Source organism: Primulina eburnea, chromosome 6 (assembly GCF_022965805.1).
Source record: "Primulina eburnea isolate SZY01 chromosome 6, ASM2296580v1, whole genome shotgun sequence".
Taxonomy (NCBI): Eukaryota; Viridiplantae; Streptophyta; class Magnoliopsida; order Lamiales; family Gesneriaceae; genus Primulina; species Primulina eburnea.
This window is the reverse complement of record NC_133106.1, coordinates 34,424,570-34,568,748: the sequence shown is the minus strand read 5'-3', so window position 1 is coordinate 34,568,748 and position 144,179 is coordinate 34,424,570. Positions and strand designations below refer to the sequence as shown.

Here is a 144,179-nt window from a genome sequence, read left to right as displayed (position 1 = left end):
GTTAAATCGGATACAACACGACATATCTCGCATATTTGACATGATGATTTAGCTGTATGCAGATGTAGGTCTCCTGTGTGTTATTACTCGAGCATTGTTCAATTTCATCGTGTAGTTTAATTGTTCTTGTTATCCTTTTTATATCGAGTCAAGTTACATGCATTGCATTTTGCATTCAATAAATATGTTATGCATTATTTATGTTTATTTATCATTATGATTTAATTATTGTTTCATATCAGAATCCTAATATTATATTCTTTTGGTGGGGCTAATGTTGCTATTGTTCGGCACCAGGTGGAAAGTTTGCCGGTGGAGCTCGTGGTAGATGTTGATTTTGTGTGCAGTCTCTTAGATTATTATGTATTATGTCATAGTCTTAAATATATATTTACTTGTAAGATGTCACAACTATATTGAATAATAATATTTTTGACATAGAAATATTATTTTTTTAAAATTAGTCAAGTCATATATCATTCTTAGAAAATTGAATTGTGAGACTGTCTCACACGATTTTTTTTTTTAAAATAATGTATCATAAACCTTTGATAGATAACTTTACATGCAACTTAAATTATCGTTTCTCGTCAAAATCAATAGATATGCCATCCTATAAATCTAAAGTTTGCTAAACCAATCTGATTCACATGGGGAAAAAAAGAGATTCGTTGGACATAAGGGCATACATGATACACCGATATTTTCTATGGAATTCCAAGTTTGTCCATTACATTTTATCTTCTTATTTTTTCGTTTCTTAAATACGATTCCTAATTAGTGAAGATATACATACTGGGATAAAAATAAATCTTAAATCAACAATTGAAAACAGTACATCCTTTCTCTTTTCCACGAAAAAAGGACTCTTCTTATCCAAAGAGAAATGGCTCCTATGTCATCCATCCTTTTGACTAAAACTATGTTTTTTCTCCCACCCCACTAAAAATTTTGAGTGCAACAATTAACGTAAATATATGATAAGACAAGCAAAATTTTTATCTCTCGGGGGTTGGATTTGGAAACATGCACAAAAAAGGATATTATAGATCCAAATATTGACAACACAAATGAAAGCGCTAATCGACACAACTGAAATCTTGGGACCCTTTTATTTATTTTTTTGTGGGCAGAAAAAGATAAAAAATCCAATGGCTTATTACGGATTTCCCACATTTTGGATAGGCCTAAAACACGCACGAGTGGCGTTAGGCAAAGCCCGGTCGCTTGCCTTTAACGTTTTGTTACTTTTTTTCTATAGCACTCATTCGTGACGATGTTCTGTATTTCGAATTCACTACGTCACTTGAAATGTTGTGTATTAATATGTTTACGAGACAGCCACGTCTCTACTTTATCCATTACGGTGGACACTTTTAAATGTCCTGATAATTATAATTTCAGTTCTTTCGGTGAAAACAACGTAAAGTTGAAATCAGTAGTTCACGAGAGCATACCACCTAGATTGCTTCCCTCGTCGTAAAGCTAAAGTTTGTTGGAAATCTATCCATAAAGATAAAAAAACTGACGACAAATATGTTATTGAATTTCAGTCTTGATAATGTTTTTTTTCAATTTTTTATATTTTTAATGATTTTTCACTGAGATTAATGACGTAACAATTGATATTGCATACGTCAACATCACATCAACGTGCATTGGTGCCACACCAGCATCATGTAGTAAAAAATAGATATAACATCACAAAAAATCAAAGACAACAGAGTAAAACTTGTATTTGACAACATAAAAAACCAAGATCGCAAAGAGACAAACATATAAAAATAAAAATATAATTTTCTATTTTTTTTCGATTCAAGTCATTTTTCATCAGAGAATTGACGTACAACCAAAAATGATATTTTGTTACCGAACATTATTGATGTTATTATTATATACATAAGTGTTGGTATATAATTGAAAAAACGAGCATAAATTAGTGAACTGACACTCAGAGTTGCTGATAACGTAAATAAAAAATAAAACTTTCAAATTATTTGATAAAAAAAATATAATTTATGCCTTCAATGCATTTTGTTTCTACCATGTCTCTCATTAGTTTCTGTTTTAAGGAAAAAGTAGCTACTCCTTTTTGGTTGAAAATGATATTTTTCTCTTCCCAATAATTGATTTTTTTATTACAACGCACGCGGGAAGGGGGATCGAACCCGAGAAGGGAACCGAGCTAATTTGATGAGGTGAGACCACTGGGCTACAAGCCTGGTGTCCCCTATAATTGATTTTTAATCTCAAGCTATTAATTAAAACTTCTGTTGCATGTTTATAACTGATATAAAACGTTATTATTTTTTAAAAAAAAAAAACTCGATTTGTAGCACCCATGCAAAACATCGGATGCGTTATCTATCATGATTAACGTGTTAGAATTATTTTTTTTAATAATAATATATACAAATACAAATTCTATAAAATGTAAGTCCCAGCGTGACTAGCTAGCACCGACGAAAGTTGGTGTCGATACACAGCCTCAACAACAATTTCAAACTTTTTTCTTTTGACTAAATGGGGGAAAAAAACAACTTCACATATTATTGTGTTTTCACAGGAATCTAAAACTTAAATTAAAAGGATAAAAATGATATACAACAAATTAGAATAATAAAGGCATGAAAATGGAACTTCTGAATTTTTTGATAGAATATACACTAAATATGAGATTTTTGTAATAAACAAAATGGCAAAAACTGGTATTGCTTCTCAACGCCTGCGCTTGTTGTTCATGCTAGCTATAATTAGACTTCGAACAAGAAATTTCAGCCGATAAATGACCACTAATAAACATCTCTTGGATTATTATTTTATTTTATTTTTTGAAAATGTAACGCTTACAAATCTTTTTTGGTAAAATTTGATATTAAAACGATGTCTAATAGTTAATAATGAAGCCAACTTTTTGGGCGATAAAATAATAAATAGACGACCATAGCTTTAACTAGAAGTGTGGATATCATTTATTAACCACGGCAGGGAAAATTAGGTCACATGCACCTACCTTGTTCGTCATAGAATAGACTATTGCCTAAATTTAAGTTTAGAAAGCCAAGATTTGAGATTATTTAATATTTTTTATGTTATATTTTATATTTTTACACATTATTACCTAAAAAGCTCAAGTTTTTATATTTTTTCTTTTTTTAGGAGATGTCCTTCCCCTTTCATAAAAAAAATATAGCGTGGTACTTGAAGTTTAAGATTTTAAAATCACATAATTTTGGCGGTTGTAAGCGAGGCTTGAATTTGAGATCTAATTATAACCAAATATCTATACTGCCGACCTACAGGCTTTTCCCTATAATGTAGTTTCTTGAATGTTAAGAAATTCATTATGGCATGCACACGTCTAAAATGTGATTTCACGTAAACATGAAGCAATAATTAAATGAAACCACCATGTGGTCTCAATCTTCTTTTTAAAAAAAAAAGAACAGAAAAAAAAAAAAGAACAAGGGGATCATTGAATGTTTGGGTCGATATTCCAAAAATGGGCTCATTATGTTGTAGAGAAATTATTAAAAGAAGGTTTAGACTTAAGCCCATAACTATTTGCTCCCACGTATACAATTTTGACATACTTAATCACATCTAATAAATGAATATCATTTCAAACGTAGGTGCATGCGAATCATTATTTGTAATCACAATGTTGTTGGAAATTCATTACCTCAGCTCTAACCAAACAATCTAAATTAATTTCGTAAATCAACTACATGAACTTTGGATGAGTTGCTCGTTATTGAATTTTGATTTCTCAAGAAAACTTGTGGACTCGAGTTTGTAAGTTATTGGCGATAACTTAACATTCCATTTGACATCCAAATTTTAAATTTGGGGTGAAGTCTCGAATTCGAGACCAAATTGTATATAACAAAAACAAAATCCTCAACAAAAAAAAAGTTTGTAAGTTATTGGAACATGACGATCACCTCGGCAAAGCATTAGCCATTAGGGATACCAAGGCAGGCTCTACCCCCAAAGTTTCATGAATTTAAAAGGCTTTGTAAATCCAGCTCAAAAAAGAAAAATAAAAAGGCTGTGCATAATTAGATAGGTCAGCCCAAATAAATAATTGGGCCTCAGGATTTTCGATAACCACTATTTTGGGCCTCGGTCAAATTTGGAATGGACTCAAATATGTAACGACGTCGTCTGTATCTTCACTTCTATCCAGATTCCACCGAACACTTTCAGCTCTCGTTCTCACACAACAGAGCTCCTCCGTTTCTTGAAAAATGGCAGCTCGATCACTGTTCACTGTCGCAACCCGAATGATCAGACCCGTAACCAAAAAGACAATCCAGAAGTAATAGCCTTCGAAGTCGATGGCTTGGCAGTATAGCCATCAAATTCTCACGCCATCCCTCAAATCTTGAACCCTTTCTACCAAAATACCATACTGTCAACGCCACGATTTCATTGAGCCTCCACCAGCGTATAATTTTTCACATTTCTTTTTAGCTTGTGCAGTTATTTTGTTTTGCTTTTATATTTTGAGTTTAATCACAAGTATTTTAGTGGTTCATGCCACAAATTTGGAAATGTGGGTTGCACTTTATCTTGCCAATCTTCGGTTACATCAACATATAATAGGTGACACATTCAACCAGCATTAAGTTTTCACTACCTATGCTTACCAGTTTGATGTAGTAGGTAGTCAACAATTATATTGGTTTTTGGTGCTTCAAATTGTTAAAGATTTAAACTTGGATCTAACTCAATCTCAAAATTAGCTCAAACGGAGAATTGTTCAAATCCATATATACAACTCTCAGGTTATTTAACCAACCGATGTGGGACAATTAATACACCCATCACACGTCCAGGAATGAACATCTGGAGCATAGAATTTACAAATGACCTAATTATAGGCAGAACGGGTGGCTTAATTATAGGCAGTCCAACACATAACGGTGGAACCCGGACTCTGATATCAAGATTGGAACTTGGACCTAACTCAACCCTAAAAGCTAGCTCAAGGGGAGAGGATTGTCCAAGTCGATATATACAACTTTCAGATTATTTAACCAACCAATATGGGACAATTAACACAAATGAGTGATTCTGTATCTGAAAAGGCTGATATTCTCCACGAAATTTTGCAGTCATCCAGAGGCAGTTGGTTCCGCAATTGCTAATGACTAATATAGATAATGTCATAGCGAAAATCAATTTAAAATTTATATGTATTTGGATGTGAGCGAATAATATTTTTGAATGCGTACCATTCATACTGATGAATGTAACTTGGTCATATCTGATCAGAGTTAGAAACTAAAAGTTATGTTGAATGATAGGAATGGATGTTACAGTCTTATCAAAGAGGTTGTCTCTTTTATTCTGAGAAAGTCCCAGTTCCCGTGGCAAGACATCTTCACGACGACGTCTGAAAGTTTAGTTTTTTTTTTCTGAAAAACTGTTTCGGCGACAATCTTTGGTCTGGATTTTCGCATATTGCATTCTTGGGTTCTTACGATAAGTTTTGTATCATCTTGTATAGGCTATAAGTTACTTTTTTCCAATATACTCAACACGGACATTGGTACTATGATTTTGTTTGGTTTTAATTCTCTGTATTGATATTCATAACGATCTAAACTTGGTTCATGTTGGTACTATTTCCGATTTCGACTCATATATTTGTCTTTTATCATATCTACATCGAATAGTAGAAATTTAACTCCCGAGGTTTTTAAAAATATAGTTCTTGCTCACATGTTTTAATATTACCAAGTAAAAGGTCAAATAAAGTATGGGAGTCAACTTTAGTTTCAGTTAAATTATAATTACTCCAAGAAAATATTAAAAATGACTCGAAATTGCCACGTTGGGGTTTAATACTTATAAAACAAGTGAATTTTTAAAGTCGAAAATCTTATCTCATTTGATATTAGTAATATTTTTGTTCCGGCAATAAGCATCTTAATTGCATAGATTTCCGATCACTGGCGGAGGCTGCTGCTCTGTGACGCTGTCAGCGTCGCCCGAGGCGATTTCAACTCAATTTTTAGATTAGACACATGCATTTTTTGGTGTCAAATATGTATATTAAGAAAATAACTGACATTCCTCGTTCCATCAAAAAAATTAAAATATTAATAACAATAAATTTGATTTCACCCACCACCAGCTGTTAATAACTCATTAAATTTTCTGAACACATAAATAGTTAATAGTTTGGCGCCCATGAATAAAGTTTGACTGCGAGTAATTGTTTAGTTTTAAATTCATGTATTAAGTTATCAACTCTTTACTTTATTAATTTCTTCGGTATGGGCAATAGCTGATTCAAGTCTATATTTACATAATTTTATTTCATTAAATTTTTTATTATTCTATTCTACATATGATCCATATTACATATATATATATATATATATAATTAATTAGCAGGATCGATGGAAGTAGTTTGTTTCATGCCATCTTACTCAATAAATATAATATGTACAAAGGCTATTTATATATCATTTTTTTTCTGAATACAAATAATAATTTAAAAAACTTTATATATAATTCTGAATTCCGGAATATTGGATTAAATATTCCGCAAGGTTTAAAACAATTGCTATTAAAATATGTCGCGTAAAATATTTAATTAAATAATTTAGTCATTGCAATTTTAATACACTCTCTATCTCTATCTCTTTTAAAGTAACTATATCTAGTGGTTAGGACTAGTGGGAGTTTTAGGTCCACTAATGCTTTTTAAATGACGGAGTGATAGTTACTTAAATAATCTTAGTCATTTTTTTTTAAAATATAATACTCCCAATTGTATCGGAATATATGCAAATAAACTTGTAGAATATTATTTTTCAAAAACAATTTTTGACTAATTATTTCTCAAAATTTCACAATCGAGGATTAATAGTATATCATATTACAATTATACGAGATAATCGAGATCGTTTTAATCGACATAGACCGCACATTCATGTGCCTCCGATCACACAACAATTACCTGTGCAAATGCTTTCTTAAAACAAAAGGGAAAAAGAGATCCTTGGAACATATAAGTGAGGATAAAAAGATTTTTTTTAAAAAAAAAGCATTCAAAATGATTCTTCGTGCAACTGGGCTGTTAGTTGTCTAATATAGATAAATCTTTGAGTATATATATATTCAGCAATCGTTCATTTTTTAGCTAGTTTTTGGTATTGAGTTATGTCCAAACCCAATCTTAACATAGTATCAGAGTCCAGGTTCTACCGTTGTGTGTTAGATTGCCAATAGTTGAAATACTCGTTCTACACATAATAAGGTCGTTTGTACACTTTACATTCCAGATATTAATTCATGGACGTAAGAAAGATGTGTCAGTTAGTCTCGAATCGGTTAGATAAAATCTCTAAGAATTATATATATGGACTTGGATACTACTACTCTCTTGAACTAATTTTTAGAGTTGAATCAAGCCCAAATTACATAAACCACAATGAATTCATATTCAACTAATAGACCCGCAGATCCGGGGGGAGATGACACGTGGCACACTGTACAGACAGACAGGGTCCCGCCTCTATTTACAGAATACTGGATAAGAGTTTGGGCATATGCATAATGCATGTGACGCAGGGAAAAAAATAAATAATTAAATAAAAATAGACAACTCATGGCCGCAACCTTTTAAATTTCTCCACATACAAATAATTTATATTCATCTATTTGGTATTATAAATTTCAAATACTTTTCATTCTTACATCTACCAAGAATCAATCTTATAATTTAAATTAAATATTCTTAAAACGGCACTTTGTCATGCCAATATTTAGTCTCAAATGTTGATGCGTTCAACATTATGATTAAAATTATTTATAATAACATAATTACACGACTATAATCGGTTTAATAAAAGAATTATTAACATTTTTTAATTTACGTAAACATTATTTTATTAAGAAAATATATGAGTATGGTACTCTTTTCTAAATTAGGTATATCTATGTCAATACATTAGAGCATTGGCCTTAAATGCGCGCATATCATCTCAAGTCAGACCCCAATTTAATTGTGCCGCTTCGCCTTCTTTAATGTTGCAAAACTAATACTGTTATATTTATAGTTTTAGAGTACTGTAGCCCGGTGGCCCCTTAATTCTACAATTTGATCTCACCCAAATCAATTAATTGGACTGAATAAAATAAAAGGGTTGGCTCTCCTCTCGATGCTTTCGTCTGGTCTACAAACATATACCTTAACTCATCTTTACGGTTTGAAGTAACGTACGTATCTAATGGCCGGTCTAAATTTATCTTCATTCACGGGGTTAAAACAAAATCGTGGACCTCTCGCTCACATGTAAGAATAAAGGTGAATTCATGCATCCATCCGTTACATGCTTGGAACAATGTCCTAATGTATATATATTCTGTATGAAGCTTCATTAGACAAGACTACCTCTTGTTTGAATCTCTAATATCGTATGCGGTTGACCCTGCGTTACCTCAAATTGGGTGCACTTTCAAAATAAATTCGGGTTACACGAACAGATTAATTACTCAAATCTGAGATTCTCATTCCAAGCCTACCAATATTGGATTATCATTTTATATTGCTCTAAGGACAGTCAACAATAATTGTTAAATCGTTGGTCTCATGGATTAATGGTTTCCTAATCAATATTTTTTTGGTCAAATCTATCTCTGTGCATACAAAACTGTTGTTTTGAGAAGCACACTTTTGCAAAAAAATGTTTCTTGAAAACTAGTGGTGGAAAATATCACTTAGATTAGTCGAAGAGACGAGTAGTGTCTGTTCCAAAAATTTCCAAATCTCAAATATAAAAAAATGGAAAAAAATATGGAATTTTAATCTTTTAATACATTAATAAATATCCTTTTTTTTAATGAGTACTCGTGGTAAATAAATGAAAACCTTAACCAATGAAACATTACAAGCACAGCAATATATTATAAGAAATTAACAAAAGAAATGCTACTCTTTCCTGTAGTTGTAATTGATGGAGACCTAGTGAAACAAATGGACAAAGACAAAGTTGAATTTTGAGAGAGGGTTTTGGATTTACATGAATATTTAAACTCTCATGAATAACTTTTGCTGAGGTGTGAATTAGATCCATACACATATAATAGACACACCCCATACACATGATCACTGTGTGTATAAGTGTGTTTGTGCGTGAAAGAGATACAACTCCACCGCCCATGAGCAACCCTAATCCAAAACTCAACCCTTTGAAATCTAAACACAACCACCAATCTTGGTATCTTGCCAACTGAGAAAAATCCTCCTCGGACAAGCACAGGGCCGCCGTGTAGAGTGTTTGAGAAGTGGAAAAAATGGTGGATTCAGCTTAGAATTTAGTGGGTTATACACAAAAACTCCACTCTTTTACCCCTTTTCTTGAATCTTGATTCATTAGATAAGGCAAAAAAAGCCCAGCAAAAGTTGGCTACAAAAGCTAGAAAGAAAAGAGAGTGAAGAAAAGAAGCTCTTAAAGTCCGCCCTCTCCTTTTTTCCTCCTTGATTCCAATAATCAATCTTTTTTAACCATAAATCCTCCTTTAGTAAATTAATTTCTTTAGTAAAGATCCAAAGAGCAAGAGAAATAACTATGGATAACCATTCTCTTCCACCTCCATTCAACACCAGGGACTTCAATCTGCAACACCAATTCCACCACCATAGCCAGAACTCCGAGGACGAGCAAAGCGAGACCAGTGGCGGAGGCCTAAACATGGGACAGAAGCGTAACCGGGACGAAGGAAAGGGTGATTCCGCCGGCCACGATGGTGGCTCTGCCGGCGGCGAAGGAGAAATGTCTGGTTCAAGAAGGCCCAGAGGTCGCCCCGCCGGTTCAAAAAACAAGCCGAAGCCGCCGATCATCATCACTCGCGACAGCGCCAACGCACTCCGAACCCACGTCATGGAAATCTCAGACGGCTGCGACATCATGGAGGGTGTCGCCAACTTCGCTCGCCGCCGCCAGCGGGGAGTATGCATTATGAGTGGAAGTGGCAACGTGACGAATGTAACCCTAAAACAACCGGCTTCCCCAGGGGCAATAGTAACATTACATGGCATATTCGAGATCTTGTCATTGTCGGGGTCGTTCCTGCCGCCACCAGCTCCTCCTGCAGCCACCGGACTGACCATTTACCTGGCCGGAGGGCAGGGTCAGGTGGTGGGGGGCAGTGTGGTGGGGCAGCTTCTGGCATCAGGGCCAGTTATTATAATGGCAGCATCATTTAGCAATGCCGCATACGAAAGATTGCCTCTTGAAGAAGAAGAAAATGCAATTCAAGTTCAAGGAAATTCGTTAGGATCACCGCCTGGAGGACTCGGAGGCCAGCCACCGCAAAATCAGCCACAAATGTTAGCTGATCCCTCTTTGTTTCAAGGAATGCCACCGAATCTCCTCAACTCCATTCAGATGTCAAACGAGGCGTTCTGGGCTACTGGTCGGCCACCTTTCTAGTTCCATTCGGGATTGAAGGGTAACATTTTCTACTTATTTGGCTAGTTTGTCTTTATAATTAATTTCAGATTACAATCAAGAACTAATTACTCCTAGCAAGAAACTTATCTAGGTTAGATGAACTTGTGGTTGTTTTCTTGCTAACATTTATAGTTGTTTGGTTTGCCTCATTACCATGAGTTTATTTCTTTTAGTTTTTTTCCATGAATTTAATTTGATGATGCTGATTGTAATGTCATCATGGAACTTCGTAAAATTTGTTACTTGGCTAGCTTAGTTCTTCATTTCATATGTATGTGTGAGTGATTCGAATATATAATTGGTTTTAAATCTCATATTTCATGTTATAAAGATTAATCACTATAATACATGATATATCACATCACAAGTTTTCCAGTTACTATTACATTTGCAAGAACTCCAATACATGAAATAAGATAGCAAGTGATCACCCATAAAAAATTCATTCTTGCCCCCAAAAATTAAAACACCTCTTGCTTACTACGAAAATATTTTCATTTAGTGTTAATTATTACTATTATTTTTTCATTTGAGTTTGAACTTGATGAATTGATTTATTTTCTATGCTTGATTTTGGGACAATATTAAGTTTTTATTTGCCCTTACGAATCAACCCAAAATAGTCTATGATCATTTAACAATTATAAACAAAAAAAAAAATATATCCATTACATTTTGTTCATAACGAGTTTCAAAATTAATTTCTTGTTCTTTTCATATATATTTTTGGAAAAAAAATCAGTTTAAACCCATAACTAGGCTTCGTTGGTCTAGCAAGAGTGTTAAACATATCTCAATCATAATCATGACAATCGAATTAGAACCCTAATGATTGTATATTGGTGTGTTATGAATCTGATTATCATTTCCTAGTAATCAGTGAGATTGCATGTAATCTGACTTACACTCATAAATAGAGAGAAGCCTTCATTAAAGCCATTGACGGTTTCAGTAACATTTCACGAGATCGATGCAAAGAGGTATGGGTTTAGAATCTGATTTCCAAGACTTCATTTTTTTAGAGATTTGAGATTTTTTAGGGTTTATTTTATAAATATGGAGATGTCTACGAATTGGCATACACGTGAGAAGCTCTTTTTCGAGGCAAAGCACAAAGAATTAGACTGTAAAGGCAAAATACAGCAGGGACAAAGTGCCTGGAGGAGTATTTAAGGTTTCTTGAAATTGAGCTTAATCTCAATTCTAATTCACAAATGAATCAACGAATGTTTATTTTGAAACAAGATATCTGGATTATGTTTTATTTCGTGTGTACTGAGAATAACAAACTTATATTCTAAACATGATTATATAAAATTTAAACATAGGCAATACTTCTACTCCATCGGTCGATAACAATATAGGTATAAATATAGATGAATTATCTAATTAACCAAAAAATAAATAAAAATTTGAATACTGAAAGACGAAAGCTGATCTGATTCTTTGAACTGAAGTAAACCCTATTAATATATACTTGTTAGCATTCATTAATGTTTCCTTTTTCTCAAGCACTCCATATGTTAGAAAGGTATTCAAGCTGATCTGTTTTTTCCTCTTTTGGAATGAATAATATAAGTCAGCTTTCCTTCCCTTTTAGATATTAAAAGTTAATGACTATTCTCTTATTCTTTGGTTTAATATGTGATATTATTATTCATTTATAAGAGTATATTGCCATTTTCCCATATTGATGACATTAAATAACTATGGGTTTGTTTGTATTTTTACTTCTTAATTATATTTGTTTCTTTTATCATTTTATTAGAGATTAATGGTTTTTTCATAAACATATAATATATATTTGTTTAGAAGTTTATAATATTTTTTTTAATGAAAATCAAATCATAAATTTCGTTTGGGAGAGTGGTTATATTTTTTATGTTGGATTCACTGAAAATATTTCAAGTTCCATTTTACCATTTTGTGTCTATTTCTTGGTCGGTAAAGCAATAGATTTTGGTAAAACGCAAATCGTAAGAAATATATTTCACAAAAGACGTGGTGAAAAGGTCCGTTTTTGTTTTCGTAAATTGGCTAGCTTGTTTTTGTTTGTTATTTCTTTATATATAAATAGAAGGTCTCAAATATGGCACCTGCTTGTTTTCTATTCGGATTTTTGATACATAAACTGAATAAGCAACAACCCATTTTTTAAGCTTCCATCTGGTAAGACCAATATGTAACTTAGTTGGATGAGTGGCATATTAATAAGCATATTGAAGAAAAAAACTATATATAGTTGCCTATGTGTTATATTGACCGAAACGGAATTTAATTTTTGGACTGCTATATAATTTAAAATATTTGAAGGTGTTATATTTATATCAACTATAATTTCTGATAAGAAATAAAAAAATATATATCTAATAATGGATGGTAATGACAAATTTCATACGGTTGATTAACACGAGTTTTAAATATTATCAATTATTAGTAGATGGATTGTTGGAAGCTACAAATGTCCTACTATCATATATGAGGTGATAAGTCAATTATTAGTGTACATTTTAAGTTTTAGCAGACTTAAGATGCGGTATTGTTAAAATTGGTTAATTTGTATTTTCGATAATTTAAATAGATAAATTTCAGTTTTAGTTCATTGTATCGGTTTATTTTTACGCTTTTAGTCTTTTTTTTTGGAATGTCGATATGATGTTGGAGACCTAAGCCATATCTAACAACATCAGCAATAGCTGATGCGACTCCAACAATATATAATGTCGCACCCGCGCTCCGCAAAGATATGAATAAAATGGTAAAACCACTAGATATATGAGACAATAATAAAGGACCAATTTGGGAACCAAAATACAATTTCCCCCAGGAGGAAAAATAATGTAATTCGGATAACTGAGTTTTGATGGGTTAAAAATAAAATAGTCATTTTACGTCCAACATTTTAATATTATTTCGGAGAGGGGATTTTATTTTCTTATCCACTTACGAATGTTGGTTACTTCGATAATTCAAAATGATCGATAATATTTAAGTGTGCGGATGGGCTATAATCTAATTAACATAAGAAATTTGGCTGTATACATCTGCTGTGTGACTGACTTGGTCAAATTCAGCATTGAAGAATATCATGTGTATATATATATATATATATATATATATATATATATATATATATATATATATATATATATTTTTGTCTCTTTGCGATTTTAGTAGTCTATATCATTAAATTTTAATTTCAATTCGATATTTTTTTTTTTTTTTTTTACAATTATAGATGGTATATATATATATATATATATCCCTTATAAAAATCAGACATCGGACCAGACATCCCGAAATTCATAGCACGAGATGCACACGTTTTTCTTACACGTTTTTATTCGTAAATTTTCGAATGAAAAACACAAAACAACTTATTTTGAAAGGCAGCAAACAATCCCGAAATTTGAATTAGGCCGACAGAAGCATGTGTAACATTACCATGGTATATCAAAAACAGTTGACCAATACTTACAAATTAATATACAAAAACTTCCAAGCTCATCCCACGCGATGCCAGATTGCCAATACATAATGGTATCCGATTTTAGAAAGATTCACATTAAGCACCGACTATTTACAACTTATAATAAGACCACTGGACGAGAAATAAATCCAAGGTATAAACTACATATAACATAAATCTTGAACTTTGTTCACCTACTTAACGATCTTTTTCTCTGAACAGTTCATATCGAAACATACCCAGTTCCATTCTGCAGTATTTCAACCATGATCAATCCTTAGTCGCTTCAATTCGGCCACGAAACTGGGGCTGGACTTGAGCGTTTTGAGGGCAAGAGTCCTAATATCCTCTCGTGAACAATCTCGGGAAATACGAACAAGCTCCCACAGGGCTCCTCCAGTTATCATTTCCTTTGCATTGACCTCTGGAATGAAGCAATTCCAGTAATTAAGGAACTGAATCTAAATCCTACGATTTTCTCTTTAGGATGTAAATGAAAAAGGTCTACCGTGCTGTGCTAGATGGCAAAGTGCTAGCTCAACATGACGCTTGATTGGAGAAGCTTCATTGTTAGCATTCAGTACAATCCACGGAAGGGCTCCATCTTCAATTAGAAGAGACTTCCCATTCTTAGAACCTGCAATAACCAAGTTTCGATGCTGAGTTATTTACAGTCTTCAGGTGTCAAATTTGACAAAACTAAGCATAGATTTTGAATTCCAAATCGAACTCTCAAAAAAGATTTCATCCAAACTCAAACGGAAATTGGAAAACCTCCAGCGAAGAACCAGAACAGGCTATAAAAGAGATCAAGAGAGCGCTAAAAATATCTGTATCTGCATGGTTTATAACTGCAGAAACGAATTTAAGTTTCATTGGATGGTAGTGTTCTCCAGGAGCCTAAAAACTTTACCTTGACCGGATGCTCTAGACTCGCATTTGGCAAAATTCGCGATTCCTCGAGCAACTTGAGCAAGAACATCTGGATGCCTGCATCTAACCATCCCAAGAAGAGCCTTGATACCATCTTCAGCTCTTAGCTTCGCTTGTAACTTATCTGAAAATGTAAAGCTAGTTATTTTTAAAAGCAAACAATATAACCCAAAAAAGCAATTTCTAATTAGAAACATTGAATTCATTGATTACAAAGGCGGCATTCTAAAATAAAATATTATGGCTGGAAACCAGATCTACATTACATAGGCTTGTGTACAAAAAGACAATACACCAGTCAAAAAGAAAAGGTCATATATAGGCTAAAGGATAAATCCTTCCGAGAAAACATCAGTTGCAAGGAAAAAAGACTGAATACAGGAAAAGTAGATCCCCGGAAGTGGGGAAAGACTCTCATCATGAACCAACAATGACACAAGGTAAAAAACTGATATTTACAGAAATTCATGATAAAACATTGCGACTTTTATATTTTCGAGAGAGAGAGAGAGATGTTCGAAAGAGTTTTTGAGAACTTCGATCCTGATAAGAATTGGCTTTTGATGTTGGCGCAAACATGGGTAGGGGGTAATTACCATTCCCACAGAGATTAGCGATGGCTCCAGCAATCATACGGAGAGTCTGAGGATCCTCTGCACGATTTGCTGTCAAAGACAACAAGCTGACTCCCCCTTGGGACATGATGAGCTCCTGATTAAGTTCTGCCATTTACCATGAATCAAACTTGTAAGCAGGTGATAAAGATAAAAATTTTACATGTAACTTAGTCTAGTGCAGGTAAGGAGAATTACCATTCATTGCGAGATTTGCGATTGCCCCAGCTGCAACCCTGTGAATGGTCTCGTCATTGGAGTTTTTCAGGATTGTTAGCAAGGATGTAAGCCCACCAGCCTCAACAATCCTTTCTTGATTTGATTCTGCAGAAGTGAAGATCAAGGGAAGATGATAATTAAATGGTCAAAACTAATGTGAGAGTAATAAGTGTGACACATTACAAGAAGATCAACGACCACACACGCGATAGAAAATGAATGAATTTAGTGAATAGTGCAGAGAGAGCAAGCTCCTTCATTTGTTGTTTATGACTTGGTCGATAATCTGTCAGTAATTATTTGTTTAGACAGGAAAACATGCATTCACAAATTGATATGTTATGAGACCACCTCCCAACACAAATCAGGGTATCTTCACATCGCTTCCTTTTTGGAATGACAATGAAATGGAGTCTAGCAACACTGGTTTGACACCAGAGGACAAGTATCTAAAGCTCCATGAATCAGTAAGTTACATTCCAAGACAAATCAAGAGTTAATGAAGTGGAAAGGCAGAGGATGATACTTGTCATTGTAAACATGATATAACCAACTAGTTTCAGCATATTAGTCCCAGAAAACCTGACCAAGTGAAAAATATAACAATCAAAGGAGTCCCAGGAATTTTGCAATTCACCCGGAAACAACATCTCAATCCAGTCATCCAAAATTTCTAAAACAAATGGCCGCCCACGAAGTCTGGATCAAGACTTGAATGTTAGAAGACAATCAAAAATAGAAAACAAAGAACGATAGGAGAAATGACATGCATCACCATCATTACCTTCTGCTGCAAGATTAGCCACTACTTTCACAGCATGGATGCGAACATCAGCATCTTCTGCTTCAAGTAATGACAATATCTTGTGAAGTCCTACTGTTGAGGTGCAGTAGATTTCAGAAGGAGATAACATTGCTAAGGATTAAGCATACAATTATTGAGAAAAAGTTGAACATGAGAAAATAGTCCATCACCTTGTTCAAAAAGTTTCGTCATTGAGGCTCTCTCTCCATCTCCAGTGTCTCTTAGCTGTTCATGCTTGACCTGAGGGATGAGAGTATCCAGGCAGCTAGGTACTCGTCCATTCAAACCTCTATCTAGGTTTTTTCTTCTCTGTGCAGCCAATAGATTAAAAAAGTTGATAATCTTCATGCAAATGACAACCACAAACAGGTTTGTTCAGCAGGAAAAATTCCTGATATGCAGAAGTGTACTTCTTATTGAGTTGCAACAATTTTCCTGCCAAATCTAGCTTAAACCACGCAAACTCATTGCATTCGGCACCAAAGAATAAGTCAATGTCACCCAAATATTAATAGCTGCGAGTAAAATTGTCTTGAACTTGAAATTTGTAGAGTGTTAAAGCTAAGATAAATAAGTTCCAAGACCAAGAAAATTCATCAAAGATAAAAGGTGAGCCACTTCCAGCCAACATAAGCATTCTTATTTTTAGCTGGCTAACCAACCCAACATCCCTAGCTTACATCTCATTAAAGACATTTTCTCTACTATCAGTTCCATCTATTAGAACAATAGCATAAACAGTCGTTTTGAATCTTTCAACACAAAGAATAAGGGCAACAGAGAGATGCAAGGATGTTGAAGTGAAGTTGTGGACAATATTTTGTAGAATGATATTCAGTAAGAAAAAAAGATGGAAGTGGAGGTGCTGAGACATTGCCATTTTGGTACTATCATCTAGAAGACCGTAGTGACTACTGTTTTCAATGAAGAGTACTAAGCTCGCAAGTGCAGTCAATCCGCAGCACTAAGCCTATAAGTCCTGATTCAAAATTCAGAGAGATGGCCAGACTCCCAAATTTAGGAATTGGCAACCAAATCAATTCTCACACATTGTTTAAAAAATACAAAAAACGACTACCTGCTCTGCATTAAGGTTGAAATCTGGAAAATTAAAAAATGAAGGAATTGAAAGAATGACAAAACAGAAATGAGGAACTTGTAACTGGAGGAAAATTGGGAAGAAAGACACCCTAAAGATTTGTTGGAAAGAAGGGCACTGGTAGGTCCATGTATAGTTGATTTGGAAACATAGTTCGCTGTTCACGGAAGTGGTCTCTGTACAGGCATACCTCATCAGCATCATAACTTATTTGCAGTAATTGACTTTGCAGAAGTGAGAGTTCATCTTCAAGTTTTTCTTTTTGGCATGCTTGATCTTCCAGCATCTTACGAAGCTTCACAAGTTCAGCATTCCTAGCAGCCTAGAGAGCCAGTTGATATTTATCAGGTGGTAAACCACAGCTATAGTGACGAAGTTGAAATAATAAGGTGAAGAATAATTAATGCACATTTAATGCACACCTCGGTTTTTTTCCAATGAGTCGATTCACTTTTTAATCTATCAGTTTCAGCTTCTGCAGCTTTCCGTAAAAGAGTTTCATTTTGAAGCTTCTTTTTAATATTCGCCACTTCTCCAGAAACAGACAGCATAGGAGACTGCAAGAATATAAAATTGACTAGAATTACTTTTAATACCAATACCATGAAAATGGCAAATTTATAACCAACTTTGCAAACAATAAAAAAAAATCTGAGCTCAAAGGAACCAGAAAAAGAAGACCAAAAACAAAAACAAAAGTTTCAATTATTTCTCTAAAAGGTTTTCATTCTGAAACCATTTTCTGTAATAAAGTTACTAAATAATATCTGTCTGCCTTATTCGGCACCCTAAATGGTTCAGATCGTAGTAAGGTCAATTACTAATTGTACCAAAAATAGAAAAGGTTATAATGGAAAGATAAAGAATAGCAACAAATACAACATGAATTCACTTCAGCCGGTTCATCATGTTTACATCACACTTTCAGACGTCAGCCTGATTAAAACAACAACCGAAGTGGCTTTTTAGAAATAGAATTACTTATTCAATAGTATGTTGTCTTTATATCTATGTACTTCACAAAATTACCTAAAATAGTAATATAAATTAGTAAAACAATGAAAAAAGAGAAGGATATGTAATAAATGAGTTGGGCAAAATAGATATTTCTTGTAAAAAGAAAGAATATTTTATATTTTAAAACTCCAGATGCAAGAAAATTGGAACTGTCTCCATTTTCGAATTTGAAACTTTTCCTTGTTTCTCAATAAATAAGTGCTCTAAAACATGAAAATAAGATCATGTATTGACATTCAAAAAAGAATAAAACAGACAAAGGCCTCCAAACAAGCATATCTACAGAATGAAGAAGTACGTACACCTTAATTAAAAGAATTACCAAAAGACTTCTAATTTTAAAACTTCAAGTTTGACAAAGAGCAATGCCTTATCTTTACCACAAGAACTTTCAACTCCTGATATCGAAAACAAAGATTAAATCTTGCATTTCACTTTCCTCTTCACCTGAAGAATGTTAAAATTGCAAGGGACCTTAAAGAAAATTGACACTTGACAGTAAGCAAATGACCAAGATCTTTAGGCATTTCAGCTGGTGCATGCAATGGAATATTCTTCATTTATAGCTTTATCCTTGCAAATTACTAGCAAAAGTAACGGGCAGTTATTTAAATACCAAATCTCACAATAACAAGATAATGTTAACTGCCCCACCAAAGGATCATATAGTATACATAAATGAATCATAAATGAGATACCTCCGCATTTGACATCTGATGGATGCCATTATCAGATGGACCAATTTTGAATTTTCGATGTCCATGATTTTCTTGTTTTATTGTCCATTGTTCCTCAAGCTTCTTCAATGACTCCATGTAGTCTTTTTGATACTTGAGCTTCTCCAGCTAAAAGAGAAAATACAAACAGATGAAGCAGGTAAACCCAATTAGATTCAAGAAATCACGAGCATAGATGATCAAAACCTTCATCTTGTCATTGTTAAACCAAAACTCATGAAATTTCCTAGATTAGAACATGTCATAGTTCAGCTTAAACTCAGGTTTAAAATAACAGTAAATCCCTTTCAAACAGAAACTATGATAAACATTAGACTTGCAACTACTTTAAAAACAAACAGAAACTGTGACAATTTAAATTTTCTAGCTTCTCATTTTTGGTTTGTAGAAATGACATGGGTGTGAATGGTTCAATAGTGTATAATTTATAGATGAAATTATGTAGATGTTTCTCAAATAAAAAAAAATGACAATACTAATCTTGAGTTCCCTACTCCAGAGTTCCCTCTATAGCATCCTCAGAGTGAAAACACGATGTGTGTTACACGATCCGATACCAGATGAAATTAAGATGAGCTTGACAATTGATGGATATTCACACCAAGAATCATAGCCCTTGAGAGCATTCACATACCTCCAGTGCATCAGCATAGTTCTGTTCCACCTCAGCAACACGGTTCTGTGCTTCAGAAGCTATCCTTTCAATCTCATCTTGAAACACTTTTTGTTGTCTTTCATGCTCAGCAATTAGCTTGTCCAACTGCATATCAAGCTTCCTTGACAAACTTTTGTAATCAAATTCTTCCTTAATTTTCAACATGTTCTCTACCTTCATAGCCTGAAATAAGTCTTAGAAACTTAATATCATTAATAATCTGTCCCTTTTAAAATGCAAAACAAAATGTGATACTTAATCATCATGCAAACAAAAAGCCATATTTCATTCTTAAAAAAATTGACAATCAGAAAACATTTTAAAGCACCACAAATTTGTATGATGGAACTTTGGAAAGTACCAGTTAAATATTATGACAAGGCTAGATGCCCATTTGTTATAATGAATTACCCTTTGTCCAAACATTATGGTGCTGGATGTCTCTCCTCGATGTCGTGGTGATGGCCCAATAGTAATAATCAATGAGGTTCTAGCAGTTCCTGAAGATTGAACATTAAGATTAAATAAATTAATGAAAAGGAATTTTAAAGTATTTCCTTTCTTTAATTGTCTTCATTGTGTATAAATGAGGGTTGTAAATATAGACAGCCATGCAGAATTAGAGACTGCAAAATGTGGGAAGATTCCCATCAACTACTTACTACACCGAAGTAAAATGCCACAAATCATTTGATCACCATTTCTCACGCAACATGACATAATCAGAAATCGTCCTACTTGGCGTCCTGATATTCTAGCATTGAATTGTTGGAAATATAAAGATCCTGGATCGCATTTTTTTGGCAGAATCTGGATTCTGCTGGTGAGATGTTTTAATCACACAACCAACAATTCAGACTAACAAAATTACAATCAAGTTCAAGAAGGGAGGAGTGATTCAACAACAGCCATGACTAATTGAAACTAAGAAATATAATATGACATTCCTTTTGCAATAAAATGTTAATCGAAGCTCACACACACATTCTAATTTAAGGACCTCCATAGACAAAAAGAAGAATATTGTGGTGGGAAAACCCCCAAAAAAAAAACGAGTGCAGGTTGTGCAGCAGATCCGGATCAGATATTCTTAAGAAATTCGAACACAGTGCTTCAATAAATTCATCATGACTTGAATATCCAGGTTTTCAAGGACATAATAAATATAAAATAACGAGTAAGCGAGAGACGAAAGAGGAAATTGTCTACTGAAAAATCTTTCAGACATTGTTTTCTTTCACCAAAGTTTTATGTTGCAATATTTTGCTTTATGTCACATGATTCATAAAAACCTAATTTCAGTAAATAATCACCTCCAAAAGAATCTCGAAGCAACCTTGTGAGCTTGGAGTCACGAACAGGAACATGTGCACTATTCTCTGCCAATGCATTAATGCACTTCCCTAGTGCGCTCAAAGAGAGATTGATAGATTTTGCTTCTTCCAATGTATGACCCTCACTGCCTGCAAGATGGAAACAGCGAATTGTCAACAGAAGAAAGAAAAGTTGAGTTGAACTGAATTGAGTCGTGGACATGCCAAATCCATTGCTTTAACTCTTGATTTTCTGCTAATACAACAAATGACCAGCGAATGTCCTGTGTGGTCCCTTCCTTGAATACAGGGAAAAAAGTGCACTTAAGACTTACTAGGGGGAATATCTTACAAATGCGACTGTTGGAGCATCAACCTTTGAAACATCAGGTATTGGTGTATCAGAATGGCAGAGGATCTTTCCCGTGCAACCAAGAAAGGTATAAAATTAACAATGTCCGGACATACAGACCTTTAACATTGAAAAAAAAATCTAATAATTGGTTCGAGGACAATGGTTCTTCTCCAAGTTGTGTTTTGTGAGGTAAAATTCAGGAGTGCTGATTACTTTTTAAAAAAGCAAATATTTTTTTGTTTAGCCGGCATAAGAGCATGGATGTATATTGATAATAGCAGTCTTTCCAAGGTTACCTAATTTTGACACCCGTAGATTTGGTTTAAATAAATTCAAATTTGAAAAATTACATCACTGCTCTTGGAGTAATGCATTATAAGGTTACTCATAGAACAGTGTGTCCTAATATCGATCAGGACATGCTGTAATTATTTAAACCCAACATTGGCATAGAATTAATTAACCTTTTTTGCTAAATGATGGTTTAGTGACAAAGATTCTTGGAAAGAATTGGTAGAAGAAAAACAGACAAAGATTCATCCAAGAACTTATGACTGAATGTTCACGATGGATCCAAAATCTGCGAAATAAAATAAGCAATCTAAAATTGGTTACTGATATGTTGCACTAAAAAATATGCATATTCCCCACAATGTCATACATAACCTGATTTATCAATGCGCTCTGAACCAGCAAGGTCCACAATAACCAGTTTGCTTTTCCGTACAATGGGAGGCTTCAGTGTTTTTCCCGTCAGAGTAATGCTGCTGTTTTCACTTGAAAGAGAATGATTTTTTTCCCTTAACTGACCTCTTTATATGTACCTGTAAACAAAAAAAAATTTCAACACAAAAGTTTCAATTAAAAAAGAAAGGTTAGTCATAGAACAAAGATAATGTAGATATAAATAATGTTCACCATTAAAATGGCGTGGCTGCGCGATGATTCTGTATTTAATTTTGTGTTCGCAGCATAACGATGAGCTTCCCCTAATTGCAATAATTCCACGAAACTCTTGTGATTCCTAATTTCTACTAGTGTTGCACCAGGTACAGAAACATCTCCATTTTTTGGATCTTCCACAATAGAAATATTATCATTACTTGGATTAAGGAGGTCCTCTATCGTTTCCATATAAAGCTGCATAAATTTAGGAAGAAAATCAATTTTGTGCAAGGAGAAATGCCAAAAAGAAAACCTTAAAACTGCTCAAGTCAAACAGCCAGCGATAAAAAAAGAACAATGATAAAAATAAATTTTTTAAAAAAAGCGGGGTGACCGAAAATGCAGTTTGGAAGGGAATTAGTATTCTTCATCAGTAACAACCTGCAAATAAGAGACAGAAACCAAATCATTCTCTGGTGATACTTCTTCCAATATGTCTTCCATTGCTCGCATCATTATTCCACGATCAGCCGTGTCTTCTTTTCCTAGTCTTCCTAGAGTGTAAGTTTTCCCTGTACCAGTCTGTCCATATGCCATAACTGTTCCATTGTAACCGTCCAAAACACTCTGCAGAAAACAATAAATAATAGTGTATATATAATTAACGTAATCTGGAAAGTTCAGAACTACATGGGGGGTAGACAACATAGCAAATTGATCCAACACTCTAAACAAAGAAAATTTAAAAGTCCGTGTGATAACAACACATATTTAACCAGACACAACTCAGGGCAGGAACACGCAGTGTAATGATATCTTAGATATTTATAGTTTAGGATTCAGGATCATCAGTGAGGCCAGAGGTGAAATACTAAGAACATATTACCACATCGAGTCCTAAGGAGAAAATGGGTAAACTAAGAAGACCAGAACAGTTTGTGCATCCCACCAAAGCACATCAGAGTTCAGGAAAATAATCTCAAAATAATGGTATCAGACAACAAAGAATGTTCTAGAAATTCAGTTCATAAAAAATAACATGGTCATTTATTCAAGGAAGATGGACAACCGGTCCATAACTCATCAAGACTTCAAATAGGCATCAATAGACTGCCAACCTTTGTATAAGTGTTCTTTAGGAAAGTTTCAAGAACCATTTGCAACTTATACACAAATAAAAAACTGTAACTATGGGAATTCAATCACATTACCAGGAAACATTTACAAGAACAGCATGAAATTCTTCATGTTAAAATTTACAGTGGAAAATATTGAGAATTGGCATAAAAGTCATGTTTGTAATTACCTCCAAAACGGGCTTCGCTTACAACTTCATACACACGTTTTTGAGATGCAAACTCAGTTAATACATCATCAAACTCAAAAGTATCAGAATCCCAATTGTTTTTCCGAAGCTTCAACCGCTTGAGCTAAAAAGGAGGAAAGAAAAATCAAATCCGAGGTTCACTTGAAAAATTCCAAGTTGAATCACAGAAATGGTCTTCTGTTTATAGCAAAATGAAATATCTGGATACAATGGCATTCAGGATCTACCTCCGGTTGCAATTCCACACAATCGGCAAAATCAGCATCTTCCACCATCTCTTCAGCATTTCGAGGCCTTAATCTAACGGCAACTCGAACCCTCCCAGAAACTACTTCAAAGATTTCAATATTTAAAATGCAAAATGTAAACAACAATACTGATGATATCATGTCATAAGGACACTAACTAGAAGGGCATAACAATAGAAATCGCAATATTCCTTCTATTCATGGCGAAATCACTCGTGTTTTTTATGATAAGTGATGTATCATAGTAGTGATAGTTGAGCACACTTCTATATGTCTTTCACAGAAAATATTATTTCACTATTTTGAATGGAGAAGGCCTTTAATAAATTTCAGGAGTCATATTACTATGAAAAACACATAAATATGGGTGTGATTACTAATGCCAACAGCCAAATTAGCTTACATCAACCAAAAAACAGCACAATTAAATGCAGCGAAGCACAAAATAAAATAGTGATGTACATGCAATCTGTGCAAACAAAATACACCAAAAAAGGAAGAGAACACCCATAATATGGAAAGAAGAAGGGAATTACATACTTTAATTAAAACTATTAGTTTTCGAATGAGACAAAAATATCCCTTACAGGTTCCAAAAATACCTTCCCGTTCTTAGCTGATAACTCTGCCACAGCTGAACTATAGAGACCTCCCAAAGAAATTAATTACGCTAACAATTGATGCAACATACAGCAAAATCGACCAAGGGGAATTATCAAGGAAACACAAAAAACTTGCTTGCAGAGAGCTGAGATGCATTCGAGAAAAACACAGTACTCTGAAATCATTTCTTTCGAAAAAGCAAAGGAGAAAAACTAAATTCTTGCTCGATCTTCTCCAATTATGACCCTCAGTTCACACACACACACGCGCTAAATAAACCATTAAAAATAAAATATTTACATTTCACCACAACTGACACACACACAAATATTCCAAAAACGAAATTCAATCAGCCTTAAACACGAATTTCACACAAAAACAATCAACACCCACCTCATATCTCACTCAAGTACATCAATTAAACTTTACCAGCAGAATCATCTCGGCTTGTGCCAAGTGAACCGGGGCTGCAGCGCCGTAAACCTGAAGAAGCAGTCGAATGCTGCACTTTAGACTTAAAAGAAGACGACGAGGAAGAAGAAGGGGAATATTTAGGATTGTAATGGTCAATCTTCATTGCTCCTCCTCTGGATACGCCACTGCCATTTCTGAAACTAGCGCTCGACATTTCCTTTGGGTTTCTTTCTTCCACCTTTCCTACAGTTCACATAATTTCTTCTCACTTTCCAGTGAAGTGATCAAAGAATTTTGAATGAGAGTTTTGGTTTGGTTTCCTTTCGTTGCACAGCTGAAGAAATGAAGTGAAAATTGGACTCGTTATTGTTGGGTTTTTTTTAAACGATACGTTGTTATAATTAGATCTCCAATATGGGAATTAATTTCCTTGGAAAAGACAAAAAACGAGTTAGTTAACTTAATATCCTTTAATGCATTACTAAATGTGTTTATTAGTATTAAATGCTCGAAAATTTCACTTTTTAAAAACGTTGACCTCACATATAATGATGAATAAATAAATATATATATATATATATATTCTTAGATGTATAATTAAAAAAATTGTCATTAAGAAATTGGTCTCATTTCTCTTACATACAAACTTCCTAAGATATTTCTACGAATCAATTCTATGAGATATATTTTTTTCTGGATCACTGATTAAAAATATTACTTATTATTATAATTATGAACATAATAGACATGTCTCATAGATAAATATTTGTGATATCATCTCACAAAAGACTTACTATTTCTCTGATTATTGACGTGTCTCACGGAGACCGTTTCACAACATGACTACTTTATATATATATATATATATATATATATATATATATATATATATATATATATATATATATATATATATATATATATATATATATACTATTATATTAAGTATGAGGCCCTAATAATAACCACTCTATGAGGACACCAACTTTCTTTCCTATTTTACCCTTTTTTTAATTTTTTATATTTACTATTTACTATTTAGTTGGACCCCTAATATACTATTATATTAAGTATGAGGCCCTAATAATAACTGCTATATGAGGACACCAACTTTCTTTCATAGTTTTACCTTTTTTTTTTAATTTTTTATATTTACTATTTATTATTTTATTATAGTTGAACCCCTGATAATAACCGTTCTATGAGGACACCAACTTTCTTTCCTATTTTACTTTTCTCATTTTTTATATTATATTTTTTTAACAAATAATATTATATTCACCGTCATAAGGAAACTGCTCATATGAAAAATAATATTATTTCTTCTCCAAACTAGCCACCGTGAAAAATAAACTCTCTTCTTTATGTTGTGACGTCATTATGTTGTAATATCATGAATATTTAATATATTAACCACATGTATTCAGAACATACGCAACGCGTGTGTTCGCCACGGTTACTAGTATATAGAAGGGATCACGAGTACTATTTAACAATTACGTTTCACTCAATTGAAACGATGTTAAAGAAACGTGAATTCGCGAACAAAATAGTCATAAAATTAAAATTGGATGGTAAGTAATTTGAAACAAGAAATGGGTATAAAGCGAAGGAGCATTGGAACATCAGAGACGCTAGAAGGGCTGTTTATTTTCATAAATTTAATGTTTTTTAGTTACTATAAGCCCTTCGTCTTGTTCTTATTTAATGGGAGAGCCACTTCCCCATTTACTTGACATGATTGCTATTTTGGGACGTGGATAATTGCATTTCGTTTTCTTTTTTTCGGTGCATTGTCTTCATGATAGGATGGATGACCAAGATTTGCTCATGCATATGTGTCTGGATCTCATCTATCCTTTTTTTTTCTCCTTGATGAATTTTAATACGCTATGTCCGTATATTAATTAAAAATATGAAATATGTTATTTTATTATGTGCAGTTTTTTTTATATATAAAAAAATGATGATGTTATCGGGAAAATAATATTTTGAGAAGGAAATTTTAGATAAGGTTGTTGGCCTGTCATGTTCTTAATAGAAATCATTAAGTTCTCCGATCCCCAAAGGTTATATAAGGCATAGATTTGTTTTTCTCTTCAAACTGAAAACGGGCAAATTTATCATTTTATCTATATTTAATATATTCAAAAAATGATTGTATGTTTTCTAAGATTTAAGTAATAAAGTTATATTAATAAAAAAAACATAGACAAATGCTATTAAATGTCAAATTAGACTATATTTTCGATAAAAAAAATGAAGCTTATATGATTGAAACGAATAGATAATATATATTAAATTCTTGAGAATTGTATATATAAACTTAGACAATCTCCTTCTCAAGCTAGATTTCGAGGTAGAGTTAAGTCAAAGCATATAATCTCTAACTGGAATTTAGAATTTTGCGGTAGGGTCTATATTATCAGCTCCCAATTCCCATCAATATTTTTGGAAACTTTTGCAGAAAACATTCAGGAATGGAGAGTATTGATTACGTGTTAGATTGTTGCAAGGGTAGAAAAAATAATGGAACTCGATTATCAACTCCAAAAGGCCATACAGACATATATATATCCTAACTTTAATTAATTCGAAGATGCAATCCAATTAAATATGGTCCACCGAGTGCATTTGTTGTGTTCATGTTCATGGATTGCGGTTTTTAAGGTAAGAGGCTGGGGGGGGGGGGGGGGGGGGGGGGTGGGGGTCATGGAATTCGTGGTACATATATTCTGTCCCATTAAATTAACTTTCGTTGGAGGCAATGCTAAGGTGTAACAAATATAGTCAAGTTAATTGTATTTCTAATCAACTCAATAAAAGTAAAGTCAGATATAAAAAAAATTAATATTATCTCCGTTCGATTCGTTTACAGTCATAAATTCATTTGTGTTATATTTTTTATATTATATTTTTTAGAATGGTTGCTAGATCTGATTTCTGATAACTAACATATATCCCTGATATTAATTTCAGTTTCATATCGAATACAGTTATATTCTGCATTGTGAAACATAAGTAAACGATTACACATAAAATACATATTATATCGTTATTACGTGTTTCTTATTTTTTGAGCAGTTTCATTTTTAATAAGAAAAATAAAGTTTGTGTTGTATCAATGATAATGATGAAATATTATGTAACATATTAAAAAAGAAGCACAACCCGATTTTTGCACTATGGGGTTCACAAAAAAATACAATCTATACAAGTTAAAATATAATATACAAGTGACATTAACCTTTTAAAATTAGGGGAAAAAAAAACCTTTTAAAATTAGGTCAGTGGCCGAGTTACATGAGTAAAAATACAATTTATTGAAATATATTTTTCACATATATCAAGAAATATTCATTTTTAGATGTATTGTTGATATATTTGATTCCATTATTTTGGTCGTAAAGTCTGGTATTGTTGGGTGGGAGGTGGGGGACTGGCACTGCAGAACTTTGAGCGTTGGATTACAAGGAAACTGATCAACTACGACTTATGAAGTGAATATAGTTGAGTAGTGGAAAAGCCTCGAAGGGAAAGAGATAAGTTGGGCCGTTGATAGGGATTTTGCATCACCATTTAATTGAGGCAGAATTCACTATCATATTGTGTGATCCGTGGGGTCGAATTTATATATATTACTATATTATTATCATATATATACACAAAATATATTTGGATAAATAGAATGATTATGCATTTTATCATATTGTGTGACTTTTGCGGTTTAATATTTATCTGATGTGCCTATGAAATTGCATCTATACGGCGCTTACGTGATTCAAGCATAAATCTAATGTGCAGTGTCACATCAAAATTTTCAGTAAAAAATATTGAAATTGTGAAAATTTTAAAATATATGACCAAACTGACGCTGAAAAATTTTACATACTGCCAAAATTGTAGTTTTTTAAAAAATTATTTGTTGCCATAAAATTGGAGCTTGAAGACAATAATTGGATCGGTGGTGCAGGCTAAATCTAGAGTGATGCTGGAACGGTACTCGTGTCTCGTCATCTTCCCCCAATTGAGTGGAAAAGTCGAAAGTTGAACAGAGCATGTGGTCCTTGCACTTCCAGAATGACTTTCGAGCCATTTTCACGTGCAATAAATATCCTTATTCATTTTATTTTTATAGTTTAAAATATCTACAATGTATGTGATATTTATAATTTTTTTTAATTTTTTATAATAAATATGTAATGTTTAAAAAACGAGACACTAAATTCTTATAATATTTTTAGGGGGAAAAAAGATAATCCCTAACTTATTTATAAAATCATGTAGCTTTTATTCGAGAATATTAATACTAAGGAACTGCAGGCTATAAAATGTTAATTACATTCTTTTTTAAAAAAAAAAGAGAGAGAGAGAGAGAGACAAATTTTCCTCAAATAAGAAATTGGGCTTTTGAGAGAGCCCAGCCAAACATAGCCTGTAAAGTGAGGGCTCGGAATTCTCTTGGACTTGTAATTTTCGTAGCTCGAATATTGTTGCGCCATTTACCACGTGCTCTAGGAAAAAGGGATGGTCGATTCCAATCTATCTAAATATAAAAATGTTGACTCTGAATTACGGGTCCAGAGGAAGCGAACAGTATAAAAGTGTGAATATTTGAGTCCGAACTCGAAAAATATATAAGATATCTGAATTCGATTTGGAGTTTCAAAATACAACTAATTTTGGCTCTCAATCACGAGTTAGGTTTGAATTTTTGAATATTCTATATGAGTAATAATGATCTATAGCTCGAAATGACTCAAATTTGAGTTTGATTCAAATTTGTCAAATCTTAATAAGTTTTGAGAACTATAGCCCGAAAGTCTCATAACCATTTTTGACATATTGAATTAACGTTATGTAACACCACAAAAATAACGAAAAGAACTGTTTTTATAATAATTTGGACAACATGACAAAGTGATACCAAATAATTTGTCAAAAACTAATTACACCTAGAATCTACATCAAAACTAGACAGAGCTTTATCTCTTGCTACCTGACTTCCCATTGCATTTGCTTATCACACCAACATACAAAAATTCGGATTATTCTATATACATTTGAATTATTTCTCCTCCTATAATGTGGTCAAGTGTTAGCAATTGGATCATTATATATATGTTAACTTTCATAAAAATGTGAGAGATTCATGTGATCTAATGTTATTAGAACATGAAGATAAACACTTCTGATGTAACGTAGACTAATCCCAAACACTTTATCTTTTCAATCACCGACAAAAATCAACAAGAATCTAAAACAACATATGCGATTCAAACATTAGCAATTTAAGGATAAAAAGAGACATATAAGCCTGATATGACCAGAAACATCAATTTAGAGCATTTTGTAGGCATAAATGCAATTGATTTGGATCAAGTGATCTACACCAATTACAGTAGAAAAGAAAGTTAAAAAATAAAAATAAAATCAAAGCCATCTAGTTCATTTTAAGAAATTTTTTCTTTTACCATTGCCGAATTTAAACTCACGTTAACCACATTTATTAAATATGGTCGAAGAATGATAATATTTTCGCAAAAAATATTTAAATTTGATCGAATTTGTTTAAAAACAATTATTTTTTAAAAAAAATTAATAAACTTAAATACTATCATTTTTTAATTGAATCTTATCTTAAATTTGACCCTTTGGTGCCAGACTTAAATCTAAATTTTAAATGCCTTAATCATTATTTCTCAATCATGTTTATGTATTCTTAATATTCCCCCCTTCATCTCGTTTGTTGTTTTTATGGTACGGATAATTTGGACATTAAATTAATCCAACATATTAGAATCATACCAAAATACTACATTTGCTAAAGCTGGATTGGATCTGTTTTTTTTGTTGAAAATCCATTATTACCAAAACCCATCGCCACCTTGAAATTGTCGTCGCAGGACAAACCTTGCATTTCTAGAAGAATCCGGTGATTCCCATGGGATTCATTCTCGCGTTTTATTCTCCAATCCACGTAGATATTACCAGGAGCATTTCGTTGTAATCACATAATACGTTACTTGACTCGGTTTTTTTACTACAAAATGGGTATTGATTAAATCATTAGTTGCGGGGGTGATGATGCGAAGCTACGTTGTTTGCTTGATTTGTTGGGTTAAGAATCTTGGAGAAACTAAAAAGGGACAGGCAAAACAACTGCACGTGTAATAAGGTTGTGAATTATTATGATCTTACGTATTTTACGAGCAACGTAGAAAAATCCATCTCTAATCTTGTTCTTTAATTGTTGAACATCTTTTGTTGACTTGGACCTCTTGTTCTTGACTCGGCCTGCATAATCAGAACGCCACACAGAGGCACGTGCTGCAAATTTTGGCTCTCCTTTGCGTTTTCTCGACTGTTGGTTGGATCGTGATTAGTCGGTCTTAATGATCAGATTAATGATTTTTAAGACGAGAACAAGATTCGTTTGTGTTTCCTTCTTTAAGGGCAACCCTCTTCGTTTTAATATCTTTTAAAGCTATGATAGATCTTCAAGAAAAGCGACAGTCTTGGCAATTTGTCGAATTTCACATATCTTTTTTTTGCGAAATACTTAGACGGGTGGGGTAAAAATGAGAGCTTTGGATTGGAATAGTGCTTTAGAATTCTCGAACAAGATGTTGGATGAAAAGCCTCTGCTTCCACTCGTAGTTCCTCTGTTGCTGGTTCTTTGGACCTTCGAGAAATGGTTCTTTCCTCTCTCTAATTGGATTGCTCTTATTCTTGCCGTTTGGGTAACAATTCAGGTAATTTTAGCAGCCGTTATTTTCTGTCTGATTTTTGTTGTAGATTATGCGTTCCTGGTTGTCATATATAATTTGAGCAGTTCTTTTTCTTTTTTTTTTTTTTTATGAAAACATTTTTTAAACTGTTCTTGAATTGAAAATATATGTCTCAATCTTTTAACATGTCTTAAATTATTGTGACTAATTTCACTGAAGTTGCTTGTAATCGTTAAAGTCAATACTTTCAAATTGTTTTCATGATTTATCATTATCAAAACTTGTACCGTAGAACTGATTCTGAACGAAGAAAAGATGTTTTTACCTGCATACCTTGTTTTGGATTGTGACTATCCTCTCTGTTTATGGTTTATACGACTATTCTGGACTAGTTGTTTACCGGGGTGAGAGGATATCATAAAAACTTTACTTTTTCAAGTATCGAGTACATCATTATTATCTGAAGTGAGTGTATAAATAATTGCTCATTGATTCGGTCTTTTCTTGTTTTCCCCTACTTGAAAGGAGTTCGAATGCAGTGAATACTGTTTTCTCGCAGCCTCCCTTTTTATGTTTGGGTATTTGAGATTATGCTCGCAAGTTTTTCTTTCGAGCAAATTATTGATATGATTTTAGTATATACCTTAGTTGCTTAGACTTGATCTATTTCACATTATCAATATGGTTCAGTATATACCTTATTGCTTACACTTGATCTATTTCACATGATGGTAAACAGGATTAAAAAATTGCTTTTGGTCTTGATTTTCGATACGTTAAGGAACATGCTATTCAAGTTACACTTGAATATTAAATGACAGCAGATGTGATGAAATACGAATTTGCTATAATTTCACATTAAACATAGTAGTTATGATTGCCGTTTCGCCAAATGTAACATGGTATTTCTATCATCCAATTCTAACAACTTGTTTTGTCAAGGCTCTTGTTTTAGCAGACACTGTGGATAACAAGCTTATAAATTGGCTCATACTTTCTATATTTTGTAGTATGGAAGTTATCGACACCGAATATTAGATGAAGACTTGAATAAGAAATGGATGCATTTGACCTTACATGCTTCGGTAACTTTCCTGCTTATTTCCATATCTATTGTGTGTCTATATATACGTGTGTGCGTGCGCGTGCATGTGCATGTGTGTGAAACCCCTTATTTCTGTGTGCTCGGACTTATTTATTTTTGTGCATTGTCTTTTTATGTCTGCACAGCCAGTAACTCCTTTAGAACAATGTGAATGGTTGAACAAGCTGTTGATTGATATTTGGCCAAACTATATCAACCCTAAGCTCTCTTCACGGTTTTCATCTATTATTGAGGTGACTATCTGTTCTCAATTGCATTTAGGACAGCATTACTGCTGTCTTTCATCCATGAATGTTTTCACAAGTATATACTCCTGATAATATTGAAAGGAAACTCTATAATTGCCCGTAAGTTTTTAGGGTAGTTTTTTTGGTTCAATTCGGACTTTTTATTTCTACTAATTATTTTGGCATCCTTTTTCTTTATCAAACATCATAAGCGTAGCAGTTTTGGTCCTAAATTGTTTCTTATATGCTATTGCTTTTCATCTTTTTATGTGCAGAGACGCTTGAAGCATCGGAAATCAAAGCTAATCGTAAGTATGTTTTTTGTCACATCACATGAAGGAATTTTTGGCAAATAACTGCTGTAAAAGGATAGCTGATAGTGCGATTGCACTTTGGCAGGAAAAGATTGAGTTACAAGAATTTTCACTTGGTGCACGTCCTCCATTACTTGGTCTGCAAGGAATCCGCTGGACAACTTCAGGTGATCAGGTTTGACATACTTTTTAGTTTTAAGTCGTTCATTTATGTAGTTAACCTTCTTTAGAACACAACATATTTTATGTTGTCTGCAAGAGGTTTAGGTTGAAATCAACTTTTGTTGATTCAGTGGCAATAGTTTGTAAGACCCACAATTTTCTTTGATGTTTCGTGCAGTCTCCTTTCTAACGCACAATTTACTTTATTTTTAGTTGAAAACAATGGTTTCAAATGGCACAGCTAAGTGTTTCATATTCACGTATTTGTATTATCATTCCTATGAAATTTATGTTTCGGTTGTCGCTTCGATTGATTAGGTAATACCCGAGTCTATATCTATAAATTTAGCAAATCAGAAAAATTCATGATAAATCTTATTCATTTTGTTGATAGAATAAAGCATCTTTGATTTTTCCTTATCCTCGTTACTTATTTTTTCTGTTATTGATTAATGCTTCGAACAGCGAGTCATGCGTTTGGGTTTCGACTGGGACACAACTGACATTAATATCCTGTTGTTTGCAAAATTGACAACGCCTCTGATGGGAACAGCTAGAATAATTGTGAATAGCATCCACGTCAAGGGTGATGTACGTGCTATATAATAATCTTGTTTTTCCAGTCATGAATATTCTTGTGCAATATTTTAAATTACGCATCTTTTTCCATCTTTTATGGTCCCGCTTTTTATGAGTATGATATGATGTTTATCTCTGATGTGCTCTTTTGTAATTTGTGTTTTCAGCTGCTTTTGGTGCCTGTATTAGATGGAAAAGCGATTGTATACTCATTTGTATCAATTCCTGAAGTGCGAATTGGTGTTGCTTTTGGAAGTGGTGGAAGCCAGTCTTTGCCTGCAACCGAGCTACCAGGAGTTTCCTCATGGCTGGTATGGCTTTACATCTCATCTGACTGTGTTCTAGGTCTTTTGCATGACAGAATGTCTGTTATAAATGTGAAGTCTTTGGATTCATTATATCTCATTGGCATACCAATCAACTATGTGGTGGTTGAGGAGAAATAGTAGCCTTACTGGTCCTGTATGACTGTATGGCTGCCTGCATATATTTATGTGGAACAACAAACAAATTTTAGCGCTTAAGCAGCCGTGTGATTTAAATTTTTCTATGGTGATAAAATTGTTATGTGGAACAACATTGAAATCGGTGTTGTAATAAACACTTGATTTTTATAGGGCTTAAAGAAAAAGATAAAAAAAACTTGATTTTACAGTTGCTATGGTATTGTTCATTGTCTCTTATATGTATAGATAATTAACAATGGATATTTAGACACAACACTGTACTCTTCTCATAAAAGTGTTAGACCAGTTGAGAATGTGTCCAGAAAATATTAATAAAATTTAGGGACAGCCGTGTCACACACTTTCCAATAATAATTTTAGGCATCTACAATTATAAAAATACCTGTTTTATTTTTGTTTTTTAAGGTTAAAATTGCTACGGATACATTCAATAAGAAGATGGTTGAACCTCGACGCCAGTGTCTCGCATTGCCAGCTGTAGATTTGCAAAAGAAAGCTGTGGGTGGCGTATTATATGTTACAGTGGTCTCTGCAAGTAAACTTCGTCTGAGTGATTCTAGGGGCAGCCCTTCCACGAAACAAACGGGCTCTTTGACAGACACTTTTGAAGATGGGAGCTCCAATACAGAGATTCGGACAATCTTAGAGATTGAACTTGAGGAATTAACTAGGAAAACAAAAATGAGTATGGGATCTAATCCTAAATGGGGCTCCACATTCAATCTAATTCTGCATGACAATGCAGGAACTGTTAAATTCAATCTCTATGAATGCACTCCTGGAAGTGTAAAGTATGGCTATCTGTCAAGCTGCGAGATTAAGGTAATGTTTTATGCATGGTGTGTTTAATTCATGGTTGAGCTATCCGTGTTCAATTTTGACAAACTTTTTCTCCTAATCCAATTCAGATGAGATATGCTCCGGATGATTCAACCTTATTTTGGGCTATCGGGACTGATTCCCTAGTGATGGCCAAGCATGCTGAATTTTGTGGAAAAGAAGTTGAAATGACCATTCCGTTTGAGGGTGTTGATTCAGGAGAGGTATGTTTTTGTTGCCTTCAATCTTTTTGTCGATTACTTGTAATTTAATATTATTGAAGACCTCTGAGGAATATGAAGCTGCTTGTGTAATGTTACGTCATGTTGATTTTAGGTCTTACCTCGCATTTGATATCATTAGCTTCTAGTTTGATCACAAAAAGTTTCATACAAAATGAAAATAGTGAATTATAAGCTTTATCTACATATTTGGAATCAATGGATTTTGTGTAGTTAATTTCTTGTTATTCAAAAGCAAATATTACAACTAGGGATATCTCGGTAAATCGCTCTGTCTGGAAATAACATCAAAAGTTTCTTCTTTGTAACTATCTGTGCATGCGATAAAGCTGGAATTTTCTAAGACATTCTTTCCTAACTATCTTGCAGTTGACTGTGAAGCTCGTACTTAAAGAGTGGCATTTTTCCGATGGTACACATAGCCCTACTAATTTTGGTCGAGGCTCTTTTCATCCAGTAAATGTGATATCAAATTATTCTCCAAAAACCGGAAGGAAAATCCATGTTACGGTGGTTGAGGGGAAGGATCTTGTTGTGAAGGACAAAATGGGGAAATCTGACCCTTATGTTAAATTGCAGTATGGGAAAGTATAATTAATTCTCCTTTTGCCACCAGTCATTATTATTTAATAGATTAAAACTTACATTCTCTCTTAATCCAGATATTTTACTTGATTTAATTTCATGGATAGTTACATTAAATTCTTGGATACATGATTTGGATTCAGGTTATTCAGAGAACAAAAAGTGTTTCACGTTCTTCCAACCCAATTTGGAATCAAAAGTTTGAATTTGATGAGATTGGAGGCGGAGAATATTTGAGGATAAGATGTTGTACGGATGAGACATTTTCCGATGAGAACATAGGTAGTGCTCGAGTCAACTTGGAAGGACTCGTGGAAGGTTCCATAAGAGATGTATGTATTCCCCTCGAAAAAGTCAGTTCGGGAGAGCTGCAGCTTCAGATAGAAGCAGTGAAAGTTGCCGATACTGAAAATTCCAAGGTACATGTATCAAAAAGCTTAAGCTAACTTTAGACATCTGGATATTCATTATAGTGAGAAATTGGAGTATGAGACGTTTATTGCAATTTCTTTTGTATTTTTCAGGGGTCACACGCGAGTTCTTGGATCGAAATTGTTCTAATTGAAGCAAGAGATCTTGTTGCAGCTGATCTCAGAGGAACGAGCGATCCATTTGTGAGTGTTAACTATGGAAACCTTAAAAGGAGGACTAAGGTACGAGGTCCGAGTCTTTTACATGTGTCTTGCCACTCGAGGCTTGCCACTGCATGCTTACTATTGTTTGTCCATGTTTTTGCAGGTTATATTCAAGACGCTAGATCCAAAATGGCATCAAACATTTGAATTCCCCGATGATGGTAGTCCTCTTGAGTTGCATGTCAAGGATCATAATGCATTGCTTCCTCCCTCCAATATTGGAGATTGTGTCGTCGAATACCAGATGTTAGCTCCGAATCAGATGGCTGAAAAATGGATACCTCTGCAAGGAGTAAAAAGAGGTGAAATCCACATCCAGATTACCAAAAGAAATCCCGAATTAGAGAAGAAATCAAGCATAGATTCTGAGTCGACCCCAACTAAACTGCACCATAAAATCTCTAAGCAGGTAAGATAGTGAGGAACATGTACAATCAGTATGGTACAGGATCCAAGATTGCAAGTGGCCTTGTCCAATTTTCATAAATATGTTTCATACGATAAAACTTGGCACAATTATTATTCTACCAAGACTGACCTGCTTCTTGGATTGATCATCAGATGAAGCAGATGATGATCAAGATTCAATCTTTGATTGATGACAGCGATCTTGAAGGTGTTTCAAAATCGCTGAGAGAGCTTGAGACTCTGCATGATACTCAAGAGGAGTACATGGTTCAACTCGAGACAGAGAAGAAGCTTTTGATCGACAAGATAAACGAGCTCGGGCAGGAGGTATTTAACTCATCACCTTTGAGCAGAAGAGAAACCATTGCAAGATAAAGATTGATCATGTGTTTTTTTCTTCTCATATTCGTGTAGAGATTGATTGAATCTTGAATAAAAGAATCCCAAAAAGGTATTGTAATTGTATCATCATGTGTTACATCTTAGGCAAAAGATCACATGTTCAAATATTAAACTTGAAGAAATATCATTCGATCGATTCAAGTTTGATAAATATTAAACTGAGTAAACGACTCGAAAAAAATGTGATGGAAAATGTACATACAATCTTAATATCCATTATTTTGAAGAAAATATGTTTTATAACAAATACCTATATTATTATACCTTAGGGAAAAATAGTTCCATTCGTAATAGGTCAAATAAGATTGGAATTTTGAAAATAATTGTGTTGTATTGTACATGATGTGTTCAATTGTCAAGTTCGACTCAAATTTATAAGTTTGTGTAAATAGAGCAGTTTTGCAAAGAGACAATATTAAGGTAGTTTAAGTTTATTTAAAAAAAAATTGATTATAGATTTTTATTTTACTGCATATTTGTAAAACGAAAAATCCATAATCGTTTTTCATTTGAATGGGGTGTTTTTTTTTTATGCTCACCATTAATTATCACGAGTCGTTTTATATTTGTGGATGTTTAACAAATGTTTTGGAACAAATCTGAAAAAAATACTCACGAATCAATCACTTATATGGATGAAATATAGCACAAAACATCTTGAAACTTTTCATTATTATAATATAATTATAATTATAATTATAATTGGGGTGAAGTTGAATCTTGAATAGGAAACTTGGTGTTACTTGGGCCTTTTGACAATTGGCAATAACATGGATATGTTATGAGATTGGTGCGAGTTTTGGCATATTTTGAAAAAATCATTATAGAAGCATATATATATAGCTTACAAATGGATGAATTATTTCATCCACTAACTCACTTTGTAAGTCCACTATTGACATGGATTTTGGCTTTATGATGTACAAATTTGGGCATAGAATTTGTTTGTTCACTAGTTATTTTTCTTTTTTTTTTAAAAAAATAAACCATATATTTTATATTGTAGTAATGCACAATTTTAATCACATTTTAATTTTTCACGTGATAGAAGTTCTCGTATGTCAAACTGCTGACGTTGCTCTGCTTGATATGTTCAGATAGATATGTCATAAAAAAATGACGTCAGATCTTAACGGATAATATTTATCTTTGTTGGGGACATGACCGATAGTAAAGAAAAAGTAAAAGTGGTATTTAAGGCATATGAGACAGAACTAGTAGATACATGCATCTCTTCGGACTCATGAGTCTAACAGCCCGAACCATTAATACACAAGTAAGTGTACTCTGCACTGCCATAAGTATAAGAAATAAAATTGTATCTTAGCTTGATCCTAACACTATTGATGAGAATCCAAAATTTCCATCTCGCTTGTGATACTACTTCAAAGAATTTTGAGCAAGTTGTAAGAATTTGCACAACAAAAACAAATTATTGTTGACATTTTCTTCTGAAGTTATAAAGAGTTGGAGAGTATTTGAGAAATTTTTTGCTTATTTTAAAATGATTTTTTTAGAGATTATTTTGAAGTGGTGAGAAGTAAAACTAGGAAGTGTCTGAAAATAAAAGTCTAAAACTAATATAAGACAAAATTTGAGTGTAAAAATATTGCTTTTAAACTTAATTTTTGGTAAAATGACAATAATATTCCTAATCTATACATCATTTATATTTAAATTATCTAAATTTTGATACTAATGGAGTTAGGAACATTTTTATATAATTATTATACATTTTGATAATTTTATTATCAAAATTAACTTATTTTTTTATAACATGAATACTTGAAAATTTTATAAGATTTAAAAAAACACACATGAAAAAATTTGTACTAATGCACAAAAGATGTAAAAAAAATTCTGGAAATGCAAATTAAAAAAAGAAACAAAATATTTTTAAAAAATAAATGCTTGTAATAAAATGTGATTGAAATTATATGAGTTTCATTTGAAATTTTAAAAAGTGATATACAAATAAATTTAGTATTTTACAAAATCTCCAAAAAAAATTAAAAAATTAAGAGAAAATGTGGAATATGATATTTTTTAATGATATAAATATCAAATTATAACTTTAAACCACAAACAGAAAAAACATGTCAATCTTACTTCTAGCTTTTGGTTAGAAATGACAGAAGTTGAAGCAGAAACTGACATTAATTAACAAATACCTCAAAACGCTTCCACTCAATCATTCGAATGAACTCCACTCCCGACCTTTATCAAAATCCTCAGTTATCAAGAAGAGATTCATCGATCATGTCATATGATCTCTCGACTACGTATAACAGTAAGTATCATTGACACCAGATAGCTACATAAATAAATAAAACCAGCCCAACCACAAATCATATCCTCTGATAGGATCTAGCTACTATATATAAGTATATCGAGTCGAACTTAAAATTTTCCTCAAATTCGAGTGGAGTTACATTTTCGACTCGATTTGATTCCTCTAGTTCCGCCAATACTTCAACATCAACTAGCTCGTAAAACACCATGAATGGGCCCAAAATACAGTCAAATGCATGTGAAGCAATAATACGTCAAGGTATTATAATGGCAACCATACCAAATCGACAGAGAAAGAGCAATTCAATTCTGCAAAACACTTGAAAATCTTGTGGAATAAAATTAAGAGGCACATAAAAAATTCCATTAATTTTCTCGTTGACCACAGAAAAAAAACTCGATTATTCTCTATATTGGAGTGAGAATAATAATTATAACGATAGCAGTAGTTGCAGTAGTAAAACAAGGCATAAGTATATTTAGGATTGAGTGGTTGGCTCTTGTATTATTCAATTTCCCATTATTATATAGCTCACATTTTGCTTATAAACGTCATCGATTTCATATCTTTAATAGGTGGAAGTTCACTCAGAAATATGACTCGGAACTCAATCAAAATTGTGCCACCATACATATATACTTGTGAACATCTAAAAACAAAAAATAATATTGGCATTTCATTTTTATTTTTTCAATTTATCTCCAATATATTGTTATTTTTTAATTTTTTTTATTGATCCCCAGACGTTGATCTTATACTATATATTGTTTCAAATTAGTTTTTTTGTCAAGATTCTCGAATCGATGGCAATAAATTAAGTATTTTAGTTGCACTTGTTAACTAGATCTGGTTGGTCTGTGCTCCATTTGGAGTAAATCTTTCCGTGTCTTAACATTATTATATCACATGAATGTCTTATATTTTTATATAAGTTGATATCATGATCATATGTTGATTAGAAGGGGAAAAACACCGAATCTAACACAGAAAAAACAAAAACTTGTGTGAGACGGATCTCTTATTTGAGTCATCCATGAAAAAGTATTACTTTTTATGCTAAGAGTTTTATTTTTTATTGTGAATATCGGTAGGGTTGATCCATCTCACAGATTAAGATACGTGAACGGTTTCACATGAGACTCACTCAACAGAAAAATCCAGTCAGCATAAAGATCATTACCCGATGGATGCATAATTTTGTATTTGGAGAACATGAAGAGTCCAAGATGGTCGATTTGGAGTACTTGGTTAGACCTAGCTTTAAGAATATTGATTAAGGTTTGAGATTTTTTTATATAAAAAAGGGAATTTATTCATTTTATTTGGGGAAATTAATATATGGATGAATACAAAATAGAGTACTCAATTACGGGAAGGAAAATGGGGCACACGGACAAAATTCAAAGTGTGATCCCTAAGCAATTTCCGGGAAACTACCATTAGGAATTGAAATGTTTTGGTCGTTGGAGAAATATGATATTTTTTTTGCTCTAATTATTTTACTTAGTATGGAATTTTCCTTAACATTGTTTAATTAATTTACTTTGTAAGGGTAGATTAGTCCTTTTAATGTTTAACTTGTAACTCTAACTACATGATTCTTTTGTATATTGTTTCATGATATCTATTTTTTTCACCGAAACTCGTAGCTATTACTGTTCGGTTGTAGACTTGGTAAACTCTAATTTAGGAAATGGTATTTTTTTTTACAAAATTAGATATTAATGAGAAAAAATGAAAATATTTTTTTTAAAAGAAAAATGGACTATTAATTAGACGTTGTACGTTCAACAATCAAAATTTGGATTTTCATTTTATTTAATTCGTGAGTAGCTCTCCTGTGCGATGGTCTACAGATTTATAAATGTGAGACAAGTCAGTCGGATTCATGCTTAAAGTGAAAAATAATACAAATATTTTTTTATAAATCAGTTCAGACAGAAAATATGTATAGTAAAATTAACTCATAAAACAACATAAGTACTATGTGGAGCGAGTAAGCTTTAAATGCCGTAACCAAACATAGGTATGAGTAAATTAGTTCGACGGGGAAAACAAAATAAATGCCCACCATCCACCCATTATATTTTAGAGCTAAACTAAATTTGGAAATTCGATCGTCAAAAAAGACGAGTAGATCACTGAATTTTTCGTTCAAAATTCATCTTTTTTAATATCTTATAATTTTTTTAAAAGTTATTTTTTTTATAACATTTGAAAATAATTCTCATTAGTTATATTTTAAAATAATCCCGCGAATTTATTTTAGTTTTATAAATCATAAGTAATTAAAGTTGGGGCCCGTGTGTGCCGGTATGTAGGACATGTTACATGCTATTGCCACTGTGCCACGGACATGCCTACTATTTTTAAGCCCGATTCAACCGGGTCTATGATATAAAACCCGACCCACTCAAAACTAAAATTGATGCGTACCAACCGTTTTACAATAATTAATTCAATTACTTAAAATTAATTGTAGGAATTATAACTTATATAATTAGAGAAAGAAGTGAGTCCACGTAGTTATTAAATGTTTAAGCTCAAAAATAGAATTTTTATGGGCTACACTCGAAGTATTTTTCTCTGTATAATGTGACGAAATTTTAATACGCTGAATATCAATACATGATGTCAACATTATTAGACTCATTATCCAATGATGTTGCGACACGAAAATAATTACTCCCTCGAAAGATAGATAAACCCACTTATACATGTTCAAACCCATAATTCATCTTCAAAAGTCTATAAATAGAATAATCATCTCTATTTTCAAGACATTTTATCGTTTTTACTCAAAACACATTCTTACTTTCTGAGACGATAACTAACTTGAGAGTGTGTCTCATGCGAGACCATATCACGAATCTTAATCCGTGAAACGGGTCAACTCTATCGATATTCACTATAAAAAGTAATACTCTTAGCATAAAAAGTAATACTTTTTCATGGATGACTCAAATAAAGATCTGTCTCACAAAATACGACCCGTGAGACCGTCTCACACTAGTTTTTGTCCTAACTTGAATGTCATAAGATTTCGCTGAGAGATATTCTAATGTTGTTCATGACTCAAGTGACGAGGCAACTACCGTTAAAAAAAAAAACTAAAAATGAAAATATTTTCTTTTTGAGGGGCTGCATAAAATCTATGCCAAGTTATATCTGAACTTATCTAATATGAAATAAGCACGAGATTTTGTAGGTAAGTTGACTGATTAATCTAATTTTATGAATTAAATATTAAAAAGTAAAGAATTATGGTGGAATTAATATAAGATTTAGTCATTATATCAAATCAACAAATTGTCAAACTATCTATGACTGAAATCGAAGGATTGGTGAAGGAGTTAGTCGCCCGCATACGTTGATCTTTCACGCCCCCTCATCATAAACCAGTAACCACATTCATTATATACTAGTACAACGACGCACGCGTTGCGTGCTTGTACGATATGTTTTTATAATTTATTATTTATATTTAAATACGATATGTTTTTATAATTTATTTGATTTATATTTAAATGAGGATCAAAATATATTTATAAGAAATAATGAGTGGCTAAATTATAATTTTGATATATGAACTAAAAAATAAATTAAAAAAGAATAAAAAAGACCGAAGCAAAAATTGAACCTACAACTTCATGATTAAGAAACACAGGCTTTATCCACTAAACTACATAGGACTTGCTTTTATTTTTTAACACTTTATTAATATATATAATTAGTAATGTAGAGAGTGGGGGTGAAGGGTATTTTAGGTATTTTAAAAAACAGATCAAGGAAGTTACTCTAACCTACTCAGCCTTAATAAATAGCAAGATATATATATATATATATGAGCATAGTTGGTAGACAAGATATCATCAACTAAGTTCATCTCTGTGCCTAGTTAGTGGATCATGTATGTATAATGTGAGATGAATACATAGATGAGCACGATTGATGAGACCAATCCAATGTACTTTTGAATTCAGACTCCGCCCATGATGTCATATGTATATGTATAAATAAAATTATATGTATGTATGTGTATTTGGATTCAAACTTGTTTTTTGTCATTATTAATCTAACTAAATCACTATTAACATATAATCCTTGTAATCAATTATTCCAAATTGTTTTTTCTATTTGGACATATTCATTAATTAGATTTGGACCAAATTAAACCAAATCTCACAATCTTCACACGTGCTAAAACGACATTTTCCAACTCGGCTTTCCCCTTTATGCATGATTATGATTACACATAGATGGGTCTGCAGAATTAGTAATCATGACTATTTGTCTTATGCCATCATTACCATTCTTGAATTAAACACTCCCCCCCCGCCCCCCCCCAACTTCGAGTACAATCCAGCGCGAACTCCGTTTTCATCGATCCCACACAATATGTGCAACCTTCGATTATATTCTTGCCATAAGTTTCTATATATACCTTCACCAAACATATATACATACACATCCATCGTTGATATAAAACCACAGATTCTTGAATTGAAACAATATGTGCATTAGTTCCACTAAATGGATACAACTTCACAAACATCTCTTCGCCTTTCGGAACCCGAAGCGGACTAGGGTTCACGTCCTCGGACTCGCGAGGTATGTTATTCGTTCTAGATACGAAGTCTAAAGTCACTTATGTATTGACATATATGATGTATTGATTTCATCGTTGTATTTTAGTATAAATAATATTAATGTTTATACAACGGATATTCTTGATTAGGAGAAGGAAACAATGGGAAGAGAAGGAGGTTGGGAACGATATTCAATTAAGGAACTTAAAGTTATACATGGAGAACATCAGCATCCTCGAAGAGAACGAGAAACTAAGGAAGAAGGCCACTCTTCTCCATCAAGAAAACCTCGCTTTGGTGTCTGAATATCAAAAGAAATTTTCTGGGAATAATCCCGTGTCCACGAATTCTCCATCGAGCAATACCAGCTTGACACGGAATGATACTTATTGATGTTTGGAGTTACTGATTTTTCTTGATGTAATATTGTAATCTGTGATGGAACTGTTCCCTTTGTTTCTTCAGTTATAGCAAATGGAATAAGATAGGAATTCGGGTTATTTTGGCACCACTGTGTTATCTTAATTGATTTATATATTGTTTCAACCTTAAACAAAATTAATTATTGGTGGTGTTGCAAATTTAATGCACAAGCCAAGCCACTGTTTATGTTCTAACTTCTACAGAATTTGAGTTGTCAAAATTCAAAAACACCGACAGTATGATCATTTTCTCAATATAATAAAATATCACAAAAAAATTCGTGATATAAGTCAATTTTGTGAGACTATATTTTATTTGGATTATTCATGAAAAATTATAATTTTATATCAAAAGTAATATTTTTTATTATAAATCTGAATACGTTGATATGTATCACGAATAAAAATAATTGAAACCATTAAATATGTTTTTTTTCCTTCTTTCTTCTTATTTTATATCTTTACATATTAGATTTTGCTAACAACAATAGGAAATGAAATATAATTATATAAAGAATTTAAATTGTATTATTAAGAATTGTAATTGTAGGTCCTAATATAGTGTTTAAGTTGGTAAAGTAGGTGATCACGTAATCAAATTATCAAGAGTTTGATTCTATCTGCTAACATCTTCTCGGATGAGCGTGTCATAATAAACTTGTTCGATACAATTAACCTGATTAGTTGATTTGCAGTGTATCAAAAGATAACACTAACATATTTTCACGTCATAAAAAAAGCTCTAGTTGCAGGATAAATTCATCGATAAACGTCAACATTAGGATTTCAGCAATTTTTACAAAAAAATTAGCCTTTAGATGATAAAACGGAGCTAAAATCTCTAGACAAATTTTCCATCTTTATACATCGTTCTCCCTCTGTCATGTAAGAATGAATAATAATTGTCTTGTTTGGATAAATTTATGTTGGAGAAATTTGAAATTTATTAATTTATTTAAATATAAAGTTAAATGTTTGGGTTTGAAATAAGATATATGAGTTTCTTTTCAAATTCATTTATCATATCAGTACTCCATCAAGAAGTGACCTATCACTCAACCCACCACCATCATTTCATTGTATTAATAGTCAAGAAAAATATTTAATCTATATTGGAGATTATAAATATTGAACATGTTTAAAGATATATAGCTCACAATCTCCATGTATAATCAGTAAGCTTGGAACATGACAATATATTGAAGCTCAACAATAATTTTCAAACTTACATCGACTATTTCTCGATTGTTCTTTTAATCCAAACGCAACCCAATAAATTCCAAAACAATGAATGAAGCTTGACAAAATTCAGGCTCAAAGGGTGAGGCTCGGGCGCCCCAAACCGAGGTTCGATTAGTACCCTGCCATCACACAAATGTAGAGTTAAAATTAACTAGTTAATGGCAAAAATCTCAGTTTCCATTACCTACCATGATATTTGCAAATTTTATGAGATTTCGATAGAGGAATTTATATATGTAATTCGTAACCCGATTTTCTACACTTATATATCCAAAAACAGTCAACCGTCAAGAGCGTATAAGAACATTATAATTTTGAAGTGGCATAGACCTCTCTGGCTCTCTCCTGTGAGAGAGAAGCGTAAATTCGAATCCATGTAAAAGTGAAAATCAACAATCGGAAACTAGGAAAAAGAACTGACTGGCTTGCAAATATTTGCTCTCAATTCTTCACGTAGATTGCTGAAGAACAAACTAAAAAAAAAAAACTTTAATTATTAGTATACCGATAGCTACTTAACCTCAATAGACAGCAGTTTCGTTCCTTCGAGCCCACAGCATTACGAGAGAAAATCCCATTAATGACATTATTACAGTCTGTAAGTTGTGAGACTACGAGTTAGCTCCAGCAAAATAATCAAACATCAATCTGATTGTTGCACTATACTATATTAATGCATATATAGACTTACAGAAATTGCAGGAGGAATGCTGACAAGTGGATCTTGGAAAAATTTGTTTGCAAGTGCAAGGGCCAAAAGACTGCTTTGCATGCCTGTACAAAGAAGAAAGAAATCGATTAGAAGTCAGACAATGTCAATACTGTTTGTTGGAGAGCAGCAATTGATAACGCTATCCCGTGTGACTGCTTATGAAGCATAGCAATTGAAGCGTGGCACTTAGACAGATATATGGTTAAATGTTGTTTTTATTGCAGTGGTTGTCTATCGGTCCTATAGCTGTAATCCTGCATTGATCAAATGATATGGTGCAGATGAAATAACCTGTTTCAAATGATAGTGTTCTTTGCAGAGCTTTTACATCAGGCAGATCATGAAAAATAAGACCAGTGAAAGCAAATCCGGAAATGAATGCCGAAGCATGAAATGCAATCACCAGCAGCAACACGGAGAGCCCATAAGGAGACATGACCGACTCTACATTGATAGCAAGTGGAGCTCCGACACAAAGGGCAGTCACAAAAACAGAAAGTGGAGGTAAAAATGGACGAATTGCACTACAAATTCGAGGAAAGAATCTGCAGATTGAAGTTTATTAAGGTAAGAGGCAAATTATGCTGCTGATATCGAAGTGGATGTCAAGTCATAGCATACATGAACAAGCATTTACCGATTCAAAATTAGGCCAGTCAGAATCGGAGTAATCACAATTTGCATGATGCTGGAAACCATCCCCTTCACATCAACAGGTAGTTTTTTGCCAATAAGCAACAAGGACAAGAACGGGGTAACAAAAACAGCAGTCGCAGTTGATAGAGATGTCATGACGATACTAAGTGGGGCCATCGGTGGATCTGTGAGAAAAGTCGCGTAATTGGAGAGTTGTGCCCCACTTACACAAGAAGTCAACATGATCCCAGCAGCTGATCCGTATAACAGGAGAAGTTAGTTTTGTCATCAATTTATCTGAATTAAGGTGCAGGAAATTTTACCTAAGGCAGTTGGAAGACCAAATGCAGTCATAGAGATTGTGCCAAAAAGATATCCGAGAAGGGGTTTCACAACAAACTGACCGACATAGCCAGCAAGAATAGTTGTTGGTCTGCGGAATGCTTCTAGAAAATCCTTCTCGCTCGAGTTAACCCCGACTGCAAACATCAAAAAGCCTAATGCTGGAGCATAATACCTGAATATATTAAAAACGTGATTAAACGCATAAGGTAAATAGGTACTTTTAAGCATTTCGACAGTTCATGATTAAGGCAAAATTCCTAAGCACAGAGAAATAGTTTCCAATTGTTTTCTAGGAACCACATAAGACCGAAAAAACTATCTTCTTTTAATATGCATGAAGTGAAAACTGAAAACATGAGGATGACATTGTGTGTGTATCTTAATTCAGTCAACGAAAGGTGTGTAAACCTGTTGGTGAACCACTTGAATGAAGGTGGGAATATAAGAGCCAAAACCGTACTTGCAATAACCACTTGAGGCAGGAAAGAATTTGCTCCCTTTAAAATGGTTATTACTGAAGGTTCTTTGTTACAAATTAGCTGAAACAAATTAAACAGATTAAACATAAGAAGAGCTGTTGTCTATTGGGGTAGTCACCAGGCACGTTTTACTTCGTTGACGAATGATGAACAACATGTTTAAAATAATTACTAGACAAAGCATCAATAATTATTTAACTCATTATCATCCACAAGAACCAACACCATAGAGTTTCATTTTGCAAATTTCATAAGATATCAAGATTCAATACGAACTTACCATGCCGTTACATATGCAATACCGAAGTAATAAAGAATTCGTCTAATGAGAGGCCAATCAATTTGAGACATTATGCAGTAGACCCAACTACTTTTGTGTTAGCGCTATGATCAAGTGGTACCTGAGGAGGCTGCGATGAATAACTAGAAGACAATTCTGACGACAAACTGTCCGGCACACACTTTCCGACCAACAATGATCGAGAAATCCCACCTAAATCAACTAGATTAATTCAACATATGCAACTGCGCCATTATTTCGGAACAGTAAACATAATACATAACGAAGCTAATATGCATTTTTTAAAAATATAACTAACTTGAAGATCCAGAGCCCGGATGAAATGGGAACCTCGATAAACTTATATCTGCAAAAGAACTGAAATTCAATAAATAAACAATAACTAGTACTCAATTCTGTTCATAAAAGCGAGAAATCAAACGAGAAAGACCTGAAAGTTGGGAGTAAATCATCGGCGCAGAAGAAGCGGGAACCTTGGTGGGTTTGACCCGGATCGTATCGAAGGAATGGAGAGCATTGAAACGGTGATGCAGAAGCTTGATGTTGGCACTCATTTTGGTCGAGGTTTCTCTCTGGAGAATGCACAGTGAAAGTCAAATCGTTCAGGCAAAATAAAATAAAAAGTATATTTGATTTAATTTCCAATACACACACACACACACACACACACACACACACATATATATATATATATATATATATATATATATATTTGTTTTTATAGTTTTTAAGTTGTATAATATTTTGCTTGATAATTAATTGTTCTAATAATATATAAATATTTTAAAATACATTGCATTAATGTTATTATACAATATTAATAAGATATGAAAATTTAGGTTAGTTATAAATTATATTATTATGTTTTTTCCTTTAAAAGTTTGTGTGTAGACTACTATTGTTAAATATAGGCCTTTTTAATTGGATAGGCTGCAGAAATATAGAACAACTAGCCAAGTAGATAAGTTGGCTTTATTTATTAATATACAAACTATAATTTTATTTTTATAAAAATCGGATATATTGGAACACTGAATTTTTTTTATTTTTTATTTTTTAAATTTTGTCATTAGGACTGATCTTGAATCTCCAAAAGACCCTGTCCAGTCAACCAGTCCGAGTCAGTCAAAAATAAGAATAAATAAATACTATCATTTTAAAATTCCTAAAATAATTATATCCCATAATTTTTAACTTAAGAAAAATCAACTATACCAAAAATTTCCCATAAATAATTATATAAATCTAGAGAGTTGGTAGTATGTATTTATCACACAATGTATAAATTATTATCATAGAAGTAACTAATCCATCTAGTATACATCGATTCACAGCATAAAGATATTACACGTGGTCAATCAGTAGCCCGAATTTGAAAAAGAGTGTGAAAAAAGAAGACAAAAATTTGTGTGAGACGGTCTTACGGGTTGTATTTGTGAGACGAATATCTTATTTGGGTCATCCATGAAAAATATTATTTTTTATTGTAAATATCGATAGGGTTGACCCAGTCTCACAGATTATGATATGTGAGATGGTGTCATGTTCAAAAAAGAAAGGCTGGCGATGTGATTCTTAAGCAATCAATGAAATCGTTAATGGACTCGGAAACGAAATAAATGGCGCTATTCAATAATTTTCTGCCCCATATTCAATGAGCAATAATATCTTCCCGAACAAAGTTGTTCGATTGGTGTGTGTGTGATAATATTGAAAAAAAATAAGTCAAGGGAAATGGGTATTTGTTAGATGTTGTAGTCAACTGGATTAAGATTGAGTTAAATTCGAGTTTCAATTTTGTCAATACTAAATAACGAAATTTAATTGATTTTAGGTATATTTTAATAATGTTAAATCATATATTAAGTTTTCGTGATTTTATTGTTATTGGGGAAAAATGAGTTTATAAACAAATCAAATGTTTATGAATAAAGTGAATTGGTTAGATGAAACAAGTGAGCTTGGCTAATATACTTTTACATGCTTTACGTGTAATGTTTCACTCAATAAATATATTATATTTCTACACGAGACCTAAAAATATTATCAGATAATACATGTGATTAGTTTATTAAATACTGGTATGAGAAAATTAGATTTTCATGGTGTATCAGATAATTCATCTCTAACTAAGTTGAAGCAGTATAAATAGTACATTACGTGCATATATTTTTTTTAAATGACGTTAGAATTCGTAGTTATATTTCGATGATTATTAGGTGAAGTCTAGGGTTAATTCAATACAATGCAAGTCACGCTAGTCAAGTAAATCGTAGGTACTGAACATGTCACGTGTGATAGGATCTCGTCTGAAAAGACATTTATATGAAGAATAAAACTCATGACCACTGATCAAACGCTAACGTACTTCGCAATCGAGATACCCCTTAGAAGCACATACATGTAATTTGATACCGAAGCGATGGCCTGGTCCGCCAGAAAAGGAGCTCGGAGCACAATGACAATTGTAGCCCCAATTCCCTAAGCCACTCTCCAAATTTCAAAAATCCAATGTCAACAACATTAACTAGGCCAGTGGAACTCGTTGCGATAAAATAATCGACTTCGCATATAGTATTTTATAAAGTATATAAATATCTTTTTTTTTGTCACCGCACATTTCAAATTTGTAATATAAAACATTAGTCGAATTACAAAAAATTATAGTTAACGAAAACAATTAAGTTATAATCTTTTAACAACAATTTAAATGATAACGAATTTATCAAAACTTAATATTGTATTAAATGAAACGATTTTAATCAATATGATTGAATTAATTGATAGCTGACTTAAAATTTTCAGCAAGGTGAACTAAAGAATAACTATCTGCTTGGTTTACACTCGTCCTGCTCTTTACCACTGCTTCATTAGAACTGTTTTCAAGAAGCATTAATGAATTTGCTAGACTGTCAGTCAGCATCTCCTGCTCGGTTTATTCCATCCTACTCATGTGGATATTGTCTCCGTGATAGGATGGATGGCCAAGATTTGACCATGCATATATGAGACCCACTTTTTTTTTTGAAATTATATTTGTGCAGGATCTTACCCGTTGAAATGAAATGAGGATAGTACCACATAGGTAGGATCTCATCTACCCTCCTGCTCTCATTCTTTGGCATTCATTTTTATGCACAGTAATTCTAATTTAATCAACCAATTAAATCATGGAAGGAGCATGCATTATGACTTCACCTTATCTTTTTGCAAAACAGCTTTCTCCTGTACCTGAAATACAACCAAGTACGAATCTTGGGTCCCAACTGCCTCGGTCTACCAGCATATCAACCAAGGTTCCTTGATGTCCTTTTATTATGTTACGAATTTTAAAACATTGGTTTGAGATTTTTTATGAAGAAATTGATTCGTTAACAGGGTTCAAAAGAGAATAGATGGGGTTGCTTCCAACAAGGAAATGAGGTAAATTATGGCTCCATATTGTTTTACTTAAAAATGTCATATTTAGTTCTCACATGCTTTTAACTTTTGGCTTTCACTTGACTAATTATCTAATTCGTTACAGAGTTATCTTCCTGTTAAACGATGACAGCTTAAACAACCATCAAAACTAAAACTGTCCTTGTTTGAAGGAAACACAACAATTTGATGCCTGTGAGGGAGAAATCGAATTTTGTACTACTGACAATTAGATAATAGCTGGTAATGTAATTTTTCCTTTGCACAAGTTATAACATGAACTTTAGGTATACATCTAAAATCATGCTGTATCAGCAGAGAGCATTCGCTAAAATCTTGAAAGAGAACTTACAGCTTCAATTGTTACCATTTGATTAAAGTCGGCAACTCTTCAGTCAGATATTGGTATCTCTTTGAATCTGTTCTCGGAAAATTAAGCCCTTCAGGAAGGATTATTACTTTGTAACATACTTCAATATAATCCTTATTCTTTAACATATATTTTTTCAGAAAAGAACTGCATAGCTAGACAATCTTGTTCAATATTCAATAAAGTCTACGTTGCAGTTACTTCAATTTCCCACTGTTCTGTGGGCTAAAGTTTCCGTGCTCCCATGAAACATACACAGTTTGAATGGATAATGATAAGTTAAGATAATTATATTAACGACCATATTCATTGTGACAATTTTTCCTATTGTTGATTTTCATTTTCGAATTCTGAGCCTATCAATGAAATGAGTATCCACGATATTTTCTGATGATTAATTTCCCTTGTATTTCATCTTCTATTATACTGATTAGATATTTGACACCTTTGTCTTGCATGGCTTATTTCTCGACTTCGTTATCCTTGTCTACAGAGTTGTGCGTTCCATTAGCTGAACCGAACGATAGGGGCATTTGCATGGTCCATCGTCTTATATCATACGTCTTTCTTACACGTTTCTTCTCCCTCCCTACCTTTCTCTTTGTTATGGCGATGGCCAGGTCGTTAGGGAACAATGTTTTCCACACCAGAGCATGAAGAAGAGTTGAAATGAACATAACAAACACCATTGTTGATGACATGGATGAAAGTGTCAAAGCCAGTCCTTGGCTTATTACACAAGGGACTTCTTCTGCATATTTGATTGTTGCTATTGAAGCCGTTGTCATTGGAAAGGTGTAGGACCACCATGCCACTGAAAACCTGTCAATACCATAATATATGTTAGGAATATAGTTGTAGATAAAAGATAACATGTGCACCCATGGTGAAAAAGATATATTGCACATGGCTGAAGTGGCACACATCTGAATCCAAAAGCATAAATGTCAATGCTAGATTGTTCTAATTTGATAAATTGTATTAATTAGCTCATTATATACCAAAATAAAAAACAAACAATTTATGATGATTATGATGATATTCACCTTACTGTTAACCCACTTTCTAAATTTTTGGTTGAAATTAGAGGTCTCTCTCATGGCAATTTTAAATGTCAATCTAGCCACGTCATTAATAAAACTTCAATTTAAATTAGTATTTGTAAGTTATATTTGATTACCTGAATCCCCTGAAAAAGTTGATCCTCACAATCAGTGAGCAATAGAGAAACAAAGCGATGAAGTAACAAGTCCTGGCCAAGCCATCAAATTCACCATAAATAGCGCTCCATGCAATGCTTGCTGCGGCTGGAGTAGCAATAAACATAGAATAAACAGGGTGCAGCTCCTTGGGCAACGCTTCACTTGTAGGCAATCTTTGATACAAAGTGACAAACACAACAAGATAATGAGCGAACCCTATAGCCCACAAGAACTTCCCTGCCTCCTCCCACCCCACTTTTGCTGCCAAAACCGCCCCAACGAAGTTGCCCACAACCGAAAGATGGGAAGAAGGATTTGCAACTTTACTCAGACGACTTTCCCCCCCTGAAAGCCATTGCCCATATATTTTCAGGTCAAGAAATATGATAGGTGCAATGAACACGCACCAGATGACGGGATGCAGTATCTTTGGTGCTACAACGGGTGGAGCACCGATTGCTAAGAACATGCATACGATCCAAGGAGCGAAGAAGAAGTTGACTCGGACAGGATGGAAGTATTCTCTCCTCACGGCTTCGAAATAGAATATGCACTTTAATGTGTACGTGATGAATACTAGAAGAAGCACAAATAAGGCTAGTAGCCAGATTGATAAGTTGATCGAGGGGGAAATGTGGAGGAATTTAGTGGCTGGACTTGTCGATAGGGAAAGCCAAAGAATAGCCTGGCTGCTTAGGCCCAGACATATACCAAAGCAGCCGATAGGGAACCGGAGGAGGAAGGGCCATTTCTCATCCTTGGGTAGAAGTATGTCCTCAGACTCCTGCAAAAGAAGTGTAAAAAATTATTGCAAGCAAACTAGGCCTTCTAACAAAAGTTTCAATGCAGATCACGATTTCGTTTAGGAAACTATGATGACCAGTGTTCATTTTTTCTTCATTTTTTTTTCCCATTTCTTCCTTTGAATCAGAAAAGTTGGATGAAAGGGTTGTCGCTTGTCAACGAAAACAAATGTTAGTCAAAGATTTCAGACAGAACGAGGTGATTCTACATGTATAATCGTGTTAGATATGCCATTGTCTCTTTCGAACAAATAAAAAGACAGACGCACCATAAATGTACCTTGATTTGGTCTAATTCAGGTCCTGTAAGAGCAGCAAAGTATCTTCTAGCGGGCACACTTTCATTAACGGATTCATCATTCCCACCTAATCCATCACTTTGCCGAACGTTAACCCCGCTGTCCCTTCTGAATGGCAACCTTGAATTCTGCCTAACGATACCAGATCTTGTTCTGAAAATATTGAAGTCCCCTTTCTTTCTTTCTGCACAACCAAATCCTCCAAAACTTTTCCCACTTCTTGCCAATGATTGCCTCTCCATTTTCTCCTTATGCGCTCTGTTGAACGCCGAAAAACCAGTTTCCAGCGAAACTTGCCTGCTGAAACTCCTATAAGGTTTCCTCCATTCTCGAATTTTGATTGGTTTGTTCAACTGTCTTTCTTCTTTTGCACACCCCATCTCATTTTCTTGATGTTCTTGCTCTTCTTCTTCTGGCACTTCATGGATATCAACAAAATGTGCATCAAGTGATCTCGGGAAGGTACTTACCATTTCCGTGTTCACCATGAATATGATCTCAAAGCTATTGATTTCAAGTTTCATATATGAGAAGAAGGATCTTGGTGGTGGTAGATTACTTGTTATTCTATAGAGAAATAGATGGTTTTTATTTTTGGTGCCAAAAGTGGCTTTATTATAAGGGTTTCTCGTGAATGAAAAACAGCCATCTGTTGTCCAGAAGTATGGCAACAAATACAGGTGTTCCATATTATCTTCAATTTGCTGTGTAGCTGAGGGAGGGAGGGAGTTTTCTATTACACGGGTTTGATACGATTGTGGGATTATATATTATATTTTTTGGCAGTTACTCACGTGTCAGGAATATTTATCCCATGGCACTGTGGCATAGCCAATTCTATTTGAGTTCATGAGCCTTCCTGATTTGTAAGTATGATTTAGTCAAACACGGACCTAGTGTCGTGTTCTATGCCAGACCACCTACTTTATGGGTGGATGAGAACGATCCTCTACAAAGCGAGGCCTGGGCAATTCTATTTAAGTTCATGTGCCTTACTGATTTGTAAGTCGAATTTAGCTCAATACGGAAGTAGCGTTCTGCTCTATGCCAGACCACCACCACTTAACGGTGGATTAGAACGGACCTCTTCGAAGTTTTGACTGCGTTGGTGGGGTGCGCCAGGCCCAGACAATAGTGCAACGCCAAGACGACGCGTGAAGACCCAGGCAGCAAGCTACCTTAGTGGGCCTTCCCCCTAGAAAAATTAATTTAATATCGTGTGAGCCATTGGCCCACGTATCAGATATTAAACTGATAAGAACAGATACTACACTTGATCTTAGCCAAAAGGCCGAGAAAGGTATGAGTCGTTCTGCAGATAGAGTTCGGTTTTTATAGGCCATTTCTCTCTCTCCTGCTTAATTCTATCGATGTGGGAAATTAAGCTGCATTCTCCAATTACATTTCCGTACTTGTTATTGGTCGCACAGCACAAGTCTAACAGACCCGATGATAATCCAAATGACACAATTTTCATGGATTTTTTTTTTTTTTAAGCTCATAATTTTGTGAAATTTTTATTTTTTTCAGTATTAATTTTAATGCAATTTGAATATGATCCAGTTAATTATTTACACTTGTGAGTGGATTTGATTGATGTAAAACAAAATCTCAAGTTTTATTATCTCTAAATAAGTTAAAAGAAGTTTAAATTTTTTCCTGATTTTTTAATTTTAAACGTGTTGCGTAAAAGAGTTTATATATAATCATATTTTGAAGTTGTCATTTAGCACCATATTTCTTGACTGAAATCAAATCCAAATTTCGTACTCTACAATGATGTTAAAACTTAAAATTCTTTTGGTTGACTTGCATATATTTTCAACTCCACAAATCTTTTATTAATATGGATACGATATATCTACCTAAATTTGCTAATTATTACATATATACACGAAAGCGTTAGAAAACATTGTTTTTTTATTATTACTATTACTGCAATGGGGTTGGGAAGTTTTGCTTTTTGAATTTGAATATACGTGTCTCTCTTGTTGTGGGAGAGGTTTATGTCATTTACACATGCTGTTGTTAATTAAACTAATCAAACAAATATTTTATTTTATTTTTTAAAAAAAAATACAAGAAAGAAGGGAAATATTGCTTTTTTCTGTTTATTTTTCTATTTTACAAATTTGAGCATATTCACATGTTATTTTAACCTAGTCATTTGTCGAGCGGTTTTCATATTACCTAACCTATAGGCTATAAGACACAAACGTACAAAAGAAGGTGCGTAACGATGACATAAGTTGGGTAGAAAATTGTGATTCTCCCATGTGAACTATTGTCCCACTGACAGATGCCCACAAAGGGAAACCATGAAAAAATAAGCCCAACTTTGGTTAAAAGATCGTTTATTTTTAGCAACAGAAAGTAATGCAACAACTAAGTGTAACATTGGAGACAGCTCTCTTGAATTGAAAATGTGCCAATTTTAAAATCTAAGCCAGAGCAACTAACTTTTGAAAAACTTTAATGCTCTTGCTAACCTTTCCAACTAGATCCAGCCCTTTTTCAGTAAATGGTGATGGTTAACCAGGTGATGCAGCAATTCAAAAACTTAGACTCTGCAGAACGGGAAATTTTCAATCACACAAGTGAAGTTTGAAAATTCAAGGATCCTGGGTTACAACAGTGAATATAGATAGATCAGGTCTCTGGTTTTGAGTTAGCCAAATTGGTATATGATCAGAGACAAAAAAAATACGCAAACTTCAATAACAAGAAAGGGGATGGGAATAGAGTTATCAGGCAGCTATGATATAAGCCTTAGCCACACTCTGTTCAACAACATTTTCAAGAAACACTTTGAAACATGGACTCAATTCAACATTTTGAAGATATACTTTGAAGCAACCTGCTCACGACTCTTCGCTAAATTCTAAGAATTTTCCCGTAACTCCATGATGAGAATCCAGAATGTCGCCAGCAACAAAAGGACGAGATCTCAGAACGGTCAGCATTTTGTTTCTGAGAGAATGTTTGCAATGTTCTTCATTTTACTATTTACCGTTAATGCTGACAGCATCATATCAGGTCAGAAAACAACACATCTGCAATGTTCTCTCAACTGTTTTGAGGCCAGCTAGTTCCTGCACCGTTTCAACACCAGTTGTTTGAATTAATACGTTCACTCGGGCACAAACCGGGGTTGGTTATTCATTGAAAAAAAGCGAACAAAGATGATCTTTCCTCATTTGATTTCATTTAAGTCTGTAATCTTCATCAACCTCAACAATCCAAAAGACCATTAAAAATCGGAGAGTTAAAAGTATATCAACAATAAGATAACTAAACTGAAAATTCACATTCAAGATTAGAAACAATCACAGCTTAGTATATAACAAACACGCTTGCAATGGAATAATGATGAATTGATTCACAACTGTGTCCTCTAGGTAAAGAAAGATATATCTCTGGCAAAACAACTTTGTTTACAATTTAACTTGGGTAAGTTATAATCAACCATACCAAAAGAATCGAGTCTTTATCCGTGTCATAATTACAGAATTACTGTGAAGCTATGCGACTAGAGATTGATCCCTATGATCGAATGAGAAACTGTCATCCCAGTCAATTTAATTATTTCTAGTATGGAATGAGTCAATCATGCACTTTGGTATCTTATTGAATAAAATCGTTCAAAGAACGAATAGAATCACATAACGGAAAGAAAAAGAGAGAACTTTATCCCCTTAAACGAACCCATTTCAGAACAAATATGTAAAGAAAAGCAAAAGAGGTAGAGCATTAACTGAAAAACCCTTTTCCAAACACCAGCTTCCTGGACAACTATATTATCTTTACTTTTGTCTCGGAATCGAGCTGTAAATCAAAGGCACAAAAAGGGTCACACAGGTAAAACAACGATTTTAAACTTATCATTTCAATTCAACATTTCCTATCAATGAGCCGTAGCTTTGGATCTCTTCTTGGCTTCACTGTAAAGAATCACTCCCATTACGGTAACTGCAAACCCGGTCATCCCCATTACTGTTACCGGGTTCCTGAATATCAAGACCGATACAACTGCGGCAACCGCTGCCTTGGCATTCCCCAGCACTTGCAATGTCAATGCGCTTGTGTGTTTTGTGACCAAGAAATTGGTCAAGTTAACCAAATATGCAATTGTAGCATTGGCGGCCAACAAAAACACCATATATCCATCTCCACTGGCCTTCTCCACCGTTACTGCCATTACATTTCCTTCTATATACAAAGTAAATGGCAGTAAAATCAATGCTGCCATTGGAGCCATATACAGCAACAAATTCATAGAATGAAGTTTTTCACCTTCAGAACTCAATAATATCCCCTGAACAACAGATTTTAAAGCTCTGCCAGCAGTAGAACCAACGCACACCAAGAACCCAAACAGATGAAACAAAGGCTCGCTATTACTAGCCAAGACAATTCCAAGAACCACAGGGACAAGGGCAAAATACACCTCAGCAGATTCCTTCTTACAAGTGATCACAAAAGCAAATATAGCCGTAAAAAAAGGCGTGGTAGCCCCAATAGCCTGATTAAACGACACCGGAAGGTACCTCAAAGAAGTATTACCGCAAACAACAGAGAAACAAAATATGACACTCAAAGCAAAGATCTTGAAAAACTGTTTCCTGCTGTGTATTTGCTGGAAGGGCACGATCTCGAGCCATTTAATTGCCAACAAGCTGTAAGTAGCACAAGACAACATGTGCAGCATGGTCAAGAAAATGGGGTACCTATACCCGTAGAAGCTGAGGAGGTACTTGTTGAGTAAGAGGACACCAATGTTCGAAAAATACCAGGATGCGATAATGGCGGCTGTCGTGATATTGGGAGATATCAGAGACGCATATTGCTGCTGACGTATTTCCGCAGTTGGGGTCACCGGAATATCCAAAACTTGATCGCTGCTGGGTTCCAGCCGCGGATTGCTGCCCCTTCTCGTCGTCCATGATTGTGCCTCCACCATTACAAAACAAAAATCAACTTCTTCACCCTTTCCCCAGCACACACACACAAAGAGAAGTGTGTGTGTGTGTTTGTGTGTGTGGAGTATAGTACTCGTTTTCTGTGCGTGTGAACAACAATGGGTATAGATCGGGGGTAGTGTTAGATTGGCTGATGATGACTAAGGAGTGGGGGGTTCGATCTGATTGGACGGTGGAGCTTTAGATTTATGAGCAGGGAGAATGAGAACGGTTGGATGGAGAATGAGGGAATGAAAATGATTAGATTTAGGGCGGGGGATGGCCCGGTGACTGTCGGTATAATAAATGCAGTTGTATCTTTTTAAAAACTCTGGAAAAATCTCAGATCTAAATCTAATATTCCATGGTTTAGGTTTATAAATTTATTATCATCACGTGATGGTATGATAATTTTTCAAACAATGTTATATCAAATGATGGGGATGATTTTGTAAGTTTAACAGGTATATTGTAAGACTATTTACATGAATCACTTTTTCTTGTATTTATTATGATAATAAATAATATTTTTTTATAATTTTTTTTATGAGTGATTCAAATAAGAAACTTTGTCTCTTAGAATTGACTCGTGAGACTATCTCGTAGAAGTTTTTGTTTTATAAGTTCGTCCACGTTTATTTTATTTCTTTGAGTATTTCTATTGTTAGACGGTCTCACGGATCTTTATTCGTGAGACATGTTTATCATGCTCATATTTATAATAAAAAATAATGTGTTTGATATAAAAAGTAATTCTTTTTCATCTATTAGCAAATAAAATATTTGTCTCACAAAATTGACTTATTGGATCATCTCCAATAGTTTTTGTGTTGTTTTTTGTAAGTATTCAATTTTAGATTTTGGTCATGAATAAACTATATAATGTTTTGGTTTTTGGTTTTTTTTTTCCTTCAAAAAAGTGACTGTATGGCATCTCATATGTTGATATTTCTCAATGTCGTGTCCATATTTTTCGATATCAAATCAGCATTCCATTAAAAAATACTGAAAATCAAAACATAACCTATCCAAAATTAATTACTTACGATACCAAAACACAAAACTAGCACATTTACGGAACAGTTTTAGCTATTTTCCCAACATAATGATGTCTTTATTAGTTGTATCACAAAAAAAATTTCTATCAATCCACAAGAAAAAAAAAATTAGCAAAAAATATCATAAAATCTAGTTTATCATCCACTTTTCAAAATTAAAACAATCATAATTATATTTAATAATTACAAATATATTGATATATTGTATTTTCTTTTAAAGAAACGAACATGCACATTATCCAAATGATAACAAAATAATCACATATATTTTCAATACCATTGTTGAAGTTTTATATAAAAATTGAAACTTCGAAATAAATATCATATAGAGAACAAATATCAAAAATATTTTTACGAGTGTGGGATATAATTTGGTAATTTCAAAAATTTTATGAACATATAATCTCATTGGGTAAGAAAAACATATTTTTATAAATCAAGGTTAGATTCCATTTGAACAAGTAATTTTAAAAATATTTTTAATGTTTTACAAGGGAAAAAATTTAAAGCATGTGCTCGGATAAGGTTTTTTTAAAAAAATGTTCTTTAAGTATAGTTTTTAGATAGCAACAGAAATAATTTTTATAATGTTAAAAAAGATTTAAGATAAGCACATATCATGTCACACAATTAAAATAATGGACCGATGCAGTCCAAAAAACAAATTGAATTAATAAGGAAGAATAAACTCAATGTTATGGAGATTGTCAATTGAATATTATGCATTAATGAAGCTTTAGTTAGGGTAGAAGTTTGGTGTAGTACTTATGGGTGAAGTCTATTAATATATGTGTTTTTTGGTTATGAATGAAATGAAAATATGTTTATTGTGTTGCTAAGTAAATAAAAGTATGTTTCTTGCATTATTGTCACCAATACATTCCGGCACATAACATGCAATTCAACCAAAACTAATCAGATTGTAAATAAATATGAATTCCAATCCATTAAACCAAAACAATATACCTTATAAATAAAGTTGTAATCCATTGAACCAAAAAACATTACCTTCAAGTTTCTGACAATTTCCATTAAACCAAAACACATTTCTGGCACTTGTCATTCTTGTTTCCAAGTTAACAAAGGCATGCAGTGCTGTATTTGCATCGTGCACCATGTTGTTGATGATGACCTGCAGTTTTCTCTCTTGTTGGTGGCTTTATAGAGGTTTTCTTGGACGAACTAGATGATGTTGTCTACTCTGCCCTGGGTCTTAATTCCCCTAACACACCATAAAATTCAATTACAGTTAAATTCAGTACCAAAATAAATTATAGGAAATATTATTTGTATAAATGGATAAATTATTTTTATAAAAATTAATTAGTATAACAAATACGGACAACCTTAACCTTTATCTTTATATATTAATACAACAAGTATATTTTAAATTATTTGGTTTTTCTGTTAATAAAAGCTAATTTCATATTAATATTCTGTGCCTCTAAAAATCATGGGAAGATCTAGGAATGACGATGGGATGGGGTGGAACGGGTTTTCCATCAATATCTTCATTCCCGAATTTCATTCCCACCCACATACCCGCTCTGATCCTCGTTTTTCGTATTCAAAGAATCTCCAAACCCGAAACCGCGAGGATCAAATCATCATCCTCCCCTTCGTCCTCGTTTCAAAAATATTAATGAAACAAGATAAGGATGTGTTCGGAGATTAATAATATCGATAATAAGGATGTGCTTGGTTGAGTATATTAAATAAGGATAGACTAATAGTCAAATATTTATCGTTAAAATTTTAAGTTGTTTTATTAATCATTTTGACCCGGTTTAAGATCCAATTTTATGGATAACAATTTGATTAATAAAATTGGATCTTAAACCGGGTCAAAATGATTATTAAAACAACTTAAAATTTTAACGATAAATATTTGACTATTAATCTATCCTTATTTAATCCACTCAACCATAATAGTATTATTAATACAAATAATAATATTATTTTAATATTAATATTACTTTCGGAGCTGGTTCGGGATGATGATACTAATCACATATCCGCCCCAAACTGTTTTAGGGATTTTGAAAAATCTTTGAATTCGAACTCAATCTCAAAATAATCGGAGATCTCCATCTCCATTTATAGTTTTTCCAGCGAGACTCCAAACTTATGGAGGAAGTTATCATCGTTAGGAAGATCATGTTGAAATGGCTGACTTGGGCTGGGCTGCTCGCTGTCAATGACCCAACCTAAATGGGCGATCAGGATATCAAGCTTAAGCGCAATCCAAACGTTAGACCACATCTTGGGCTGTGGCTCAGATCCAATAATAAAGCAATAAAGGATATAATATATTTAATCAATTAAAGAGTTTATATATATTATTTATTAAATAAATATAAGTTAATCCACTAAATATTTATAGTTTTAAAAATAACGATGACAAACCAAAATGAATAGGTAAAAATAAAATTCTCATAGAAAATAAGATTATATTACTGTTTTTTTTTGGTAAAATAAAGGAATAAAGAAAATATTTAATTTTTTTTGGGCAAGCAAATGTTTAATTTAGGTATCACTTGGTGGAAGATTTACTCACCATTTATATACTTTTAACAACATGAGAGAGTCAATGATTCATTTTTTTATATTTATATTTTCCATTCGAATCAACATATAACACACAATAAACTTTTGACATAAAATTTAATATTTTTCACTCAAATCAATATATATTATACAACAATTTTTTTTGGTAACATAACTAACAAAAAAAAAATATATTTTCTTAAAAAATAATACTTTAGATATAAAAATAATAAAATTAGAAGGTTAACGAAAATAATTTTAGAAGTAATTGGTTTACATAATTCAATATTCATATATATAAAAGTGAAAACGGCACTAGCAGAAGCGTCTTAGGTGCTAAACTAACTACTCCTACTACACATAGCATCAATTTAGTTTTTAGTTATTTATTTTCAGAGATATTTTCTACAGCGGGAGGGGCGGGGCGGGGCACGTCCTTGCATTTAGTAAATTAACCCGCCCATAATAATAATAACTTATATTTTTATTATATTGAATAATGAACATCTTAATTCTTAATCTGAGTTTAAAACATTTTAGAAATAAAATGATTTTATTTTATTATGATATGTTTCATATACAAATATAAATTATGTTTTTTTTGTTACGAGTTAAATATAAATTGCTAAATTATAACATGTGATAAATATTTTTCTTCCTAAATGTTATTAATATACATTTACAAAAAAACTTATTGATCTATTATTTTCTAAACATTTTTTTATTGTTTATTATCTAAAACTAAACAATTATTTACTTTTTAAGGAGTTCAAACTGATAAATCTACTAGTTTTTGGGTTGAAATAAAACCCGAATTCGAGTCTCAGATCCACACCGTTATCATCCTACAAACAAAGGAGTCGACTTTGGAGGACAAGTAATTATCCTAACGGGCCTTGGGTTTTAAACGTCACCATCACATTAATTGGACATGCAAAATTAGGTCCACTCTATTTAAACTTATTAATTGGACACGAAAACTCGTAAATGCGTTCTGTAACGTTTTAAACACACACAAATATATATATATATATATATATATATATATATATATATATATATATATATATATATATATATATTATATAAAAGTGACTAAAATTTAAAAAATATATATATAATTTTTAACAAGTTCAATCTGAATTAATGTAATCGGAATTTGAAGTGAGACGGATCTCGAGTTTGGCAAATCTAAACCTGACACCCCGTTACGATCCTACTTCGAATCGACTTTGTAAGACAAGGAGTAATGGTAATGGGGGCTTAGGTTTTGAAAACGTTAACGAACGCATTAAATGGACATGCAAAGATAGGTCCAAATATCTATCGAAGTCTAGCCTTATGAATGGACATTACACTTATTAAAGTTTTAGCGGTACGTGGGAGTGATCACAATTCGGTTTGTTTTTTTATTAAAAAAAAATTCAAAATGAATTGTAATATACGATATTTTTTAAATAAAATAATGATTTTACATGTAGAATTAATTTACGGTTTCGAGCATTTGAGGCTATTTTTTCTTTTTTTGTGTGAATGATCAAGTAACATGCAAATATTAGAACATATATTCGAATTGATTCGAATATGATAACAATATAATGTTTTTCAATTATAAAATATAGTGCAAATTGTCACACAAAAAAACTTAGATAAGATAATAATTAAGGTTCAAAATCAAGTTAATAATTGAGTACAACAAAACGATACAAAAAAATATTTGCATTATGCTATCATGTTACGTTTTTACTTCTAAATTTCAAACAAAATATTTGTAGTAAAATAAATAAGTACTATAACAAATAGAATTCTAATTTGAAGAATATTTAAGAAAGAATAAATTTTTTTGTACGAAAAGAATTTTGAAGAGAGTTGAGATAAAATGAATCTCTTTCCTTCAATGTGTTGTTTATAAATTATTATAAATCTTAGCCAAATACTATGACAAATGGTTTACGTGGGGGTGGTTTAGGTGGGATGGTTCTTGATAATTTTAAATTTCCTCACTTTCACTCACCTTAATTTTGTCTCTATAATACATTTCCAATGGTTTAAACAGATATTGAAATAATTCAAATTATTTAATAATTAATATAGTTACACATTTCTCTAAATTTATGTTATTTTTCATTAAAATTCAATTAATTGTATATGACAAAAAATTATTTATATGTATGATTTATTACACCCAAGTTAATTTTTTCCAAAGTTATGCATAATCTTACTATATTTAATTAAAAATATACCTCTTTTGCTAAGTAATTTACGGTGCTCTAAAATGCAGCACTTACGACCGCTTAGACGACGAATGTCTAGGCATTGGACGGTCGCTCACAACTCCAATTTTTAGAAGGACGTTGTCTCTTGACGTTTTTTTTAAATCGATGGTCTAGGTGACTACAAAATCCGCCTAATGTTTAATGTAGAGATTTTAATTTTTAAAAAAAGAATGTACACATTTTTCAATCAATTTGTATTAGATAAAGATGAAAAATATGTCATTGATTTAGACTTTGAATCAGATATAATAGAATTACTGGAAAAATATGATGAACAAAAATAATTAAGTATAAGCAAGAGATGGTGGTGGATGGGTGACCTCCCCCGCCTACGGTTTTTTAGAACTAAACTAGTGTTCAATCAATTTGATGAATTTTAATTAATTTTACAGAAATATCTTCAAATTCTCGTTTTATTTTAAATATTAAGTTTCGTCTTTAATTTATCTATATTTTGAAATTCAAAATATATTTATATATATTAATTTAAATTTTTAAATAGTTATTTACTCATAATAAAAAATATGAAAAAAATCAATAATTTGAAAATGACAAAAATCTATCATGATAAATATTTCAATTGTATAAGTACTACACATCACGTGCAAAAGGACATCAATATTTAATTATTTTATAATATTTTAAATTATATATGAATGGACCCTTCGTATTTCTTTAAATATAATTCAGTGTCCCACCCACTCACCCACCCAAAAAAATGAGACCAATTAATTTCAAAGTATACATGGCATTTAATTAAATAAAATTTAATTATAGGCTTGCATAATAAATGCAGAATTACCCTTAAATCCAATTGAATCCTTTTTATTTTTTTAATTATTTATGATCATAGTTGAAAAGGAAAAATATAATCAGGAATGTAAAATAAGTATACATATAGCACGACTCTAAAATAAATATGTTTCTCTAAGTTCAAAATTTTATAATTGTGACATCTATGTTTTACATCTTAGATCAATTCACTCAAAAATAATTATAGTAATACAATTACTTAGCGAACTTATGCTTTGCGGCAATAATTCACATTCTTTTAAAATCATTTAGGTACTAAACGAAATTTGACGCATGAAAAATGATGGTTAATTAATTATACGCACGAGATAATTAAAGTAACCGCACGAAAATAGTTCCAATACAGAAAATGTCCTATTTATTGTCGCACAAGCCTAGAATTTGTTGACACAGAAAGTACGCGACTAAGAATGGCTTCTATGTTTCTTTTCTTCTTCATTTTCTCGTTCCATTTCTATCTAGACGCCGCGCAGCAGAGTATCTTACAAACTTACATCATCCGTGTGAACTTGCCAGAAGGTCATGACTTTCCAGGAGGGTCACTTGCCTTGGAAAGCTGGTATGGTTCATTTTTGGATGGAATACAAGATCTGAATACGAATACGACGCCATCTCGTATGGTGTATATGTATCGAAACGTGATCACGGGATTTGCAGCTAAGTTATATCCACATGAAGTTGAGGAAATGGAGAAGAAAGAAGGGTTTTTGCATGCCATGCTTCAGGAAAAATATGATTTACATACAACTCGCAGTTCGAACTTTTTGGGATTGTATCAGGATGTTGGTGCTTGGCCCGATTCGAACTATGGAAAGGGTGTGATTATAGGAGTAGTGGACTCCGGAGTAACGCCTGGACATCCATCTTTCAGCGGCGAAAACGTTCCTCCACCACCTGTGAAATGGAAGGGAAAATGTGAACTGAAAAACATTTCATGTAACAACAAGCTTATTGGTGCCAGGAATTTTGCAAGCGATGATCCCGGGCCACCTGTCGACTATGATGGGCATGGAACTCACATAGCCAGCATAGCTGCAGGAAACTTTGTCCTTGATGCCAACATGTTTGGCCAAGCCAATGGCACAGCATCTGGCATGGCTCCTCTGGCTCACCTAGCCATTTACAAAGCATGTGGCAACCACTGTCACAGCAGCGACATATTGGCTGCAATGGATGCGGCCATAGAAGATGGTGTCGATGTTCTTTCAGTTTCCCTTGGTAAAGAAATTGTTGAATTTTATCGAGATGTTATAGCATTGGGTGCATTTTCGGCCATGAAGAAGGGAATCTTTGTAAGCTGCTCAGGTGGTAACAAATTTAAAGGCCCGAATAAATTCCAAGTGTCTAATGGTGCTCCCTGGATTCTTACCGTTGGTGCTAGTACCATCGACAGAAAGATAGTTGCTAGAGTATTGCTTGGAAACAAAGAGGATTTTGAAGGTCAAACGCTGTTCCAGCCGGAGAATTATCATCCCAGCTTCTTGACAATAATATATCCAGGTATCAGTGGCGACGAAAAATCCCAAAATGCATCATTATGTCTTCCTGGGGCATTGGACGACATTGATGTAACGGGGAAGCTAGTAGTGTGTGACATAGGTGGACCGATAAATCACTTAGAGAAAGGACGTGTGGTTCGAGATGCTGGTGGAGCTGGGATGATCCTGGTGAACGAAAAGATTGATGGATACACCACTTTTGCTGATCCCTTTGTGCTTCCAGCTGTAGACATTACTCACGCTTCGGGAGAAAGGATTAAATCATATATAAACTCAACTATGTATCCAATTGCTACCATTTTATTCAAAGGGACGGTGATCGGAGACAAAACGGCTCCAAGTGTTCCATTTTTTTCCTCCAGGGGCCCCAATCTTGCAAGTCGAGGGATCCTGAAGCCCGATATTATTGGCCCTGGTTTGAACATCCTAGCCGCTTGGCCTGAATCCGGGGAAAAGAACAACAACGAACAGGCAAGTTTTAACATGATTTCGGGAACTTCAATGTCCTGCTCTCACCTTAGTGGCATCGCGGCCCTGATAAAAAATTCGCATCCTGATTGGTCTCCTGCGATGATTAAGTCTGCCATCATGACATCTGCCGAGCAAACAAACCTCAATAAAAGTAGTATTCTCGACGAAGAAACAAACGAAACAGCAGACGTATTTGCAATTGGAGCTGGACATGTGAACGCAACGAGAGCACTGGATCCAGGGCTCGTGTACGACATTTCGACCAATGATTACATCTCTTACTTGTGTAATATCTACACGGAGAAACAAGTCGCAATCATCGTTCAGCGTAAGATCAATTGCCGTGCGTCTGAGTACAAACGCTTGCCCGAAGCAGCGCTGAATTATCCGTCAGTTTCTCTAGAGCTAAGTAGTTTCGGAGTAGGTGTATATTCCAGGACAGTGACAAATGTCGGCGATGCAAATTCAGATTATCGTGTCAAAATTGAAGGTGTCTCTGGTGTGAATGTGAACGTGTTTCCCAATGAGCTTAAATTTACGAAGGTTGGAGAAAGGTATACATATTGGATTTTCTTTACCAGATTTTGGTTCCAGCGAATTGAGTCTTACGTTGAAGGATCCATTACATGGGTTTCTCCGAAGCACTCGGTTAGAATTCCCGTTTCGGTGAAATTGGTACCATGGAAGACAAAACTCTATCTCAGCGGCTAATTACTTGGATATATATACCTTCATAAATAATAAGTGGTTTAGCGATCATCTTTGTATTTATTACAGGGAGGTTAACGAACCAAATTAAGCTGAATAAAACGAAATTTGAAGACTCGAATTTGGCTCAAATTAGTTTTATTTGAATCCGAGCTCGATTAGAAGTTCGAAAATTTTAAAAATTTTGACTCGAATTTGGTTCGAGTTAAAGCTCAAGTTCAAGTTCATATCGAAAGATTCGAACATGTTCGCAAACTATTTGAACTATTAGTCGAACAAAATATTTACGCTTGAGTTCAATTAGGAAAAAAGTTCAAACATGTTCGAATTTGGCTCGTATTCGAGCTTTCGAAAAGCTCAAATATGAATCAAATATTTTTCACGTCGACTCGAAAACTCGCGAATCAGCTCAATTTGTTACACTCCTAGTTTATTCTCATGGTAATAAGGTCTCATATCCGACGATGTTTAATTGGATTGATGACATTCAATAGAATAAATAATGTTATGATTATTAAAATATTGAGTAAGATGATATGTTTGGTTTGATTAATTATGTCACGTTCCGTGCTCAGGTTCGCTCTTACGCGACAACATAATAAACTTTTTTATCAACTACTTTGTATTTATCTCACTTTACGAAAATTATTTACCTAAATTGCTATAGAACTCATCTACATTTTGTGATAAACTTAATTTTATCTTTTCCGTGTGAGACAATGGTATAAACAATATTAATTTTTGGGATAAGTTGTAAAAAACAATTTAGTTTTTTCAATAATTAATTAATATAAAAAAATGAAATATGATTGGTAATGTTGTAATATAAACTAAACGAAAAATGATATATTTGGTTTCTTAGTTTTTGATCTCTTAAATAAATCGATACATATGGAGGCAAACTGAATCATCATTATATGACAAAAAAAGAAAAATAAAGATGCATTCCCTCCTATAATTTTATATACCCTATCATTAATTATCTCATTTTAGTTGAAATTGAAAGTTTCAATTGATTGATAAGATATATGTTAACAATGAAATTCAATAACAATTTGAGTTAATCATTTTCGTAAAATGAGAAGAGATACGAAATAGTTGCTAGGTGGCGTGAGCGCAAGACTGGGCCTGGGGAGCACCGCAAGACACTGCTGTATTGATACCAGAGTGATCAGTGGTTTCTCAGCGAACTTGAGTTCATGAAGAAGAAAGATGGGTTCGTTTCGGCAAGTCCCCAAAGGATTCTACATGCTCTAATTAACGAAACTTTCTCCCAAGTTTCTTGGATCACACCATGAACAAGGATTTTGGAAACAGTCACATCTTGACACAGGAATACTCCCGAGTCATCCTTCGTTTAACAGCAGAGTTTTTACATTTTCTCCCTCAATCTTTGGTTTTTTATCTTGTCTCCTAAATGAATCGATACACGGGAAAATTGAATGTAACATGTTTTGCATGGGTAATGTTACCCATATCTTACACTTTAACCTAGCAACTCTCTAGCTACGTTTAATTTACATTAGTCATTGAAACAAATATTAGTTAATGGTTTTCGTCAAAATTTTCTAATCACATTACTTAAACTTCATCACTATTCTGAATTTTTTTTGGTCGTCAAAGTTTCGTAATTAATGCATATTTTCAACCAAAAATTTTCAAATATGAAAATATTATCATAAGCTGCTGAAGTTAGAGCAGTTAATTAATTAATGTTATTTCGAATCTATTCAACATACTTATTTAATTCTAACTAATTAATGCTTCATAACTTTAGCCTTTCTACAATTCAAGATAGACAAATAAACCACGTTGAGAAATATTGTGCTACATATTCGACTGAGAACATATTAATTGGTAGGAAGAATTGAAAATATAAATATTGATATATCGTTTACATATTTTACATACTTCACCGATTCGAATAGTTATGAGAGGACTCACTCCATTTTTTAGTTGGCATGGTAACTTGCATTGGTTTACTATACATTCATGAGTGAGACTGATTTGCAAAGTTCTCATACTAAGACCAAGTCATGCCGCCTCAGCTTAATTTATTTCATTTGTCTTTTTTCTCTGAAGTGGAATCTTGCCATTGTTACCTAAATTGATCTTACCAATTTCAGTTATTCACAGAAGTTAATAATTTATGAACATATTTTTTTTAAAAGTTTCTATTTTTACCTTTCCCATATTTTGTAGCATGTAACCATCACATTCATGTATCTGTGGTAGCATACATTTGCTTGCCGCCTGGAATTAAAGAATCTAGCATCAGTTCGGATACGCACGTTAAAATTTCTTTTAACATTATATTTTCTGCCGGCAATTTCTTCTGAAGGCCCGAATATAGACACACTATAAATACCCTTGGAGGGAAATTTTGAAGAGCTAAATCCAGGCTTCAGCTTTTGATTATGGCCATGCCTGCAGTAACTTTATTGTCTCTCATTTCAGTTTTTGTTATCTTCCCTGATTCATCATTCGGCAACGAATTCCCCGCCAGGGTCGAAAAAAGTGAGCTCAAGACATACATTGTGCACGTGAAGAAACCGGAGGGCCGTGTAGTCTCTACCCTATCCGATGACACGAGAGCCTATCACGAGTCTTTTCTGCCAGTTACAATCACTAGCGATTCACCTGGCGAGCAACGCAAGAAACTGCTGTACTCGTACCAGAATGTGATCAGCGGTTTCTCAGCAAGACTTACTGCTGAAGAACTCGAGTCCATGAAGGAGAAAGATGGTTTCCTTTCAGCAAGTCCAGAAAGGATTCTACATCCTCTAACAACACATTCTCCCAAGTTTCTTGGATTATACCAAGAAACAGGATTTTGGAAGCAGTCACATTTTGGCAAGGGGATCATTATCGGAGTTCTTGACACAGGGATACTCCCGAGTCATCCTTCATTTAGCAGTGAAGGCATGCCGCCTCCGCCTGCTAAATGGAAGGGTAAGTGTGAATTTGAGGCAACTGTGTGCAACAACAAGCTTATTGGGGCAAGATCATTTAATGTGGCATCCAATGCCTCGAAAACTATTGTGGATACGCCCCTCGATGATGATGGGCATGGAACGCATACGGCTAGCACAGCTGCTGGTGGAATGGTGAAAAATGCCAGTGCGCTAGGCAATGCTTATGGCACAGCGGTCGGGGTTGCACCAAAAGCACATTTAGCCATATATAAAGTTTGCTTTGGACCTGACTGCCCCGAAAGTGATATACTAGCTGGATTGGATGCTGCGATTGAAGATGGTGTAGACGTTCTTTCCATTTCGCTTGGTGAAGATTCAACCCCATTTTTCAAAGACAATATCGCAATAGCATCATTTGCTGCAGTTGAGAAGAGCATTTTCGTTAGTTGTTCTGGCGGAAACTCAGGCCCGATAAAGGAAACAATAACGAACGAGGCTCCATGGATTCTCACTGTCGGTGCCAGCACCATTGATAGAAGCATTAGGTCCACAGCAAAACTAGGAGACGGTCGAGAATTTGATGGCGAATCTGTTTTCCAGCCTAAAGATTTCCATCCAACGCTGCTACCCCTTGTTTATGCTGGATCCAATGGAAATCAAGATTCAGCATTCTGCGCGAATGGGTCGTTATCTGGAGTCGATGTTAAAGGAAAAGTTGTCTTGTGTGACAGAGGAGGAGGAATAGCAAGATTAGCAAAAGGTCAAGAGGTAAAAGATGCCGGGGGAGCGGCAATGATACTTGCCAACTCACAAACTGATGGATTCAGTACGTCAGCAGATGCTCATGTCTTACCTGCAGCTCACGTACCATACACATCGGGGCTTAAAATCAAAGAGTACATAAACTCAACCGAAGCTCCATTAGCAACAATTTTGTTCAAAGGTACCATTATTGGAGACCCATTGGCTCCAGCTGTGGCTTCTTTCTCCTCGAGAGGGCCTAGTTTGGCAACACCAGGGATTCTGAAACCGGACATTATTGGACCTGGAGTGAACATTTTAGCAGCATGGCCATTTCCGCTGGATCAAGACACGAACACGGCACTGACATTTAATATCGAATCGGGCACGTCTATGTCATGTCCTCACCTCAGTGGGGTAGCTGGTTTGCTCAAAAGCGTGCACCCTTATTGGTCTCCGGCAGCCATAAAATCGGCTATTATGACCTCAGCTGATCTAGTCAATCTCAAAGGCGAACCAATTTTAGATGAAACACTCACCCCAGCGGACATTTTCGCCACGGGCGCAGGACATGTCAACCCATCTAAAGCAAACGAACCGGGGCTGATATACGACATTGAAACCGAGGATTACATCCCCTACTTGTGTGGATTGGGCTACACAGACGAGCAAGTAGGGATCATCGCACACAAACGGGTCCATTGCACGACGAAAATTCTTGAAGGACAGCTTAACTATCCCTCATTTGCCGTCACGTTCGGGAAGCCATCGCAAACATTTACCCGGACCGTGACAAATGTTGGTGAACCATGTTCAAATTACAGTGTCAAGATTGTTGCCCCGAAAGGAGTTAGCATTAGTGTGAAGCCTGATAAAATGTCCTTCACGGAGTCGAATCAGAAAGAATCGTACTCTGTGACGTTTAGCCGCACAAGTAACATCACAAATACATTTTCACAAGGTTATTTGTTGTGGGTTTCCGCAAAATATTCAGTCAGGAGTGTTGTATCGGTAAGGTTCAACTGAATCACAATTTCCTCCCTCGATTACCATAGGAGTGAGGTTTTTGTTTTAACGTCGATTAATCGAACTCGTGTCTCTTTCTTATCGGAAAAATCTAGGCCACTGCATCAGGAGGGCGTTGGCAACTGAATCACTCTTATGTGAAGTAAAGTTATATGTTATGAATTGTGATCAGTACGATATTTGAACGACTCTTTGAACAATTCTTTCACTATACCTAAAAACGGAACAAAATCGAAAATTACAAATGGATTTTGAATAATTTTCCCTTATAAATATTTATTATGATTATTAGGTTTTATGTTATCAAATTTAAGTTTTAATCTAGTATCTTCTAAATTTTGATAATTTTAATCATTTTTATCGAGATTATTGATGTGCCACTACAGACGTCATGTCACATTAACACTGCAACAAATGACGAAAAATGATTAAAATTAAAAAAACCGACAAAATCTGAAATTTTACATATAGATAAACAAAATTTCCCAAATTTTACTGAGATCGATAATTTCAGAATTGATATTATTATTTTTAAGTACACATATATAGTAATTCTAATTATTGATTGTAAAACTTAATTTTATTTTTTTGATCTCGAAGTCACCAAGGACATTTAGAGGAAAATTTGCTAAATTTTCAAATTTTATTTTTTGGTTATGAAAAGCAACATTTTTTATGGATGATTCAAATAAGAGATCTGTCTCACAAATACGACCCGTGAGATCGCCTCACACAAGTTTTTGTTTTATTTTTTATGTTAAGAGTATTATTTTTTATTGTGAATATCGGTAGGGTTGACCGTCTCACATATTAGGATCCGTGAGACGGTCTCAAATGAGACCCACTCTTTAAATAAATATCTCACATGAGACCCACTCTTTAAATAAATAAACTGTCATATTTTTGCTTTCGCAAAAACTCTTGTGAAATCGTTCCACGAGTCAATTTTATGAGACATATATATGATCCGATCTAACTCATAAAAAATATTATTTTTCATTTCAAAATATTATTTTCACAAAAGACTTACTTATTATGCATGAATTTTTTTAAGGGTACATTATTCTCACCAAAATCTTTGAATTCATTTCTGATTCAACTGGATGTTTATTTTATCTCACTAATGAATCTAGAAATAAATCGCAGAAAAATAATTAAAATAGTATTCTCAATTTATTTATTTAGTGTTTTAACAAAAGTATATTTTGGTTTCGGTTCCTTTTGTTAGATTATTGATATAATATTGAAAAATATTATATGGGTACTGGAAAATGCTGACACGTCCAATGACATTAAAAAAGAACAAAAAATAAACAAATTCAATTTACATGATTAAAACTCAAATTTGAATATTCACGAGATAGATAAAAAACGCATAATAAACAAACCGAGAGAAATATCTCGACTCTTATCCCAAATTGATTCACACACAAGTGAGTAGAGTAAATCCAAAACTAGTTGACTCCGAAAGTCTGTTATAGTCTTCAAAGAATGTTTAAATTAAGGAGTAGGTCTCATATGAGACCGTCTCACGGATCATAATCTGTGAGACTGGTCAATCCTACCCATATTCACAATAAAAAGTAATACTTTTGCATGGATGACCCAAATAAGAGATCCGTCTCATATATACGATCCGTGAGACCGTTTTACACAAGTTTGTTTTTGCCTAAATTAAGATGGGATACATTTCCACAACGTAGCTTTCGGGAAAAAATTGGCATTTTATGTATCGATTGGAAAAATATGCTTCGATTGCGAAAACTAATTATTATATTATATTAGTTGAAAAGTCTCAAACTTTGAATTCAAAACCCATCCATTATATATGAAAAATCACTAGCAATCATTTTCGCCAAATTCCATTAATTCGTTTTTTTTTCTCCTTAAAATTCTATCTTCTTTGGATGTATCGGTTACTAACAATCATAAATGATTCAACTTTCTCAGATAAAATGAGGGGAAAAAATAAACTTTGTGCCAAAAAAATCTAAAGCTTTTTACCTATTCTTTATCATTAAAATACATTAATACTCTAAATTTTATGAATTATATCCATCTCTGATTCAATTGGATGTTTATCAATCTAGAATTAATTTGTGGGACACATGCAAGTAATACATCCAAAACTAGCTGACTTTACTGATTCTAAAGTCTATTAGAGCAACTTCTAATTGTTATTGTTTTTACATTTTTTAAAAGTTTTAAAATTAGTTTTATTGTTTAATATTTCAATTAAATAATAAATTTTATAATTCTAATTTTTATTTTTCAAAATAAATATTAAATAAATTTTATTCAAAATTTTGAAATATTAATAATAAAAATATAAATTTAAAAAAACCAAATTAAATTACTAGTGCGTTAAAAAATGTACAAATTACAAACAAAAGCAACAAACATTCTGAAACAACAACAAATAACAACAACAACGACTAATAAACAATAAAATTATGAAATAAAAAAAAATTATGTAAAAAATATATTTTTAGTAATAATATAAATCGGACCAGATCTTCCAATATCTTTAAAATAAGATCCAAACATTCAGCTTCAAGCTTTTTTTGCAAAATTTTTTGTTGTTGAGTTCTATTTAGTGCACTGACACATAGTTGGATTAGTAATTTTGATCAAATATTTGTATAAAATTCTTTTATCCATTTTCTTTCCTCTTTTTCAAGTAAGATATTTTGATGGTCATAGTTTTTGCTCACGATGTTAATATGCTTTTATTGAATGATGTTACTTGGATGAATAATAATATTATTATATAATTGACGTTAAGGAAAATGATATTCGAGATCTGGGTTAGTCAACACCGACGTTGTTCAACAATCACATAATCGCTAAACAACAAGCCTCGTATTTCAGTATAAACGAAAACCAGTCTATTTCGAATAAGACATGCTTTGGGGTTGGTGATGAAGTTTCGATATATGAAGATTCATCGCTATGTTCTTCCTCAGTTTTGATTCAAGTTGTATAACGCTTTCGCACATTTTATTTCGTTTTGGAATTTATCGCTGTAAGACAAGATTATTTTGAGTTAATAATGAAATAGACTGGTTTTGGTTTATACTAAACAATAAGGCTTGTTGTTTAGCGATTATATGATTGTTGAACAATGCCAGTGTTGACTAACCCCGACCTCGGGACGTGACAATCTTAGAATAAACTATTTCTAATATTTTGTTATTTTTCCTATGATGTTTATTGTGATAATTTTTATATTTAATTTTATTTATTTATTGTTCTCAATAATTAAATAAATATATTAATTGATTTCTCGAAATAAGTCAAATTTGAAAAATTCAATTATATGTGATAAATAAGATATTTGTTAGCGTATAAAATGTTAAGTTGATCTATTTTGAGTTTAATTTTCATCATATAACTCAATTTTTTTTTTTGGTTTTGGAATTTTATTTTTCATAACATCACTAAATCTATAAAATATAGTTTATATGAGGTTGATGCTCTCATACATAGCATATGTGACGAGAATAAAAAATATATTATATTACACATATTAATATTCATTTAAACAAATAAAAGGCGAAAATATAGCGAAACCAAAACTCAATATTGAATGAGTTAGTTGACCAAAAATAACAATTTTCTTTTTCTGTTTTAAATCCTATTTTCTGAAGAATAACATGAAATGGGTGGCAACTGGCAATTGCTATAATGTTAGTGGGCGGCGCGCAATCGCTATGAAATATCATCCATGGAGTCAACATCAGACGGACGTGAGACAAAGTGTTACATATAGTGGAACTTGTAAACTCAAACCCACACCAAGCAAACCAAACATTTCCCAATTCCCCAACTTCTTACCTTTTTACCGCCCTTCCATTGCGAATGGGCTTCATTTACTTTATCTCATTTGTATGCTTTTTATCAATCCATTAGCTAATCCTGCAGCATTTGCACATGAATCCAGTTTAGAAACATTCATTGTTCAACTTGATGGGATTGATGCACAGCTTCTCACACAATCAGACAACCATTTAGATACCTGGTACCGTTCCTTTCTCCCAGAAACCTTAGTAAGCGAAAACGAGGGATCATCCCGCATTATCCGCTCGTATCGGAATGTGTTCAAAGGTTTCGCTGCTAGATTATCTGCAGATGAAGTGAGTGCCATGGAAAATAAGGATGGGTTCGTGTCGGCACGTCCCGAAAAAATATTATCCTTGCACACAACACATTCTCCGAACTTCTTGGGGCTGAACCAGGACATAGGTTTCTGGAAAGATTCAAACTATGGTAAAGGTGTGATCATTGGAGTGGTGGACTCTGGAATCTTACCTGAACACCCCTCGTTCAGTGACCAACAAATGCCGCCTCCGCCTGAGAAATGGAAAGGGAAGTGTGAATTCAATCACACATGTAACAACAAGATTATTGGAGCCAGGTCTTTTGCCACTGGAGTTCAAAGCCCATATGATGACATCGGACACGGAACTCATACCGCGAGCACTGCTGCTGGAAATTTTGTGAAAGGTGTGTTCTATCTTTTTAAATGCCATATTTAATTCTGCTGCATCTGTATTATATGTGTGTGTGTGTGTGTGTGTGTGTGTGAAGTGCACAGTTTGTAGCGCTCAGGCTCGGAAATATTACATAGAATAATCTAGAAATGTTAACATTTAATCCTTACATTGTACTCATACGTACTAAGATTAATCTAAAATTTAACAAAATAATCCTAGCTAGAATCTCAACTCTCGAAATTCTGAGTTACTGATTTCAAATTATATTTCCATCAAAAGGTGCCAATGTTTTTGACAATGCGAACGGCACGGCTGCTGGAATTGCACCACTCGCTCACCTGGCTATTTACAAAGTATGTTCCTTCTCGTCATGTTCGGAAAGTGACGTGCTTGCTGGAATGGATGCTGCTATTGAGGATGGAGTAGACGTGCTTTCCATTTCCATAGGCAATTTCGAAGATAACTTTTACCAAGATTTAATAGCACTAGGAGCGTTTAGCGCCATGGAGAAGGGAATCTTGGTTAGCGCTTCGGCAGGTAATCTTGGCCCTTTTAACTACTCTGTGTTAAACCAATCGCCCTGGGTTCTCACGGTTGGTGCAAGTACCACTGACAGGAAGATCAGGGCAACTGCATTGCTCGGAAACAAAGAACAGTATCACGGAGAATCAGTGCATCAGTATAAGGGTCTCCCGGAAACACTCTTGCCTCTTGTTTACGCTGGATCGGTTAACAAAAGTGATTTTCTTGCTCCATATTGCTTCCAGGACTCGTTTAACGGAACCAATTTCAAGGGAAAAGTAGTTGTGTGTGAATCAGGTTTGGTTCCAACAATTGAAAAGGGGGAAGCTGTGAAAAATGCTGGCGGTGGGGCCATGATTCTTCTGAATAACGAGTATTACGCAAACACAATTCAAGCACAAGTGCACGTGCTTCCAGCGACTCGAGTGAGTTATGCAGATGGATTAAAAATAAAGAGTTACATAAACTCAACATCAAAACCCGTGGCCACAATTCTTTTCCAGGGTACTATAATTGGTGATGATCTAGCACCGGTGGTTGCTGCGTTTTCTTCCAGGGGACCCAACTCTGCAAGTCCTGGAATCCTCAAACCTGACATTTTGGGCCCTGGTCTCAACATTCTTGCAGCATGGCCTACCTCTATCGAAAACAGGACTGATACTAAATCCACATTCAACATACTTTCTGGTACATCAATGTCCTGCCCGCACCTTGCTGGGGTAGCAGCGCTGCTTAAAAGTGCACATCCTGATTGGTCACCGGCTGCCATTAAATCGGCGATATTGACCACTGCGGATACCGTAAACCTCGCCCACGATCCAATCCTGGAGGAAAGGTTCCTTCCGGCCGACATTTTTTCCACTGGTGCAGGCCATGTGAACCCTTCAAAAGCTAATGATCCGGGACTCATATATGACATCCAGCCTAAAGATTACATCCCTTATTTGTGCGGTTTAAACTACACAGATCGAGAAGTCGGTTCCTTTGTACAACGAAGAGTGAATTGCACTGCAGAATCAAGCATACCAGATTCTCAGCTGAACTATCCTTCATTTGCTCTAACCTTCACATCCCAGTCAACTTCTCACACATATACTAGAACCGTAACTAATGTTGGCCAACCAGTCTCATCTTATCATGTCGAGATTGTGACACCACCAGGTGTTGATGTACAAGTGGAGCCCTTTATGCTGAAATTTTCGGAAGTAAGTCAGAAAATGGAGTATCAAGTGACGTTCAAACGGTTAAATTCTGCCAAGAACGATACAGTTGTTCAAGGTTTCTTGAAATGGACTTCGGTTGAGCACTCTGTGAGGAGCCCTATAGCCGTAATATTGCAGTGAGATACAAAATGGAGGAAGAATCTTTTGTCATAATCTTGTGATGATTGTTGTCCTTTTGTTTGAAAAAATAAAGTAATGCATGCATGATTGTGTGTATTGATTTTTAGGGAAGACGTACATTATTATAAATCTTGTTTCAAGCATTTATTGTGAATATTTTCGTTGACAAGCTTGTTTCAATAATATGAACGTACAGTCCACTGTTGCCGTGTACACATGGGTAAGAAAAAAACATGTTTGCACTAGTAGATTTAATTGAAGTAGCCCATAATACAAAATTATTATTAGAAAATGAGTGATTATTAGTTTTTAAAAATATAATTAGTTTTGAATTGATTATATCCGAAGCGGAGTCAGCATACGATCGGTCCACTTACGTACGTAAGCCAACCGATTGCCATTTGCAACGATAAGTGTTGAGATTGGAACTTGGACCTAACTCAACCCCAAAAGCTAGCTCAAGGGGGGAGGATTGTCCAAGCCCATATATGCAAGTCCCATGAATATTATTCCACCGATGTGGGACAATTAATACACCCCCCTCACGCCCAGGAATGAACATCTGGAGCGTGAAGTTTACAAGGTCCAACGTCTTGTGGGCAATTCAACACATAACGGTGGAACCTGGGCTCTGATACCATGTTGAGATTGGAACTTGGACCTAACTCAACCCCAAAAGCTAGCTCAAGGGGGGAGGATTGTCCAAGCCCATATATGCAAGTCCCATGAATATTATTCCACCGATGTGGGACAATTAATAATAAGTCCCATCAGCATACAAAAGTTTTGTCTTAATCGGCGCCCAAGGATTTGTCCGAGTTGAAAAGACCACTAAGGTTTGTAGGCATGTGAGACAAGTGCCTCTAAATGCATCCATATATTTCGAAAATTCGAAGTCATACAAGCCCCTCCAAAGTTTTGACAAAGATACACAAAAAACATTCCACAATTTTTGAGTGAGTGAGGTGCTACAGAAGTCAAGCTTCAGTAGCTGTTTAGAGGTCAAAAATCAACGTCATTTTGACAATATTCGGTTGGTATGTTAGCTAAAATTATTGAATGTCACGTGAAAACTCCTAAAAAAAAAGACAACTTATTAATTAGATTAAAAATTTAAAATTAAATAACAATATAATATAATTATTTAAATTAAAAGTTAAGTATAATAACCTATGATACTTAGAAATACATCAAAATTATATATTATACATCAGAAATGTCCATCATTGCGTTAGCTAGAAGATCAGAGAGAAATTAATTGATTAATTGCGCCTGATTATAGATGTCAACTTGGAATTATAAACTTGAATTTTACACAATATTTCACGCCTCTTTAATTTCAAGGATTGAAGGGGTCATATATCTATTGTTTATATAATTTTTTTTAATTTTATTCAAAAGTCTCAAAGGTACGTAAGGGCAATCCTATATATTTCAAATTTCAATTGATCACCTCGCCAAAATGCTAATATATATGAATACCCAAATTATAATTTTCTCCTATCTATTGGAAAATTTCCTCATAATTAAGTAGTGTATGATATTAATAGACAAGTTACCTTGTAATATAAAATTAAGATTGGTTGACTTTATTAATTATTGTACTCTAATTAAAATAAGAGATAGTTGAGAATGAATAAATTTAAATTCTATGAAAAAAAATCATAAAATTTAGTTAGTCTATATAAGTTTTCTAAGACTAATCCTGAAACTGAAAAATTATATAATCAGATTGGATATATGACTCAAATTGATTAAAAGGACATTCTACTCACATATTTTATTAACTTGAAAGAGGCACAAATCTGCACTCCACTTCTTTGATTAAGCACAGAAACAAATTGCTGCAATAATTATTTCATGCGAAATTCCATTAATTAATATTTTCATTCACTTTTTTAGTACTGACTGGCGAATTCGATCGAATAAACACATAACGGGATAATTGCATAAAAAAATTCAATAATCAGATAGTACAAAAGTACGAGATTGAGAGATTATTGTGTCTTCGTGTTGATTTACCCTACTGAAATATATCGGTTATGAGTTTCATCGTAATAAAAAAAGTACAAGATTGACAAATAAGTTGTCAAATTTCAAACTCCACTTATTCTCTGTACGTGATTTTTATCTTTTTATATTTTACACGATAAAAAAACATATTATGAAAAAAATTTCTGGTACATATAATACATTGTTTTGCGCAAATATTAATTGAGAAATTATGATTATCAGGAATATAGTATCTTGGCCTATATGGTATTTTGATTAATTTTCTCGACCATATGACAAAGCCAGTTAATTGAGAGAAGCTAATTCTTTTATTTATGTTTCTTAATAAAAACTTATTATTTCTTTCAATTTTTATTTATTTATTTATTATGGCTTCAACATGCCGCTAGACCTAGTGGGCCAAGTCAAATTTGCTCTTGACAAGCCAGCCATATGGAAACAGTCTTATCTAATTGATTGTTAATTATATTAATTAACTAATTAATGGGCGACTTATAAATTGAAAGCCAAAAATTAAATAAAGTCGTAACAGAAAAACATTATTTTGTTCCAAGGAACAAATATTATTTTTACATGACATCATATTTTTCGTTTTTTAATTATTGTCACAACGACATCATAATCTTTAAATACAAAAGGTCGTTATTATTTTTGGGACAAGAAAAGTTCATTAATAGGGACAAGAAGTACAAAATATGTACTAAAACGCGTAGATATACGTACGCTAAAATGGAAATTTATTGGACACAGTGACCATTATTAGATTATGGGAAAATTTTAATCACTTGTAATCCGCATTCACCAGTAGTACATTATATACATCAACATCACAAATCAATACAACGAAAATAATTATAATATTAATTAACAAAAAAAAATATAACATATTAAAATTGAAATTAAACAAAAATAAAACTACGAAATTGCAACTTGACAAATATATAATTGTTGTTTTTCCAAAAAAAAAATATGAAAAAAATATAATCATGTAATTAAAAAAACTTGAAGGTGAGGACGAACAAAGACAATATATAACCGAAAAAAAAATAAATTACTTATATAATATTAATATGCCACATTAATTCGACCCCCTCTTTATTATCAGGTAGAATTTCCAGAAATACTATATGCTTAAGAAAAAACCATTCGCAAATTAATAAAATGATCAAAGAAACTCTTTTTCTTTCAAAGCTAAATTGTATTTTATTTTTGTTTCTGTGTGGTTTCTTGAAACAATCACAATTTATTCTCTTCCAACTATTTAAGTTTAAAACCAACTCAAAGATTCATAAGCTCGAATACAAAGATAAATGCAGTATCCATGTCGATATCGGTTGGGTTGGGTTCGTTTCGCCCCGCCGCCATTTTATCTCCTGTCTCTGACCTTGTGAAAATTTCCATATAATTTCCTGCAAGCGAACGTATGTGACCGGGTCGATCCCTTGATCAGCAACACAACAACAAGTTAATTATTTTTTTAACAAGTCTTGGTCGTTGATCAAGTTGATGTTCAAAGTTATATAATAGCATCGAAGGCAAGGACGAAGCACTTGTATAAGCACTTGACAAATACAAAACTAAAACCAGACATTGGAAACCAAAGTTCAACAACTTATTATAGCAAAAAGAAAACATGAGTTTCCTGTTATTTGTTACCTTCATTTGCATACTGAACTTCAGTTCATCAACATTAATATTTGCTCAAGAATTTCCACCAGGTACTGAAACCAATTTGGAGACTTACATTGTTCGTGTCGAGGGACCTGAGTCACAGCTTTCCTCGGAATCAGACAGCTTCGAATGGGACAAATGGTACAGTTCGTTCTTGCCAACCACCACGGCAACGTCCTCAACCGACGGAGACCGAATGGTTTACACATATCGCCACGTGTTTAAGGGCTTTTCTGCTAGGTTATCTGCAGATGAAGTTAAGGACATGGGAAAAAAGGAGGGATTCATATCAGCGCGTCCCGAAAGAAAAGTGTCCTTGGATACAACTCATTCGCCTAACTTCTTGGGGTTAAACCAGAACATGGGTTTCTGGAGAGATTCCAATTATGGCAAAGGTGTGATTATTGGAGTCTTGGATGGCGGAATAATACCCGAACATCCTTCGTTTAGCGATGAAGGGATGCCACCTCCGCCAGCTAGATGGAAGGGGAAATGTGAGTTCAATCACACAACATGCAACAATAAGATTATCGGAGCTAGGTACCTGGGGCAGCCTCCCAATGAGAGTCCACTAGATGATGACGGCCATGGCACACATGTTGCGGGAACTGCTGCCGGAAACTTCGTGAATGGTGCAAACTTGTTCGGCAATGCTAATGGGACAGCATCTGGTATCGCACCACTTGCTCATTTGGCAATTTACAAGGTTTGTTACCTTTTTTGTTTTGAGAGTGTCGTTCTTGCTGGAATGGACTTTGCAATTGAGGATGGTGTAGATGTGCTTTCTCTCTCTCTTGGAGGAATCTCTTTTCGTTTCTATGACGATGGCATAGCACTGGGGGCATTTAGTGCAATGGAGAAGGGGATCTTGGTCAGCTGCGCAGCTGGAAATAGTGGCCCGAGTTATTTTTCACTAAACAACGAGGCCCCTTGGATTCTCACAGTAGGTGCAAGTACAACTGACAGAAAGATAATTGCTACTGCAGTGCTCGGCAATAAAAAACAATTTGATGGCGAGTCTGCTTTTCAACCGACCGACTTCCCACCGACACAGTTGCCTCTTGTATACGCCGGCACGGTTAACAAAAGCGATCCGTTTGCTCCATATTGCGACCCGAAATCATTGAACACGACATCCCTCCTCAAGGGAAAAATAGTGGTGTGCGAATTAGGGGGAGGAATAACAAGAATTGGAAAGGGAAAAGCGGTGAAGAATGCTGGTGGGCTTGCCATGATTGTGGTGAATATTGCAAGGTATGGGAACACAACATTTTCAGACGCCCACGTCCTTCCAGCAACACATGTCAGTTATGCAGATGGGTTGAAAATCAAGACTTACATAAATTCAACATCCTCACCAACGGCTACAATTCTATTCAAAGGTACCGTAATTGGAGATGATCGAGCCCCAGTGGTCGCGGCTTTCTCTTCCAGAGGGCCAAATTGGATTAGTCGCGGCATCCTAAAACCTGACATTTTAGGCCCTGGAGTCAATATTCTCGCAGCATGGCATACCTCTGTTGAAAATAGAACAAATACCAAGTCCGCATTCAACATAATATCTGGTACCTCAATGTCATGCCCACACCTCAGTGGTGTCGCGGCATTGCTCAAAAGCGCTCACCCTGATTGGTCTCCAGCAGCCATAAAATCAGCAATCATGACAACAGCTGACGTCGTAAATCTCGCCAAGAATCCAATCGAGGACGAGGAATATCTTCCTGCAGACATCTTTGCCACTGGATCAGGACATGTCAACCCCTCCAGAGCAAACGATCCAGGGCTGATTTATGATATCGAACCCAAAGATTACATTCCTTACCTATGTGGTTTAAACTATACAAACCGACAAGTCGGGGTTATTCTTCAACGCAAGATAGATTGCCTGGTGGAATCAAGTATACCAGAAGCCCAACTCAACTATCCTTCATTTTCTCTCACTCTTAGTTCATTCAATTCAACACCTCAGACATACTCAAGAATAGTGACAAATGTTGGTGAACCAAACTCATCTTACGTTGTCGAGATTGTCCCGCCCCCTGGAATCGATGTCCGTGTCGAACCCACGAAGCTCGACTTCTCAGAGTTGAACCAGAAACTGCAATATCAAGTGACTTTCACACGACAGAATATGAGGAGCTCAAACATTACATTCGTCCAACAAGGTTTCTTGAGGTGGAGTTCAACCAGGTATTCGGTCAGGAGTCCTATCGCGGTTTGGGTGCTTTAGCGTATCCCGGAAGAATCAGAATATTGCACTAAATTATTTTCAACATAACTATTGCATATATAATCTCATGGATTGTTTATATTATCTGAGTCGCTTTTGGATCGGTACCATTATATATACGAGAATAAGACGACCGCTGGTTCATGCTACTAGCCAGGGCATGCATTATGACAAATTGTAAAAATTACAAAATTTGTTTATTATGTTTGTCTTTTGTAATTTTACTTATACCATCAATAATTCAAGAGTTTCATTCACAGTGTGTAATTAAGATATATAAAAAAATGAAATTTGGATTTTTATTTTGGAATTTAGTAAAAATTTAAAATGTAATTTGGATTTTGATTTGAAAATTAAAAATAATTTTATTTACATGACTAATCCTAAAAAATCATATTGCCGTTGTCAAAAAATGTAATTATTTGGACTACTCTGTAGCATCGTAAATGGATCCAAATAATCGAAGCTTCATGTAGCTGGTAGAGAAAAAATTTTATGGGTCATCACCTACGTCATAAATAAACATCAGAGACGTCGAAGTTTGTCCGACATGATTACTCTGATGCTTAAATTAGAAAATAATTTAAAGAAGTTATATGAAAGTTAAAGAGTTTAAGCATAAAATAATGAGAACTACTTAAAATAATGAAAGTCTTCTTTATTTATAAATTTTTTTAAGAATATCTAATGAGCTAAGGTTTTTGTAAGCCATTTGGACTTTAACAATGGAGCGAATAATAAAATTGGAATATAAAACATCACATATAATCTAAAGACAGATTGAATACCTCAAGTTGATTAAGAAACTTCAAAATCGCTTAGTTGTAATTCTTATATCACTTAGCTAAGACTAAAATGTTTGTTTAGGTTTTCTAATTTATCAAAGTTGTGTTTTAGTTTTGTGTGTATGTCTTTCTGTCGGTTTATAGTATTATTTCACTGGACATGACATCGAAAAATATTGATGTGATGATACTGAAAAATGTCGACGTGACATTAAAAATTGATTATATATATGATATCATATCAATACTCCATCGAAATATGACTAAAAAAATGGAAGTATAATTAAAGAAGTGTGACATAACACTATGCAGTTTATAAATGCTTAACAATATATTATATATGTTGTCCACTTTCTGTGCTCACATTTGTGTCCACTTGACACTACATATACATGTTCATTACTAAGTGGTAAAGAAATTGATACTGTTAGTGGATGATATATCAAAATCGTATATATATATAATAGCAATACTTACATAAATTCAACATATGCCCACGATTCTATTCAAAGGTGCCATATGTTAGAAATAAATAAAAATTATAAATGATTAGATAATTTTAATAATTTCAAAATGATTATTAGTTTTCACTTCTTTAAAATAGGAGTGGAAGTTTAAAAAATAATGAGGTTATTTTAATTAAACCCCAAAAATTGAAGGGTTTTTATTAATTGATTCCTTAATTAATAGTGATAAATATTATTAATGGGTTTATTTTTTGTTTAAAATAATTAGGTCTCGTATTTGTTCCATTGACTTCACGTAAACTGAGGGTCGTGGGGGGAATAAAAACTATATTTATATTACAAATATAATATTATCCTTAATTATTCAATAAAAATTACCATAATATTTATATGAAGTTATTGTTTTTAATTTTATCATTAATATTATTACACAGCAGAATTAAAGGGTTTTTATTCATTAATTCCTTAATTAATAGTAATAGATAAAATGGGTTGTAGGAAGACAATTTTTTTAATTAAAATGATTAGATCCAATTTAATCACACGAGAAGAGCACACACCAAATTAACAAATTAGGAAGTAAAGCGCATCTAAATTTAATCACACGAGAAGAGCACGCATCAAAATTAACATGCCCTGGAAGAATCATAAGATTGCACTAAATTCTTTTCAACATAGCTATTGCATATATAATCTCATCGATTGTTTATATATATTATCTGAGTCGCTTCTGGATCGGTACCATTATATACACGAATAAGCCGACCGCTGGTTCATGCTACTAGCCAGGGCATGCATTTTTACAAATTGTAAAAATTACAAAATTGTTTTATTATGTTTGTCTTTGTAATTTTACTTGTACCGTCAATAATCAAGAGTTCATTCACAGTGTGTAAGATATATAAAAAATGAAATTTGGATTTTTATTTTGGTATTTAGTAAAAAAATTTAAATATAATTTGGATTTTGATTTGACAATTAAAAATAATTTTATTTACATGACTAATCCTAAAATATTGACATTGTCAAAAAATGTAATTATCCGGACTACTTTGCAACATCATAACTATTTCAACTCTTTTGAACCATTATAGTTGTCACTAATTTATATAAAGGCAATACTTTTATTGTGAATATTGGTAGAGTTGACCCGTCTCACAGATAAAGATTCGTGAGATCGTCTCACAAGAGACATATTCCATAATTAATTATTAATAAAATTACGATAATATTTATATTAACTTTTACCATTAATATTATTATTTTAAGAAGACCTATTATTTTAATATTTACACAAAATTAATTTTAATATAAAAATAATAACTTAAATTTTGTTTGTACCAAGAAAAAATTATTTTGCTGAAACTTGATGGTGTTAATTTTTGGTTCTAGAAACAATGAAACATAAATAATAATAAAAAAGCTTACATATGAATTTAATTTAAAAGTCTACAGGACTTATTTTTCTAAAAGAATATTTGATTTGAATCTGAATCATTCGGATTCTATTTTTTTCTTCATAATTTATTTGTAAATAAAATAAAATCAATTTACAAATAAATTAAACTAGAATCCGAAGAATGTAATTCTAGAAATCTCGGAATGATACAATGTTTTAAAATTATTATACTTTGTTAAATTTAAATATATTTATATTATTTAATTAGAGTACCTTCTTTTTAAAAAATATAAAAAAATACTCTCTCTCTGTATCCGAACAAAAAATATAGAATATATTATATATAAAAAAAAATTTAAAAATTACATAGCACGGATTTCAAAATAAAATAGAAAATTCTGTTGAAATTCTCATGATGAAATAACTCAACATTTCAAGACATGAAAATCATTACTTTGTTATTTATTTTAAAAAATTAAATATGTCAAACATATCAAACGCTTTAAAATAAATATTTAAGTTGTACATATTTTAGTTCTTTAGTTTTGTTATTTTGATTATTGGAACTAAAATTGTGTGCAATGACCAATTAATTCTAGAAATTTGGTATAAATTTGATAATATTTTATTTAGTGGCAAACATTGACGTCTTTTGTATTTGAACATGTTCGGATAATAATATTTACTTAAATATTAGAAAATCACAATTAATTAATTATATACATATATATATGTGTATGTGTGTGTGTGGGTGTGTGCGTGTGTGTGTGTAAACGTGATACTCAATTTTGTTATAAGTGTGATGTGATCAATGATTATTTATGGCTCGCTCAAATATGTGACAACTTATCAAGAGTCATGCATTCGATTTTTTTGTCAATATTTTTCCACGCGAATCTTTCATACATGATTAATCTAATTTTTTTTATCTGGTTATAGTAGTTTACAAGTTATTTTATTACTCTAAAAAATTTATTCGATGCATACCGAAAAATAACTGTCGTGTATTCTATCATCATGAAAAAATGACAGTAAAGGACAAGGAAAAAATACATAAGTCAATGAACCAACTTTGGACATATGAATCACCAAAACTAAATCTGTTCGCTAGCCAATTGTCCATTTAGAACATGTAAATTAAATTAGAAGTATCGAGGTTGCCAACCCAAATCAGCACAACTGATCCCAATATGCACCATATAATATATTATGTTGTCCACTTTTCTCTGCTCACATTTGTGTTCACCTCACACTAAATATATATGTTCATTACTAAGTGGTAAATTAAGAAATTGATACAATTGGTGGACGATATAGCAAAATCGTATATATATAATAGCAATACTTACATAAATTCAACATCCACGCCCACGCCCACGATTCTATTCAAAGGTGCCATATGTTAGAAAGAAATATAAATTATAAATGATTGGATAATTTTAATTATTTCAAAACGATTATTAGTTTTCACTTCTTTAAAATAGCCATAGGAGTGGAAGTTTTAAAAATACTGACGTTATATTAAAGCAAAAACGTGTCATATTTTGTTAGACGGATCTCTTATTTGGGTCATTCATGAAAAAATATTGTTTTTTTATGTTAAGAGTATTACTTTTTAGTGTGAATATCGGTAGGGTTGATCCGTTTCACCGATAAAGATTTTTGAGACCGTCTCATAAGATACCTATTCTTATTTAATTAGGCTTCACCAAGCACCAAAAATTGAAGGGATTATTAATTAATTCCTTAATTAATAATGATAGATATTAATGGGTTCATTTTTTGTGTAAAATAATTAGGTCCCGTATTTTGTTCCATTAATCTTACACGCGCCAACTTAAAAACGGGGGTTGACTTCACGTAAACTGAGGGTGGTGGGGGGAATAAAAACTATATTTATATTACAAATATAATATTATGCTTAATTATTTATTAAAAATTACCGTAATATTTAATGAAGTTATTGTTTTTAATATTATCACTAATATTATTACACATTAGAATTAAAGGGTTTTTATTCATTAATTCCTTAATTAATAGTAATAGAGAAATGGGTTGTAGAAAGACATTTTTTTATTAAAATGATTAGATCCAATTTAATCACAGGGGAAGAGCACACACACGAAATCAACAAATTAGGAAGTAAAGCGCATTTGAAGTTGTGTTTGCTGAAACTTCATTCCAAAAATATCACACACATTACAGATCAATAACACGCAAGTTGTCCAAGAGCGACACTTATTCCGATAAAAAATAAGAATAACAAGGAATTTAAACAAATCGGCATATGCTTTTGCTACAATGTGATTGAACTTTGCTAATTAATAGCGCCACAAGTCTTTCTTACGATCCCATTTGGCGCAAGTAATGGTTCAATCTCACTCATTTTTTTCATGGCAGAGGCGAAATCGGCAGCGAAAGCTGCTGGACTCTTGCTGTACTCAGTGACGATGCTGTTTGTAGATGCAGAAGTGAATAGAACCTGGTCGGATATGAGAAGTCCCTTTCTCTGGACCAAATTCTTGTAGTAGTTGTTATCGAATGAATTCGGTGTCACCAAATCAAGAGGTGCCAAAGTGGCGTCTCTACCTGTTTGAGGGCATTGGTTTCTTCGGGTCCTAGCAAAGCCAGGATCGATATCTGTTCCATTGCTGTATATTCTTGACCGAAACAAAAAGCATTGGGCTTGGCCGAGTGTATGTGATCCTACAATACAAGCATCGGTCATCAATGTTAATTAATACTTCCGAGAGTCTGGTATATATATGTACATGCAACTAGACCGTATAATATACCTGATAGGGCAATCATGTCTCTTGTGTTAAGTCCCTTGACGGCAAAGGCGGCAATAAGGGCGTTGGCATCAGCAAAAGGACTGGGAAGATCGGTGTTTGCTCGATCACGGTTTGCGGTGGTGGAGTCCTTTCTTCCGAGCTTCACTTCCCACGTTGGACCACCAACCTGCATGCAAGTATTTCATCAATTTCTATATATATATAAAAAAAAAAAAAAACTAAGCACGCTCACGCCTGAATCTATTTGGTGGAAAATGCCATTTACCTAGATATTGTAGTTAGTAGTAACTAACGTTAGACGATAAATAAAGTATATAAATTCTTACAGCAACTGAGGCATCACGTGCTGCTACGGTGAGTATGTCCGCGCATGAAACTACAGAAGGACATTTACCCTCCAGCGCGCGCTTGGCATCCTCTATGACGTTGTATCCTCTCGCAGAATTTATATTGGGAATCGCTGTTTTTTCGCTTCTAATGGTGGGCGACTCGTCGAGAAGGATCGATCCATCGCATCCCTGAACAAAACAATCGTGGAAATGGAGCCGAATCAGCGAGGCCGCCATGCGACGCTCTGCGGATACTGCCCGTCGGACGGCATTGCGAATCTCAGTAAGTACACCTGGGCATGTTTTGTTATAAAAAGTTGTAGATAGCTGTGCTTCACATGACATGCCAGAGAGTAAAACCAAGAGGAATACAAGGGAAAAAAGGTTGCCGAATGAACTCGAAAAGCTACCCATTATCAGAAATTCGAGATTTTGATTAAAGAACTTATCCACTCAGACAACAAACAAATTAAGGATTGATTGCAAGTGAGGTTGATGGAGATGATGGGGTTCTTGGCAACTATTTATGGGACAAGAAGGAGCATTCTTTAAAAGTAAAAAAATTAAAAAGAATTGTTCACTGTTGACTTCCACCACGCGTATACGTCTGCCACAATTTAAAAAATGTTCGTCGATTCCAGCTTTTTTTATATTTGCAATTGCATGTAAAAAGTTCAACTAACAAATCCCATTTGATTTGGTCTTTGTCTAAGGGAATTTAATTAGTTTAGCAATCTAAAAATCTAAAATCACCGAAAAATATGCTGAAACCGATCGTTTGAACAATAAATGAATAATTTCCAATGTTTTGTAGAAACTAATTAGTATGGAAATTATATACTTATTTGAAACCTTAATTGTCATTAATTAATTATTATCAAATATGGCCAATTAAAATTATATTGGTAACTTTGTGAAATAACCAATATAATTCGAGTTACGTGTCCCACAGCATTAAGAAAATTCACGCATGTGCGTGAATAGAAAAAAACTTGCAATGGAGGAAGGTGCATGGAAGTACTTTATTTTAGGTGGCACAAATAGAATGATTAGTCAAATTAATTAGCACAAACTGACCTTATTGCATTAAACTAACCAAAATATGCATTACTCAAAAGTCTTCCAAAAATTCAGGCATTTACTTATAATAAAAAAAATAATCATAATCTTACTTTAAAATTTTTTAATACTTAATCAATTCGCAGTATTATTATTTTATCTCTTCCTTTTAGTTTTGCTATGACTATCGAGATCGGAGTTAATTAAGTTAACTTACAAATATTTGAACTTGAGTTCGAGTTCGAGTTCGAGTTCTAACGCTTTGAGTTCATTTCAATTATAAAAAGAGAATTTAAGAAGTGTTTGTTTTGCTTTTAAAAAGTAAATAAATTTATAAACCATTAAAAAATGGAAAAAAAATCAAGAAGTAGATTGTATTTGAAAAACGAGAGTGAAAAACTGAAAAGCAAAAATAGACGGTATTTAATAGATAAGTGATTTTAATTATATATTTTTTTTACTAGAATCGTTTTTGTAAAAGTAGAATCAACATTCACAGACTTATAGATTTCAATTAAATTGATCAAAAGCTAAATTTAAAAAACACACAAAAATAATTCCCCTTCTTTGCAGGGGCGGAGCCATGTAAGCTTGTACCCGGGCTTTAGCCCGGGTGGTCCAATTTTTTTTTGAAAAAATTTATAGGTAAATTTTTTATAATTTTAGAATAATATTTTATTAGCCCGGGTATATTAATTTAAAATATTAAAAAATTCTAGAGTTTAAAATTCTAGCTCAGGTGGAGCCATATTTCTGGCTCCGCCCCTGCTTCTTTGTTTCCCGGATTGCAAAAAAAAAGAAGATGATTTTAATATTTTTTTCCTCTACCAAACTCCTGTAATTAAAATCATTTTATCTTACGCATATTATTCTGTCTTTCCTAATTTTAAGCTTTGACTTTTTATAAGGTCAAACGGAAGTTGGCTTATTACATCACGAGATGATATGTTTTTTTTAACAAAAAAATTTGAATAAATTAAGAAAACCAAGCTGTTCTTTTGTCGTTTGATTTTCTTCTATCATCGCTCGGGGAAACAGTCAATGTCAATAACTTTCACGCAAATCCTTTTTAGGATTTACAGCTCAACTACAGCATTATTAAATATACAAATTGTACTAAAATTTCGATTATTAATAATATACAACGAATCGATTTAAATTTAATTTATTTTTTTTTACAAAAATTATATGTTAATCTAAACACACATAATTTAGCTTTGACTTGGGCTTATGCCAATTATTGGTACATATATTAACTTTCTCCAGCAAAATTAGACAAGGTCTCGAATAAAATGTGTATAGTAATCGATCACAATTAGGAAATTTATATCAATTAATTTAAATTGGAGTTGGTCTCATGTTAGACCGTCTCACGGATCCTAATCTGTGAGACGGGTCAACCCTACTCATATTCACAATAAAAAGTAGAGTAGGTCTCATGTGAGACCGTCTCGCGGATCACAATATGTGAGACGGGTCAACCCTACCCATATTCACAATAAAAAGTAATACTCTTAGCATCAAAAGTAATACTTTTTCATGGATTATCCAAATAAAGATCCGTCTCACAAAATACGACCCGTGAGACCGTCTCACACAAGTTTTTGCCTATAAATTGATACGAAAGAACAATATAACTTACGATTAAAATAGCTACAACTGTGTTGGAATATCACAAAGAATTCGACAAATTTTGAAACACGATAAGACGATATTGCTCGGATTGATAGATTTGAGATTTTGAATGAACACTATTGAATTTGATATCAAATCTACTTCAAGTTATGAAATTTTAATTACAATTGCAGTTATGAAATTTTAATTACTAAAATCAAAAGAAAAATAATATACATTATCAAACTCGTAATTTGGTACTATACCAACCACAAGTTTAATTGATTATTTTATTCATCCATTTTTAAATTATTCCATTTTTTTTTCTAGTACACATCAATGCTTGAAAAAATGCAGCAAAAATTAAAATATGAATATTATATTAATATGAGAGAATCTCTCTTTCTTTTTTTTTCTTTTTTTTTTCTTTTTTCAATGATTTTCTTGACCAACTCACTCTGTCCTTTGGTTCAAATAAATATAATCGAAGTCGTTGTGTAGTTGTGTGACGGAAGTGCGTGATAATTTATTATTTTTCGGTGATTTCCACTCAGTTGAATATTAATGCGATAGAGTTGGAAATTTATTTATTCAATCAACAAAAAAAATTATAGCTATTAATAAGAATATAATTTTGATATTAAATTTTTTATGAGATCATCTCTTTGATCAACTTTGTGAGACGAATCTATCACCAAACTCAACTCATAGAAAAATATTACTTATTATGCCAAAAATATAATTTTTCCTCCAAATATGGATCAGTAGGGATGTAAATGAACCAAACCATTTGCGAGCTATTCGAGACTCGGTTCGATAAAAAGCTCGTTTGAGTTCGTTTATTAATCATATCAAGCCAAGCTCAAGCTCGATTTTGATCTCAAAAATTTAATCAAATCAAGCTCAAGCCTAAAGATATTCGGCTCGTGAGCTCGCAAACATGTTTGATAATAGGCTCGCGAGCTCGAGCTCGGCTCGTTTAGGTGGCCGTAAGCTTGAGCTTGACTCATTTGTTGAGTTGACAAATAAAAATATTAGTACTAATATCAATGGAAGGAACTGAACACAAGAAATAAAAATATTAGTACTAATGTTATTATGAACTTTGCAGGATAATTGGCTAGTTGTTATTGGAGATGATTTTGTAATTCCTGATTTTAATGGATTATTTGACATCCTCCCTATTTTCTCACCAGACTTAGTTGAATTATTAAAGGGGTGAAATTAATTCATTGTTATTTATATGGTTATATCAGTGTATGATGAATATTCTAGATGTATTATTTTGGAATGTTAAATAATATATTGATTTATGTTTTTTTAGCTCTTATTTCTGTCGTTTTGGTTATTTATGAATGAATTTATATTTTTATGTCTGATTTAAAATAAGTTTATAGATATATTTAATTTTTAACAAGCTCGAATCAAGCTCAAACTCGAGCTCAATTCTATGCTTTACGAGCTCGAAAACGAGCCGAGCTCAAGTCAGGCTTGTTAGACATGCTAAACGAGATATTAATGAATCAAGCTCGAGTCTGGTTTGACTAACATGATAAACGATCTTTTAACGAGCCGGGCTCGAGATTTTCTTGAGCTTGGTAATTTCAAGACAAACCAAGCTCGAGCCTGATAATAAAAGCTCGAATCGAACTCAAGCTCGAGCCTCAAACAATCTTAAACGAGTCAAGCTCAAATCTGATACTGTTTGGTTTGGTTTGGTTTGGATCGTTTATATCCCTCAGGATCAGGTTGGCTAATCTCACATATCTATATATATGTATAGACCAGTGAGATTATCTTGCATAATATGTACTCAAATTTTAATTTTTCAAATTATACATTATATTCTCATGGAAATGCTTTTGTTATTTCGATAAAATTGATATATTTTTGTTTGTTTATCGCATATTTGGATCCTCTAAGTAACGTTGTTGGATCATGTGGACCTTACATAGAGCTCATATGATCCAACCGTGGTGAGTGTTGTACACCACCAGATTAAATCTGTTTATCTGCTGAATTTGAGTATATTTGATTTTAAATAGATATCTCAATTCCATTATGTTAAAATATTAAATTAAAGTATGTGAAATCATTTGTGTTGTCTAAGTATTGTCGAAGTATGTTGTTTGCTTCAGTTTCAAATTCAGTTTCCAAATTAATCATTTCATCCAAATACGGATTAGAGTTTGTATTGATAGATTTAAAAGCTAATTGTTTTAAATTCATAATAATAAATCAAAGAGCTTGTTTGGATAAATCTACATGACGATAAATTTTAAAATCTGAACTAATTACTTTTAAGTGATTTATGATAAATTTCAAATTCATCCTTGGAATTAATTCAAATTCTTTCTCCAATCGCTCTATCAAATTCAATTACTCTCGTCTAAACCAAACCTTGTAGTTTTTTATCCCTCTTTTTTAATCATGTCCTTTTGATCTATTGATACCAAAAAATTGAGTAGGTCTCATGTGAGACGGGTCAACCCTACCCATATTCACAATATAAGTAATACTCTTAGGATAAAAAGTAATACTTTTTCATGGATGATCGAAATAAGAGATCCGTCTCACAGATACGACCCGTGAGACCGTCTCACACAAGTTTTTGCCCAAAAAATTATAATGGGTGGTAACGGACAACTCTAATATCAAACTGTACATCACTCAAACACCACATTCTGATCAATCTACTAAGCAAAGACAATTATTACATCAAATAATATTTATATTAATTTCTACCAAACAACAATAACAATTTTCTTCCATGTATCAAGATTTCAAATTATTATATTTAATCAGCTTAACATTCAAAAATTATATATGAAATTCAATGGATGCTTTTAATTTAATTTAAATAATATGCACCATATAGTCAGCACATGATTAAAAAAAATAGTAAGTTAAAACTTAAATGTTTACATGGATGGCATCATCGACTGCTGTGGAGGAACATGAAAATTAATCACTTTCCATAATTAAAAATATATGTCGCGTTGGCAATTTAGATATAGTTTAGTGAATCGCTTATCCTACAACTATTACATACCACCAAACGCGCGCGCGCGCACAGCGTTTGTAATCTAATAATATTTAATCATAAATTACCTTTGTCTTGCTCGTTCGGGACAATTCGTTGCCGTTATTCTTGATTGCACATTTGCTCTGACTCGGGGTCAATCGTCACCACTGTTCATAATTTCACGAATAGACCCCTGATCCAGCCCTCTCCCACTTTATTTCCCTTCCATTTTTGACCTTCATGCTAAACAACACGGTGGCCCTCCCCCGTGGGCCAATTCTTCGGTCAAAGATTAGGGGAAAACCCCCACGCCCTTTCCCTTGCGTGATCTTGACTTTCAAATCGGTGGCCCTTCCCCTTCGTGACTCCTTAGGACTCATTTCTGTGTCCAAGATATAGACGCAATGCAAAAGCGGAACCCTTTTGTCCTTTTCTGATTAGAACAATGATGAGGTGTTCTTGAATACATTCAGTGGGTGGGAGGGAAGAAGAAAAAGAAACAGCTGTAGGCCGGTACCTTCTGATTTTTATTTGTTTAAAAATTAAATGGCCCGGTGGCGGGACCCGTAAGACTCGGATCGACTGGACTCGGAACCATAACCTATGCATGCTAATTCATAACTTATTTGGCTTAAATTATTTGTGTTCCTTTTCGTTTTATAAAATTAAAGTAGTTCTTGTAATCTATATATGGTTTTGGATTTTGCACCGCATGGCAACAAATAGCATTGCTTCAGTGCAACTTGACAGGGAATGATGTTGGATTTGCACTGTTCGGTGGAGTGAAGATGCACAGTGTACTTCATTGGATATGACATAAATGACCATTAGAAAATAGTGGGATAACTTATATTGCGATTTAATAAATGTGAACTCGTAATACATCTATAGTGAGTGGAAACGATTATGGGACTCGGCAGTATCGGTTCGAGTGCTGCTAAAATGCTCGAAGCAGTTTGGCTGCCGCATATCATATAAATCAAGGAATATAATGAATCCCCATGTTTCATATATGTGGTGAATTAACATTCTTGACCTTGCATCAAACAGCGAAGCATTAGTTCTTTGTTGTGCATCGGCTGATGAAACACACCATATAGTTGATAAGGATGTAATGACTGTTCTTGGAAAGACCGTTATACTTGTCAATATTGGACACCAAACAATCAGGATTCGTTAATGTAAATAGCGAAAGCGATTAAAAATTTTGATTTTCGGACCCCAGTACGAGGAACCAGTAAAATTATGACAAATATAACTGACATGAAATAAAATCAAGTAAAATGTAATGCAATGAAATACAATGTGTGTCAGTAAAACGGAGTCCAAATGAAACGCATCAGCAATAGGAACAGTGGGCACCCGTGCCAGGAATGCAGCAATGAAACATCAAGCCGCCGCTCATCCATGCACATAGCACCGAGGGTCCGGTACAAACCCGATTAGTCCTTGTGCAGTAATTAGGATTGCGTTAATCCTATCAATAACTCCATTGATGAGATGTCAGGAGATATCTAATCCTATCACTCGCTTCTTAGATAACTCAACAGCTCAACAGATCAATAATGATATCATTCAACGGAGTCAAGGCTTGAAATGCTATGCACTAATAGTATCAACTCAAATAAATGCGTAAATGCAATCACGTTATTCACAGAAGCACATAAAGCACGCCACAACTCATTACCAAAATACTTAATGGTATTCCATATCATTATAAACGTCATAATGAAACAGTTCATACATACCTCAACTGAACACCTAATTTACCACTGAAATATTTTAAGGATTTCTCGAAAAATCTGATCATGTGGCAAATAATACATTTCATATCAAGCTCCATTTATTTTTTTCAATATTTGACAATTTAGCCTAAAATTCCAAAAGTCCATAATTTAGGCTTTAAAATTTCTAACATTAATATACGACAATTCTATAGCATCTAAATATCTAATTATTGAATATTAAAATTCGAAAACCTAATTATAAAATTCTGAATTTTCGAAATTATGTCAAAATAAATTCTGAAATTTTGTTAATACCTCCAATTAGCTCCGATATATCACCTAAAATAAATAATACAATATATATTAATTGTTGGAGCTCAAATGAATTAAAATACCTAAAATTTGAAACCCTAAAATCTGAATTATACCTTTGAAAGTTTCAAATCTTGTTCTAAGTTTTGAATTCAAGCTTCGAACTACTTAAACCAAGGTTTTCTCCTGACTTTCCCGCGAAAATAGGCGGCTGTCGTGGCTTGGATTCGCGATTTTTCTTGCAAAATAGGTATCAATAGAAAGCTGACATCGATGGCTTCTCAAATATGCATTTAATTTAATTTTTAGGCAAGCGGAGCGATCACAATCGACGAACGAAGTTTTGAATTTTGTTGAAGAAAAAAATGCAGCTTTCGAAGACGGAGAGATGTTCACGTTTTGTTTTTATTTTTTATTTATTATTATGATTATTTGAAAACAAAAGACTATGCAATGTTAAATGGGCTGGGCTTTGGATCATGGGTTGAGCTCTAAGAAATTTCACATTTAAATAATAATAAAAATTAATTAAATTGAAGAGAGAAAATGTTTGGCCTACCCCCAAAATACTGCACGCACGTTTCAATATTGGATTCATCGAATTATTGACTAGTTTTGGGGGATATCAATACATTTTTATATTATGCACATAGAATAAATTTATTTATTAATACACGTTCGTGAAGTTCACGAAGGTGGTTTGTATTCTCAATATTCAACCCCCCTAACCCTAATTTTAATATAAATATATCAAATTTTCAAGTTAATTTGGCAGTATCATACAACACCAAAAGATTAAGGCACTAAAGCTTGTGGGTGAAGGGGAGCAAGACAGGGTGGATAAGCATGAGCCATAACTTTGGAGCTTCATACCAAGCATTCGCAACTCTTGGAGGCCAAGCTCTTTCTTTCAAGATTACTTCTTACACTAACCATGAAACTATTATCGCATACAACGTTGCACCTGCTAACTGGCAAGTTGGAATGACTTATGGCTGTAATGTCAACTTCCATTGATCATGGATTTTGTTTTATTTTTCGTGATATACATGTAGCTAGCATGTCTTTTCTATGAAATGTATTGACATAGATAATATTTATCTATTAGAGGACATAGATTATTTTTAACTAAGACATGCCATTCAGCAAAGAAAATTATGTAATATAATTGAACTAAAGATCGGAAATATCTTGGAAATGGATTGTTTCCCCTTTGAACTTTGTTAACTATTCTTGTCGGGGTAGCATAAATTAAATTCAGCGACAACTTTTTAGCTACAATATTCAAAAACCTTTATTAAATTTAGTGATAACTTTTTGAAAACCGTCATTAAATTGAATTGTTTTTGTAATGTTTTTTTTTCATTCTTTATCCTAAATTAAATTAATTTGTTCAAATTATTTTATTTTATTTCAAACTTGACACCTTATCTCATATCACAAAATAAGGAGACATTTGTTGCATCATCAACTCCCGTTGATTTTGTGGCCATGGGATCCACGTGCTCACTTGGAGCTGATGGATCTGACCTTAGGACACTACAACAAAATATCCAGTAATAAGATCATTTTTTATAACCAGCTACTTTGCACACGTGGTACGTGTATACAATTTTTTTATAATTATCTACGGACTAAAGTGAAATTTGACAAATTATCGAGAAAATAAACTGTTATTTGAATCGTCGTAATTAAAAAAAAAAAGAAACAAAAATACTTTTTGAAATTAAAAAAAATAAAAACAAAAATGTAATTTTGATATCAAATAAGGACAATTGGAAAACAAAAAACAGACCAATTTTTTGTCTTTCTTACGAGATTCTTAATAATAATAATAGATAGATAATACAAATATGGAAGACATTTGAAATTCACTAGTAAATTATGACAGGTTTTCCATGTCAGCATATATAAATTTGGATAAGTAATATTTTTTATTAGAGATATATAATATTTTGATTAATTAAAAATCAAATTAAATTTTAATATAAATAATACTTTTCTTTACAACAAGTTTATTTACATAGACAAGTGTTTATGTTGGAGTAAGTTGGAGTAATTTATTCTTTTATTTGAGAATTGGGAAAAGTCAATCTCAACGATCAATTTTATAAGATTTTCAATTGAATTTGACTCATGAAATTTTTTACATTTCACCACAAATATATAGTCGATCCATGAAATTATTTCACAAAATATTTTCTATGATGAATGGATTTTAAATTATTCTTTTTAAAGGTATCCTTCCTTGATTTGGGGAGGGAAGGCAAAAGTACTAGTTTTACAAAGTTGGCAAATATTTATAATATTACTTTGGGAATGTTTAGCACTAACTTTATCGTATGTAATGACATAAAATGTTTTTCTGATATGACTCTAACTCCAAATTAAATTTTTATTCCATAATTCTGCTAAAAATTATGATTAAAAGAAGGTTAATATTGATTAATCATAAATTATTATTATTATTATTATTATTATTATTATTAAATGCCAGCTATATAAATTTATGGTTTTGTTCCTGTGTCATTGATTAGTACTGTTTCTCGATGGTTTGCTCATTATGTATTTTAGGTTGAATTTAGCTTCGGTACGTCAATTTTGTAGTTTTGATTATGTCTACAAAACTGTTTTCCCGTTTGGGGTTAAATTTGTCCAGATTATGTGTTCCTGTGTGTGGTTTTCTCTTGTTTTGAACGCCTGTGCTCTTAAAATGCTTAAAAATAATGGGTTTTATTGTGTTTGGCATAGGTTTTTGATGCACCTGCAATACAAGATGAATTTTGTAGTTTTGATTGTTTACCAAACTTTTTTCCGTTTTGGAGTGAAATTTGACAAATTTACGTGTTCCTGTGTGTGGTTTTCTCTTGTTTTGAATGAGTGAGTGTGCACTTGAAACGCTAAAAATAATGGGTTTTTATTGTGTTTGGCTTAGGTTTTGGATGCACCAGCACTACAAGATGATATTTATCTGAACCTTGTGGACTGGTCTTCGCAAAATGTGTTGGCCGTCGGGTTGGGAAACTGTGTTTATCTATGGCATGCTTCTAGCTGCAAGGTTGGACTTTGTTCTCTCAATCTCTTTATGCTGTTATAAATCTCTTGAGATGATGAAATATGCTTTTTCCAATGGTTATGCAGGTAGTGAAGTTGTGTGACTTGGGACTTAATGAGAGTATGTGTTCGTTGGCTGGGCATATCACGGTACGCATCTTGCTGTCGGAACTAACAGTGGAAAATACCGGTTTGCTTTCCATTTTTGACTAAGCTGTTGCATTAGTTCATAGGACATGGTTGGCATCTCATTCTGTAACCTTTTCTTTGTACATTTTTTAAGTTCCTTTGACATAATAGTGTTTGTGAAACCAGAGTTTCCCAATTATTTTTGATTTTTGTGATTATAAGCAAACAAAAACTCACTTTTGATTTCGCTTAGGCTGTACACTTTATCCCCTGGAAAATGATTTCAGTTTCCTTGAACCGGTTCATGGAACTATATCACTTACTAGAATCTTGTTTTCTCATCATATTTTTGTGCTCCCATGGTCCTGTAGTTTCCGTTTCCATACATTTCTGGGATGCCTCTTGTTGCAAGAGAATAAGAAGTACGGAGAGACACAAGTTTCGTGTTGGTGCTCTTGCCTGGAGTTCATCTCTTTCATCTTCAGGAAGCCGGGACAAGAGTATTCTTCAGCGTGATGTAATAGCTCAGAATAATTATGTTAGCAAGCTAATTGGGCGTAACTCTGAGGTCAGGCCTTTATAAAGCTAGCCTTCATTTTGTTTTTGGATTCACACATTATTTGGATCATAGTTCTTATGGCAATCAATCACAAATGTTTTAGGTCTGTGGATTTAAGTGGTCTAGTGACAACCGTGAATTAGCATCTGGTGGAAACGATAATAGGGTAAGTTAGTTTATTTCATTTAAATATTTCTGATTACAATTTTTAGATAGTGTGTATTCAGATTAATGTTTGTGCCTTTATCTTGTTTAGCTCTTCATATGGAACCATCATTCAGCTCAGCCGGTGCTAAAATACTCTCTGAACACACTGCTGCCGTAAAAGCAATACATGGTCGCCCCATATTCATGGAATCCTTGCTTCTGGAGTTGGCACTGCTGATCGATGCATTCATTTTTGGAACACAATTACAAATTCGCAATTTAGTCATGTGGATATATACTGGAAGCCAGGTAAACTGCTTGTCCTTCATTTTTTATCTTTTTAAGTTTGTGGATGACACAATATACATCTTTTGCTTGTTATCTGCTGGGTTTTTTAAGTAAAATCCTTTAGCTAGCTTGTGATGATGCTGTAATGGCAAGTCTTGTTCTTGTTATTGAAGGGGGCTATGTTGGATCTTTCTCAAAACTTTGATTTTGCTTTGTTGATGGAAGGAATGTCAGAGACTGAGTTCAAACATTTCGTTGTTCGTTTTGTTATTTGTTTACTCTACGTTGGATCGAATATTGTATGATGTTTGTGATTAAGCAAATTAAACTTCACCAACTATTTTACTACATATCTCGTGTAACATGTTCTAATGGAGAAAATTTATGGTTATTTAAAAATTTAAGGATATTTTGAAAAATAAGTTTGTGTGAAGTACTTAAAATTTGAAGTTTTGGGGTTTTTAAGGTTCCCATAATTGAAATATAACAGTTGCAGGTATGCAATCTTGTGTGATCGAAGAATGTCAATGAACGTGTGAGCACCCACGGATACTCTCAGAACCAAATATAGCGTGGAGATATCCTATTATGTCGAAGGTACATAAACTACTTTGATGTGGAAAAAACCGGACTGATGATTTGATTTTTCGCCTTTTTTTTGCTTGTTTCGATCATTGAAGTTTGGTTTGTATTTGTTGGCCAATGCAGTTGGCAACTCTTACAGACCATACATACCGGGTACTTTACCTTGCCATATGTCCGGGTGGAAAGCTTTGTAGACAAGACTGAAATACTAGTTTATAATTCATAATGCTGCTTTTAAATAACAGATACGTTAATCATTTTTGTTTGTGGAGGTTTTTGCAAACTATTGTGACTGGAGCAGGAGATGAAACACTTAGATTCTGGAACGTGTTCCCTTCCCAAATCTCTGGCAAGTACTTGTATTTCACAGTATGTTAGTTTTGTATTGCTGTAATTTAATCTTACTGTTGTCATGTTTCAATTATGAAAAATTATTTAAGCTGCTGCTCAAGTTTTAGTAAATCCTCCTGCCTCCAACACTGTTTCTACTTGTCTGATAATGTATGACATAAAAAGGTGTTGATCTAAAAGCATGATCTATAGTTTTTTTAAAAAAAAAACATATTGATCTAATAACAACCGTTTATTTTCAGCAGCGGCTGCATGAAATAAATCACCAAATTCTTGGACCTTGCCTACTAATGAACTGCAAATGGTTTGTTTTCGGTTTTCGAAAATAAAACATTTATTTTCCCAAAAAGCAACCAAATATTACTGTTTTTGAATTACCATGGGGACGGGTGATGGTTATGGGCCTTATGGCTTGATAGATCGTCCATTTTTCGAATTTTTGCACTCAAACACGTTTTGCATGTAGCTTTGTGTATGTGGAGCAAACTCAAAGCCTTCTCTTCTGCAGAGCACTGAAATTGGAGCATCGTCTCTCGGGAGAATGCAGATTTGATAACCTTTGATGCTGCATCTATGCAGAAGCATTCGATTGGTCTTGTGCAACTCAGTGAGAAGAAGCACAACTCGTGGCTCGGGTTCGCAAAGGTGATGCAGCTGGACACTCTGATGACTTCTCTCACAATTTAGAAAGTTAGTAGTAAATATGTATTGCATACATTTCTTGAATGATGATAAATTGTACAGCAAGTAGGAGTTCATTTGATGCTCCATAGCTTCTCAGTTCTCCAAAACGTCCGCCTGCTTCATTGTACCACAGATAATTGATGATCCCGGATAGATTGGGTGAGCTTGAGTGATGACCTAGCCTGATGGAATGATCCCGGGTGGCCTGGTCTCTCGGATGGTTTGTCCTGATCTTTCGGGTGGTTTGTCCTGGTTTGTCCGTGTGATCTGTCTTTGTTTGGCCGGCTGCTCTGGCCTGATCTGCCCGACTTGATGGGATGACCCCGGGTGCTCTGGCCTGGTCTGTTCGGGTGATCTGGCTTGCTCTGCCCACCTTGGTGGAATGACCTCGGGTCAGACAATCTGCACACACTCAACAAGATACTCTCAGTGGGATGCCAGAGAGGTTTCCGATGTAGTCACTTCGACGCTCAAGTCAGTACAAGGTTCACCAAGTAGAGAGATAATTTATTGAATGCAGTAGATTGTGATGTTTCTCAAATGAGCAAACCTAATGTTTATAACGGAGAAGATGACCTCGATTACAGTGCATGTACACTGTTCTTGATATGACAACTGCTCATACCCTATCACATGACAGCTGCCCATGACATGTCATCTGTCAGCTGCCAATGCCCCGTCATCTGTCAGTAGACATGGCGACTCATACTGTTCGGGTTTTGTCATGGACACTGATTATCATGCTAATGATGTATGGTGACTCATATTGGTCGGGTGACCTGAACCCTGTCCGGACGAGAGGACCCTGGTCAAGTGAGAGGACCCTGGCTAGGCTGGAGGACCCTGGTCGGCTGGAGGACCTTGGTCGGGCTAAAGTACCATATCCAGGTGAGAGGCTATGTCCATGCTAGAGGACTCTGGTCGGGCTAAAGTACCTAGTTGGGTGACAGTACACTGTCTAAATTTTACACATGCTCTAACCTTTGCAGCAAATTGGAATTTGACTCGTTTAAGTTTTATTTTTCCGTCCGAGTCTAAGAATGATCCGAGTCCTTTCCAATTTATCAATAATCATTTTATTATTTTTCTAATGAGAAATCTTATTTTTGCTCCTATATTGATTTTATTTTGATTCCGATTAAAGCGCAAAATAACAATTCGACCACGTTGTTATTACAATTGCAGTGGTAGTTTGCTTGTTTTTACGTGGATTCCATCTTATCGAAAAATCAAAAATCATGCTCGTGACTCTTTTTTCCATAGCGTAAAGACAAAAAAACTGAATCGACGACGCGGGGGCCGATAGTTTGTTGTAGGGTCAAGAATTCTCTGATTACGATAATAATTCAAGACATGTGATCAATTACCACCGACGAGGATGCAGATATTTGCAATTTTGCCTCCAATCAGTCTATTGTTTTTTGAGTGGGTCTCATGTGAGACCGTCTCACGGATCATAATCTGTGAGACGGATTAATCCTATCCATATTCACAATAAAAAGTAGTATTCTTAGCATAAAAAATAGTATTTTTTTTCATAGATGGACCAAATAAGAGATCCGTCGCACAAATACGACCCGTGAGACCGTCTCACACAAGTATTTGCCTTGTTTTTTTCCCTATATTTTTTTTAAAAAATTATATATTGTATCCAAAAAAAAATTGTAATTTGTTTCCTCAAAATTGTAATATCTTTTCATCAAAATTGTATAATCTTCAGTATAATGCAAGATCAGCGATATCGTGTTTTATTTAATTAATTCGAATTTTTTACTTGGAATATATAAACAAAATGTATTGGTATCGGCTTGTTTCGAGATGGACTTGGATGGTTGTACGTATGGTTAATCAGTCTGTTTGAGTCTATTTCGTAATTAGTCAAAGACCAATTTCATATCAATATAATTGATAAATAAACTAAAAATTGACTTGAAACTTATACTAATTTATTTAGATACACAATTTTTCTTAAAAAAATATTCTAATCCTCTGAATCCGTTCAAATCTGTTATTAATCAAAGATTGAAACTAGTACATTCTAGTCCGTTCATATTCCTAGATGAGTCTTCCCAAATCACTTCCCAAATCAAACACTCTCTCTCTCTAAATCAAATCCTTCGATTGAATTTCACTCAAATGACATCTACGCATTAAATCATTATTAATTTTATTAAAAAGAATGAATTTCACTAATTTTGGGCCCAATGGATTTGGCTCATCCCTGGGAAACAGCATGTGCATTTCTCTACGCATATTTGTGGAGTAAGTGAAGTTTTCTTCTCTCTGTGTGGCTCAATGAGCCCACCACATGCAGCCCAACTTCCTTTAAGTGGGCCCCAACATTCCATTTTGTGGAACCGTGAGATGTTGGAATGGAAGTAGACCCAAACCAACGAGTCTTGTAGTTCCGGGTAGCTGTTGAACAACTTTTCGTCTCCACAGGCAAAGGCCTTCAACACCTATTCAATTATTTGAATTTTGTTAGCCAAAACTGTTTATAAAAAATTAATAATAACAACGTTGTTGGAATGATTGGATCATGTGAGATCTAGATAATTCGATGGCTCGATCATACGATACAACATGGAAATGTCGACGATGGATGATACAAGAATTGATCACTCTCAATCGATATCTTCTTTGAAAGAATAATAAGCGAAATACGTTTTATGGATTTGGTCTGTTATGTGACAGAATTGAGTTTTAATCATTTATCTTTCAATTTTTTTGTCGATTTTGGCAATTTGTTTTGAAATGTTGGTTATTCTTACATGAAACTAGACGTCAAAGAACATAGAAAAGATAACACACTAAAACTAAAATTCGACAAATGGATGATAAAAATCGGAAATAGACAAACATGAAAGTCCAAATTTACAATTTTCCCAAAAAATACTTATATTGTGAAATATCATAATGTTTTTATTGAAATTTGCATGGGGTTCTTGGGATGTTAAATACCAAAACTACCCTCAAGAGCCGAGATTAATTAGATCTTACCACAGGGAGTTCTTTGGAGAAGATGTAATATCTGAGTCCAGCACAAAGATTTAACCAAAGGTGGTCACCACTAATGTGACAATGTACGTGAAGGGACATCTTCCCTTTTATTTTCTTCCATTCCGCCACCACTTCGTCCCTCTGAAATCTATTGTACCATCCTTGCAACTGCACATTATCAATTACCAAAATCCTATCTGTGTTTATTTTCGTAATCAATGAATCAAAAATAACACGAACTTAATTAATAAATATTATAAAAAAGACACATTCATGTTTCCAAACTAGTCAACCTAATTTCGGCTCAGAACCTTAGCATTACTTTTTTGGGTTTTTAATTCATTTGACCAAGAAAAAAGTTAACCTGGGAATTATTTACTGTATGAGAAATGGCCAGAGTGAGCTTGGAGGTGATATCACTGTGCGTGAGCGTGTAAGTTCTTGGAAGTTTTCTTGGATTAGTCTCCTCTTCGTCATCCCCTAAGAACAAAACTTTGAGCTTTGATTCTTCAAATATAGCTGGCCCAATTAATCTAGCTATCTGATGAAATCAAAGAAGAAGAAGAAGAAAAATTAATTTCAACAAAAATGCAGGACAAAATATAACACCCAAACTTGTTACAGTCTTACAGGGACAATGGGCTGTTTCTTCTTGGTTCCTCTTCTTGTTCCGTGAAGAAAGGAAGAGGTTTCCAGCTTTGTTTGAAACACTGAAGCAGCAGCAGCTAAAGTTCCCATTTCAGAGGAGGGATGATCTCCGTTTCTTTATATATTCTATATTTCTCAGAGTTTTGGTGCAAGTAAGAAGAAGAGACTGATATATGTATATATATATATATTGGTTGAATAACTTTTCTTTGGTTTCTTCTTTTTCTCGATCGCTTTGTTTGGAAGCCTGAAACGTTCCCTTAAAAAATGCATGCGATTAACTTTCGCCAACTGTGCCAAATATGACCACCGACCCGATTTATATATCTTTCAAAAAGACGTGTATCCCTTGGGAATAATTAGGGATATAAATGAATTAAATCGAATAGGTCGGCTTGATAAAAAGTTCGTTTGAATTTGTTTATTAATCAGATCAAATCAAACCAAACTTGAGCTCGATTTCGAGCTCGAAAAATTAATCAAATCAAGCTCAAGTTTATGAATATTCGACTCGTGAGCTCATAAACATGTTCGATAATAGGATCTCGAGCTCGAACTCGAGCTCAGCTTGTTTAGGTAGCTCGTAAGCTCGAGCTCGACTCGTTTAGGTGACTCATAAGCTTGAACTTGGCTCATTTTTTAAGTTCACAAATAAAATTATTAGTACTAATGTCAATCGAAAGAATTGAAGTATTAAAAGTGTGAAATTATTGTAATGTTATATATATAGTGATATCAGTGTATGACGAATATTTGTCATCTGGATGCTAGATATATTATTTTGGGATGTTCAATAATATATAGAGTTTATGTTTTTTTGTTGTTGTTATTTTTGTCGTTTTGGTTATTTATGAATGAATTTATATTTTTATGTGTGATTTAAAATTAGACCATAGATATATTTAATTTTTAACAAGATCGAATCAAGCTCAAACTCGAGCTCAATTTTATGTTTTATGAGCTAAAAAACGAGCTGAGCTCAAGCCAGACTTGTTAAACATGGTAAACGAGCTTTTATTGAATCAAGCTCGAGATCGGTTTGATTAACATGATAAACGAGCTTTAATGAGCCGAGGTCGAGGTTTTCTCGAGCTTATTAATTTCAAAACAAACCGAGCTCGAGTCTGATAATAGAAGTTCGAACTCGAACTCGAGCTTTAGTCTCAAACAAACTTAACCAAGTCAAACTCAAGTTTGATACTGTTAGATTTGGTTTGGATCGTTTACATCTCTAGGAATAATATTAACTTTCGCTTTTCTATTCGAGCCACACAAATTTTTTTAAGTACAGTACCTTGTGGCTTTTTTTTCCATTTTTTTGTCTTTTCTTTCACCGAATTTCACGTGTTTCTCGATCAGAAGAGTCAAAAATAAAAAACATACAAGTTACATGTGAGAACCCAAAATTTTGGGAGTGTAATTTTTAAATATAGACATGTATAAGAATTTATTTTCGAATTATGATATTATTGTAAATATAATAAATTCGAAAATATTAAATAATACAAGGTATTCAAAAAAAATTACAAGCCAATAATTACATGAAATTTGAAATCCAGTGCAAGATGTACAGTAAATTTGAAATTAAAGCAGCATATCAATTTAATTGGAAGGAAATATGCATACAAGTCAGTTTTCTCAACAATAAAGCATCTCAATATTTATGGAAGGAGTATCTCGAAATTTATGGAATGAGCATGTCCAAATTATAGTAAGATTTTCACCTCATCCCTATAAATACCATCATATACCATTCAACATTTCACACCATTCATACACTCAAAATTTTTGAAATTCATAAACTCCCCCTAGAATTTTTGAAATTTTGCTCTCCAAAATTCTGCTGCAATCATCAAAATTTTGTCCAAGTTCATAAAATTATTTCTTTCGCTCTGGTGCTCAGAATCCGATCGCCACCATCAGAATATGATTTCATATGTTTTGCCTAAAATATCAAAATTTCAGCCAAATCCAACAGTTAGTTTTTCGTTTATAGTTTTCACAAGAAAATTGCTCAGATTTTAGACATAAACAACATACATATGATTTTTTGTCCATAAGAAGATTAAAACGACTTACAAGCTCGATCTCCATCATTCATAATTTATTTGAAGTACTTATGAATGTACTGTAAAAGTTTAAGCTCGATCCAATGGTTCAATAAGGCGCATGAATTTTCTAAGGCGGCTGATTTTTCGGTAGATGTGTTGCTGTGTTTTCGAAGTAGACTAACCCTGATCTCGGGACGTGACATTGTATCACTAAAAATTAACATTCACAGTAACAAAATCAAAAATTAAAAATACATGCAAGTTACAAGAATAAAAATACAAATCCATCATTAACAAGACCAGAAAATAGAAAAAAATGTAAATTACTTGACCAAAAATATAATTTTCTCATCTCTGTACAATGAGTATAGTAAATAGACGAATATCATATTCAGTTAACTATAATTTATATGGTTATACAAATATGTCTCATTGAAATTAAATAGAGAGAATTTTGTATTTTGATCAAGGTTATAAAAAACACGAAGTGTGACAAAACATCATACCAAGCTTTAAGTTTTATAAGCTTAAGCGGGTTTACTACGATATTAATTATGGAAAAATATATTTTTTAATATAATTTTAATTATACTAAATTACATAATAGATTAAATAACCAATAAATAAACAAATTTTAAGAATAAATACATAAATTTTCAAGATATAAAAAACATAAATTTCAAAATCATAAATTGAATGGAAGAAAACTTTTGCCAGTAATTGTTAGATCAAGTGTCGTCTCTTAGTCCTAAAAATAGGAAAAATCTATGAAAAAATTATTTCGATCTCTTTAGGCCTGTTTTTGTTTAAAAAATTTATATCACTAAATCTTGATTAAATAAATAAAATTTAAAATTTATAAAAATAACAATCATTTAAAATTTTATTTAAAAAAATACGTTTTTTCCACATGTTTTACTCGTTTAAAATTTATAAAAATAACAATCATTGAACAGCGTGGTGGTATTGGAGTTTCGCTGCTTGGAGTTAAATAACTAGTCGCATTTGGCCGACACGTTAAAGTTTTAAACCACGCCAAAATATATTTCACACAAACTGTTCCCACGGCCCCTTTCGAATTTTGCACCCCTATATATATATTAGGCACTCAGCTGACCTTATTCTTAAATCAATTAATTACATTTTAATTAATTGGATGCAACATTAGGGTAAAAGGATGACTTTACCATATTTATGGAGAATGCTGCTTAGTAAAATCATTTTTAATAAAATTGGATCTTAAACCGGATCAAAATGATTATTAAAATATCTTAAAATTTTAACGATATATATTTGACTATTAATCTATCTTTATTTAATCCACTCAACCAAACACACCCTATATATAAAGAATCTCCAGAATAAAGACAAAAAGTTGGTCGATCGTTAACTTGTCATTGAGTCCCTACGTTAATTAGCACATTGTATGTCTGGCTAATTGTTAAATTATATATGACTGGTTGAAAATAAAGAATTGTGTTGAAAATAAAGAGTTGAAATTATTGAATGTTCAAAACAAGAGTTGTAAACATTGAAAATTAACGTGTGGTGATATATGTATTGATGTATTTATTTTTAGATTATTTCCAAAGAAATTCTATAAATAAGTCTCTCAATTTGTGAAGAACACAATTGAGTAGAGAACATTTTATAAAAATGAGTATTTTAATATATTTTATGAGTTTGAGATTTTTATTTTTTACCATAATTTTTTATTTTTTACCATAATTTTTTATTTTTTAATATGACTGAATATTTGTCCACATTATGTAATATATAAATGTCGACACTATCATTTCCGTGATAAATTATAAAACCACTTATACTCCACAAATTAGTTACAAAATTTGACCCAAAAAACTTAAAACGCAACGCGTTGACTGTTGTGCTAGTTTTTTTAAAATATTTTTGTTATGTCGAGCTTGTGGGAAGGCGGACATTAATTGAATTATTAGCACGAAAACATATTTCTCGTGTAGCCTCGTGCTTGGTCAGTTTAATTGTCTTTTTATTATTTATATATTTTTGTTTGCACAATATTTCGATTTGCGTGTGTTTGAAGTGTAAAAATGCACCAATTTGTGTAAAAATGATAAAAATCCGATTTCTAAAAACATAACGATTGTAGAAACCAAATTTAATCTCCTAAACAAATATGACGTAATAAACAAAGAAAACTAGATAAACACTAGTAGAAATTGAGAGATAAACTTCTAAAATGATCTGTATTTTCAATAAAATATAGGAATTCACAAAATATTGACAAATACTAAATAACATTGCTGAAATATGAAAGAAAATGACTCGAACTACTGAAATTTGGAATACAAACTATGAAAAAGATTAACTAAAGCTATAAGAACTCTGCAAAGAGTTTGCTAGAATTTTTATAAGAGATTGTGTGTGTATTTATTAACTGATCTCTTTTCTTCTTAATGAATGGCGATTCTCTCCACTCTCCTATGACCCATTATCTTCTCATTTTTTTCCCATGATCCTTTACTTTGTCTTCTCACGATCTTCTCATCTTCTTCTGAATGATGGGCGATTCTCTCCACTCTCCTATGACCCATGATCTTCTCTCTTTTTTTTTTTTCCCATGATCCTTTACTTTGTCTTCTCACGATCTTCTCATCTTTCCGCGCTCTCTGATTTATCTGAATTAATTTGAATCGTGGAAATTTATCTGGCACATTTAATAGGCTTACATCATTTACTTGAGTTTGTATAATTTAATTGGACTTGCAAAATTGTCCAATTTTAGCCCGAACAATTTAATTTATTTTCGATTGTAATTGTGTCCAATATTGTAAATTCTGAGACAATATACTCATCCTCTTTGTGAAGCCATCAAATCAATAGTAGTTTTTTTAAAATGAAAAATCATTAAAACCCATTAAAAGAAACCTTAAATTCTATACTTGACATGTAAAAGAGAAAAATAAACGTGTGATATAACATGTTGAAGAAGTTAGATATACAACCTTATGTAATTAACAGTCTTTAAATCTAAACATGATTCGCCTTCGTTTTCGGAGGTCCGATGAACAACCCCGTCTCCACCTCCATATCTGGCGATAATGGTTGGCTTAGGGGGATCATGCTCGCCACCATCTCACACTATCACACAAACAACAACAAATTAGAGAACATAGTCGATCATAATCAATTGTACACGCAAACACCATGTCGATGTCAACCTCAATCACTCGTTAGTCCTACACAAAAATATATATGAATCGTATATATCTATTATATACTGATTTCGATTTGAATAGCTCAATGATTAATTGATTCAAACTCAACCGCGAAAAACACCACTCAATCGATTTGAGTTCTAAAAGACTTGACAATCGTGAAGTCGTGTACTCAAGCTCGATCGCCTGACACTATATTCCTCTAGCCTGAATTTAACAGCTTGATACATATTTTATGTAAATTTCATCATTTCATCTCACAATATGTAGGATTCATTTTCTCACGTTTCACTGGAGTGTTAATATGACTCTAAACATATCAGTAATAAGTGGATCTAAATTTAGGACGTTCAAATAATTTGTAAGTGTAAAGTTTGAAATTTGGACATAACTCAACCTCAAAAGCTAGCTCAAGGAGAGGATTGTTCAAGACCATATATACAACTCCCAGGTATTTTATCCAACCGATGTAAGACAACTGTAGTTAAAAAACAATAGGTAAAATTGCATAGGGACTCTATGTTACCTGAATAAGCTAAAACCCTCCTCGTGAAATAAGCCCAAATTCCCTTCATAATACTTTTACATCGACAACTAAAACCCTCACGGCTATAATTTTCTAAACAGGCAGTGTCATTTATATGCTTATAAAATAAGGCTTAAATTAGAATACTCAAAATAAACAAAAATAATAATCATTTAAAACATAATAAAAGCATTAATATATTTCCTCCTCCTTTCAAACACAAAAACTCCGTAAAAAATATTCGACATTTTTGGACTGCTACGATAATATTTTTATATTTTTGTTACGTTCAAATAATATATATTTTCAATTTGACATTTCAAAATAATTTTGTTTATCCCTTTGATATAGCACAAGGAGCCAGAGAATAATTCAATAATTAAGTACCCACCTTTTCCTTTAAATCGGTGTTTACTTTCATTAGCTTCGCCTCCTGCGACATCAAACAAATAAGGTACTAGGCATTAGTAAAACGGTACCAAGAAATCAATTGTTCCTTGTCCTTGAACTCAGTTTATATATACCTGCTCTTTTAGGTGATGGATCTGTTCTTGAAATAAAGTATGCTGGCAAAAAAAATTTGAAAAAATAAAAAAAAAATCATTCAGATCATGACTAGAATTCGAGATTACACACATATAATAAACGATGATATATAAATGCAGAGGAAGTTGAATCATCTGTGCATGTCACATTATAGAAATAAATGTTGTATATAACATAATATATGTACTAGATGATTACCATAGCCGAATACATAATCGATGAAACGAAAAAACGAATTGACTCACATATAACATAAAAGGATCGTAGAGTACATTAACTTGCTCAGATTATACATTAAACAAGGACACTTACGGACATATTAGAGAAATACAGAATGCTTAAAAAAGGGTAAAAAAACGTGCAACGGAGACAGATGACTTCGGATGAAGGATTGTATACAAAAAACATCAACGAGGTTACCTTTCTAGCCCTGATTTTGCATAAACTTTTTTCCAACTGTTCTTCCACCTGTACTAACTCGGCAATAGAACAAGAAACTATATTTTCTCCCAAGAGCGTTCTGTAAATATTTATGCAATATTCTGAGGTAACATCAACTTGTTGAACTTAATTATACAACCGCCGAGTGGCTCATCATGAATACCTTTTAGCATCTTCAAGGAGCTCGAGCTTCTTATACGAATCAGCCGCCTCATCTTTCAGTTTCTGCTTAGGATTAGATAATGGCAGAAGGTAATATAGTGTCCAAATCACCTCTTATTATATATGCATGGGCGATATTTATAATTCGTGTATGTTATGTCTTCGGTAGTTATAATGCATGTATAGTTTGCTAAGAATTTTTTTTTCTCCAAGACATGATTGCACTAACTATCAGTATTTTAGGCTAATGACAAACAAAACATATTTTGAGGAAAAACCAAAATTGAAAAAGAACAAGATAACGGACTAAGATGGTGAATTGACCGATAACAGGACAAAAATTAAAAGTGAAAACGTCCAAGTGACTAGACCAAAATATATACATTTAGACCATATCAAGTGAAAGATTCAACATACTTTACAAAAGTACAAGAAAGGAGAATGGTCTCATTTTATTGCCTTTCTTTAAAGTTGTATTTGGAAGCTTAGAATTGAAACTAATGATTTCAAATCCATTGGTTTGTTTGGATAAATTCATTTGATAATATTGGATTTCAAACCCTCAAGTAGTTATTTTTTGAAATCATTGAATAGTCATTTCAAATATTTCCTTCAAATGTACCTCCTCAAATCTAAATACAACCAAAGATTTAAACATATATCGGATGTCCCCGAAAGAACAAGGTTAAACATATATGATAGAACTAAAAATGAATAAGAATCCTTACCTGCGTGTATACTTCTTCAGTTATTCTCTGGTTGGCTAGGGTCCTGGCATTCTTTTGATATCGTTCAATTGTGTGGCTCATCTGACTGCCAACAGTTGCAAAATAAATAGAATACCAAGAGAAATCACAGGGAATTAATAAATGAAAGTCCAGGTGTAATGCACATTTAGATTTTACTCAAGGGCTTGTAAGCTATGGTCTTTTTCTTCTTCGAATTGTTGTGAGGATCATAATAATAGCATATTTTTCCCCTTTTTATGATTCTCTGTGATTTATTATATTTAGAACAAATCCTAAAACATAATTCATGTTACTAAATAGTTAAAAAAACATAGGTAAGGCTGCTTAATTTTCCTTCGATTTTTAACTGTCGAATATAATGTCGATAGTCTTTTGGAATAGATATATAACTTCTCTTGAATTTAGATTACAAGCAATTGTATTAAAGTTATTCATACATGGAGGAAATGAATGAAGTGAATGTCCTCGTTAAAAAACGATTAAACAAGATTCGAATACACATGCTTTATATCAAATAGACATGATTGATCACACATGGATATACTTCAGTGCGGATTGATAGTATATATTGGACATAAAAAGACAGTTCGATATCTAATAAGCAAAAGATAAACACGAAGATGAATAATTTATGAAGAATAACTTTGTAATAAGAGTTCTTCAACATTTTATATAGTACTCATGATTACAGAAAGTATATTGTAATATTCAAATTTGTGGAAGTTCTTGATTTAATCTCAAACTTAGCCCAGCTTCGTTAAAATTTTGAACACTTGATTGAATTGTTTCTAACAAACTCGAGCTTTAGGATATGCTGTTTCATCATGGTGTCGGATCAAGAAGTTCAAAGGTTTGATTCCTTACATCTCGGCTACATATTTGATGAAGTTAGTCTTAATTAGGTGATCTTTTTGGTTTAAAGTCCGATTAACTTGCATGTATATATATCAATCCAGAGATATATTCTACGTTTTCCAGCTTATACATACATATTATTAGGAGCAGAAAATAACATTAATTGATCATACATCATTATTTAATTCAATGTTTGACTGAAGTTGTCGAAATTATTAAATTATAAATCATCGTATCATCCATGTATATGAATTCATTATCCATATTACTATATATCATTCATCGTCTCATCATTCCAACCAAATAGTATTTATGTTAAAAAAAACTAGCTTTTGGGATATATATTTTCAAGAAACTTAATATGAACGAAAATATCAAAAGTTTATATAGTTAATCGTACCTGTATATTAACTTTAAAATCTACCCAGAAATGTTTGCTTTTAGTGTAGGATAAGGGATCTCGTGAGAATATTCACTTACAAATTACAATACGGGATTTCAACACATCTAAAATCCACATAGTTAAGCCCGTTATATGACATGAGACTACAGAACAAGTACATATGTAAACTAATAAATCGTGTATACATATATGCTGCAGGCACAGATACACACACACACACACACTTGCACTATTCTTAAAATATCTAATTTAGTATTCTAAAAAGAATTACTAATTTAGTTAAATTATAATCTGTCCCCATGAAGGCTGATGGGGCATGTTTTCACCTGGCCATAAAAACTTTAATGAGAAATTTTATTTTTTTCTGCGTCAAAATTAGTCAGCCAGCAACAAAAAAAAAAAGTTTCCCCAGCACATTTGGCCTTTTAATCATGGCAAAATGTTAAGTAACATGAAATCATGAAAACGACTAAAATATTATTAATCATTTCATGGATTTTGCGACATGAATACTCCAGTAGACTGTATGTGTAGAAAACATCTGTGGAGGTGGAAAAAAAACATTGGAGACTGATATCATATATAAATTTGGAAAAGAGTGGAAATTTATTTTAATTTCACAAAAATAAACAAACCCTCCACAGAAAACACACAGAGATGAATGTAAATTATCAATTTAATCATTTCAGAAAAATCTTTCTTATTTTTTCAAGAAAGAAAAAAAGGTCAACGATTTTAGTACCACTCCATCCAAGCAGGTACCAAGTGATGAAGTCCATTAATTAAGATTCTACAGAAACTTATGCAAAAAGGCAGCTCGATAATTAATCAATATCGACAAAAAAATAAAGGGAGATTTAAGTTCAATAATACCTGGAACTTGAAAATTCATAGAGTCTACCAGAAGGTGAAAAGATTATAAGTGCGACTTCTGCATCACAGAGAACTGAGAGCTCGAAAGCCTTCTTCAAAAGCCCACTCCTTCGCTTGGAGAAGGTCACTTGCCTGCTACTCGCATTCTCGATCCTTTTCATTTGAGTCTTTCCCCTCACCATTTTCCGTGTATATATGTATATATATGCTTGCGAACACCGATTACTTGAATATAAAAATAGGAAGTGATTTTGGGTTGTTGATTCACAAATTTTTCATGGGTTTCTCTATACGAACCGATACCCGTAAAGTGTTAGAGCATAGAGGTAATAATCACCAAGAAAACAACGAAAGATTAATTCCCGCAAAAATTCATAAACCTAGGTGGGATACCAAATATTAAATATAGAAAGGGTATCGTGTCGATTGGCTCCAAAAATAGCAAAGAACAGACAAAAGTTTACATGGGTTTCTCAGATCTGCTAGATTTATAGCTGGAAAAGGAAAGGGAGACACTAGATGGGTCAAGTGAGGTGATTTTAGAAACCCTAGAATACAAATCCTCCTAGAAATGATGATGGGAAGTGTCGGTTGCTGAACTTTTCCATATGGATTTGAAGTGATTTCGAAGATTCAACCATGGGAACAGTGGGAACAGATGGTTTAGGAAAGACTTATAACCTCATCCCTTTCTTCTTTTGGTAAACACAGCGCAGAAGCACTAAATATAGACAAGATATAGAGATTGGAAATGAAATAATATGAGTATCACAAAGATCAAGTGGAAAACTTTATGTGAATTATTTATATTATTTCTTTAGGGGGTATTAGTTCAAAAGTGAGATATAGATGCTTTGGCCTTGTGAGAAATAGGCACCAAAATATTTGATATATATACATATATATATATATATGTTATTAAATATATATTACCAATTATTTAACCTTATGTTATATTAATCATTTTTTCAGACTATTATAAAATGTGTGTTTTATTTTTATTTCTTTAAAAAAACCCATATTAGGTCTATTGACCATAATTTCCTCTATTGTCATCTCTGAATATAGGAAAACGACTTATTTTTTAAAATTAATGTAAATTCAAATTAATCACTTTGGTCGAATGTGAAGGACGAGTAGTATACAAACATATAAAAAGTATTAATAAAACAAAAACACCAAATAATAGCTACTTTTTTGTAAAGTTGTTTTTTTGAAAAAAAATTAAAAATTGTCATTTTAAAGCATTTATTCAGTGCAATATAATGTGTTTGAATTTTCACATTTTATAATTTTAATACTTATAACATATGTGCTATTGCTAGTATAGATATAATAAATGATGGTGGGACAATTCTACGTGGTGGACCGGCAAGTAGAGAGCAGCGTGTGTAGTTTTAAAAATTAAATGTCCGTACAATGTTAGCTACACGTCATTATCCTGCCGTACGACCGAACAACTCTCGGCCAATTCAGGTGCGCCACGTCATCATCCACTTGCGTCTCACATGGGTCTTTCTATGTCTGCGCCAATTTAATTAGTCGTTTCTTTCTATTATTCTTTTCCAGTTTTCCTTTTTTGGCACGCCACACGTTCTAAATTCCATCCACTACCCTTTTTTTTTCTTCTAAATAATATTAAATTTATAGTATCTTTTTTAAAAAAAAATTAGTATTACCAAATTTATATATTAAATTCTTCAACTATTATTCTTTTCATAAAAAATTAGAATGATCGATCCTTTTAGATAGCATTTTTTTTTGGGTTTTATGTAATTTTTTTTAAAGGATTTGTGTTATTTTACTTAAGAATGTATTTGGTTAAACATATCAACAAATTTAAACTCGATAGTTTATTTTATTTTTATATTTCATATCTTATATAAAATAGGATTTTCGAAAATTATTAAAGAATTTTTCATTTATTATGAATGACTGATAATCAAGTTCTTCTTTTTTCGGAAAAAACTTGTTAATTTGATACGGAGAAAAAACTGTGAGGTGATTATTTGTTATTGTTCATGTTTTATCATAATAGAGATTTTTTTTTATCATAATAGAGAGTTTTATATCTATGCTTGCATATTAAATCTTATAATTTATGAAACCATATACCTGGAATTTTCCAGGCAGCATCCCACGCACTGGAGCAGTAATAAATCAGCGCTACAGTGCAAACCATGTTGTCTATAAATTTTCGGGTAGCTCTTATACGCGCTCGGAGCTAGGGTTTGTCCCCTGGTGCTATCGTATCAAGTTTTTCTTCAACTTCGTCGCCTAATTTTCATTCATTAAGCTTAAAAATTTTTTAAAAAAATTTAAACCAAAAATAATGATAGGACAAAAATTCTATGTCTCCTACACTCTTTCTTTGGTACAGGATTTGCCATGAAGATGTCACAATATTCGGGGATGCTTCCAACAACACCATTATCACCATCAGCACACTACATCCAATAACCTACCTGCCACAATAAAATGTAAGAATAAAAATTTAAATGACAGGACAATTATGAACAGATCAAGCAACGAAAAATACGGCATAGCAGTATAACAGTGTTTACAAATGAGTTTCAACATCGAATTATGATTCATTTGTATTAAAATATAATCAATGACTTTATCTATGCTGATTGCATGAGTATACATATAAAGTAAAATAAGACCATAAAAAGTTAAATTATATTAAAATAAAGATTATTTATTCAACTTGAGTCAATAAATTCTCAAGTCAACCGTTGGCTTGCAGGTAGGGGTGAGCAAGATTTCGGTTAAACCGAATTAACCGATCGAACCGAGCCAATTCGGAAATTCGGTTCGGTTATTTCGGAAATTCGGTTTTCAAATTAAAAAAAAATATCGGTTATATCGGTTAATTCGGTTCGGATACGGTTTTCAAAATTTTGAAATCGGTTAACCGAATTAACCAATATAATAAATATTAGTATTCAATAATTTTTTTATTTATCATTTTTTATAAATATTTTAATTTTTAATTTTAAAATCGATATAATATGTATTAATTGTGTTCAAATAAAACTTATACATTTGTGATGTATATGATTTTATGTTTTTATGCATTTGTGTAAAGCGTCCTGTTAAAAAAAATTACATATATAATTAAAGTTAAATCACAATTTTTTAAAAACTAATCGGTTAATTCGGTCACCGACCCGATTGGGTTTAGTTCTCCCTTAGCTGACCCGCATTCTCGAATCGAACTAATCTGTAGATCTTGAAACCGAATTCTTGTAAGATCCTGGATCGATTTTAATTATGTACAAGTCGTGAAAGAGATCTAGGATCGATTTTAATTCTGTGCAAGTGGTGAAAGAGATTAGATCATGGAAGAGAAGGAGAGAAAGAACTTACAACGTGAAAATCTGAAAGCAAACAGCACTATTGTGGGTTGAATTGTAAATTGATATCCATGTATATGGAAAAATGAGAAGCTTGCTGCAGGGAGAGGGTAGAGGGAAAAAATTTGCTGCCCGAGATTTTGACTTTGGGTCTATTCTTAGGGGCAAAGTTGGAAGAAAAAATTAGATTTGGGGTCACTGAGGATTTGGGCTGATTATATCTTTCACTCGGCCCGTTTGGTCCAGGTTGATAAACTGTTAAGGACAAAAGTTATTGGGTCAATCATTGATGGTTGCCTAACTGGACAATTGGATCTGTTCGTGGGCTACTTTTATCGTTATGGTAGGCCCACGATCACCCTTCTCCCATACAAGTAGCGGGAGACCCGATCTGATCGTTAACTGGACAATAACGTGTTACAGTTTGTCCGACCCGATCACGCAATATTTTTTTTTAAAATATGATCACCCGAGAAATTTGTTTTATTTTAAAATATCATAAAATTTTTGTTTTTAATTTTAATCATAATATTATTCTAAAAACAAATATGGTTAAAAAATAATTCAAGCATTTATGATAAACGAAAAAGGAAAGAACGGTTGATAAAATATTTGCTAAAAACAATAATAAAAATTTGTGTTATTTTGAGAAATAAAATATATTTTGGAAATTTATCCCCATTTTAAAGGTAATTTCTGAATTATAATTATAATTTTTAAAAGGGGAAAAAAGAAAATGATAATAGGGTATTTCGGTCAGCACAAAAAAAATTATAACTCTATTATTTATACTTGAGTAGGTCTCATGTGAGACCGTCTCACGGATCACAATCTGTGAGACGGGTCAACCCTACCCATATTGACAATAAAAAGTAATACTCTTAGCATAAAAAGTAATATTTTTTCATGAATTATCCAAATAAAGATCCGTCTCACATAATACGACCCATAAGACCGTCTCACACAAATTTTTGTCTTTATACTTATAATTTTATATTTACTTATCATTTGATTACAAATCTTTTTGATTATCCTACCATTTGTTAGTTACATAGTTCGTTGAATATTTTAAAACCGACCCAACTAATCCATTAATTTAGTGAGTATTACAGTTGTAACATAATAAAACTTTCCATTTAAAATCATATTTTTATGAGTGAGTCGGTATCACATATCAATATTTATAAGATCAGTCGTCTCGATATATATTTAGAATGAAAAATAATGCTTTCCATATAAAATAATTTTTCATAAGTCATGTTGGATAGAAAATGTCCGTGGGATTGATTTGTAAAACATGTTTATAAGAGTTTTGTGATTTAATATATTTAATCAAAGACTTTGATAGTTAATTTTTAAATGTCAATCTACGTATTTAAGAGGAAAAATTATATTTTGAGTCTTGTAATTTGCAACTTTTCTACGTTTGATCATTTTAATATTTAATTTGCATTGTTATCCTCCAACTTGTATTATTTCATAATTAGTAATTTCTTGATTGCAGTCGAGCTTGTCGTCCGAAAATTGCTTATGTAACGATCACACATGTTGGCATGAATTTTTAGAAATCCATGTGATATTCTAAAAAAATCATTACTCATATGCAAGTTTTCTTTAAAAAAAAACTGATATCATTATTCACGTGTCACATAAACGATTCTAGTAAAAAAACGATAAAAATATGCAAGTTATAAAAATAAAAATCACATTTAGCAAAAAAAAAAGTGCAAATAAAAAAATTGTAATTATTTATATTTAATCAACTTGTAAATTAAAATTTAAAGTTACGTAAATTATGAATTCCGGTTTTATACATTTATTACCATATAAACTTTATATAATTGTACGCGTATAATTAAATAATTTCAGTGACTATATATATTGTTATTGTTTCACGTCACCTTCTGTTTTTAGAATTAGCAGAAATCGATCCATTCAAAATCGGTAATTACTGAATATTTTCCTGGAAAATAAATGGATTCTTCTTCTACTTCTCCGCCTTCTTCGAACTCCGCCTCGGATCAGCCGCAGCCCGATGGCGAGGCGAAGAGGGAAGAACGCGAAAAAGCGGTGGTGTACCGAACAAAAGTCGTACAATTCTTAGGACGGACGACTCCGATCATTCTCCAGAACGACAATGGCCCTTGTCCTCTCCTCGCTATCTGTAATTTCATCCCTAGGGCTTTATCACAATTGTTTGTTTATGTATGCCTCCACGTAATTTGTATCAAAATATATGTTTGTTTTATGTTTTATGAAGAATTTACTCCTTTAATTGGAAGAAGAAATGCTAGAAATTAGAAATTTAAATGGAATTGTGAGTTAAACTTTTTTGGCCCCAGTCTTCATTAGAGGGGGTACTTGCGAATGTCAGATGGTTTTGTTGGGGTGGGTTGAAATTGTTGACGTTTGGGCGAGAAGTAAGAAATGGAAAGCGTTTGCAAAAGAAGCTTAGTTGCACCCCAGAACCCGATAGGTTTTTTTCCCAGTTAGAGTATGTCTAGGTTGGGTATTTTATTTTAACATAAAATTATTTAGACCATTTGTGGCCTTTTATTTTATATTTTATCACGTGGCTCATCATTTCTGATTGTTGATAGCACCTTGGAATTTTATTGGCACTCGTCTGAGGATGAAGGAATTGTTCTCACATCTTAATAAGAAAGCATTTCTGAAATTGTGAATTATGGCTGTATGCATATCAAAGAAGACTTTGTACAGCGGCTGATATTATGAATTGTTGATTTACTAATTTCTGTTTTCATTCCATTACTTGCAATTTGAATCTTGAATTTATTTGGAGTTGGTTCTTGCTATTGATGACTCTTGTTTTGCGTGTTCAAAGCATGTCATTACAAATTTACAATCTATATTGGGCTAGGTGTGTGCTCCGATCAGGCATGTCTTGGCACTTTGGAAACTCAGTGAGTTATTTTGACAATGGATTTCTATCGGTCAAGCTTGGACTAAAGTTCAGTAATTTATCTGAAGTTGGAAATTAAGAAGGGGGTTGGATCTTGTTGAATTTCATGAGTCTTTGTCGCATGATTAAATTTTCTTTCGCAGGAATACTTTTGGAAAAACTGTGTGTGGACTTCCATTTGTTTGTATCAACCTATTTGTTCAATTACTAATTTCTTGGCACATCATTAGTATTTTCTGTTGGTTTTTTGGTCCCTATTGCTAGAATGGATTATTGTAGTCTATTTTAGATTTGGTATGTTGGCATAGCATGTTTTCTGACTTTGGATACAAACACATTCTTACTCATTGGATGATAATTTTTGTTGTATTTGATATCTTAATTGTCTAATTTATGCATATCCTGCATAAATTTTACTTTTTGAGTGTATGCAGTTCCCATGAAATACCTGAATTTTGTTTGTGTAATTTCTGTCGTATTAATTTGATGTTTCATGTTACGATAGGTAACGTTCTTTCACTAAAGAACAGTCTGAATTTGAGTCCAGATATTCCCGAGGTTTCGCAGGAGAAATTGCTTTCACTTGTTGCAGAGCGGTTGATTGATTCAAACAGTAACAATGAAGTAATTGCATTTGGTGCATTACCATCTTATTCATTCACTAGCATTGACAAATTGAATATAGACTCTTCATTGGAATATGTTTACACCGTTTTACAGAACTAAAGCGATCTTTTTCCTTTTTTTTTTGGTGGTTTTCCTTTCTAATTAGATTTGTTTGACCTTGCTAACTGTTTGGCAGAACAAAGATACTGGTTATGTTGAAAATCAACAACAGAACATCGCTGATGCAATTGATCTACTGCCTAGACTGACCACTGGAATTGATGTGAATATAAAATTTAGGAGGTAGAACAGCTCTTATTATCTTTTTATTATTCGTCAAAGATTGGACTCTACTATTATATGCTAGAGGTTATGTTGGTGGTGGTCCTGGTGCGCTCATTTTATATGCATAATAAGTAAAGAATATATTATTTATTGTGATCTATTGCGATTTGAATGAGAGTACCCTTTGTTTTTCAATGTAAATTTGATGGATAAATGTTGTATTTTTCAGAATCGATGATTTTGAGTTTACTCGAGAGTGTGCGATATTTGATTTGTTGGATATTCCACTCTATCATGGATGGATTGTTGATCCACAGGTATGTATCTTGTGCCTTACCGCTCGGCAGGTGGTATTTAACTTTTGAATACTGAATACTTCGGCTGTTATTTTCTTTTATGAGTTTTATTATCTTATTCACTTTCAATCACCCGAGGCATTTTATGTTCTGTATCATTTTGTTAATGAGTGCTTTAATGGCAGTGGATGTTATTTTGCAATGAGGGTTTTTAGAGATTACATATACTTATTTGCTCTGTCTCTCTCGGTGTATTTGTTTGCATCCACAGATTGATAAGTAACATTCGATTTCAATGTATAGGTTTACTTAGGTATGTTTCTTGGAAGCAGCCTTCTTAATTTAGAGTCGGTGATTCTATGCTCGTGAAGAAAAATTAACAAGGCTATTAACAAAAGCGTAGCTCGAAACTTGATTTTTAGCCTGTACTCAATCTTTGGATTTTATTCCCTCCCATAACCTGTATCCTCACTGTACTCCTTGGCCCTTTCCTCCACCTTGCACAGCTTCTCACATGACATGTTTTAATCCAGAAGGCATGCAGTAAACAAAGATCCATAAAATTACTCTCAGAATAATGTGTTTAACGATCTTTTGCGTTAAGTTAACAATGTTTGAATGCAAACTATGCTTTGAGTGGAACTTCTGCTTTAAGATCTTGGGTTTTGTATTGGGTGATTTGTCTCCTTCCAAAGATGATATCTCCTTCCAAAGATGATATAGTGTGAAGAATCATTGTATTAGTTTAGGACCACTCAGCCGACCAAAGTGCCAATCTACTATGCGTAATTGCGTAACAGAGTTGTCATATTGAGGGGTATTGCAATTGGCAAGGGTAGACTTGGATTCAGACATGAAAAAATTTAAGGTTATTTAAATTAATAACTTTCATTATTCTTCTAAATGATGCCAAAATTAATGGATATTTTCAAATTTTGTGCTATTTCATTATGTTGCATGATTGATTTGACTCATTTTCAATCCCAGAAGTTTACCATGTAATGGTATGAGATTAAAATGTTTGAAGCGATATATCAGAATGTAGTCTAAATTAACTCGAGTGAATAATCGATTCATAGCTCAGAATATTCAAACATGGAAAACTTGATTTCCCGCCAGGCCTGGTTGAATGGTAAAACAAGGGATATGCAACAATGTTTTACCCCATTCAGAGACCTCAAAAATCAATGATGCATTGCCGGGGGATATTGCAATGTGAAAATAAATATGTGAAACGAAGAAAGATGTTGTCGAGTTGTTCGACCATTTATTTTTTATGGTATTTCTTGTTTGTTAAAACTTATTTTTCTTGCCAAACTAATTAATCTATTCGAACATGTTATATCTCAAACATTTTTTCCTTGATAAATTGATTGGCAAAGAAAAACATGTATTTTCCACTAAAAATCAACCTTCTCAACAAGGCTAGAATGCTAGGTGGTTTGAAAAAGTGACTGAAATATTTTAATTTCTAGTTCACATGAATATGTTGTTCTTTGCTACCTTTTTTCTTTTGAACGTTAATTATTTGTTGGATGCCAAAATTTTATTCATTGGCGGATGATAGAGCACATGTGAATCTGATTATTGATTCAGGGTCTTCAAATGTCAAGAAATCAGCTTCCAGCAGAAAATGTTTTGATGATAGTTTCATTAGAATTAAGGTGGAGTGCAAAAGTATTGAGAGGTTTGGTTTGTTGATTTTTGGGTCAAAATGATTTTAGTCAGGTGCTGAAATTTACTAATCTCTCCTGGTATGGTGCAATGGCATCTGTCTGTGATTCTTATTTGACCTTTTAAGCTTTAGCTATCGCTGATTTTCTTTTTCAAAACCTCAGGCATTCATGCTTATTTATATTTTAATGATGGTTTCTTCTGTTGATGTTTACCAGGACCATGAAACTGCTGATGCGATTGGATCAAAATCATATAACTCTCTCATGGGGGAGCTTGTTTCATTGGACACACAAACTTTGGAGATGAGTGATGATAAAAACAATCAAGAAGGTGATAGTGTTGATTTTGTGGCTGCAACAACTGCAACTCTTGGAGTGCCTTCACCTTGTCTTTCCCGAGGCCAATCCTTTGATGATTCTCCTCATAGAGCAAAAAAAGCCGACATTGAGGAAGAAGCAGAGCTCCTCAGAGTCCTAAAGTTGTCAGAGGGTGAAACTTCATATCCCCCAGTTGGTGGCGTCGTTCCTGATGTAAATTTCCATGAGATTGCACAAATCAATAAAACCGAACTGGCAACACATTCAGAAGCATTGGAAAAAAATGTTACCGATGGACCTGTAAAGGCAGGGACATTTATGTCAGATAATATCAACGTTCTGAGCAATGATACTATAGATCTAAAATGCCCTGAAGTACTTTCACCAGAAGCTGATTGTTCAATCTCAAACACTTATCCGCAAAACTTCTGTATCCAACCTACTCATGAAGAATCTACAGGACATCATAAAAATGTGGCTGAAAACAGTGGTTCTGGAGCTGAGAATGAAAATGTTCATTCTGTTTCATTTAGACAAGATCCTCCATCTGTGTCCGATAGCTTTCGAGATAAATCCAGAAGTGAGCATGCTCAGAGTGGCTTCACTTCCACTACTGACTCAGTGAAACCAAGAGAGAATCAGAATGGTTTTAAAGCAGGAGATTCTGCTAGCATGTTGACCACCACCATTGTTACGGATTCATCTAGCGGCCAAATGCATATCAGTGCTGAGCCTGAAGTATTCATTCCAAGCATTGACAGTGGTGAACCCATTTATGAAGGTGAAGAATGCATATTCAAGCCAGAAGCTGTAGTTTATGAAAATCGAGAGCCTGTTTATGAAGGTGAAGTGGTGCTTGCAGAGCAATTGGATAAAGATCGTGTGGATGACAGTGACCTTAACAGCAAAGACAGAATATCTATAAGACAAGGTGAAACTGCCACAAATGAATGAAAACATCGATTCATTAGCGTCTGACCTAGTTTATTTATACCATTGGAAAAAGTAACACTGTCATTCTTATTTAATTATTTTAATTCCTAAAGATGTAGGATGTTTGTGTTAATTCATTTCGTCATTTTGGATTGATCATTAGGGGAACTGATCCAGAACTTTATGAAGAACAGCGCTAGTCAGTTAACTATATTTGGGTATGTTTGTTTGCTGTGTTGCCCCATGGTTTAGAAGATTAGTTTCTGATTTTTTGTTGTGTTCTGCAGCCTATTTTGCTTACAAGACAAAGTGAGGGAACGTGAGCTTTGCGTGTTTTTCAGAAATAATCATTTCAACACTATGTTTAAGGTTAGTATGCAGCAATTGGCATTGTCATCTATATCTGTTTCTACTAGCAACTGTTTTCTTGATCCCCAATAAACTATTGCAACTTGTTTACTAAGTTTATACTTTGTAATATTAACTATTTTGTTATTGACTGAGATATTTACCATATTAGTATGACAGTGCGTGGAAGATGCTCACCTTTCTGGGGTTGATGTATTGGTTTGAATAATGATGAAATTATCCCTTTTTTTGTGTGGTTGATGACATGCCTACATCACTAGGTCCAGGATGTTTAACAAGGGACGAAAGATTACTGAATGGATCCAAATTCTACTCTGCCCCATCTTAGACTTTGAAAAATATAGAAGTGTGGGCTATATAATTAAAGAAGTCAAGTTGCCATAATACATCATTTTGACTTTTCCTGTTAATGCTTGTTGATTGTTCAAGTTTCGTGAAAAATCAGAATCTTTTTCTCCTAAGTCATAATGGACGAGAAACATTTGCTACATGAGAAAATATCAACATGGTACATTTGTTCATAGGTTTTCATATTTATGGCTTGAAACACAAGTCTTCTCTTTTTAGTCAAATTGTTACACTGATTGAACCATTATTTTATGTTTAAGACTACTATTCTTTTGTTCTTCACAAAAAAAATGAAGTTCCTACATGGCCTGCTTGCTATTTGTTATTCTACATAAATGGAGATTTTTTTTATAAATTGATAAATTCAATTTTATTGTAATATCACAAATATTATTGACGTTGAAGTTTCTCAATTAATCTAAAAAACGACATCATTTGAAATGAGTGATGGGGTTGTAACCTAAACTTATATGGATTTTTAATATAAATCTTCTACTGCATTTGTTTATTGTACAAAAGTTATTGATGTTGAAGCTTCTCAAATAATGTAAAAACTCACATTTTTCTTCCCAAAAAAAGAAGTCCTAATTTGAAATGAGTGATGGATATCATATTGAAATGCTGAATAAAAAATATGATAATATTTGATATTTTCAACTGTTGTGACAAACTAAATGTTAAGTAAATTATTTTTATTGATACTTGATGTTAATAATTCATCGGAATGTTAATTTTTTAAAATTAGAAATCTCTTCTGAAAGTCCAGTGAGTATGCGGTAAAGCTACTACAAGCTAATTTAGCGAGTTTAACAATTTTATTATGCCCATATTCACAATTATGTTACTTAAAATCTTGTTAGGTAAAAGAAAATGGCCTTAAAAATGAAAAAAAATCATAAATATACCATTTGACTATAAAAATGAGTGCTAATCTATCTATCAATACGATTTTCAAATACATGAATCAATTGCCTATAATATTCTCGCGTCTCCAAATGCTTTAGGGGTTGAAGTTTGTGTTGATTCTAATTTCAAAATGTGCCATATGGTTTCCTCTCTATTTTTTAATACTAAATTACTGCATGAACTGTGTTTTGTTTCTTGATGCAAGTTGTTTGTTTTGTACCTTATGACTTTGTTTGCAGTATGAAGGCCAACTGTATATTTTAGCGACAGACCAAGGTTATATAAATCAGCCAGATTTGGTGTGGGAGCAGCTGAATGAGGTGAGCTGATAGCATGGAAATTATTCGTTCTGCTTTTATTATTGGGTGATTTTTAACAGGAATACCACTGTTACAAAGATGACAACATTATGGAAGGTATACCATGTCGTGTTTCCGAGTTCTCCACACTGTTTGTTTCATATTTATTCAGTTTAGGTATAAGCTACCTTTGTATTGTCATGCATAACACCTTCCACTTGGATGAAGTCATGAGACACTTCTCTAACATTTTTAGGTGATCAAAGATCAACAAAATCATCAAAAGATGTTCAAATCTTGGCTATTCGGATTGTTTAAATTTGTATTCTGAAGCATTTAAACTGTATTAGGCACCTTTATGCTACGTATAAATAAAGTTTTAAAAGCTAAACAACTATAAGTTGTCCATAGATGAAAATTCAGAAGATTCTGAATGTAGAGACACTCCCATATGTGACATCAAAACTCGAAGTAGCAACAAATCCAGCGCCAACTAACAGTTTACCAGTTCTTTCATGATTACAATTGAAGCACAAATCATGGAGGGGCTTTCATGGTGACAAATGTACCATGAATGGACATATTTTCTCTATTTCCTACTTTCCTTGCCTAAACCTTGTTACACATGCAGATATTATTATGCTTTGCTTATTGGTCGGTGTTCATTAGTGTTTGAAGAACTGGAGTAGACATCAACTTCTTCTCTTTTAGACTTGGTATTGCATCCATGCTTCACATCTCATAACTTGATTCCCATGATTAGGTGAATGGTGATACGGTTTTTATGATGGGGAACTTTAAGGTATTCAAGATGGATGACAATTCCAACAGCATATGGGATGAACAGAATGCCATGTCTACTACTGCAGTATGGAACTTTCAATAATCTCTGTTTCCTGTTATTTCTTTTCTTTTCTTTCTGTATCAATTTGAGCTTTTGGTTTCCAGGACTATCTAGCTAGCATTGACAGCACCCCTCAACAACATTCAAGTTTCAAGTATTTCTCTTATCTTTTCTGCGGCCTGTTGTCCTCAATTATCTGGTTTTGTGATGAAAATTGACAAGTCATTTCCGACTGTGACCTTGTACTTCATCCGAAGTTTGATATTTGTCAAATTGGGGCTTGGGGCCCATGTTTCCAATGTTTAATTAACACATGTTTCCATTAAGATTTGTTGTGATAGTGTGTATCGTTGTTGGTGGTATCTTTTCCTGGAAAATTTTTTAGATTTCTCTTTGTTCGATGGTGAAACAATTCATATTTGCTGCCTATCTTGTTATTCTATGGTCAATACTCTATTATTCGTTTATGGATATGAAGCAGTTCATCGGTTCTTCTGCATCTGTAATGCATTTTATATTCTGGGTTCTTCTTTTATTCACCATAGCACCTTTTCAGCTGTTGTCATTTTCTAAATTTCATTTTCTGACAGCAGGAAACCTCTTGTCATGGGAATTCTTTTATGTAAGTAACTTGGATGCTGTTTTTGGCAGTTCTGATTTGCAGTTGGCAATAGCTCTCCAGCAACAAGAATTTGAGCAACAACAGCAACCACAGCGTATTTCGCAGCAATCAGCTGTAAGTGGCAGTTCAAGGATGGTCACCGGTCCACAGGTAGTTTTGTGTTTTTCCTTTGTACACGTGCTTACGTATCTGGTGTAATTTTATTGTGCATGTCCTGTGTATTTTCTTCCAACTTTTTACTGTTTCACAATTTATGTTAAAAAGCACCAGTTGTGGTAGGATAACTCAGTGCACAAGTCTCTGGTAACTATTACCATTTCACAGTTGCTGGACCTTTTACACTAAATATAATGTAATGAGGTGGGTTGTTTTGTATCATTGAACAATATTTCTACTTTATCAAGGTAACAAGTGTGCTCATTTGATCCAATAGAAAATTCTGACCTTTATTACTGTGTTCATTTGCTTTAACTTAACAATTTTTCAGGTACCACGAAGTGGTGGGAAGTATTGCACCTCTTCCTCGAAGCAGGAATCAAAATCAAAAGACAAATGCGTTGTGATGTAATTACTTGTTCTGCACATGAAACTTCTGTGAGTGCTATTATCAGTTTCTTGATCCCATAGCAATGTAAACCAAGCTTAACGCCATCATGTCGTTTTTTCATGTAGATAGATATCACATTTTTCAGCTACATAAATTTGCTTTTGTATCTCACAGTTGTAAATTGTTCATTCTAGTCATAATAATTGAGATGTTAATGGCATCCTCTTGATTTTGTGTTCTGGTCATGCTCAGGTAGATGCTAGGAAAGTATGATCTGTTATTCCATGACTGCATTTAGAGCTTCATAACACTGCTTGTATGTGTGTAAAGCAAATGGCTTTGCAAGTGTGACGTATGATGCAGTGATATTGGATAATGTTGATTTTGAAAATCGTTTACGCGGTTAATTATTTCAAAGCCCGAACACTGGAAGATTAGTTTTTTCATAGTTTTTGTCTAAGAAAAGCTTCTGGGGTCAAACATACCGAATCAAATTCAGTCATGTTATCCCGTCACCGATTCATTTCGGCACACATGGGCAGCGTTTGAGTCATGTTAGGTTCCTTTGTATATGCACGCGAGATGCAATCCAAGCGAACTCAAACACCATGTCTTTCAAAAAGTGTGCGTGGTTGTGTGTGTATCTGTAGACAGATACGTACATAAAGAAAGATTATAATATCTATTAGATATTTATTCACACGGACTGTACATATCGTCGTCAGAAGTTGGAAGAACGATATGCCAGCAAACGAGTAAATCTGATTATTAAATTTAATCACACTTCGGAAATAACAAGTTTGGAAAATGGTGAAAACAAGAGAGATCTTACATGTATGTACTAATGTACATGTTCTGTCCATGCATGCAAAATCCTTGTAGCATTTCTTGACTTTTCGTCTTTCCACATATTATATCATTATTTAATTTAATTTTATTTATTAAAAATGGTTGTATATTTTTCAAGAGTTATTTAACAGGGATATATTAGTATGTACACAAGAACTTCTATGAGATGGTTTCATTGTTCAATTACGTGAAACTGATATTCTATTTGAGACACCGATTAAAAAATATTACTTTTTATTGTAAATATGGATAATGTTGACATGTATCACGAATAAAAATCTGTGAGACCGTCAAAAGAGACCTACTCTAGTATATATTAGTAAAACTAATAAAAATGCTACTAAATATAAGAATTTAACCATATATTTGAGACGGTTGGAAAAAATGAAGCCTATATAATCGAGACGGAGGTAGTATTATATCATGCTGAAAATGTTACATTGTTTCTTCTTCAAAATAAAAAAGAGAAATAGAAAATGTTAAAAAAAAATTAATGTTTGAAAACAACCCTTTGTATTTATATATTGCTTTGTCAATTTAAAGACTTTTTCGTAGAATATGGTTAGGATTTAATTACTTTGGGTCCACTCTCCACTTCTCTTCAACCTTCCAAACGTGAGTGTGACCATCATTTCGCTGCCCTAACCACCGTTACCATTCCACACAAGAAAAATTATTACCAACATATTACTCCATGTCTCAAAAACATTAGACTCGAAAAATATATTAGATAATTAGAATGGATTAAAAATTAACATATATCATGAAGCAGTTAATCGTGGGTTTAGTGATTCTATTACACATATATGATTTTTAAGTAAAAAAAATTATTAGGCGTCATTTGGTTCATGTATCAATATACGTGAATAACGGTGATGTTATAGACTTTAATTATATGTAGAAATTTATCAAACGTTATATGAGATAAAGTTGTACATGTGATCATTTAATGTTTTATCTTTCGCATCAAACGTCGTCTTAGTGTACATGCTTATGTGACGATGATATATCCATGTTTTTAATATCAGCTAATTGAAACTTGTGAACATGCATAATCTTAAAATCCAGGTACAACTGAGACGGGACGAGGGTTGTCTTAGAGTGACAAGACGAGGCAACTATATTTTTTTTATCAAATTTTTGTTTTTACATATTCTTAACTCTTACGCTTAGTGTCTTCAAATTGAAGTTAATTTGTTACTTAAAGAGGTTTGATTTATTGTTAAAATTCTAAAAGATAAACTCAACAAGTCTAAATTCATTTGGGCACGACATATATAATTTACATGGACAAATAAAATGTGTTTCCAGATTAAAAAATGTTTTCATAAATGAAAAAGAGAGAACAAAATCAATCTTGAATAAGAAGTCTAAGGTTGAATGTTTATAAAAATAAGATGATGCTATTTTAATTTAGAAAAAAATCACAAATTTGTTATTTCATGTTTATCTTTTAAGATTTTGATCTTCAGTTTTAATTTGTTATCTTTGTTTTGTTTGTAATTTAAAGATTCGCCAGTTATAGTTTCTCAAGTCTAAAATCCTCATCTTGAGTGTACGCATTGAGTAATGATTCTTGTGGCCCTAATTCAATCACTCGCAAAATATTATTTATTTTGATAAGCGATCGAGCCAATAATGTGGTGATGATTATTTACTCAGTTATTGTAATAATTACTATATATAATAATATATAGTTGTTTAATTAGAAGTTGAGAGGGAAAAAAATTTAATCATAGACTACTAATATCTTAGTGAAATTTGAAGTTTCTTATATTTCTTCATTCTCGAAAACGCAGACGGACTCTAATCGGTCTCTGACAAGGAATAGAGACTCATCAGCGACCGATTTTTCGGACACAAAAAGTTTGGTCATTAATTGTTAGAGATCTAAGGGCACCCGCATTGGTGGGTGTTATAACTAACACCCACCACCTCATCAAAAATCGTAGGGTCCACATGCTACATACACATTACATTAACACATCTATTCTCCCACATTCATTTTAATATTTACACTCATTATTTTTGTGTGGGTCCCGATGTCCACTCATTCATCTTACTATTATTTTACATTAAATAAATATAATTTCAATTTTTTTACACATTTTAAATGATTATTATTTAAAATAAATAATATTATTTATTTAAAATGTATTTATTGCGTAAAATAATTTTATCTTATATTACGAACGGCATCTATTTAAAATTAATCAAATAATTGAAAAGTACAATAATCGAATATTACAATAATTGAAAAGTACAATACTCCAAAATTACAATAATTTTCGAATGAAAATAATAGCGTTATTTACAAGTTATTGTATTAGTTTCAAAGTTTATTAATGTGCATTGAATGATAGCGACGGTGAATTTCATCGTCGTCGAATAAAAAAAAAGCTATTGAATTATAAATAAATAAAAAGGGAATAGAAAATTTTAAACTTTTGGATTTTTATTCATGGGCAAAGTTTGATCAACGAACTCATGGTTTGAGCTTACCATCAAGAATTGGAGGAAAAATTAAATACTCGACACAAACGAGAGTCGCATAGTTGATCCTTACATTGAAGCTTTGGTTTATAAGTGAGTTTCATTTGAGACCGTCTCACGGGTCATAATCTGTGAGACGGGTCAATCCTACCCATATTCACAATAAAAAATAATACTCTTAGCATAAAAAGTAATACTTTTTCATTGGTGACCCAAATAAGAGATCCGTCTCACAAATATGACCCGTGAAACCGTCTCACACAAATTTTTGTCTTGGTTTATTTGTATCAATTTCAATGCTTCATTTTATAATTATTAATATTAATACATTGGCCCGAATAGGTCTCTGACGAGCTATCACGAGGGACTGATCCAGTGATGCATAAATAGTTTATTTTCACTAGACAAGCTAGATTTTATATAATTTTTTTTAATTAAATATCAAAATATTACATATAAATGAATATAATTATCATTAATATTCAATATGCTATGTAAGTTCATTTTGAGTTTTTTTTTTAACTCTCACCTCCTGTCAGATTAGTTGGCTCTCTGAATACAAATCCTCCCGCGTGTGTTGTAATAAAAAAAACAATCCCGAACATACAAGTACAAATGCAAAGATTATTTCGGGCCGGTTTCGTTGGCCCGGCCTTATGAATGTGCATTTGAGTATTTTAATACACGGTATCAATTATTGGGCTTAATTAGTGAGCTGATATTTAATTTTTAAACTGTTATATTAAAAAAAAATTTATTTCATGTTTAACTTCCAATTCATGGATGAAGTCAAAAGATAACTTGTATGAGTGGGCAAGCAAGATTTTTTCTTTTTTTAAATTAATCAAAATATATGATTAGCAAATTTTGCATATGCAATATAGATTTTTGTGGAATCTTTGATATTGTATTTTTTAGTAGATATTTCATGAGACGATCTAATAAATTTATATTTATGATACGGGTTGACCCAATTTATAGTTATAGTAAAAAAACAATACATTTTCATGACTCATGAATAGAAGATCTATCATATAAAGATAAATCTTACAGCATTATTTGAGTTTTTTTAATCAATAAAGTGAAAGATTGATAAGGACATTTATTTTTTTATTTTTAAATAAAAACTTGTCCCTGAAATTTTAATATTATGTTTTTCATTTAATTATTATAGTATTAGCATAAGAAATTTATGGAGTGAATTTAGGGATTCCTTGGTATAATAATAAGTCAATATAATATTTGGTAGGAAGTCATATTTGACAAGTTAGGCCAAAACTGAAAAGCAAAATAAAATAGTGACACCTCAACTACTTTTAGCCGACTTTCTTAAATACGATTGAAAAAAAAAAATAAATCAATGGGAGTTTGTACCAACCATTCTAGATTTTACCATTGTTTTCTTTAGAATCATTGATTATAATTATTTTGAAAAATTAAGAAAATAATTGATTTATCTATAATATGTACTAGCAATTACCATCACATATTGTGTGTTATTAACGTATATATTATATATTTTACAATATATATGTATATAGAAACATATACATAACCTGTATTTTTTAATTTCATTTCTAATAAATAAAGAGTGAGTGAGACCATCGATAATACGTTTAATACAAAAAAAAAAAAAAACTATAAATCAGTCTTACTCATAATAAATTTTTTTTAGTGATCTGAATAAAAGATTTATCTTACAAAAATGGCTTGTATATTGTGTTACAAAAGTTTTTTTTTTTTTTTTTGTGTGGCGTAAATTATCACATAAGGATTTTTTTAATATATAATAAGTCACATATGATTTTTCACTCACGTTCGAGACATACACTTTTTATGCATCTATCACTCTTTACAGTGCCTTCGCCTATCTATACTTAATTACATGGTGAATTATGAGAATACACGAATTTGTAAATATAATTTCAGGGAAAAACAGCAAAAAAAATTTCACTGAAAACAGTATCCTTTTTTTTTGTACTATCATATTTTTTAAAATATATGATTGTCATATTATTTTGTTTTTTATATTCTCCGGTGACATAAATATGAGCAAGGTCGCTGAGTCGGTGCAGAAAGTTGTCTGTTTGTGATCCCAAACCATCAAGATCAAGAAACGGCCTATGTTTTTCCTCTTCCCTTCAGAAAATTTACACAAAATTATCATGCAAAATCTGAAGTAAATCCAAAAATATATATGTTTCACATGAAAACATCGTTTGCTTGTCTGAACGCGGAAACCCTTTTTCCCACCAGTGGTCCTCACCTGTGAAACTCTCTACTTTTTGCTTTGATCTCCACACAGCTTCCTCTTTTTTCGTTTGTTTCTACTTCACTGCACTGTTCCACTACTTGCATATAGAAAAAGGGGGTAATCGTGTAGGGTGAAAAAGACCGGACCTTTGGGGCCACGAAAATATCTGTTATGCAAGAACAAGGGGTGACCATGATGGGTTCTGGAGGTACTGGTGGATTTAGTGATGGGTCCATGGCGGTTTCTGTCGAGCACCACCACCAACTCAAGGCGGAGATCGCCGCCAACCCGTGGTACGAGCAGCTTCTGGCTGCACATGTGTCATGCCTTCGTGTGGCCACGCCTATTGATCAACTGCCGTTACTTGATGCGCAGCTCTCTCAGTCTCACCACATCTTGCAGGCTTATGCCCACAATAACAATCATTCACTCTCTCCACACGAAAGGCAAGAGCTTGACAATTTCTTGGTATGTTTTTCTTCTTTTTTTCACTTTCACGAAATCCCGTGGCGTGTTTTTCGTTTTCTGATATGGGTTTCTTCGAATTCTTTTTGAATTTTTTTCGTTTTTTCCCCTTCATTTTTTAAAAACTTCTCAGTTGTTCACTGCTTTTTTATTTGAATGATATAGGCACAGTATTTGTTGGTCTTGTGTTCATTCAGAGAGCAGCTGCAGCTACATGTCAGAGTCCATGCTGTTGAAGCTGTCATGGCCTGCCGTGAAATCGAGCAAAATTTACAATCTATAACTGGTAAATTAATGGTTTCTTCTCATTTATTTCGAATTTTCTACCTGTTAATTCATTATTTTGGTACGAACTTCAAATGGCAGTTCTGTCTCTAGTTGCGTAATAAATTCATCCTTAGACAGTACTTCTGAACTTTTTCTTCCTTAAGTTCCTTTCTTGTCCTTGTTAACTTTATCCATGAGTCAGATCCTAGATTTTAAATGTTAGCGAATCAACTGATCAGCCTGTATACCCATTGATTGGCCACTTGTATTACGCCTTTTAATTTCATCCAACCAGGAACATCAACTTAACAAAGCACTACAAGTGAAAATTTTAGTCTTATTTTTGCAGATAATGAGTAGGCATGCTAAGATGATTAGGAAAGTGTCGGTTGTGTATCATTTAATGTAATTTATTTTATGGGGTGTCTTAACAGTCCACACCTAGCAAGAAATTCATAAATTGGCATTATTGTTTGGTGAGTTTAGAGATGTGATACAACCAAACCTAATATGAAATACTATAGTTTATATTCCAATTTGGCATGAGATTTTGCTTATTTCATTTCGTAATTCTTTTGTATATATTGATTCACATTTGGTAGTCAAAGGACCAGAGAAGGATTTAAGGATTCTGTAAGGTAGTGTGACTATACAACTACAGGTGGGTGTGGTGGGATCCACTGAGGATTAGTTTATATGGTTTGGAGAGTTATGGTTGGTTGGGGTGATGGATGTAACAATTAAGTGACAACCAACCAACTAATATTTATAAATCTACCTCTACAAACCAATGAGGATGTGTTATGTTATATCTTAATATTTATGCTACTTCCCATGGTCAAAATTAACGTTGGAACTTACATCTCAAACTATACTTTGATATGTTGAATGCAACCCCGATAAACTTTAGTAGAAATTAAGGATGTTGATACAAATGAGAAGATGCAAAATAAGATAGACACAAGTTTGTGTTGTAAGTAAAATTTTCAATGTTTGGTTTTTCAGGACTACTGCTTTTAGGTGAGTTTATTCACTAGACGAAATCTAACTTTAGAGTAACTAGGAAGCATAAGTGGAGTTAGAACATCTGTATTCGTATATTTTGACATCAAGATTAAGCAAAGACTTCTTAGTCCAATTTGACAATTATATTTAGTTTCTGGTGGACGGTCATAACAAGGAACAGCATTCTAAGTCTGATAAAAATTAGTTAGATGCTTGAGAAGAATACTGTTCTTCGCACCCTTCTTTTAAAAAGATAATGAATTATCTCTGAGTGTCTTGCCATACAATTTATGGTCTCCAGTGTAAAGTAGGCACATTCTTTAGCTGTATATCTGGTTTTGTGTAACCACTTCCGAGCAGCCTGCAAGCATACTTTGCAGAATTAACTAGAGATAGTTCTCTCCACTTTGGAAAGATATTTCTAGCCTGAGAACCAACCAACTATTATATTAGAGCATAAATCAATTACCTATAGGGCATTTTGCCCATATTCTCTTGCTCTATATTCGGCGAATGTTCTTAAGAACATATGTTTGATATAACTAGCATTGTTCCATTTAAGTCCTTGCACTAAATTTGCACACTGCTTGCCAAGGTTTAATAACTTAAAGTGGTCAAGAAGTAAAAACATCTTGCGGTTGAAGCTTTCCAGGCCATGACCAACATTGAGAATTTGGTTATTTTGTTCCCCACAGGTGCAACTCTGGGAGAAGGAACTGGTGCGACTATGTCAGATGATGAAGATGAGCTACAGATGGATTTCTCTTTAGATCAATCAATGGCTGATGGTCATGACTTGATGGGATTTGGTCCATTGCTTCCGACAGAATCAGAGAGGTCTTTAATGGAGAGAGTGAGGCAAGAACTGAAAATCGAGCTGAAACAGGTGAATTTTTTTCTTTGAATAAAAAAGCTGTTTCAAAGCAGGTAACTCAGTAGATTATAATATACGAATGCAGTTTGATTCAAGCTATGATTTTTCAGGGATTTAAGTCGAAAATTGAAGATGTGAGAGAGGAGATATTAAGAAAAAGAAGGGCCGGAAAATTACCTGGTGACACAACTACTACTCTGAAGAACTGGTGGCAGCAGCACGCGAAGTGGCCTTATCCAACTGTAAGTGTCTTTTCTAGATATCTTGTTTCTTGATATCTCAAAACCAGCTCCCGCAACTTTGAACCTATAAATGTCTGGCTACTTATTCATTAAACAATCCAATCATTGTAAACGAACCAAAAAAAAATGTATGTATTCTCTACAATTGAAATCTTGTTATTATATTTATTATGCATAATTCCGATAAAGATAAAAAGAACCAAAGTCAAAATCTATATGGCTAATAGTTTATATTGTCTCTGCTGATTCACATACAATTCTGGTCGACTGCAGCAGTCTTTGTGTCATATCCGAACTTAAGTTAGAGTCAAGAAAGAGCAAAAAACACAGTGATAACCACCCTGACAAGTACCATGTAATTTTACCACTCTTGCAGGAAGATGACAAGGCAAAGCTTGTGGAGCAGACAGGGTTGCAGCTGAAGCAAATAAACAACTGGTTCATCAACCAACGAAAGCGAAACTGGCACAGCGGCTCACAGTCAGCTACATCTCTCAAGTCCAAACGCAAGAGATGAAAAATTGACTAGTCTTGGATTTGAACACACATCTGTGTTCGGTACTGAATCTTAGGCAATATGTGAATAAAATTTCAGCGTGACAAACTATGGAAAATTGGGAACTATTACATAATTTTGTGGTAGATGATGACATGGGGTGATACATAAGTATACATGTTGCTACATATATTTTGTGTAAGTAAACTTGCTAACAAGCTGCTTGTAAGAACTGGTGTCACTTCATTTATCTTTATTGTAAGTGTCACACAGATTTGTTTGTTGATTTCTTTGGAATGCCGTCGTCTAAATTACATAATTACAAGATATTAAATTAAATAGAAATATATTAATAAAAAAATATGATTAAATATGGATATATGTTTATATATTTGAGAGAATCGAAAAAAGAAAAGTAACTTATATAATGAGAACAAATGGAGTAATTATTTTAATGGCTATTTAAGATTTGATATTCTATAGAAGATGATGAGACGGTCTCATGGGATTTTTTGTGAATTATTTTAAATATTTTCTTATATTTAATAAAATATATATATATATATATATATATGTATATATATACATATATATATATGTATACTAGAACAGTGCACGTGCGATGCACGTGGAAACGATTTTATTTGAGATAAAATTAGTTGATATAATAAATAAAATTGAAATTTATATTTTTTATAAATTCATATTAATTACATATATTAAATTTACATGTTTTCACATGTTTATTTTAAATAATTTACTTTTCGTTATGTAATTTTGTTCGTTATTTCTGTGTACATGTCAAGCTTTAATAACATGTACGGATATCGTCCGAAAAAACTTGATATATTACAAATCAACATTAAAAACAATTCTTTAATTAACTTGAACAAAAACTTGAATAAATTAATAAACTAAATTGAAATTAAAATAAAAGGATGAAACAAACACAATTTAAATAATTTAAATTAAAATAATTAAAAAACGACTGTTCAAATATCGGTTAATGCACATATCAATTCTTAAGCAATGATTTTGAAGGAATTCATTATTTTATCAATATGTTATGTCAAATTATATTTAACTAATTCAACAACATACAATAACCAAGTGTCCTTTTGTTATTTAATAATTGCAATTGCAACAATGAATGATGGATTTCGCTAGCTTTCGTTTTTTAGTCTATGACTATCAGCATGTACTCAATCTCATATGTTGTTAGGACCGGCTAGATGTTTAGAGGGGGTGAATGAATACCTATTAAAACTTTCGGTATTATTGGTAATTGACTTAATAGCGCAATATTCATGGTATATCTTCTATTTGGCTGTGAAATCGACGTTTTTACATGGAGACTTGGAAGAACATATATGTATCCATCAAGCTCCTTGTTATATTAAGTTGAAAATGAGCATAAAGTGTATAAATTGAAAAAAACTTTGTATGGGTTAAAGCAAGTTCCACGAGCTTAGTATAGTCGAATTGAGACTTATTTTTTAAGGTATGTTTTCAAAAAAGTTCATATGATTATAAACTTTGTACAAAATTGAAGATGAAGGAAAAATCTCACTGTTTGTTTATATGTTAATGATCTTATATTCTCTGAAAATGATAGTGTCATGTTTAGAAAATTTAAGAAGTCCATGATGGTTGAGTTTGATATGTAGGATCTTGGCAAGATGCATCATTTTCTTGGTATGAAGTAGTTCAATCTACTTATGAGATTTTTATTTCACAAAAGAAACGTTTTCAAAAAGTTTTGTGCAGATTTAATACGAAGAAGTGTAATTATGCAAGTACTCCCGTAGACTATGGTTTGAAGATAACAAAAATTTGTGAAGGAAAGAAGATTGACAACACATATTACAAGTAAATTGTTAGAAGCTTAATGTATTTGAC

At 33.1% G+C, this 144,179-nt stretch overlaps 15 protein-coding genes, 1 non-coding gene and 1 pseudogene across 24 annotated transcripts; 9 read left to right on the top strand and 8 right to left on the bottom strand.

Annotated features, from left to right (window-relative positions):
* The first annotated feature begins 9,150 nt into the window (after positions 1–9,150).
* Positions 9,151–10,730, top strand: LOC140833538 (AT-hook motif nuclear-localized protein 26-like). The gene has a single exon (XM_073197869.1). It carries the CDS (start codon positions 9,591–9,593, stop codon positions 10,452–10,454), a length of 864 nt encoding a protein of 287 aa, XP_073053970.1. The 5' UTR covers positions 9,151–9,590; the 3' UTR covers positions 10,455–10,730.
* Positions 10,731–13,938: 3,208 nt separating this feature from the next.
* Positions 13,939–25,542, bottom strand: LOC140834606 (kinesin-like protein KIN-UB). The gene is given in 21 exon segments (XM_073199617.1): positions 13,939–14,368; positions 14,453–14,581; positions 14,858–15,001; positions 15,474–15,599; positions 15,690–15,815; positions 16,495–16,587; positions 16,686–16,824; positions 17,805–17,936; positions 18,037–18,171; positions 19,330–19,476; positions 20,003–20,206; positions 20,435–20,523; positions 21,337–21,486; positions 22,358–22,484; positions 22,486–22,515; positions 22,610–22,831; positions 23,018–23,203; positions 23,883–23,900; positions 23,902–24,006; positions 24,131–24,234; positions 25,184–25,542. Coding segments are annotated over 21 exon segments (2,769 nt in total). The 5' UTR covers positions 25,383–25,542; the 3' UTR covers positions 13,939–14,204.
* Positions 25,543–31,363: 5,821 nt separating this feature from the next.
* LOC140834604 (uncharacterized) lies at positions 31,364–37,966 on the top strand. 5 transcript variants are annotated; one of them, XM_073199612.1, is made up of 14 exons: positions 31,367–31,923; positions 32,910–32,984; positions 33,130–33,237; positions 33,507–33,539; positions 33,631–33,720; positions 34,173–34,298; positions 34,454–34,597; positions 35,159–35,575; positions 35,662–35,796; positions 36,184–36,402; positions 36,543–36,818; positions 36,924–37,052; positions 37,138–37,443; positions 37,596–37,966. In XM_073199612.1, the coding sequence occupies exons 1-14, from the start codon at positions 31,750–31,752 to the stop codon at positions 37,815–37,817; spliced, it is 2,454 nt and encodes an 817-aa protein (XP_073055713.1). In that variant the 5' UTR covers positions 31,367–31,749; the 3' UTR covers positions 37,818–37,966. The 5 variants fall into 5 exon arrangements, with proteins under 5 accessions (XP_073055714.1, XP_073055713.1, XP_073055717.1 ...); XM_073199613.1 differs by lacking the exon at positions 32,910–32,984 and having other exon boundaries at positions 31,364–31,923; XM_073199616.1 differs by lacking the exons at positions 31,367–31,923; positions 32,910–32,984 and having other exon boundaries at positions 33,157–33,237; positions 33,507–33,543; positions 33,631–33,712.
* Positions 37,967–46,274: 8,308 nt separating this feature from the next.
* Positions 46,275–49,486, bottom strand: LOC140834603 (probable sodium/metabolite cotransporter BASS5, chloroplastic). Of its 3 annotated transcripts, XM_073199609.1 has the most exons (10): positions 49,294–49,483; positions 49,162–49,209; positions 48,964–49,064; positions 48,492–48,622; positions 48,062–48,255; positions 47,740–47,992; positions 47,394–47,647; positions 47,082–47,164; positions 46,911–46,986; positions 46,275–46,509 (listed from the first exon to the last, which is right to left on the bottom strand). In XM_073199609.1, exons 1-9 carry the CDS (start codon positions 49,415–49,417, stop codon positions 46,912–46,914), a joined length of 1,263 nt encoding a protein of 420 aa, XP_073055710.1. In that variant the 5' UTR covers positions 49,418–49,483; the 3' UTR covers positions 46,275–46,509; position 46,911. The 3 variants fall into 3 exon arrangements, with proteins under 3 accessions (XP_073055710.1, XP_073055711.1, XP_073055712.1); XM_073199610.1 differs by lacking the exon at positions 46,275–46,509 and having other exon boundaries at positions 46,910–46,986; positions 48,964–49,055; positions 49,294–49,486; XM_073199611.1 differs by lacking the exons at positions 46,275–46,509; positions 48,492–48,622; positions 49,294–49,483 and having other exon boundaries at positions 46,910–46,986; positions 48,964–49,055; positions 49,162–49,201.
* A 3,476-nt stretch (positions 49,487–52,962) lies between these two features.
* Positions 52,963–55,994, bottom strand: LOC140834602 (guard cell S-type anion channel SLAC1-like). Its single transcript, XM_073199608.1, has 3 exons — positions 54,939–55,994; positions 53,834–54,639; positions 52,963–53,475 (listed from the first exon to the last, which is right to left on the bottom strand). The coding sequence occupies exons 1-3, from the start codon at positions 55,644–55,646 to the stop codon at positions 53,115–53,117; spliced, it is 1,875 nt and encodes a 624-aa protein (XP_073055709.1). The 5' UTR covers positions 55,647–55,994; the 3' UTR covers positions 52,963–53,114.
* Positions 55,995–56,065: 71 nt separating this feature from the next.
* Positions 56,066–56,261, bottom strand: LOC140835612 (U2 spliceosomal RNA). The gene has a single exon (XR_012118934.1). It is a non-coding gene; the product is annotated as a U2 spliceosomal RNA (small nuclear RNA).
* Positions 56,262–58,273: 2,012 nt separating this feature from the next.
* On the bottom strand, positions 58,274–60,178 carry LOC140834601 (probable sugar phosphate/phosphate translocator At1g12500). Its single transcript, XM_073199607.1, has one exon. The coding sequence runs from the start codon at positions 59,915–59,917 to the stop codon at positions 58,862–58,864; it is 1,056 nt and encodes a 351-aa protein (XP_073055708.1). The 5' UTR covers positions 59,918–60,178; the 3' UTR covers positions 58,274–58,861.
* A 6,807-nt stretch (positions 60,179–66,985) lies between these two features.
* Positions 66,986–69,404, top strand: LOC140834600 (subtilisin-like protease). The gene has a single exon (XM_073199605.1). It carries the CDS (start codon positions 67,020–67,022, stop codon positions 69,288–69,290), a length of 2,271 nt encoding a protein of 756 aa, XP_073055706.1. The 5' UTR covers positions 66,986–67,019; the 3' UTR covers positions 69,291–69,404.
* Positions 69,405–71,704: 2,300 nt separating this feature from the next.
* On the top strand, positions 71,705–73,969 carry LOC140833537 (subtilisin-like protease 4). Its single transcript, XM_073197868.1, has one exon. The coding sequence runs from the start codon at positions 71,705–71,707 to the stop codon at positions 73,967–73,969; it is 2,265 nt and encodes a 754-aa protein (XP_073053969.1).
* Positions 73,970–77,774: 3,805 nt separating this feature from the next.
* On the top strand, positions 77,775–80,543 carry LOC140834599 (subtilisin-like protease 4). Its single transcript, XM_073199604.1, has 2 exons — positions 77,775–78,475; positions 78,745–80,543. Exons 1-2 carry the CDS (start codon positions 77,860–77,862, stop codon positions 80,328–80,330), a joined length of 2,202 nt encoding a protein of 733 aa, XP_073055705.1. The 5' UTR covers positions 77,775–77,859; the 3' UTR covers positions 80,331–80,543.
* A 3,144-nt stretch (positions 80,544–83,687) lies between these two features.
* On the top strand, positions 83,688–86,546 carry LOC140834598 (subtilisin-like protease). The gene has a single exon (XM_073199603.1). It carries the CDS (start codon positions 83,977–83,979, stop codon positions 86,242–86,244), a length of 2,268 nt encoding a protein of 755 aa, XP_073055704.1. The 5' UTR covers positions 83,688–83,976; the 3' UTR covers positions 86,245–86,546.
* A 4,559-nt stretch (positions 86,547–91,105) lies between these two features.
* Positions 91,106–92,520, bottom strand: LOC140833535 (lignin-forming anionic peroxidase-like). The gene is made up of 3 exons (XM_073197867.1): positions 92,017–92,520; positions 91,691–91,856; positions 91,106–91,601 (listed from the first exon to the last, which is right to left on the bottom strand). The coding sequence occupies exons 1-3, from the start codon at positions 92,431–92,433 to the stop codon at positions 91,213–91,215; spliced, it is 972 nt and encodes a 323-aa protein (XP_073053968.1). The 5' UTR covers positions 92,434–92,520; the 3' UTR covers positions 91,106–91,212.
* A 10,723-nt stretch (positions 92,521–103,243) lies between these two features.
* LOC140835502 (B-type cell cycle switch protein ccs52A-like) lies at positions 103,244–105,613 on the top strand (annotated as a pseudogene).
* A 1,934-nt stretch (positions 105,614–107,547) lies between these two features.
* LOC140833534 (protein STAY-GREEN homolog, chloroplastic-like) lies at positions 107,548–109,486 on the bottom strand. The gene is made up of 4 exons (XM_073197866.1): positions 109,184–109,486; positions 108,918–109,094; positions 108,554–108,721; positions 107,548–108,012 (listed from the first exon to the last, which is right to left on the bottom strand). The coding sequence occupies exons 1-4, from the start codon at positions 109,289–109,291 to the stop codon at positions 107,743–107,745; spliced, it is 723 nt and encodes a 240-aa protein (XP_073053967.1). The 5' UTR covers positions 109,292–109,486; the 3' UTR covers positions 107,548–107,742.
* Positions 109,487–114,148: 4,662 nt separating this feature from the next.
* LOC140834596 (agamous-like MADS-box protein AGL19) lies at positions 114,149–119,850 on the bottom strand. Of its 2 annotated transcripts, none has more exons than XM_073199601.1 (7): positions 119,005–119,850; positions 116,853–116,937; positions 116,126–116,190; positions 115,942–116,041; positions 115,500–115,541; positions 115,367–115,408; positions 114,149–114,372 (listed from the first exon to the last, which is right to left on the bottom strand). In XM_073199601.1, the coding sequence occupies exons 1-7, from the start codon at positions 119,184–119,186 to the stop codon at positions 114,262–114,264; spliced, it is 627 nt and encodes a 208-aa protein (XP_073055702.1). In that variant the 5' UTR covers positions 119,187–119,850; the 3' UTR covers positions 114,149–114,261. The 2 variants fall into 2 exon arrangements, with proteins under 2 accessions (XP_073055702.1, XP_073055703.1); XM_073199602.1 differs by having other exon boundaries at positions 116,126–116,187; positions 119,005–119,846.
* A 4,408-nt stretch (positions 119,851–124,258) lies between these two features.
* LOC140834595 (uncharacterized) lies at positions 124,259–133,567 on the top strand. 2 transcript variants are annotated; one of them, XM_073199600.1, is made up of 13 exons: positions 124,259–124,527; positions 125,792–125,910; positions 126,089–126,195; positions 126,407–126,494; positions 128,366–129,248; positions 129,330–129,398; positions 129,564–129,618; positions 129,688–129,769; positions 131,263–131,343; positions 132,086–132,190; positions 132,271–132,320; positions 132,818–132,938; positions 133,276–133,567. In XM_073199600.1, the coding sequence occupies exons 1-13, from the start codon at positions 124,338–124,340 to the stop codon at positions 133,354–133,356; spliced, it is 2,031 nt and encodes a 676-aa protein (XP_073055701.1). In that variant the 5' UTR covers positions 124,259–124,337; the 3' UTR covers positions 133,357–133,567. The 2 variants fall into 2 exon arrangements, with proteins under 2 accessions (XP_073055701.1, XP_073055700.1); XM_073199599.1 differs by having other exon boundaries at positions 124,260–124,527; positions 128,366–129,398.
* Positions 133,568–138,757: 5,190 nt separating this feature from the next.
* LOC140834594 (homeobox protein HD1-like) lies at positions 138,758–142,566 on the top strand. The gene is made up of 5 exons (XM_073199598.1): positions 138,758–139,399; positions 139,562–139,682; positions 141,364–141,554; positions 141,653–141,784; positions 142,161–142,566. Exons 1-5 carry the CDS (start codon positions 139,103–139,105, stop codon positions 142,299–142,301), a joined length of 882 nt encoding a protein of 293 aa, XP_073055699.1. The 5' UTR covers positions 138,758–139,102; the 3' UTR covers positions 142,302–142,566.
* The last annotated feature ends 1,613 nt before the right edge of the window (positions 142,567–144,179 follow it).

Excerpts from the sequence above, each read along its gene's own strand:
- LOC140833538 (XM_073197869.1), top strand. The coding sequence starts at position 9,591 with ATGGATAACCATTCTCTTCCACCTCCATTCAACACCAGGGACTTCAAT.
- LOC140834604 (XM_073199612.1), top strand. The coding sequence starts at position 31,750 with ATGAGAGCTTTGGATTGGAATAGTGCTTTAGAATTCTCGAACAAGATG. Across the intron at positions 33,238-33,506 it reads GGTTTTCATCTATTATTGAG|AGACGCTTGAAGCATCGGAA; the intron begins GTGACTATCTGT and ends TTTTATGTGCAG. Across the intron at positions 34,299-34,453 it reads GCATCCACGTCAAGGGTGAT|CTGCTTTTGGTGCCTGTATT; the intron begins GTACGTGCTATA and ends TTGTGTTTTCAG.
- LOC140834603 (XM_073199609.1), bottom strand. The coding sequence starts at position 49,417 with ATGAGTGCCAACATCAAGCTTCTGCATCACCGTTTCAATGCTCTCCAT. Across the intron at positions 47,648-47,739 it reads ACTGGCCTAATTTTGAATCG|ATTCTTTCCTCGAATTTGTA; the intron begins GTAAATGCTTGT and ends TTCAATCTGCAG. Across the intron at positions 47,165-47,393 it reads AACACTATCATTTGAAACAG|GCATGCAAAGCAGTCTTTTG; the intron begins GTTATTTCATCT and ends TTCTTTGTACAG.
- LOC140834602 (XM_073199608.1), bottom strand. The coding sequence starts at position 55,646 with ATGGAACACCTGTATTTGTTGCCATACTTCTGGACAACAGATGGCTGT. Across the intron at positions 54,640-54,938 it reads CTGAATTAGACCAAATCAAG|GAGTCTGAGGACATACTTCT; the intron begins GTACATTTATGG and ends CTTCTTTTGCAG. Across the intron at positions 53,476-53,833 it reads AACTTTTTCAGGGGATTCAG|GTTTTCAGTGGCATGGTGGT; the intron begins GTAATCAAATAT and ends TGGTATTGACAG.
- LOC140834601 (XM_073199607.1), bottom strand. The coding sequence starts at position 59,917 with ATGGTGGAGGCACAATCATGGACGACGAGAAGGGGCAGCAATCCGCGG.
- LOC140834600 (XM_073199605.1), top strand. The coding sequence starts at position 67,020 with ATGGCTTCTATGTTTCTTTTCTTCTTCATTTTCTCGTTCCATTTCTAT.
- LOC140833537 (XM_073197868.1), top strand. The coding sequence starts at position 71,705 with ATGGCCATGCCTGCAGTAACTTTATTGTCTCTCATTTCAGTTTTTGTT.
- LOC140834599 (XM_073199604.1), top strand. The coding sequence starts at position 77,860 with ATGCTTTTTATCAATCCATTAGCTAATCCTGCAGCATTTGCACATGAA. Across the intron at positions 78,476-78,744 it reads TGCTGGAAATTTTGTGAAAG|GTGCCAATGTTTTTGACAAT; the intron begins GTGTGTTCTATC and ends TTCCATCAAAAG.
- LOC140834598 (XM_073199603.1), top strand. The coding sequence starts at position 83,977 with ATGAGTTTCCTGTTATTTGTTACCTTCATTTGCATACTGAACTTCAGT.
- LOC140833535 (XM_073197867.1), bottom strand. The coding sequence starts at position 92,433 with ATGGGTAGCTTTTCGAGTTCATTCGGCAACCTTTTTTCCCTTGTATTC. Across the intron at positions 91,857-92,016 it reads CACGTGATGCCTCAGTTGCT|GTTGGTGGTCCAACGTGGGA; the intron begins GTAAGAATTTAT and ends ACTTGCATGCAG. Across the intron at positions 91,602-91,690 it reads AGACATGATTGCCCTATCAG|GATCACATACACTCGGCCAA; the intron begins GTATATTATACG and ends CTTGTATTGTAG.
- LOC140833534 (XM_073197866.1), bottom strand. The coding sequence starts at position 109,291 with ATGGGAACTTTAGCTGCTGCTGCTTCAGTGTTTCAAACAAAGCTGGAA. Across the intron at positions 109,095-109,183 it reads AGAAACAGCCCATTGTCCCT|ATAGCTAGATTAATTGGGCC; the intron begins GTAAGACTGTAA and ends TGATTTCATCAG. Across the intron at positions 108,013-108,553 it reads TCTCCAAAGAACTCCCTGTG|GTGTTGAAGGCCTTTGCCTG; the intron begins GTAAGATCTAAT and ends ATAATTGAATAG.
- LOC140834596 (XM_073199601.1), bottom strand. The coding sequence starts at position 119,186 with ATGGTGAGGGGAAAGACTCAAATGAAAAGGATCGAGAATGCGAGTAGC. Across the intron at positions 116,042-116,125 it reads CTCCTTGAAGATGCTAAAAG|AACGCTCTTGGGAGAAAATA; the intron begins GTATTCATGATG and ends AAATATTTACAG. Across the intron at positions 115,542-115,941 it reads GCAAAATCAGGGCTAGAAAG|CATACTTTATTTCAAGAACA; the intron begins GTAACCTCGTTG and ends TTTTTTTGCCAG.
- LOC140834595 (XM_073199599.1), top strand. The coding sequence starts at position 124,338 with ATGGATTCTTCTTCTACTTCTCCGCCTTCTTCGAACTCCGCCTCGGAT. Across the intron at positions 124,528-125,791 it reads TTGTCCTCTCCTCGCTATCT|GTAACGTTCTTTCACTAAAG; the intron begins GTAATTTCATCC and ends ATGTTACGATAG. Across the intron at positions 129,770-131,262 it reads ATTTCAACACTATGTTTAAG|TATGAAGGCCAACTGTATAT; the intron begins GTTAGTATGCAG and ends CTTTGTTTGCAG.
- LOC140834594 (XM_073199598.1), top strand. The coding sequence starts at position 139,103 with ATGCAAGAACAAGGGGTGACCATGATGGGTTCTGGAGGTACTGGTGGA. Across the intron at positions 139,400-139,561 it reads AAGAGCTTGACAATTTCTTG|GCACAGTATTTGTTGGTCTT; the intron begins GTATGTTTTTCT and ends TGAATGATATAG. Across the intron at positions 141,555-141,652 it reads TGAAAATCGAGCTGAAACAG|GGATTTAAGTCGAAAATTGA; the intron begins GTGAATTTTTTT and ends ATGATTTTTCAG.